Genomic DNA, 144,179 nt, shown 5'->3' with positions numbered 1-144,179 from the left:
AAGTGGGCATTTGCCTAGAAATTGGCAATATTTAAAGCTGGATGAATGCCCATTTAAATTAAGAAAAAATCAAGTAGTAGACCATGAGCACAGATTGTGGATGTAAACCATGACTGGTTAGGCTGAAAGAGGAAATTGATTTAAGTGTGCTTTTTTTTCCTTACAGAAGAATGTGAAGTAATTATTATGTTTTGAATGACTATTGTTTCTGTGTAATGCTTATGGCATAAATGCAGACCTTGACTTCTGAGAGCCTGATAGAATTTTATCAATTCCTGGGGGAAGTTCTTGCTTTTGAATGACTAGCAATTTTATGTCAGTTTATCTAATTGATAATGTTTATGCCCGTACAGTGTACAAAACAGAAAACCGCTTTTGTGGCAACTTTTAAAAGCCAAAGCTAGGCTACAAAATTTGATAACCACAAAAACTATTTAATGCAGCTAAATGCCAGGGCACAAATATTTTCCCATTATGTAATGTAACAAATTCAATACCCACAACATTAAAATGATACTTTTCTCTACTTCCTGGGATGCTTACAGTTCTCTGCCTTTTATTTTGAAGATTTTTTTTAAGTACTCCATTTGTTGGCTCTGTCTGCAGGGAAGGGCAATAATCACTAAATGAGTAAATTTACTGGTAAGTTGACAAAAAGCAGTAACTCTTCAGTCACTGTCAGTGGATTTTTGTAAGCACGTATGGTGAGATAAGGTATGATAAGGAGTACAATATTGAGTTCATGATTGAGACATGAAGAGGCTGAATGTTGAAGAGATTGAGTTATATACATATAGATGTTAAAATGTTAGCGGTTCCTCTGCCTTTTCCACCTTAGCCAGTTTATGTTACAGAATGCTAAAGGCAACATAGTTAATTTTGAAATCACTAAGGAGACTTCAAGAACAATTATGAAAAACTAGTTTAAATTCTGTAGTCTCTTCCGACTTGCAGTCAGGTTTCCGGCAAGTAAACTGCTGCTCTGCTGACCTTAAGCCTGGGGATATCCTCAACACAAAATGCTATTTGTACTAAATTATGAAATCTTAGTTTTATAATGTAGTTTGCATTATCTAGGGACTAAACTGGGACTATGACAGTCCCATATTTGTTGAACCTAGATGTTAAGTATCAAAACAATTTTTTCTTATTTTCTAAAATGTACACAAAATAGTAATAATAATAATAATGTAAATCTTTTAAAAGGCCTCAAGTTTCATCTTTTCTTGATCCTTTAGTGGTAGAAGTTAGACTTCCTCAGTGGTTTCTGGAATAATCATGGTTGAAACTCCATCAGGCACCTCAAAAGATCCTAAATAATGGGCAGACCTTAAAAGACTACTTAAGACACAAAAGGGTGTTACTGAGAATTTTTTTATTAAATATTTTTTATGTCAAAACCATTTTTGCATCCCTTATTGTACAAGTATTCATGAAGGGGAAAATGGGGCACATAGTTGAATATTAGTACATAGTGAATATTAGTTGTTTTCAGCTGTGATGAACACAGTAGTCAGTAGTATCTGTGATGATGTTAATTTTAAACTTTTCATGACGGTGGCATGTCTTTTTCTGTAGAACACACCTGAGTAAAACATACATATTGTTCAAATACATATATAATCATGTTATATAAATACATATATATGTATGTCATATATGTGTTAAGTGAACTGGGAAGATGTGTAGAAAGCTTCTCAGTAGTACTGCAAGTATAGCTGTTGTAAATGGATCTCAAGTTTACATCTGTGAAAAATGATCTATAAAAGTAAATTTTGTTCTAAATGCTAATTGAATTTTCAAAATGTTTATACTGAATACCCTGCTTTCATTCCTTCTGTATTTATCTTTTAATCTTTGCAGAAGCAGAGTATTACAATCACTAAAAATTTTGAAGTCTTGATTTAGTAGATCACATCTCCCAGAAGGGGACTTGTAAAACAGAATTTTATACTTAAGTTTTCTAGGTATCTGATTGAAAGAAAATTATTGAGAAAACTCTGATAGTGCCAAGACTCATTTTTAAGGTGACTGATGTTTCTGAACAGTGGCCAAGGTGATGGTTAAGCAGGTCATTTGTTATGCTGTTTGATTTTCCATTGTTGGTTGATTTTTGATTGTGAGCTTTCAAGTTTACAGGGAAGATCTTGAGTATAAACCACGTGTAAGTGGAATGTTTCAGTGTTACTATACTTAGTCCTACCAACAAACAGTGCTTTTGCAGACCTTCTGTTTCTATTTTTATGAACTATTATTAGTTTGTCATAATACAAACAACATATAAATAGCTCACTGTAGTGTCTAGGGGCCTAATCACAGACTATATGTTTCTAGGTGAATGATGAAATACATGATTATTTTTAATGATTGGACGTAATGCAAAGATCAAGAGAGAAACTGCTACCATGTTGAAGTCAGCAAGAGGATTATCAGTGATTTCAGAGGGACTAGTCTCCCAATTTTTTTGCAAATGTCATTTTTTTTCTTACTTGAGATAATTCCATGGCCCGAATTCCTCCCTTTTTATAATGCCAGTTTCTACCAGTTGATAATTAGTCTGTAGTGGATTAGTCTATTAGTCTATCATGCATTTCAAAGACTATTATTTTAAATTATATCAGATTAAAAGTAGACCTTTGGTGAAATTTATGAAGCTCAGTTTTCAGTAGCTGTCTCCTCTGTGGATTGTCTGTTATCTAAGATCTGACTGAGGTTATGAGGCAGCCTTTCCCTTTATGGGGAAGAGCTAGTCAGGATCTCTCTTCTAGTTAGGCTGCTCTGTCCCTTAGCACTGTAGAAGCTGTTCTCTCTCTGCCAGGTTCAAATGTTACCGAGCAAAGAATGAGAGACACACGGCCTGCAGTAAAATACTGACAGTAAAATACTTGGTGTTTTTAATTTTGATGTGAAATTGAATTTTTGTTCGCTGTGTAATTAAAAAAAAAGATGCAAAATGAAAAAAAAGTAAGTTTTAAACATATCTTCACCTTTCTCTCATGTAAATATTAAATATAAGTAACAGGTATGTCATTGTGCAAGGTAAATCCCTAAGCTTCATCCTGTGTCGAAAATATGCTTTCTAGTAAATGAAATTAGATGCCAAGTAGCATTCTACAAGATCTTTTTAAAAGTCAGATCACATGTTAATATAAGATTTCACATCTTTTACACAATTTGATGATAAAATTTATAGCCTGGGTAACACATCTCAGGGAAGCAATTGGTAGTTATTTAAGATCCTGGAAGAAGTGAGATGGGGAGTGTGGGGAAGCTTAACAGGAATGTGTAACCTCTACTCTTTGACTTCTTCTACATGTTTTAGTAGGAACTCATGTAGTTCTCTTACGGGTACCACACCATTCCCTGGAAATGAATTACCTATGTAATCATAGAATCATAGAATGGGTTGGAAGGTGCCTTTAAAAGTCATCTAGTCCACCCCCCCCACTGCAATGAACACGGACATCTTCGACTAGATGAGGTTGCTCAGAGCCTCATCCAGCCTGACCTTGAATGTTTCCAGGGAGGGGACATCTACCACCTCTCTGGGCAACCTGTTCCAGTGTTTCACCACCCTCATCGTAAAAAATTTCTTCCTTATACCTAGTCTGAATCTACCCTCTTTTAGTTCAAATCCATTACCCATTGTCCTATCACTATAGGCGTTACTAAAAAGTCTGTTGACATCGTTCTTATAAGCCCCCTTTAAGTACTGGAAGACCCCAATAAGGTCTCCCCAGAGCCTTCTCTTCTCCAGGCTGAACAACCCCAACTCTCTCAGCCTTTCTTCATAGGAGAGGTGTTCCATCCCTCTGATCATTTTTGTGGCCCTTCTCTGGACCCGCTCCAACAGGTCCATGTCTTTTTTGGAGGACTCCAGAGCTGGACACAGTACTCCAGGTGGGGTCTCACCAGAGCAGAGGGAGAGAATCACCTCCCTTGCCCTGATGGCCACATTTCTTTTGATGCAGCCCAGGATACAGTTGGCCTTCTGGGCTGTGAGTGCATATTGCCAGCTCATGTCCAGATTTTCATCCACCAATACCCCCAAGTCTTTCTCCACAGGGCTTCTCTCAATCCCTTCATCCCCCTGCCTGTATTGATACTAGGTGTTGCTCTGACCCAAGTGCAGGACCTTGCACTTGGCCTTGTTGAACCTCATGAGGTTCACATGGGCCCACTTCTGGAGCTTGTCCAGGTCCCTCTGGATGGCATCCCGTCCCTCAGGTGTGTCAGCTGCACCACTGAGCTTGGTGTCATCTGCAAGCTTGCTGAGGGTGCACTTGATCCCACTGTCTATGTCACTGATGAAGATATTGAACAATACTTGTCCCTTTAATATCCTTAATAGTAGATGAAATTTCTCTACATTTACTGGCTGAAAAGTGAGTAAAAGCAGGATCGTTCATAATTTTTAAAAAAATAAAACCCAAACAATTCCTGACAAAAATGGTACAGAACCGTAAAACTTTTGATATATCTTTTAATATTTATTTCCATTTTTGTTATCCTAAACAGTGCTAATAGACCAACAGAATTAAAAGTCATCTGCAACTATCTATAACTCTCAGATAATTAAAACTGATCACACCTTACCCAGGTATTTGTGGGCCATATTCTCACTTGATAGCTGCCATGTTTCATCACATAAATCCCTGAAAAGAAGTATACAACATGATTGATTTTCTTTGATAGGATTTGATATCTCTTTATAAACACTCTGTATGTATGTAAATGGCAATGCAAGGTCCAGGGGACTTAGATGAATGGGCCTGGAAGATAGTTTTAACCATCCTATTTCAAATGAACCAGAGGGGACAGGCTGACTGTCTTGAGGACCAGAAAAAGTTTCTATGTCTAGTCAAGACATAGAAATTTAGAGGGATCAGTGACCTAATTAAATAACATGAATTCTTCTAGTGTTGACGCCTAAAGTTCAAATGTTCTTTTTATACAGGAAACTCGCCTGCCTGGCTGCTACACAAATATTAAAACAACTCTGTGTGAGACGAGTTTTTTCAGCATCTGGTCTGCAGCACCATGAGACAGTAGCTAAATCTTTGCTATGCAAGACCTCCTTGTCAGTCCTGAGCCTAAACATACTAGCCAGTGTAATAGGATGTTTATTAGGGGAAACAAATAGTTCATGTCTTGAGATAAGCTCCTAATATAGACCACATTCCTCTTGCAAGTTACTGTAAAATGACTACTGTGTTTTCCTCCTAACTATATTCCTTTCAGGAAGAGACTCTGCATGCCTGCTAAAGTCATTTGTAGCCTTGTCCTCCATATAAATGAATGTCAAGGTTGAATAAGATAACTAATGAGTTGGATGACTTCATACTTGAACACCATAAGAGAGGTAGCTCCAAGTTTCCTTCCTTTAATCCTTGGTGGGTCGCTCTTATTCTTGTAACTTTTTCTCCCAACAAGCTTCTTACTGTGTGTTTCTGGAAAAAAGTACCTTATCTAGGGCTTATCCAAATCACATCTACTTCGTTACCATGTTCACCTTGGGACAAAAGCCCTTAATAAAAGACAGAAGTAAAATATGAAAACAATGGTTTCCAACTGTTCTAAATCTTTACATTTTTATAGCTAAATATTTTAGTGTCAGAAATGTAACTAATAAATTGAAAGCTTTCAAAATCACAACCAGGAGGTGTTCTGTACTCTATAGCACATGTTTTAAAAAGGAAATGACTGAATAAATTAAAACATGGGAAGACAATCTGAGTTACATAATAGCTATATGTATTAAATCGTTCAGGAGAAGTTGCAGCTGAACTAACACTCTGTAAAAATGAACTCTCTGTGGTAGACTCTTCACTCACTGAACTTATTTAAAATGTAACAGAGAGGAGTGTATGGTTGTACAAAATGGAAAATTGCTGCCATGGAAGAGATATGTTCAGATTTATTCCTTCCAGAGGAGAAGATGATGATTCAGTTACATACAAGGGAGAAGCAATTAACTGTATCTTTCAGTTTAAATCTGATGCTTATTTGAAATTATGTTTAACCCCCAAACAATTCTGTCCCTTTTATCTACATGCTCATCTATAAATGGAGGAAAGTATGATCTATTCATAGAGAAGACATTGTGGCTGTAATTAGAAATTGTTTACAGACTGCATAAACACCAGGTCTAAATGCTTTTCACATAAATGCTCATATAAGCACCCCATTGACCATTTTTTTCTCAAAATGTTCAATTATGTTTTCAGTTCAAGTGCATGACATAACTACAGCCTGGCTAAAATTAAAGTCTTAATAGCCTAATATAGAGTCTCTTACAGGGGGCCCCTTACAGATCAACCAGCCTCATGAATTCAGATCTTACTGTTTTATCTAAATTAGGAGCCAATGAGCTGGAACACATAATTCAATTTTATGATGTACTGAAAGCCTTTCAGTAAGTAGTCATACCAGACAGCTACAACACACACTTTCAGACAGGTATTTTACAGGTTGTCTGTATAATAGATTTTAAAGAACAGAAATTATCTGTTATCAGTAAATATAGAAACATTTCTGATCTGTCAGAAGCGTACATAAATTGTTTTTTAAAGAACTGTGTTTGAAAAATACTTCGCCATGTATAAGACCAAAATACTGCAGTTAGTGCTTGGTGAACCAGCTCTTTTCCTTTCTCCTGTTCCTTTTTCAAAAAGTTATTTTCCAGAGCTGTTTTGTAGTGATCTTCCTTTTGTAGCTGCTATGAAAGTAACAGCTTTTACTTTGTCAGTGAAAGAAGCATAAACATATAGACAATCCCCTATATTAATATGCTAAAAACATTAATATTTCGTTGTTGCACCTAGAACTTACAAGTTCAAGGGACTGTCTGCTCACACATCCCAGAAAAAGAGTGAATTCCCTCATCAAGATGCACACAATTGGTAATTTTATAACATATAAAAATTTTGCTACAGAAATTATTTTAACTAAATTTATTTATTTAGGAGAAATACACAGAAAACAGTGATATTAATTGGAAGGACTCCATTGTATTTCCTGGCATGCTTTCTAATCAGTGATTTAAATAAAATCAGAGATACTGTGCTGAGATTTCAGGGAAGAACTTTACCATGTGAGAATGCTTTAGTGGTTGCTCCGTCTTTTCTCGGCTGTATGCCACAGCAGCTGGAGCAATTTCAGTGAGGGAAGACAGCACAAATTCAGTGTTCCCGGTACTTCCTCATGTCTTTGAGGAAGCAACTGAGTTGCATCCCCTGTACTTAGGTGAGGACTTGGAAGTGGGTGAACAGTGAATACTGAAGTTCATTTCATTCAACAGGGCTGAAAATTTTAAACCAGAGGTGGAAAAACCTCTTCACTGTAGGAGCCTCTTCCTAAAATCCCTGTGGATAAATAGCTGCATGGAGTCTATTACATACTTAGGAGAATCAAGGATAGAAGGAGTGTGATTTCCCAATAAGAAGTGACAGAAGAGTCCCTCTGCTCCATAGGGCCGACATGTCTTGCTCCTGAGTCCCAAAGCAGCTGAGGGATCTTGTCTTCAGCAAGTACTGGCAATACAGATTACCTGGCAGCCCAACTAAAACCTTACTGCTGGCCTTTCTGTTTAGCTTCACTGTAGGGAAATCCCTTTGAATATCCACTTCTGTCTAGCACCACATTTTGGCCAGCCTTATCTGATTGCTTAAAGAATCAGAATCAGCTTAAGCATTAACCTCAGGAGTAAATGGTCTCATTATAATCAGTGCAGCTACCAACAGGCTAAACTTCTGGTTCATGATTTAGGACCCTCCATTAATAGATGAATAGAGTGGATTCTAGTGGTTCCATATGTCCACTCATTTTTCATTTATTGAAAGGTACTGCACCAGCCACAGTTCAGACCAAGGTGCTTTACAGCACATTATTATAATTTATTTGAGATAGGAATATACAGTAAGTAGTGAGGTTAGACACAAGCCTTGTTTATTTGAAAAGATACAGTCCATATAGCATTGAAGTGAAAACATGTTTATTTCATTTGAAACTCCTGTATGCTCAATTCAAGGATCGCAGCTTATTTCTCTTGCTAAATTTCTGGGTTTATTCTATTAAAACCAGTGCTTGAAGCTGGGAATCACTATTTCCAGAGTTATAGAAGAGTGTTTTTCAGAGACATTTATCAGGGATGGGACTACTCTGTTTTGCAGAAATCCAAGGAGGATAAAGTCCGTTCTTGGCTGATACAGTAGTCTAAGTGGTAATACTAGAAATGATATAAGACAACTCCTACTCTTGTTGTCAATTGTCGCTTTAACATTTATCTATAAAGGACATTTCTTATACGTAAATGTATTTGAGGCCCATTTCAGACTAATTTTTATTAATCTATGATTAAGACTAAAATCAGCCTTTTTAAACTTTTAATGGACTTTTTCTTTCTTAATGACATCTTTACTACATTACATATCACCATAATATTTTAAATATGCTGACTGTATATTGAGCAATATTAATAGAAGTATAAATGAGAGAGAACTTTAACGGATTGTTTCATCTATCACCATCTCTGAAGCAGGATCAAACACCTTAATTACCATTGTACCAGTGGACGCTTATCTAACATGATGGTGGAGTTTACTCCACTCCCAGTTCACAGAGGGTAATTCACTGCCCTCTTTGTTAGAGACTTTTAGGAATCAGTAGTGATTTATCACACCTATTCTCAATTATCTCCTTTCTAGATCCACCAACTCTAGGTCCACCAAGCTTAGTTCTTTAAGTGATTCCTGATAACTCATGTTTTCTCATGATTATCTCTGTTGCTCCTTGCAAGGTTCATCTGCTGGTTCACATTTCTATTGGGGTGTGTTACCTAAAAGAAGCTGAGACTGTATCGGAGTAGAGATGTGTGGGGGGATTACTTTGCACATCCTGCATTTGACATTGCAGTTTATCTGTTACAATAGGATGAACACTTTTTTTTTCACTCAGATTGCTTTAGACTCAATTTGTTATCTGCTCCAAAACAATTTCTCCAGAGCTGCTACTTGTCCAGTAGTTGCTTTCTCATATCTGTGCAGCTGCCTGTTTAGATGTTGTAATTGTTTTACATATTAAGTATAATTTTAGTTTGTAATAATTAAAAGAAACTAAAAAGGCAGGCTCATTTTTCTGACCTGTCAGTGAGCATCTTTAATTCCAACTTCTGCTTTTATTTCACGGAGCTTTATATTTTATCTTCACTGTTCTTGAAATAAATGTTCAGTAAACATTAAAGTAGAGCTATACCACAATGAGAGTGAAATCTGCATTGTAAATGGTTAACACTCTTATGTATTTTTTTTTTTATTGTCAGGGTCCTGTAACTATAATATTATCAGTCCCTTTTTCTTGAATATTTAATGGAAGACTTGGAAGGGCATTTATTTTTACTGGTAACTTCTGTAAATTAATTTTTAAATTTTTTTTTGTTAGATGCTCAGACGTAAACTGTTGGTTTTGATTATGACCCGTAACACTGCTTTCCTAGACCATGTTCTTGCAGACGTGCATTTACATGTAACTAATGTGGTGAAAGTTGAGGGGACTGCTTGCAGGGACTACATTTAAACATGTGTTTACATATTTTGAGTACTGACTCTTTACTTTGAGGTCTTCAGGGAAGCAACTCAGTTTACTTTCCTCCCTGGAGGATGTCTCATGCATTATAATAGCAACAAATAATGTGAAGAATGGGTATATTTTCTTATTCCAGCATACTCTATACACAAAGAAAACTAGGTTCTTCTAAATTTTCAAGTGCCTACAGATTTCTTTAGCAAATACTTTTGTTGTCTCATGACCTTTCCTTCATTAGTATGAATTTCCCTTCAAGGCAGGCATTTTTCAATCAACAGTAATTTGCATATAATTTATCAAGAGAAAAGAAAAGGAAAATAATTTTATTTAAAGATTTCCCTTTGTTTTAAGTGTCATTAGCAGGTCTGACTAATCAGATTTTTACAATCTCATCAGGCGCTTTTAGAAAATCTCTATGAACTCATCTAGAGGATGCATTTATTCCTAAGTGTCCTGTATTGCATTACAGCACAGTAACGAGTCACCGACTGCTACAGATGTTTATGTGAAATGCAATTAACACTCTGCCAATTTAGTTTTTATAGGGACACAATCAATTTTTATTCATTTTAAAGCCAGAATGCTTTCTTTTATTGTGTGCTGCCTCTCTGCTGATTATATAGCTAAACAAATTATTCTTCTGTTTGTAGTAAATGGGAGTGTTTAGGCAGACAGTACTGTGGCATATAACATGGCTCACATATAAGATAAGAATGAAATATTTGGATTATGTAGAATTTGTAAGAACTAAAAGCTAATTTAAAAATATATGTAAATTTGATTTATTAAAAAAAATCACATAGAAATAGGAACGATGGTATTTAGAGATGTTTGTTTAATCACAAGCTTGGTCGTGTGGTGTGTTTAATGTCCACAGCTATCGTGGCTTTCATTATTAGGGGAATAGAAAACTCAGCTTGTTTGGGGTCTCCTTTAATAATGACATTTTCTTGGATGCTTGACTTAAAGTAATTGTAGTGAACAATACTAAATTATTATATGCTAATATTTGCTGCATAAAGAGACCCTAAGTGGTACATTTAACAAACATAGGGATATTGTCGTAGGTAAGGGCTGTAAAAGACTTGAGAAGAATGGAGATTTCTGCATGGTCCAGGTTGGGTAATATTTTTTGGATATTAAGGGTGACGTTAATTCAAGTGGACAGTAAGAAGGCAAAAAGAAGACTGGAGGTGGCATGAATGTGAACTATTCGGAAAAATTTTGCTTGGAATGAACCACCTTTTGGACTTAGCAAAATTATTGATAAAATTGACTTGTGTTCATGCAAAAGCCATTTTTTTCTAGAAGGTGCTTCCACCTTAAATAAATACATGTTATCCTGACTTTAGTGATCACATGCATGCCTATATAATTTCCTGTACCTTCCTTATGCATTTGTTTGTTTGCTTTTCTTCCGTGACTGTTGGGCTATGTATATCTGCTTTAGTAAAACCTTATCAAAGAGTTGCTCCCTACCTGTCCTTAGCGTATATAAATGTATCATTGGGCTGGCCAGGGAAACACTTGAATGTGACTGCATATAGGCCATCTGCTGGCATCTTCATTTGGGAAGGCTGTGGTTGACCCCCAATCTGTTCCCCTGGGCACCCCCTATGTCTCATACTGTAACAAGCAGTCTCAGCACTGTCCTTCCACCGATACTGGTGTTTCTTCCTTTGTAGTTCCTCCTTGTCACTTTTCTTTCTCATGATCAGTTCTAGTGTTCATTCCTGGGAAATTCCCACCTCTTGTTCTTTCCATCCTCCAAGCCCAGGTCCTGCACTGCCCCTTACATCCCTGTATCCCCAGCTCCTCTCTCACCATTCCTAGCTTTCTTCTTCTTCACTCTGCTCACCTCTCTGCCTATTCTTCATGCTTTTCTCAGCCCCAGAGCTCATTTTCTCTCTCATCTGCTCTTCTTTCTCTGCATTTGCATCAACTTCTTTCTCTGTCCTTTCTGGACACAATGCAGAGAATGAAGGGAAGGAAAAGATAATTTTAAAAAAGACAAAAACCCATTTCTACCCTAATTTTATGAGACAGCCCACTCAGAATTCCCCAAAGCATACCAAGTATGGACAGACTGTTTCATAGGATTGACCTGCTAAAATGTAATATGTTGTGAAGTCTCTACCATGAGCTGCAGTTTTCCAAGACTAATTATTTTTTACCAGATTCATAAGAAAGTTAATAATTATTGTCCTGAAATAAATTTCATGTTTGTGATGTATAGTCCATCTTTAAAGAAAATAATTCATTAATTTGAATGTGGGCAGAATGGTTTTCATTTTTTTATCATGCTCAGAAATGGTTGAATGATTTTGATCAACATTTCATATCAATCAGCTTGATCTTGGGGAAGCTGTAAATTTACTGTGGAACTTATTCCTCTCGTAGTTAAAGCCCATTTACATTTAAGTTTTCTAGGCCTCTGCCAGCCAAGCTGGAAAGTATGTTGAAAAGCCATTTCTTCTGCAACTGCCTTGCTACCCTTTCGCTGCCAGGTTGCAAGGCTTGTAAGTGTTTTTATAGTCCCGGTCACTCAGAGAATGCTTACATTACATCTACTAACTATCAGAACAACCTCTGTTTAACCTATGCAATATTAAAATACTTTCAGTTTCAGAGAAAACAGTAGGAATGTGCATCCTATGTGTGTTTAAAGTCCACATTTACATCCTCTGAATTTTTGCTGCACATTTCAGAGAGGTTTGTCTAACTCCAGATGTATGAGTGCTTAAAGGCAGTCTTGTCTTTATACTTGCCTGTCAAGTGTCATGAAGGCTTATAGTTTTGTTATCCCTACCAATGTTAATTTACTTAGGATGCAGTTACAGCACACTGCTGAATTTTCTTGACCTCAAGCACTGAGACAGAAACTTAACTTAAAGTACAGAAGTAGTTTCCTTAAATTCAAAATGTGACTATAATAATGCATACAATTTTGTGTAATTAAATAATTAATAATTTTCCCCAAATGCAGTTATAAACTACTGAAGTTAATATTTACATTTTTTTAAAAAGTTTAGATTTCTATAAAATGCCTCTAATAACTTTATAGAGCACTCCAACACAAATCTAAAGAAAATATTTACAGATTATAATGAACCCCTCCATTTTAAATTGGTCATGTAAGGATGATCACATATTCAGAGAAAACATACAAAGGTTTTATTTTCTTTTTTCAGGTGTTTTTCACCTGATCTGACTTTCTGTAGCAAGCAACAAACTATTAGCACCCTTGGTGCTAATACTAATAATTCACAATCTAACGCAGTTTTCTGAGGCCTCCCTGCAGACAGTATGAAGGCTTCTTGTTTCACTTCTTAAAATTTATTAGTATTCAAGTTCAGTGAAGCCTAGATGAATAATTGCAGAAAATAAACACCCCTAGGAAGTATGAACAAGGTGAGCTATAGAAGCTGCTCTTGCACCAAAATCAGATGAGATCCACATTTGGTTCTCTTTCATGTTTCTCTTGTGATTTTTGAAAGGAAATGGTACAATGACAACAACCATTTTTAGCAACACGCTGTAATCGCCACAGTGTTAGGACACAAACCATTGTGAAGCAGGGAAAAAAAAGGCTGAAAATGACCAGCAAGGACACTTTAATGAACACTTGAATGCACCTCAAATGAAAACCAGATGTTCTTTGTTAACTTCAGCAGTAAGCCTTCTGTTCCGATTGAGGAAACTGTACCTTCATCAAGGACAGAGAACAAGGAGAGCTCTTTCCAACAACAACGCATATTTTTTATATATTTAATAGATAATACTGCAGAGGTATGTTTCTGTACCTTTCTGGACATTTATGGTGTATTTAACATCACTGATATAAATAACAACCCGTGGCGCCGTAATTTTATGATTTGAACAGTACAGTTCTTTATTGAAGAAAGCCCTGTAACACAATTTGCTTAGCAAATGGAAAATATTTCTGCAAAATAACTACCAAAAAACTACAAAAAATAACTATTTCCTTACCATTTCACTGCACCAGAAGGAATACTGCAAATAAAGTGATGCTGTAAATAAAGTTTGATTTTCAGCATAGTTTTGATTTAATAGATCGTAAATACCATTTTTAAGCTATCCGTTCTCCAAGTTCTAGTGGGACTGCCTAGGTCTGGCAAATCAACCACTGACAGGAAACTAAAAATTCCTGGGAGAATTAGTTGCAGTATTTATGTGCATGTGTGTATCTATATCAATACATACCTAGACATTCAGAGATATATAGCATTGTACAGAAACCCTACACCTTAAAAACATATGGGCTTGTAGAACACCTACAGCAGCTAAGCCAGGTATTAGGTGCTCCAGTTACCCTTGTAGACCTACAGTCCTACTGCAAGTACAACTTCATGGACACTGCTGAAGCATAACAACAGTAAATTGTCTCTTCAGACTTTAAGGAAAGGGTTTAATCAGATATGTTCAGAACTAATTCTGGAAACCTATAACATTTTATAGCACTGATTTCTCCAGGTCATCAGGTTGTTCTGCAGCACATGGTACGTGGCCAGCTGAATCCTTGGTAGGTAGTGAGAATCCTGTCTCTGCCCCAGAAAGGATACAAATAATTTTCATGTACCATCTGTCCCCTTTCACATTAGAAGTGGAACTGGAGGCACAGACAGGTCATGGCAGAGCTAACTGCTCTTTGCTTCATCACTTGTTGGACAGTGTTAGTGGAAGTACAGGTGGGCTCCTGGTTGTTTTAGTTGGAGGTGAGGAATGGGGAGGAATAACCAGATTCTTGTGGCTGTCCCTTTCTACTGTATGAACATAGTTTATGTATATTGCATTATTTCATTAATTACTCATGTAATATGAATCATTACAATCTGCCACGTCAAGGCCTGCTGAATGGAAATGTAATGTATCATACCAAGATCTACTTGGAGACAATTTAATTTAAGGCTTATTGACTAAAATTTGTGACCATTTTCTTCTGAGCTTTTAATATATGCTGCATAAAGGTTTATCGAGGCACTTGTTCTAGGATAACTGATGTAGAAGATCTGCAAGGCTAGCATGCAGTGTCTAATGCTAAGCAATATACTACAGCTACAAGTTATTCTTTGTGCATTGATTCTTCTGTAATTAATATTTAATTATTTAACCATTTATCTGATAGATAGTTGTGGTGGTTTATGTCCTGGCAGGGTCTGAGACCACGCGGCCGCTGCCCCTCCCCCACAAAGGGAGTGAAATACAAAGCCCCGGGGCTGAGATAAGGAAAGGTTTAATACAACAGTGCAACAGCAACAAAACAAACAAAACCAACAACAATAACAATAACAGTAATAACAATGAACAGAGCAAGATATGTACCGATACAGCAGTGAGAGCAGAGAAATCGCATAACACACGCGCTCACCGATTCTCTCGCGCTCCCGCGCTTGGGCGCCTGGAGGTGACGTCAGCATGGTATTGAATAACCTGGCTAGAGTTTCCCCCCACTGCTGGGGAAACTTAACCCTATCCTAGCTAAACCAGGACAATAGTTAATAACTTAGGATGTTAGGATTATAGGAAAATTCAGTTTGGAAGGCAACCCAGGAGGTCCCTAGTCCAACCTCGTGCTCAAAGCAGGATCACCTATAAGGTCAGACCTTTATCTAGTCCAGTCTTGAAAAACTTCCAAATTTTTCACCTCAGGGTGAAAAAGGTTTTCCTATCATCGACTCTGAAACTTTTGTGTTTCAGCTTATGCCCGTTGTTCCTCATCCCCCCACCATGCATCACTTAAAGAGCCCAGCTCTTGTCTTGATGACCTCCTTGCAGGTACTGGAAGGCTGCTATTAGGTTCCCCTTAAGCCTGCTAAACTTGATAGAGTTTGCCTGATTTAATCCACTGGCCAAGCCACATGTTATTTTGAGGAATAAAGTCCAGGTGTTAACCTTTAAACAATTCCCAGCATCTCACATGTTTAGGTCCTTCAGACTTTTTGCCCTTTTCTTTGTTAGTACCATGCCTCTCTGCTCTGTATGAGTGTTGATCTGACATCAGTGAGCGGTTGTGAGTGTTGTGGCCAGAAGTTCAGCAGGGGGAGAGCTAAAATGTTGGGGGGATGTTTGAGTTGTGGATTCTCAGTGTTCTATGTTAGCTGCAGAAGGATTTTGGTTTCGAGTGCCTCTTCACATAATAGGAGTAATGTGCTATTTACATTAGTCGTGCAAGGCTCCTCCAAAGGTCAGTGGATCTCTCCTCTCCTGTGCTGTTTCCACTTAATCTGTTCATGAGGACATACCTTGTTTTCATCCTTCTTGCTTTCTGCCCTTCTGTGGGGATTTTAAACTCCAAAATGAAAATCAGATCCACAAAACTACTGGATACACCAGTTCATCTTCAGAGAACTTCTGTTTACTTCATTTTCACCAGATTATACCATTTATACTGCTACTTAGTATTTCATAAAACTCTTAGGACATTCACTCCTTTTCTTTGACCGTTAATCTGGTTTGCTCTGCATTTCTTTATCACATTTCATTGTCAACATAAGATGTCTGAAAATGTTCATACTATGAAAAGTGGTTCATCTGTTTTTATGAACAGTTTCTTTTTTACAAATGACTGAATCTCAGCTTCCTGAGAATGTGTTTCAAAGTTGCCATTAGCTATCTTCATTACTTTGAATTCAAAATTGTGTTGTTCCTGTGGCTGGATTGAGACTGAACTGGAGGGAGTAGGTGGGGACATTCCAATACATTCTCAAAGGGAATTCAAGGGTGTATCTTACAGTTGTTTCAAAGTAAAATGTCAAAATTGACCAAAAATAAGCATTGTCTATATCAATCCTCTTTTTCACATTTTCCATTTGAAAGAAGAGATTCTGTGTATGCCTAGGGATAAAAGTGAAGATCTGTTACTTACTGGCCAGTAGTTTAAGAATACAGAACTGACTTGTACAGCTGTATTAATGAGTTCGCATGAAGCAGTTACAGAACACCAGAAATTACTGCCTGTAAGATGTTGGAAAGACCAGGTTCATAGATATTTTCAGAGCCTTGCTCATCTGTCACAACTTTATGTTTGGCTCCAGTGTTTCTGTGCTTATAGGGGAGCTGTGGACTTGTAGCTGGGTTGCGTGAAGCTGAAGCTTTCATAAAGCCTTAGTGAAGTATATCCAACAGATCATTTTGAGCTCAAACTGTTGGCAGGAAACGTGAGGAATTCCTTGAGATTCTCTGATAGTTTTATACTTGGTGTTTGGAGATTTTTTTCCACAATATGTAGTATTTCTACTGTAAAGACTCAATTTACTTTGGCTAGATGTAAAGGTGGAAAGCTTTTCTTTTTTATTTCTGCATTGATGGAAATGAGTGGTAGTTTAGCATTTTGTTCTCATCCTTGGAAGACTTGTAGGAGGTTTAGTGCCATGTGAGACTGTGGAGAGATGTACTGGACGGATAGATAGAAAAGCATGAGAAGGGAGGGGAGCAGATCACTAGGTCCTTCTGAATATCAGAAATTGTGATCATTTAGATTTGGTGATAGCTACTGATGAACAGTCTATGTATGGATAGATGGACAGTTTGCTCTTTGAGCAGGTTTGCTGACTTTTGTTTGGTAGCATCCCTGCAGTGCCTTTCGGAAGGCTTCAGTTAGTGACATCTACCCAGTCCAAGTTCTATGGATTTTGACCAGTTCTATCACAGCATCCCTCCCATGCTGCAAGCAGGAAAAATATTAGTGTTTTGGTTTCTTTCTATTTTAAGTAGACTTTTTCTCCAGTGTAACTGAAGTTTTGTTGTTCATTATGCCAACTAGTATGTCTCATGGAGAACTGAGGTCATGGAAATCGGCTGGGGAAGGACTTCACAGCAGCAGGAAGGAGTCCAGGAATGGCAGTAAAACTGTGGTTTTTTCATTTGGTTATTGAGGCCTATTAAATTTAGGTTTAAGTGAGCAAACTTATGAGATATGAATTGGTACACTGAGAAAAAAAAAATTTGGTATCATTCCTGTATTTCAAACTTTAGCAATTAAAACTGTAATTTCATGTGCTATTGCTTGTTGTTTTATATAAAAGACTGGATGGAATACTGATTCATGTGATTTGTGGAAATAGTAAAATATATACTTATTTGGGAAGTCATTCTCGGGTTTAATTTATATATTTTGAATCAGTCTTGCAAAATTTATCCCAGTGTCATCATAAAATAGATTCATTCCTGCTTTAAGTGATAGTAGTACAACAAAGTTATATTTACAGAAGTAGATTTAAAACGAAATATTAGATAAACAAAATAAACCCCAAACGCACAATAACTTAGGTACAAATGCAGTTTTAAAAATTAGTTTTGGGATACATTTAACAGGGCAAATATTACACATATTTCTTCTGTTTCCTCCTAGTTTCTGTGCATTGAGATTCAGTAACGCATGCATGCAATAAGCAGAGCTTTACGAAAGCATTAACTGGTGTACTCATTAGTGTCACATACCAACTCTTTACTAGAGATGTTGACGTGTAGAATTACTAGTTAGAAAAAAAGTTACCATTTTTCCATACTGTACTGGGGTGATTTTACTGTTTTAGAATACATGGAGTCACCATTCTGCCACAACGGCAGTGGTAAACTTTGCATGTACTGGAGTACTGCATGAAAACTTTGACTGCCAAAGTTTGGAGTTTAAGGTGGCTGACAGGAATTTTCATAATGAAGAAAAAAAATGAAAAAGGGGATTATACTACTTAGATATACTTTTGATTCCCACCAAAATATCTCCATGTTATTTTCTCATTTGAGTCTTTTTTTCCCCTTTTATGACTTATTGGAATTTTGTCTTACAGTCTGGGAAAGCATTGTAACAGGGAGTAGAAATCACAGGTTATAATTTAAATCTATGGTATGATCGCTATTGCAACCTTGGATGTAGCTGTCTGCTGAGGTTTTGGTATAAGAATACTAGTTCCGGGGGGGGGGGGAATGGAGTTTGTAACTTAATAGGAAAAATAAATAGAACGTCCCACTCTTAAACAAACAAAATCCCCCTGCCCCTAACCCCTTAAAATTTGGACACCATTCAAAGTAATTCAGAATTAAAGTTATACTCCACCAAGCCATTGTGGAAATGCAACCTGAAAAAAGAGGAATTGTCTTTTATATTTGTCCTGTATTTTATATAGAGCCAGGAAAGTCTTCGTTTTATAATGCCTCATGTATATTTTAGCTTGGTTTGCTGGACGTCTCCTTAGAGAAGCAGAGAAGTGGATGGAGAACTTCATTAGTTCTTGAAGGACAGAACAGATTAATGAATAATCAGCAGAGATCTTACCTCCCAGCTGTTTGAATTAAATAAGCTGTAATAAAATGTACACAAATCCTCACAGAGATTTAAGTGGATAACTGTGCCTGAGGAAGTTGAATTATAGAAAATAACATCTTAATTTCAATCCACTGTCTCTGAAACTCATTTCATAGGCACGGAGAATATTTAACTCATAGAAATCAGGCTACTGAATTCTGGGCATCCAAGATGCCAAGAAAATATAGCCCCTTGTATTTTCCCAAGACATGCCTATTTTTGTTTGTTTGTGGAGAAATAGATGGAAGAGGTTATTTTATAAATAACAAAAAAATATTTTGTGATAATTTTTCTTAGGATCTTTTTGCTAATCCCCACTAGACATCCAATTATTCATTTTGTAAAAGCCAAAACATTAATCAGCCAGGCTATTAAACTGTAAGAAACTAAATATAATAGTCAAGAAGGGAAGAGGCATTACATCTCTATAATGACTTATGAATGATTCATTTATGTTAGTGTAAAATTATACACCTACTTTTTATACAAAGTTGACGAATGATTTGTGTTTACAGTGCTGAAGGTGGTGCTAAACAAAATAATGGAACAGCAGCAAGAAAGCCTGGCATTGCATTTGATCAGCTTAAGAAGGGGATGGTTAAAAAAAATGAGTAAAAATACTGAAAAGCACTCAGACATATTTTTCTATGAGGTAACCAGTGAGTGTGGAGGTGAGACACAGGGAGGCTTCTGCGTTCTTCATGTGGGTCACTGAGAAGGTGAACAAAAACCAGACAGAGATGATATATTTGGATTTTGAGAAAAGCTTTAGTTTCTCACAAGAAGTAATTCAAGAAACATGTTACTGCTAAGCTTCTATGTGGATTGAAAAGTGGCTGGCAGAATAAAGACCAAATAGAAATAGGAGACTGATATTCATCATGCAAAACCTTCAGCATCTACACTACAAGTACTTTGATAAAGACACTTATTAAGCAACTAAAAATAGGATGAGTGGAGAGATGGCAAACTTAAGATAACTTAGATGCAGAAGATTAAAAGGGGCTGAAGAACTCCTGTGGGACCTGATATAAATGGCAAATGTGATGCAAACTATTTGGAAGGCCTGTGTGAGCTGCTGTAGCCAGAGTTCCTAGAGAGATTCAAGCATCCTTTTGTGTTGCTCATTGCCACCTCTGCTCAGAGCATGGCATCAATCAAAAATTAAAATGGTTTCATTGATACTAGAAAATGTTTTTTGTGCAAGTCATAAGCCTGTGCTACCCGTGGAAGAAAAATCCCTTTCAAAGTTCAGAAACATTTAAAAGGATGTTAACTAGGATAATACAGATAATGAGCAATCATAAAAAGATATTTTTTTTTTTTTTTAATGTTATGTAACCCTTATGCTTCAGAAGGGAAAAGCATGGGAAATTGTATCCCTCTGCTGTTCTGGAAGAGCGACTGACATCTCTCTGATAAAAATGTCTGGTACCATCAGATGGGTGAGACCTTCTGGAAGGGACAAACACAAGGCTGCAGCAGTAGAGCAGTCATTGTGTTCAGACTTCACCAGTAAAGATAAAAGTTTCTAAATGAGAAAATGCTTGTGCGTGTACAGGTCATTAGAAGGCGGAAGTTCAGATTGCAAATCCACTCCATTTAGCTTTTGGGTCTTGCACATTTACCGTGTGCAAGATGACACTTGTGTCTTATCTGAAAAGATATAACCTTCGCTATTCATATTAATTCATAACTGATCACCTGCAAATGAGCTAACTACTTAGACTTGTATGGTTTTAGTATCCTAGCCTAGCTAAGTGCTTCTGGAGACTTAAAGCTCAAAACTCAGCCCACTCAAAAAGCTTGTTAATGGGTCCCACATGACACAGCTATCAATTTTTTAGTATCAGATATACATGCTGTATCCATTATAACTTTCACTTAGGGGCAGGCTTGCCCTAACTGTACAGGAGCTTGTAAGGCTTTGCTCTTGTTTTTGGTCTGAAAGAAGGAAAAAAATTAACAATGTTAGATGAGAGTGAAACTGTGTATTGCAAAAGACAATGCTTACTGCGTGTCTGGCAAAGAGAGGCCCAATGCATGGCAAAGGGTTGCAAGATTCTCCCTCTGTTTTTAACATTTCCCAAGTTGTTTAAATGTGCATTGTAAGCAATGATAAAATGACAAGTTATCATTGATCTGTCCTTTCCTCCATCTCAGAGGGATTCATTAAATAATGCATGCACCCATGTGAATTACCCTTCTTCACTATACTATCCCCAGACCATTAGCCAAATATAGCAACAGCAGCATCTTTCAACCCCTAGAAACCCTTTGGCTTTCATTTAATTAAATTATCCCATTATGAAAACTCTTATAATGAGATTAAATTTAATTATTTATTAGACACTTATTTGCACTAGGGAACCTATCAATTATGCATGGTTGTGCTAAACATTTTTCAATCCATCACCTTTTCTTTTCATGGAAGGTGCAATTTATTAAGTGCAACTGAAGTACTGTAACAGAAGAACTCTAGCAGAAATGTGCATGCCATCCTAGTTCAATTAATTGCAAATGTAATAGGAAAACAGAAATATGAAAATTTATTCTCTGTCATTTTGAAATACAGCACACTGTCAGAATTGCACATTTTGCAATTATTTGGTGCATCTCCTTTTTACATCCTACCTAGTAAAGTTCATGGGCAGTCATTTTAATTCATGTTTTTTGGTTGTATTTTATGTGTTAATGGTTCCTAGTTGCACAAAAATTCAGATGTAATGCCTAATTAGAATAGTTCAAAGAAATATTTCTAGTCCACTGTGGCTTGTAGCAATGTATGTACAAGTATTTCTTATTAATTTATAGAAGATACTAATATTCTCTTAATATAAATTAGTTGATCATAAAAATTAAATTTTAGGCAAATTGTCAATGCATATAACCATAAAAAAATCATCAGTCACATATGTTCTTGATAAGAATTTGGATATGAAGGCAAAAACATATAAGCTACCAATAATTGTTTCAAGCAGAATGACATTTTCTGATGAATGTTAAGAAGATATAAATGTCAATACAGCTCTAAGCTTCTCTTTTATAAGACCTTGTCAATATGTAATTAATTATTCAACTGGAGTTCTGTGTGGCTCAGGGCAGCATTTCAAAGAGCTTTCTTTTGTAAATTGCAAAGTCATCATAAGATTACTTTTACTTTTTTCCTTTCCTCTTTTTCACATTTAGAAATAGCATGTGTATAAAAGCCTATAGACACCTGCGAGGTGGCATATGTAGTGCAGTGATAAAGTGAGGAGCAGTAGGCTTTTTAGTAGCAGTAGGCTTTAGCAGATGCTTTTAATACATTACAAAATTCTGCCTTGCTTTAAAAGTGCTCATATTTCATTTTCAGATGTGAATGGGGGTCAGACAGAAAGATATATGTCCTTTTTTTCCTCACTTATGCATGTAAGAGGATGTTTGCTTCATTAACTTTTAAATTCACTGGCCAAATAGACTGCATATTTTAGAGGATTTAAGTAAATGTGCCCCAAAGTTCACACAAATTACTGTAGAGCATTTCAAACCTCATCTTGAAGGAATGAGACATGATGCTGTTAATGAAAACAAAAGGAGTACTGCCTGTATTTGGCAAAACAGTCATATCTTGTACTTATGACTTTATCAATGTCACTGGTTGTTATTATTTGGTACTTTCTTCCTGAAAGTCAGGACTGTTAATTAAATCTCAGTGTACCCTAGTGGGCTTGATAAGATGGTTTTATTCCTGTGAGGGAGATTACGTTCATTAGGACAGCTCTCCAGACAATATTCAGAACTGAAGTTTACTTTTTGGTATGCTGTGTTTGCCAGCCAAGGATCTAGCTCTCATTTTTCAGACTAGCCAACCATCTTCCACTTGGATAGATACGCTCATATGTAAGATCAGTACATAGTCACACACAAGTATGTTAATCTGTTGAAGTACCAAGATCATATATGAAGTGAGTGGTGGTACCATAACTAGTAATTTTGGCCTCTGACACTTCCTTTGTAGAATCAAACCTTTGAGTGAAGCTAAAATATAGTATCTAAACCAAAACCTTTGCAACATTACACTGCAATGAGATTACCATCTGCACATTCTGGAATGGTGAAAGGGTGAGTTACATTTGACATCTTCTCAGCCTAAAAGCAGCATTTTAATATATTTTTCAGTAAGTTACAGCAAAAACTTCATTTTAACTTTGGCAAAGATGTGACGATTGCTGTGTTTTGCATTTTGAAACCTTGGTGCTGCAGTTGGCTTTGGAACAACCCATCTTAGTCTGTGTTGGGGGCTGGTAAATTGGCAACGGTTATTCTCATTTTTCTCATTGTATAATCAGTTGGCAGCTTTGAACTCTACTTTGAAATCTCCTTTAAGGATCATGTAGGTCACACACTGCAATATGTTAAAAAATAATTTTAAATGCATACTTGAGACAGGAAAATGAGATTAAAATGAAAATGAACATGAAAAAGTATGCTTGAGACATGACATCTGTGAGCCACCTACTTAAATTATAGCTATCCAGTCAGGCTAGATGCACTGGTAGGTGTACTCAATTTTTACACCTATATTGCATGAAGGTTTCAGTGTTTGCAAATTGGCTGAGGTTGCAATTCTCCATATACTCCTTTCTTCCTTTTACATGTGATAATATTTTTTTTTTTCAAGTGGTACAGGAAAGGTGAGCCTTCTAAGAGCTTCAGATGCCAAAACATTAAAGAAAATGTATATCCAGCTTATATGGTGGATATATTATGTGGACCAGGTTTTTTGGATATAGTTTTTCAATAGTTTGGATACCAGTTTTGATAGTTTCACCTGAGCAGAGGAAAAATAGAATGGCAGCAATGTAGGCTTTTCATTTACAGCTTGTTAACTTTCATTAATATCTGTTTGCTTTCGTATTTAATAAATACAACAATTAATAGGATACTGCATAGGTATCAATATGTTAAAAAGCTACCAATTTCAGCTGCATACCTTTTTGAGCTTTATTTTTAACACTGATGGTGAAACCACAGGATGTGGCCTAATCTAGCTTGTTATAATCTTTGGTCTCATGTCTTTATTAGTATGGTTCTGAGTTAATATAATTTAAAAATGTTTTAAAAGAAAGATATCAAGTTTAGTAATAATATTACTTAGAGGCATGGAGTTGCCACCTTTGTTGCTTGTTTATTGCTTTCCCTTTCCATAACTGTTTAACTAGAAACAGGTTTCTGCGGAGGAGTTAAGGTAGGAGTAAAAATAATGTTGTATCAAGGAAATTATGTTAAAAAGGAAAAACTTGTTAAAAACAGAGGGAAACACAGGTTTTCAGAAAATTGCAGGATGCAGTAAAATTTTTAGGACACTAAATGCAAAGACCTTTCAGCTCTTTTTTATTCTTACACCTTTTAAAATATTTTTAGACAACTGAGACTTTGTTTAGCTTAGGTGAAAAGACTTCTGATTTGAGATTTGCTTGTTTCAGGAAAAGATTCCTTTTCAACAGAACATTGATAATTTTCCAAATACAGATAACCATAGCTGGAATTCATCAAGGCACCAGGTCATTAAGCCAGGGAGAAAGACTCTTGCTTCCCCTATCCCTGATGCGAAGCATTTTCCCATCTATTTAGGCCCTCAGGTTGCCAACACTCTTCCCATTTTCCTTGAAACAAGCTGACAGCCTAAGGCTTTCCAGCAGGCTGTGTAAAAAAGCCCTTTCAAGACTTACTTGATGTAAAATCAGGTTCATCATGAGCTCATACATGGTGTCTGTTCCTGTGGCTTTTACTTCTTTTCTAGGGGTCTCATCCCTCACTACATTCCTATGCTGCCTTTGATTTTATTTTCTGGTATTCATCAAAGTAGAATGAATGAATGAATGGGTGAAAAGTAAGATCCTCTTCACTTATATCACTCTTACTCATGACCTGCTGCTATGTGGTGAGGAAGAGAAAGTCAGTCTGGCCCACATATGAGACAGGACAGTCCAGCTGTGTACAGCATTGAGTCTGAGATGCTGGCTGAAAAAAAAAAAAAAAAAAGTCAAATGATCTGTAATATGGAAGAAGTGACTTCTTGATCACAGCTATAGCTGAGCCCTGGTAGCAGGGAATGTGCAACCAAACTGAGGAAGGTTTTTGTGTAGTATTGTTTTCCCACCTTTAGCAGCTCTATAGGATGAACCTGATTTCTTGAGGTACAGCTTTGCTCGTATAGGTAGGGACTGAAAGGATTTCCTGTGACAACTGGCAGATCTTACCCTCTGGGGAACTGTCTTTCTACATAAAATGAAGTTGCTCTGTCAGCAGAATGAATGTCAGCAAAATGAAAAAGTTCATTAAAATAACTGAACAGAACTGTAAATGGAGATCAGGCAGTTTCTTGTTGTAACCCAGTTTCCTAAAGAAAAAAGTCTTTTGCAACCACATTCTTTGTACATGTCTGTCTAGCTATATGTCTCCTAATAATAACTTTCCAATTTGTTGGGAAATCTCATTCCAGTCTGACAGAGAGCTAGCAGCCTCAAAAATATCACACTCCTTCAAGTTTTATGAGAACAGGCAGATGGGTTATGGAGAACGTGTGTAGACATCTTTGGCTGATAAAAGGCTAAAGACCTTTCAGTAGACAAATGTGAATCAGTGAGATAGGGCTGCCCTGGACTGACAATGGCAAGGTTGGAGGCATGCGGGTCTTAGTACAGGCTAGCTGCCTTTTGACCCCAGGGGTGATGAGGCTCATTGTGTGTCCCTCTCCCCAGACTGGGGTTTTGTAAGAGGTGCATAGTAGAGTTGGTCTGTGTCACCCCTAAGCCATATACCCTCAGCGCTCCCAAGCCCAGAGATTGCATTTCCAAGCAACTTGCATCCCAGAAGCTGGACTCTTTCCTCTTAGGAGCTACACCATTCTCATCAGCGAACCTCCCCTTCTTCCCTGTCTCATGATTCCTTTCACTTAAGCAGCACCACAATCTTCTCTTACAGTTCCCCAACATGGAGCCTTCAAATCCGTTGCAGCTGCTTCACCACCAGATTTCAGCCTGCGTTAAGGTGCTGTGGCTGTCCATGTTCACTGCCCCTGCCTCCGTGGCCACTGAATCTCTTGCAGTTATCTGTGTGGGGGAGAAAAGTCCTCCCTTCCCCCATTCTTGGTTTCCAGGAGATGTAAAAAAGCTGTTTAGAAGCAGCAACTGTGAAAAGTGAAGCCTATGAGCTATAAAACAGAGGGGATCTCTGGCAAGACACTGTAAGTAACTCTAAGCCTGTAATTCTCTCTACTCACAGCCTTGCTCTAAAATACCCTGGCTGACCTTCCTGGCACATTGTGGGGAAAGTTCAGATATAGTCAAATGACAAAAATCTTGCTGTCATTAGCTTCTGGGGGAGGAATGTCAAAGCACAGTTTCTGGGACTGTTTGATGGACCAGGTTGATTATGTCTTATTCTGGTTTTAGTGGTTCTTTTGATGCTACTTTTTTGGTAATTGTACTTTTAATTATGTCAAAGGTTCCCAGGATATTAATTTTCTGTGTATCTAAATAGGCATTTCAGCAAAGGAATTAATGGAAACGTCTTTAGGGATGAGGATTAGGAGCAGCATGAGGAGTTTAGTAACTCTGATTAGGCTGGGCACTTTTTCCTTTGGGTATAAAATGCCACTGGAGCATCCTGAAGTATCTGTATGAAAAGACTGCATGTCCCTTGTGTATTTATAGATTGTAGAGTGGGAGATGCAGTCAGTACATACTTGGAATTAGACACTTGTTTTAGATGGTGGAAAGCAGGAGGGAAATTTTCAACTTAGAGTGTGAGAACATAACCATGTGACTCTTATTAAAATTAATAGGAACTGCATAGTGTAGTCTCTATGCACCACTTTGAAAATTTCCCTGGGTGTTTCTCTATGAATATTTATGCAATCAGAAATAAAATGCAGACAATGAAGCAAAAGCCAGTGTAAATACAAAGTGATCACGTAATTTACATGTTTTTAATTATTGACATAAACTCCACTTTTGTCCAGTAATAAAAAAAAGCATATGAATGAAGAAAGTAGTTAAACACAAAACAAAACAGTTTCAGCAATTACTTAAGAGGAAATACTTTTCTGATTGAGTTTCTAAAGAAGTCATTAAACCTGCTTGCACTTTTAAGAAAGATATTAAAAATCTATAGTCCAGTATGTTGGGGTTTTTTTTAAAAAAAAGACAGATGATTGCATAACTCAAGAGGAGGGGTTTATGTCAGTGAGATCACCAGATATCAAACAACCTTCTGTGAAGGATGTCATGAGAAAGGTGCAGGAGGTAAAAGGAAAGGGCTACGCATTTGCTTAAGAACCCACCTATCTACAGTTCCTCTGACCAGTTACTACTGGCTTACTAAAAGACATAGGGAGCTTATCTTTAATTAAGTCATGAATGGTGTTAATTTTATTATCCACTGATCTTTTATTCAACGGCATAAATCCAAGGCAAGGTAACTAGCAAGGCTCATGGTTCCTGATCATCAGTTCAGTTCAGGGAAAGAATAAAAGATGAAGCAGTTATGTCTGAAAAAAAATATTTATCATACAGTGTCTGCACCCCATCCAAGACTGAAGACCCCCAGAACTAATTTCAGCTGTTAGTATTATTATACCACCTTTGCTTTCCCAAGATGGATGCAGCAGGTCAAAGAATGGCAACGACTGCAAAACAAGAACGATTCTGAATCAATATAACCTTTAAAAAACCTGCCAGGAAAAGTAGATGTTCTGCAGCTTTCTCTGTGCTTCCCTGTCTGCCAAGTAGTTTCTACATTTTGAAGTCTTGTCAAGCTGAGCAGCAATCTTCCACCAAATAATTCCATCACCAATTAGTCTGTCATAGGCTTTGTCAGTTTATCTTAACTTCTCTGCCCTATGGACTGAACACTGGATACCAAACAAAGATCAAGAGAAAAGAAATGTTATGCTTTCTCCCTGTATAACACTGCCTTAACCCAAACATCCTCCTCCCCTGAAGTTGTGAAGCAGTGACATTCCTCCGCAGGACCCCATACTGAAAAAGGAAACAGTCACATCTCCAGTAGGACCAACCCACTCACACCCTTCCTAGTGAGACTCAGTGTAGGAATGGTTAAAGGGTGAGGAGAAATTGATCAGTATCAGAGTCACCCCTTACATGTCACAAGCAAAATACAAGCACCCTCTCTATCCTATGGAAAATCTAAGAGGATAGATTCCCCTGGGAAATACGTGTGGTCCTTCCCCAAGAGAAGGAGAGTTTAACTGGCTTGTGTAAATCAGTTAACCAAAGGGTAAATTGAGAGAGGGCTGGAAAATCATGCTAGGTGAATGTGGGCATCCTCAGCTGTTGGCGGCAGCTCATGAACAGCTGGGTAGCAGAACTTGCTACAAAAAAACACCAGCCAGCTTGTATTGCCACAGGACTGTCCCTTCTGACTATAATTCAGAATATCTGTGATTCCTACTTCAGTGGTTCAGATCAAGAGAGCTGATAGAGTGAACACAAAAGATATCTAATAAATACATCCACTCCCTTCTCTCATCTTCAAAGTCAAGAGAAGGCAAATAATTTTCCGACATGCAATAAGGCAGTCACCCCTGTGTGGGAGAACGGACTCCTCGGAAGGCATTTATAATGTGGTTAGGGGCAAGACACCAATGTGTTGGACAACGTGTTGAGTTCTCTGATAAACATTTTCTGAAAAGTATTTTGCAGAGCTAACAAGGAATTATGTAAACAGAGAAATAATCAGGTAAGGTGATCAAGACTGAAGAACTTAAACACTTTTTCAGGGTGCGGTTATGGAAAGATGATTGGGATGCATTTAGCAGATTTCAGCTAACGAGGTCAGAGTTGTGATTTCAGGCAGGTGAGGAAACCGAACAAATTTTAAATGGTAAATCAGTATTTATGTTTTTTAGACTTGCAGGAAGTCAGGGTTTCATTTGTTTTAGCCCAAATGTTTGAAAAAAAAAAAAAAAGGGAAATTTTGAAAACACTCTTTTCAGGAATATCTCTTTTTGGGGACAAAGAGTTCCCTAAAAAAACAGTTTTATTTTCACCATCAAGCCAAGCTACTCTACTGTGCTGCAAGAGATGCAGTGTCTGGCCCTAACAAATTGCATTTGCATGAGGATGTGGGCGTTGTGATGTTTTCTGAATCCCGGCAGGCTTTAGGCAGCAGAGAACAGTAGCCTAAGCACAGTGCTCAGCTCTGCAAGGGGAGAAATGGCACTTAGTATGCTCAGTAACACAATTTAAGCACCACTTCCTATCTGACATTGTTAATTACTTCATTTTTCTTAGATTATGTCCAATACAGTTATTTGGGTTGCATTGTAAGTTAGGTTGAAAGCTGAGGCCAATTCATAGAGGTGGGAGCAGTTTGGGAGTATTTGTTTTTTTCTGATAAACAAGAAAATATATTCCTTTCACTTTGCTGATCCAATTCATAACTATTCAGTATAATTACTCATAATATTAATACCTTGTCATAAATTTTATTTTTCATTGTAACTGTTAACCAACAGTCATTAATAAAATGCAGACCTTTACTTGGTATTCCATCTGTGACTGGAATACCAGAGTTCAGGTATTATAAATCAGTTTTGAAGGTTGAACATCACTTTGAAGATTTCAAAGCATACTTGTTTCTGTTAAGCTTTCATAAAGGATGTTTCAGAATTCATTATTTTTTGATTCTATTTTGTGAATCCATTTGCACATTTCAGAAAGCAAGCAGAGTAAAGACTAAATTCTTTGGGATTTTCAAATCATGGAGCTAATCCAAGATCCATTCAAGTGAACAAAATCTACTTAAGTTACTTCTTCTTTCAGTAGAATCCACCCTACAGAGATGTTAATTTAGACATCATTGCATTTGATGTTAGGCAGGGAAGGATGCTGTGACTTATTAGTTCTTCTAGGATGGGAGGAAAGAACCACATTTTCATATGCTAAAGGAGATATTAAATGAATTAGTCATTCCCTTGAGCAAATGACACCTATGTGCTTATGGCATGTTGATATGTGGACATTTTATAAAGTCTGGATATCACTATTTCTATTATTATTACTGATGCCTGCACATGTACTTTCATGTTTGTTAAATGACATCACTCCTTTCTGATTGCTAATAGTTCGCGTTACTATTAGTTCTCCGCTATTTGTGGGAAGATTTGTTGATATTATACATGGATCTTTCTAGCAACAAAAAAGCCATGTATATATGCTTAAACACAGCTAAAGTTGGAAATTTGGCAAGTATCTTTAAGCTGTGCAGTGCAGTTTTATTAAAACAAAGAAACTTATGTCTTGCAAAGTTACAAGCAAGCTTAGGTGAGTGTAAAGATTTAGCAAATCAGTGTCTCCAACCAATCTCTTAAATCACTGTGATTTATTCCTTTTTTATTCATAGTCATGAATTTCTAAACCAAATGTAAACAGCAGTCTTCAAACCTCTTATTCAGGGTCTCTAAAGTCCACTTCTCTTACTAAATTAATAGGAAACATTTTTACTGCGCATTAACTTTCAGCTATTTTTTCATTGCCATTCACTTCAAATCATTTTATGGTACCCATTCATATTTTGAGAAACTGGTGTCTTAGCGGTCTTCAGTGCATTCAAACATGAAGAAATAACTAGTCCTGGATCCGGCAACCTGGGCTGTGAGGGTAGACTCCAGCACTAGTACACAGCCCATTTGAGGTCAGAGGGACTATTAATGGGTGCCACAGTCCACCTTTGGATCGGACTGCAGAACGGTGGCGTGGGCTGAAGCAGACCCCAACACTGGCTGACAACACCTCGTAGCGTAGGACCTGCTGAAATGTGTTTCATCCTGCACATTCATCAGATGGTAAAAACAATTTTAGGCAACCCCATATTAGATTGCCATAAAAAATAGTTGACCTACCAGTTGTTACTTTATGATGTACTGCATACCTATTTACTATTATTTACTCACTGACCAGAAAAACAAGAGCCAAATCCTGGAATTCTTCAACTAATAAAGATTTGTATAAAGCTCCTGCTGTGCTTGGTATACCACATATGTCTGAGACCAATTCCATAAAAAGAAACTCAACATAAAGTTGATCCTATTTCAAGTCAAGCTTTAGATGCATACACAATATTTTATGGTATTTTGGAGGTGAAAATATTAATAGTGTTTTCTTATTTTACAAAAAAAGTATTAGAACTAAAAATAGTGAGGATTTTATGAGAGGGGAGAGACAGGAGGGAAGAGAAATGCATTGTAGGGGTATCATTTCTGGTCTGTGGATGCTTTTTTGGGTCTCACAGAGGAACAAAAGCCTTATGATGCCCAAGCTGTACTCAGTTGGGGGGCAGCCACTTTCCATCCCTTGGATTTCCCCCTTCCCAACTGTAGGCACTGCACAGTTCCTGAGACTCTTTCTGAATTCAAACCCCTTTCTAGATATGGATTAAGGTTTGGGAGGGGGAGCCTTCTTTCTGGATGCTTCTTTTCATTTGCAGTGAGGGGTGGGGAAGCAATTCATCAGTGGCTGCAGGGGCCGAGGATGCTTTCTTGCATAGCCACAGCCCTTTGGGGCTTGGTGGAGCAGGCAGCAGCACCTCTGGTATCCTCAGCCAGGGCAATGGAGCACTTGTTTGTGTCCCAGGCACCATAAGACACCACTTGAAGCATTCAGTCTCCAGCAGTATAATTTTGACTTTGTTTCAATATCATCTGCAGTGGAGTACATTGGTGGGGTATGTTTCAAGCTAGTGCATTTTTAGGCTGCTAAATCTACTAAATTTTCCTAGGTATCTCTAATTTACGATTTGCTGCTTTCCAGAAGAGGTATTAAACATCAGCCTAGATACACAAATGTACCCTGTATGAATACAAGGAAAGTGACACCACATGCACTGAATATAAGTAAGGCTTTTTGAGTTGCATTCAACACATTCCTTACACTGATAGCTGCCAAATTATGATTTTTTAAAAATCAAATTATAAGAGTTAAATTATAATTGTTTATCTTGGCTCGTCCACCTTTGTTATGAGTTCTTCATACAATTGTGTTCTGTTGTGTGTATCTTTGTGTCCTCTTCTCCTTATGTTATTGTGTTCTTCTGGTATCACTGCGTGAGCAGCATGGTGCCTCTGCTTGGTGTGCAGTAGCCAGGCTATGTCTTTCAGCACATAAATTGACATCCAGTGCAAGGTGTTTTAATTTGTCTGTGTCTAGTTTAGCAACATTATTTAATGGAGGTTGTTGTGTATAGAGATTCCTGTATTAGAAAAGGCAAGGCATTCTTAAAGACACGTTTTGAGAACTACATTGGATGAATCACTCGGCTGGATGTGAATGCCTCAGTCTTTTGTGCATGAAAATATGGTACAAGACAGAGGGGAAAGGTACATGATTTAGTTTTTTAGATATTGAAATCAAACTTTTGCTTGTTCTTAATTCTTGTGAAACCCTCTTGAAATCCTTATTTTAACCTATTTCCCTCTAAATTAATGACAGGTTTGCAGGGACAAAAGTACTGACTGCCCTCTGTGATTTTTTTCCCTTGAGCCTAGGTTTGAAAGGAAGCTGTCATCCTATGTTCATGGGCTGAAAATATAAGTGTAATTGTGAATAATTGGTTTAGGAATTAAATATTTCTTTGGAAAGGTAGATTGCCAAGCAGGAAATATGTGTAGAAAATCTGTATAATGCACTTAATTAAAAAAAATCCATATTGGTAGCCTGGAAGTATCCAAGGCAGTGAAAAGAGTTTAAGCTTTGTTTACATTTTGGCTGCAAGAGGTGCCTCTCTTTAAGTATTTAGATAAACAAACCAAAGCTGCTGTTTTCATTACCATGTAACACAGAGCCCAGTTTCCTTACCTCGGAGAACATTAAACTAAAATTCGGTGGCAGAAAGCAATTCGATCTCTTGCAAATATAAGTCTTTGATAAACCTTACAGTATGGAAAAGAAAAAAAGCCAACCTTCAAATTTTGTACCTATTGACATTGCTTAATAAAAACATCTCAAGTGCTGGTGCTTCTGGGTGTGTTTCCAATAGCAATGTGATTGCAAGGCTCTGTGGATAAAGTTACCAATCCTTTGAATTCTGACCTTCAGTCTAAAACAGCTTTAGAGGTTACTCTTTTTCCGATTTGTGAGATTGCAGAGAAAAAGTTAATGCTGCTGGAAGGAAGCGGGGGAGGGAGCTGGGCTTGGAGATGAGAATTGGGACTTTGAAGCCATCTGAGAAGTTTTCCTCTGGCCTTGATTTGTAACAACAAATATTGGCAGCCTGACTCTGAGTAATTATACGAAGTTTCAAAATAGAGCATGCGGCAATTGAAATTTCTGTGAATACAATTACTATTGAGACCCAATTGATTTTAAGGGAAATTACACTGTTGGGTTCAATGAAGTCTGGATTCTTGGGGGAGCTGTAGTCATCAAAACCTGAGAGCTAGCTTAAGCCCATCATCTGTGTCTGTGGGGAGGGGAAACCTCAAAATTGAGTCCTCTCCTAGACACATTGGAAGTGTCTGTCTCTCTCCACTGAAGATGAGGGTTGGCATGATCATCTTAAACTAAATGCTTCATTTTAGATGGTTACAGTTAGGTGAGAATCTAACCCCTGCTGAACAAATGAGGGTCATGGTATAATTACTGTAAGGTTCAAAAGAATTTACTGCAGTAAATTTCTTAAAAACAGTTTACAGGAAAAGCAATTGATGCAAGTGTAAAATAAATTACCCTTGTAATGATTATTTTAACTTAGACTTCCACTTTTTCCTTTTCATTACAAGGCCCAAAATGTGGAATATTTATGAACTTCACTTTTAGAAGATACTTCACCTTTCCTGACCGTCGTAAGAAAAATATGTGTGACTGAATATTTCACGGTTAAGGACGTACATATTTACTGTATTCAACTGCTGCAAGGTTTGTGATTTGAATGTGTGTTTATGAATCACTTGTATTAGTCATAAATGCAGGATTGTCTTAATAATTTGTCAAAGTGGGCTTGGATTGCTGTTCTTTCCATTTTCTTCATAATTCTAAATGCTTTAATTAACAATTATTTTCTCTATATCTTTTTTTTTTATTTGCTTGTCCAGTCTTATATGTCAGCAGCTGAAAAATTATGCAATAATTGACACAAATAACTAAAATACAGTAATGATCCACTGCTCCATCTACTGTTGAACAGTGACATGAATAATGCTTCAGGAAAAAAATACGGAACGCATTTAGGAAATAATAACAAAGTGGAATTTGCAACAAATAAACCTATTGTTTCTGTGGTTAGTGAACAAACATATTTTTCTTGCAGAATTAAGAATTCTGAGTACAACTTTAATTCAGAGCTCAAAAACAAACAGGAACTTTCCATCTCCCTTTTCACCTTATAAGAGGTGCTGACAAAACTGGTTTTGTTCATGATAATGGAAAATAGTTGGAGAAAAGACAGTCTAGCATTACTGAGCTGACTCATGTTATACAGTGCGCTGTACTTATATCACTGGCAAAAACATAAGTTATTGCTGTGAAAAAAATTTGCAATGGTTTGTAAATTCTAACTTTTTTCTAGTAGCACTAACTGAAAGATGAGGAAGGCTTAAATAGTTGTGGGAGGATGAACTACGGAAAAATGGCATGTGTGTGAAATGTGTTTTGTAGTCTTCATGGAACAACGGGACTTGATTATTTTGTCAGCTCACTGGTAATCTCTCATTTGTACTGCGTTCTTCGTGCAGCTTAGTCTTTTGAGGAACTACCGAGTATAGCTTTTATTGCCTGTTAGAGTGCTAGCAAGCAGCTCCTCATCATCACTGGTGCATTTGATTTGACTTGTTCATTTTTGTAAGCAAATTATTATTCACACATCACAGAGAAGGATGATTATTCTCGATTTTTAGGCAGTTACATTTCCATGCTGAGCTGGAGTAAAAGCTTGAATGTAAATTAGAAAAATTAGCTTTCTCAAGGATACTCACAGGTTGCAATTTACTCCTTTCATTTTGCCCCCTATCTTGCAAACAGCTAATTCTCCAAATCACTTTGCTCATTATGTTGCCTTCAGAAGGGCTACTTTTATAAACAGTTACTAACATGTTTACGTATCTTTTGAGCTGAGGTTTTTGTGCCAAAAAAGGTGACATTCTCACTGATTCTTAGGTACCATAGATAGTATTAAAAATCCCCCTGTAGAACTATTGAACTTCATTAGAAAATGGAAAGTAATTTTCAGTAGTTCAATTTAATAGATAAGGCAATGCTTAAATGAAGGCTGCTGTAGTTATAAAAGCTACAACATTACTCTTAAATCAGGAGAGGATATCAGAGCCCTGCCCTCAGCGTGTCACAGACCTGGTGTCTCAGTCTTTAGGGAAAAGTGATGCCATCACTTTTGGGTAGAGCATCTACTTCAGATTATCTGGAAACCAATCAGTATCAGTATTTTTGTGTGATGATCATAATTATCTTCATGAGATTTCTAGAAGAGAAAAGTGATGTAGGAAGTTTTCAGTTGGGTGTTACAAAATACTGAAAGAGAGATGACAGTATTAGATATATTTAAAACTTACCTTCATGTAGGAACTCTTCCTTTCACCCTGCCAAATTACTTCCTTGTTTTGCAGTTAGAGTACTGAGCAGATTTATAATTTACACTGTGTCTATAAATACAGATATATGCTGTATATTTTTTTCCCCTGTTACATAATGCTTTTAAGATGCAAAGAATCTATTGAGAAAACATGTATATCTTGATTTTGGAAAGTGAAAAATTGAGAAACACTAAGGTATTTGCAACGAAATTACCCTTTGGCCGCTTCTCCTGTGGAAAATCTCTTCATTTGTTTATATCATAATTGTCAAGAACTATTTCAGAACCATATAAAGTCACACATTCATTCAAAAAGCTAAAACAGTATCTACTTAATAAAGACCACTATTTCCTGTTTTAAATTATACAAAATGTTCCTGTACTTCATACTGAAGTTGCTAATTAAAAGCAAGTACAATTGCATGCAAACTAGCAAAGATGTCATTGGGGCCAGTAGTTCATACACATTTTGGCCAAGGACGACGGTTAGCAGCACACACCTTTTCTTAAAACATGTTGCACATAGACCTTAATTCATTATTAATTTTATCCAGCTTATCTTGAAAGAATATAATGAAATTTTCTTTCTCGATCACAATGATAGTTTTTGGACAGAACAGTTAAAATAGTTGACTGCTGTCACTTTTTTTGTTTGTATTTACCAAGGTCTTTCTACTTTTGCTCACGTGAGTAGCATGAGACAATAAGGGCTCCTGTCAAATGCTGCAAACTTCTGCTCCAGCCAGGGACGTCTCTAGGCAACAGCTGCTATGTGTAAGATAAAACTTGTATGGAGACATAGGAGGAATATTGCCTGCTTCAGAGGGTTCTGACGTTGCATTGCAGTTGTTATGGGAAGAGCCAGGCAGCGGCTTTCGGGAGCGGTGGGATGCATCTTTTGCTTTAGTGGTCTTCCTGGGCCTAATTCTAGTGTTAAATATTTCAGTACCTCTTCCTACATAGAGACAAACATGCAAATGTCCCACTGTTCCATATCCATCTTATATCTAATTTTTCTTAGTTATCAGCGCATCTGTCATTGTGGAACCTAAGCCCCAGTAAATACTGTGTTCAGGATGGACCAGCTTTACTTGTGCTAAAACAAGTGTGTGACACTGCATACGGAGTTAAAACCATATTGCATGAGCAATAGTTGTAAAAATATACCCAATAGCTTGTAGTGCATTTGATATTATGTAATAGGCCTGGTCCTTTGCTTCTTACAACTCTTGAGATGCCAGCTGCATCAGCAGGAATGCAGAATCAGGGCAAATTCAGGCATGATGTAAACATATACAAATCCCACTGAAATCTCTGTTCCAAACCCAGTGTTAGTGCAATTGTGGTTTAAAATTGATGTTGGGTGCCAGTGATCAACAACGCAGCCTGCACTGATTTGGTATGCAGTTGGAAGAACAAAACCAAAAAGCCAAGTAAACAAAGCTGTTTCAAATAGGTGTGGTGCTCAGCTGGCATAATTAGATTAGTTATTGAAATAAAAAAACTGCACTCAAACCAAATGAGGATCTGGTCCATGGTATCAGCTGTAGGGTAAGTTCATAGGTTAGACCATACCATGGGGTAATGATACACACTAATCTGAAGTCCAATCTTCAGACATCAGATAAAGAACTTTAAGTCACTGTTTAATGGCTGTATAAACACAGAGGACCCTGCTTTATCTTATATCCCCCATCTAGATCATTTATATGGCTTCAGTTCCCATACTGCCTACATGCCATACTACAGAAGAGATTAAATATTCAAAGCCAATTCTTTTCTTGCAGTGCATCATCAACACACTTTTTCTGATCATCTTAGCCTCTGTGTAATTTATCCCATGTTTATCATCACATCATCAGGCTCTGTATGTGTGTGTGGGGATCTGTCTCACACTTTAATTAAATGCAGAGGCTGGGCACACTCCTAAAGTTATTACTTAGACAAAACTCCCATAGGGACTACAAAATCTAACCAACAGTAAACCTGTTTCAGTAAGGTTTACATTTAAAACAGTAAAATTTATTCATATATTTGTGCTGTTTGTTTTTTTTAACATGGAATGAAATAGATTTATGTAAAAATTCACGTGTATCACTGAAAGTCACAGTCGGGTTTTTTTTAATAATTTTTTTTATTTCCATAGCATCATTTAAGTATTGCTATTTTTGAGAGAGGGTTTTGAGTTACATTTTCCAGTGTCAGATGGTACCTCACAACAACAATATGACATTTTTTGAGTTTTTTTCCAGAAAAAAAAAGAGTTTCTGCTTCCTGAAAGTATGTGCCTGATTTGATGTAATAGATGGAGCTCCTAGTGAAGCAAGAATGTGTCTTTAACTCTATATAGGATTGTGTAGGGTTTTTTAAAAATGATCTTATTAACACTGGTAAAGACTTCAGTGGTAAGCATTTTCCAGAGGATCATGGCTGTTCCAAAAAGCACATAGTTCAGAATGATTGCATAGCCTTGTATTTCAGGATTTCAGTGAATTTTACCTGACAAAACTGCATGCCTCCATAATAAGTAATTTGTATTTCTTTCACAGTTTAATATAGAACATCACAAATAGTTTTCTTGGGGCAAGATCTGGTTGTGACTATAAAGTAAAGGGATTGTGTTTGTGCTGGCTCTGCAGACGGGCCCAATCGAAAGCTGCTTATTTTGACCTGGGTTCCCATATATGGTGTGTGACTGTCCCGAGATCCCTTTTCTTCGCTAAACAAAATGAAATCCTAGGTGCCTTTTCAGCTCGAAGTTGACTTGTAGCTTTGCAAACCGATCTGCTTTCCTGAAGTATTCCCAATGTACTTGCTACAAAATAATGTCTCGCTTACTGGGATGTAGTAGCCAGAAGACATTTCTCCTCTAGAAGTATTGCTTTCATTCACAGATTAGTTAATTGAAGGTAAGGATATATTAGCAGTGAATAACCACAGATTTTTGTAAAGAAAAAAAAGTTCTGTTCTGATCTATTTATACAGTATAAAGTTATTTTTTTATTTAGTACTGTAGACCTGGCATAGTATTAAGACTTATTTTTTTTGGTACTGCAAATCATTACGTTGTTTTCCTCATCATATTTGGATACGTGTACTGAAAAAGTGTAGAAAAATAAGTGTTACATGAATTGAAAGATACTGTCTACAAAGTGGAAATGCTCCCTGGTCAAATTTAGTTATTGTGTACGTTATAATGTTTTTTAACATAATGTATATATTTTTAAGAGAGTTTTTTTGAATTATGAGCAACTAAAAGTGCTGTAATAGAAACATATCATAAACCTATTTCAGTTTAATGGCTTACTAATGAAATTACTTAATTACTTATTGATTGGTAAAAGCTAAGCTTTAAAGAGTTACTATTACTTAATGCACAAATTTAACTCTATGCAACTGTCTCTCTCTTCTTTGGAAGTATCTGTAAGGTCTATGGAAAGGGCCTTTACACAGTTTTGAATTTTAAAACTTTGGTAGGTGAATAGTAATAATTTAAAATACAATTTTGGCTGTATTTGCAGTTGTTTTTAGGGGTACAGATATTTCACATATCTGCATGGTTTAAACCATTTTAAAAGTTTCGGATACTTTATTTAGTAAATAACTCTAAATTGGAGAAGGCTGGCTGAAATAGTTTTAGCAGACCCTTTCTTTACAAGGTTGCAAGAATCTCAGATATTTGAGAACAAATCTGTTACATATCCAATCAAAACGGCATGTCCGGACGTGCATGCTGGTTGTATGCTTAAAAGCCTCTGTGAGTATCTTTATTTAGCTTCTCTCATTGATATAATGTTGGTTTAATTCCAGTTATTCTATTAGTACGGCTTTTGTTTAAACCCAGCTTACTAGAGGGGACGCATCTATACACAATTAAACTTTTTAAATGAGGAGGGACCCGAGGGATTCATTAGTTTTTCTGGGGTGAGGCTGAAGAAGGTGCAAAAAAAGGGGCTCTGGCGTGCGGGCTGGGGGCGGCCGGGCGGCCGGCAGCCAGGGCCGCGCAGCTCCCGCGCCGGTTCCGCGCCGGCGGAGCGCGGCAGCCCCGGCTGCGTCTCGCCCAAGCAGGAAGGTTGACTTCAGACCGCGCAAGCCTCATTGCAGTTGTTGCTTTTAAACCAATAAGGTTGGGACAAGAGAGTAGCTGCGGTTTGCATTACAAAAACAAAAACAAAACCCAAAGAGAAAAAAAAAAAGGGGGGGGGGGGGAACCCAAAAAAAAAAAAAAAAAAAAAAAAGAAGAAAAAGGGGAGTGAGGAGGAGAGAGGGCGCGGGAGCGGCAGCGTGCCCCCAGGCACTGCCTGGGCAGACCCACACGGCTGAGCAAAGAGGCGGCGGGGCTGGAGGCAGCCTCCCTCCGCCGCGGCTTTGTCTGCCCGCCGCCGCCCCGCTCCGGCCCCGGCCCCGCCGCCCCGGGGCGCGCCTGCCCCGCCGCGCCATGGGAGGCGCCGCCGCCGCCGCGCTCTGAGCCCGCCACCGCGGAGGTTGCGCGCCGCGGAGACGGCGCGCCCCGGCACCGTGAGTACCAGGCGGGCGGAGCGGGCGCTGACAGCGGCGGCGGCGAGTCGGGCAGCGCGGGGCAGCGGGAGCAGCCAGAGGGGGAGGAAAAGACCAGAAAACCAGCGGGCGATTGCAACAGCCTGGCTGCAGAGCAGCCCGCAGCTCGGCAGCGGCGGGGATTAAGCGGGCGCGGAGCCGCGGGGGCACTTTCCGCCGTCCCGGAGAAGAGCAGCGCTCGATTATAAATCGCTAGGTGCAGCAGTTAATTTTGGCCGTGTTTCAGGCTGGGCTTTGCAGGCTTCCCACAAAGCAAATGTTAGGCGGTTCTGTTTATTGTGATCAGCCAGGTTTGGGGATTCTCCTGTTTGATTTCCTAGAGCGCTGCCGCTTCGGCAGATAGCAATAACGTGATGGGAGATGTTGGGGGGGGGGGGGGGGGGGGAATATAAGCACGCAGTATGGGACACCCGTAGACCTTTCTGAAAGAGACATGAGAGCGTGAGAAAAACGATAAAAAATTGGGAGGAAGAATGCCTGACAGAGATTTTGACAGCGCTTTCTGAAGCAGGAAATCCTTTTGCTTAATGTGTTTAAATTTTCCAAACACCAAGGAAAACACACAGGTCCCCACAGGAGAACTTTTCAAGATGACAGAATAAACATCTACACAACTGAAATACTTGACGTTTATTGACATTTTAGGTGGCTTATTTAGAACGATGATCTTAGAACGAGGAAGTTAAAGACCTTCTGAAGACTCATTAAATTTACATCTTGCTTTTGAGCAACCGAGAACCACAAAACATTCCCAAATAGGTATTTCTCTCGGTGTTTCTGACAAACACCAACAACACCAACTGCCCTTTGCAGTGAAAGGTTTATTCTGGAAAAATAAAGGTGTTAGTGCATTTAAAGGTGTTTTTTAGAAGGTGGTTGGGTTTTGGTGGGGTTTCTTTGTGTAAGTAAACATTTAAAAACGAGGGAAGCAGAAGAGATAAAAGCTTTCAGGAAAGAAAAGGAGGGTAGTATATTTCATGTGTAGTTTGTTTAAATTCAAAAATGATCACAGAGAGGAATTTGGGATCAGAAGTGGAAATGTTGTGTAGTGTATCATTGGAAGTTTTTAGTGTCAGATACCATGTATAAAGAATCTTTTCTTTTCCATCCCATACTGTGATGGTTCGCAAAGCATCTGCCAGAACACAGACTGCTGGTTTGGTGTGTAAAATAAATTAATAACATGTATATGTATCTGTAAACATATATATGTGTGTATACACATTATATACTTTTATGTATATAAGCATGTATGCACACAGCGTGTTGCTCACAAACGTGTGACGGGCAGTATTTATCCCAGCACCTCACTGCTGTCGGAGTTTTCCCAAGGCCTGGTAGGGTCTGGAAATGTGCAGCAATCCCCTCTCAGCAGTTCTGCGCAGTGACAGACGGCTTGAGTCACGCTTTGCCTTTGGAGAGCAGAGAAAAAAAGAATGAGTAATCATTCTGTTTGAATTGCAATAAGTATGAAATATTTCTTGGGAGCCAAAAAAATCTTGGAAAAGCAGAAAGACATTCTTAAATGGCTGGTCATAATAGGAGCATTGTCACATTGTAGTACTTTTTTCTTAAAGGGAAGAAAGTGTCAGGGTTTCAGAACATTTCATTCATAAGCTTATGAAGTGAGCACGCAGGATAGCACTCTTAGAATTTAAACTAGTAATTAAAAATGAAATAACTGTAATTACCCGCTTCTGATTTAATAAGTGCAATTTGTCTTTGATGTATCTAGTGAAGAAGCCCTACCTCTTCACTTAGAGCCCAGCAATGCAATATGATTATTGGAAGAGTGAAAGTATTACCAAGTTTCGTGTGTTGCCAGCAAGGTGCCTTTTTGTAGCCAATTTACATTTTAGTTTTGTAACGTTTTGGCTGTTGAAGCAATTAGGTCTGTAGTTACTGATAGTGTAGCGCTTTTAAGGAGGCAAAGAGTGCTGTTGGGGGAAAAGTCCTCATCTCTCCCTGCCTCCACCCCTTGTTAAAAGTGACAGATATTTTTTTTTTTTTCCTAAGGAGGAACACTCTGATTTGAAAACTGATGTTGTCTTTGAAATTTGCTTCTTTAAAGTAGAAGTGTGTTTTAAGAAAAAGCGCACGTGCTGGCTATAGTTTTCTGGGTTAACTTCTTATTTTCCCTTAGAAAATTTATTTTCAGCTGGAACAATGTTTTAAATTATAGCCATTTAAAAAAAAATGCTCCTAGCAAGCAAAAATACTGTGGAAAACCTGTAATTTAGACAAGTACCTACATTTTATTTGCTCTGTGCTGCTGAAATTTAGAATCCCTTCCCATTTACAGTTTACTTTTCACAGAACATTATTAACTTTTTGGCTTCATACATGATCTTCTGTCAGATGCTTTTGATTTGTAATTTAGCAAAGTATAATAAACAGTGCAAAAGTCATGAATTTTCCTCCGCATCCTGAGCTCTGTGGTAGGGAAAATGTGATAAAATGTGTACCTTAAGTCTTGTTTGATGATCTCTCAAAGCAAGTTTGCCTTCTGGAAATAATTTCTGGGGTTGAAGAGCATGGTATTAACAGATTTAATGTGGCTATTCAATGGATTGGTGGAGTACTATGTGAGGTTTAACAAAATGAGAGAGACAAATTGAACATCAACAAAACCTACATCTGTGAAGAATTATAAATTTAATTAGAAAAAAGGCAAACTTAAAAGACCTCATTAACTAATCAGAATTTGATGTTACTGATTTAAGATTCTTAAATGGATGAATTTTAAGTAGCTTTGCTATTGTTGTCCTTTTCTTGCCATGTACTATGTAGTGCCCAGATCTGCAGTCCGTATTAAGGAGAAAGATGTGAACCTTACTTACAACAATCAAATTATACACAGTAATATTTTTGAGGTATTAAGGAGAGTGTGTATGTCATTTAGCATATAAGGCATTTTTAGTTTAAGCAGAGCACAGAGTATGAAGAGTGAGTGACAGCTCCTTTTTTCTCTTTCTGATTTTTTTTTTTTTTTTTAATGTGCCCCTTTGGCTGGCTGGGTAAGAGCGTTGCAATTTTTTTTTTTTTTCACTTTTTGTTTGATATGTGAGTTATGTTGCAGATCTTCAATTATCCAGAAATCTTTTGGCAAAATGGGAGAATGTATGAGAGCAAGCACACGCCACCCAGAAATGTTTTTATTCTATGAACTGGTCATCATAAGTGCGGTTCCTTACTACGTTGTAATTTTGTACTACACATAAAAAACTGAAAGCATGTGAAGTGTAGCATTTTGTAAACTGTAACTAATTTCACTCACATCTGTGTCTAATTGTTGTCTGCATTCGCATTCTTGAGAGTAGATTTATTTTTCCTGGACCACTCTGTGGATTCAGCTGACCAGCCTAAGTGAGGATTAGTTGTTTTAAAGTTATTTTGATTAAAGAGTCATTTTTAAATATGGTAACGTGCAACACATGGTTTAAATAATCCTTGAGACACAAAGGAATATATCTAAAGTATGTCTAATGAAAATGAAGATTGTGGATATGAACTTTCACAATTCATAGAGTGTTGGAGGACATATAAGGTATATATTTAATTCACTTTGAATGAGCTGTATTATTTTTTTTTTGCCCTCTCCCATGAATCCATAAATGAAATCTCTCTCACCATACACACACGTGCACGTGTGTGTGTATATATATATAGATATATTTGTAAGTGCACAGAAGTTATTATTTTTTTAATTTGGGTAAAATAAATAGTGAGGATTAAATGTATTTTAGAGTTTAGTGAAGTATGAATAATACTGTAGGGCACTTTGGAAAATATCAGTTAATTAAAGCATCTATTTGAAAAAGGAAGTTTTTTCTATTATAAAATACATGTTTTAAAGGATCCTGTGCAAGAGGGAGTGAAGATAGCTCTGCAAGCAAACTTAGTTCTCACCTATAATTTTTTCCAGGTGTTTAGAAGTAACAGCAGAAACATATCCTAAGGCACTCTGCTACAGTTTCTGGGATAAAGAACTGATAAAAAAAAATCTTTAAAACAAAATGCACAGTTTTGAATGTATCTGCCCGTCTAGTTTGATTTGGCATGTGACGATGTATTGAAAAGCACGTTATGCAGTACTTTAAGTACCCAGTTATAAAAAGATTGATGTTTTTCAGCATGCATTATTGCATGATTCTTGACATCATTTGTAATGTTCTGCATTGCCTGGCTGCCCTTAGCAGTTGTTTACTCTTGCTAGTAGTAATTCTGTCTGTGATTAAAAATAACAAAAAGACCCCCTACAGACACATGAGTAGGATTTGCTTGGATGATTTTTATGGCACTTAAAATGCCTCATCTCTCTTGTCTTTGCTCTGTGATCATTTAAGAGATGTCAGTTCAGGTTGAATGGAAACGCACATTCAAGGATTCTCAGTGCAGACATTAAGAGGACATATACCTTGCCCGGAGAAGCTTTTGTGTGCTTTTAAGCTAACAGTGTCTAGCAGCGTATCTTCACCTGAATTTTATCACCTGCTGACAATCATTACTGGCTACAGAGGAGACTCTGTTAGCAAAGCAACGGTGTTTTGTCTAATAGAATATGAAAATCTATTACTCACCTGAGTTATAAAAAGAGTTGTTTTATCAAACTGGAAAATTATTGCTTGGTTTCCTAGCACAACCAGATTCCTTTTCTTGATGAGTGACCTCAGAGCTAAATGCTACAGTTTCCTCCTATTTATTTAGCCAGAAGTGTTCTTTTAAGTCATTTTATCAGAAATCTCATTAGTGACCGGAATTTTTACAAGTAAGACTTTGTGCAATAACGTATGGGGGTTTTATTTTAATTTGCCCCTGTTGGAGATGGGCTTGTTTTGGAGATGGTTGTGTAATACTGTTGGTCATATATTGAAGATCTTTACCATAGGTAGACATGCCCCTTGTTGGCCCCCCTCCTCCCCAAAATAGTGTCAGCCTTTCTGGCGTGCTTCACCCCTCGCCTTTGGGATGAGCTGACTTGCGGGTTCCCCGTTGCCCAGGCGCGGATGAAGGATGGTGAAGAGTGGAGGAAGAGGAAAGCCAACGTGATGAGGGCAAGAAGCTGTCAAGAATTAAGGGGATGGGAGGAGGAGATAGCTCGGCCGACAATAACAAGAGGAGAGAGGGGTGGAGGATGCTGGGGGCTTGGGGCTGGAGCAGCTCCCGCTGCCCTTGGTGGGGTGGCGCAGCGGGGTTACCTTCGTGGGGGTGCACAGCAGCAGTGCCGTGCCGTGCCCTGCCGTGCCGTGCCGTGCCGTGCCGTGGGAGGAGTGAGCCCCTCTGCAGCTGTCACGGGCCCCTGATGAATCACTATCCCGTCACTTGGACGCCGTCCCCCGGCGCGGGGAGGAGGGAGAGAGACCTGCCGGGGAAACAACAGTTGAGCCTTCAATTTAAAGACAATATGCCTTTCACGGGCACCGCACCCTCCTCCTCTCATTTTGGGTTTAAAGGACAGAATTGTCATCTGCGGTGATACCCTTTCTTTAAATTAAGGCCTTGCAATAAAGCGGAGTAATAGAGGCTTCTGTTTGTTTCCCTGGTTTACAGGTGCAGAAGTCCCAAACCAGTTCAGATGTTGCTGTTTCCTCAAGCTGCAGGTAAGGGTTTGATTAAAAATCGCTATTTTTCTGCCAGTCTTTTATTCTTTTGGTTTTTAACTTCAGGTGATAAATAAATATTTATTCTTGTTTTCTGCATTAAAGCAGATAAGTAAGTGCCAGAGCGTCGCTTTTACATGCATGCAGCCAAGTCTATAAACCATGAGCACGTACATTTTTTCACCAAATTGTTTGACTATATTAGATACTGACTTTTCAAACTCATTGTGATATCATCCTTCTTTATGTGTAGATTGGTTTAAGTAATGAAATATAAAATGAAGGATTTGTGTTTAGAACTTGTGATTAAATCTCTGTTAAAATGTGAAAACTTCACAGCTGAAATGGCACTTAGGCTTAAGGGTATTTATACCATTACTGTGGGAGGAATTTTTTATATAATTTTAATAGTCTTTAAAAGAGCCTAAGCATTTCTTTTAAACTGAAAAATTACTGGTTCAAATGCCTTGGAGGCACAGTAATCTATGAAATTTCTACTGGGAGCAATTACTTAGACTGAGTACATCAAATAACATTATCAAAAGTTTTAGGTATAAAGAAACGGAAGGATGGGGCACTTCAATCATAAGCTTCCCCAACATCAACCAACGGATATGTCATAGTGGCAATGACTGTTGGCCTATAAAGACTTAAAAACCCAAATCAGAAATACTCAGCTGCCTATGTGCTGTATAAACGTTTAATTTTTGCTTTGTATTGGAATTGCTCTCTTCTTATTTTGACTAAGCGACAGCTGCTGAGATACAGCAGAGTGCTAAGGCATACTAACGCCTGTATGGATTCACTGTATGTTGGTCATATCCCTTTTCAATTGGGCACGCTTTATGTAATCCACAAAGCAAACAAGTGAGCAGACATAATAATGTTTTAATGCTGCATTTGTTTCAACGGAAACAGAGGAACAATTAAGTAGTTTGCCAGAGTAAACACATACATCAGGAATATCTCATTCCCTGTCAGTAGATGATAGGGTTCCACAATTGCTTCAAGTGTTCTATTTGGTTTGGAGGCCACTATATTGCCACTGAGTGGTAAATCTTGAAAAAGCAGAGTGTTAATTTGTTGTTAAGGGAGTATATGTCTTCCTATATTGGTGAGTCTGTCTTTGTATGTATCTCAAAAATAGAAGGTGACATGAATGTTTAAAGTATAGTACTTTATATCTAACTTTTATTCTCTTAGAAGCTGCAAAAATAATTACGGTAGCTAGTCAGTCATGTGTGGGACTACAAAGTGAGTTTAACTCTGGAGATCAAGTTGGGAGAAGCTATTCGTTTTTTACTGTGTTTTCAGGATGTTGATTAATAGCGGGCTGCGTCTCAGAGGTAATTCCTCTGTAATCCATGTTGAATATGTCACTAAAACTAGTTGCATCTTGTTTTCAGGTCTATGGAAATGCAGGATCTAGCCAGTCCACATAGCCGACTAAGTGGTAGTAGTGAATCCCCCAGTGGTCCAAAACTCGATAACTCCCATATAAATAATAATTCCATGACACCCAATGGCACAGAAGGTGAGCCACCATTTTTTTAGTGTTTCATAGTTTGTTTTTTCTCCTTGTCACATTGCTGTTGTGTAGTCAGTATAAAGAAAATGTTTTACTGTTTTAGGTGTTCCGTGTTTATGTAATATGGTGTGTAGAGCCGATGTTCAATGTTTATCAGTAGTTACTATTATCAAGTTTCAGCAATAGCTTTCATTCCAGGTTTATGTTCCTTTCATGGAGTTTGAATGGACTGAGCAGGGAGTATGTGCAGAACTTAAAAAAAAAAACCCGAAAGGGTAGTTTAATGATGAGAAAAAAAGGAGGTTTACAATTGTTGTACTGCAAAATGCAATCTTTCAGTCTTTTTCACTATTTTGGTATTTCTTTATGTTCTCACTTTTTGCAAGTTCCTAAGGCTATGAAAGTTTTGTCAAGTAGGCTAATAAAACAGAGTGTTGAAATTTCCTCAGGCTAGCTTGCTGCTCTGATGGAGTGGCCAAAATTCAAACAGGTGTAGTAATTCAATGGGGTAAACTGATACCTATTTTTCAAGAAGCAGTCAGGCAGTTGATAAGTTATGTTTGTTCTCAGTAGAATACTAACAGCAGAACAACCTAACAGCTATGCCGGTAATATAATACATATATAATACATATAATAATATATATAATGAAACACAGAAGGGTTTATATAATAAGCAACAAAAATTACCCTTTCCTGTAACATTTCTGTGGCAATAGTAGGAAAGATCGTACATGACATTTGGCTAGCTATGTGAACAGAGATTTTAACGCATTTATAGAAAAGAGAGTCACGCAGCTTCAGTATTACTATTCAGTATAAATGTATAGTTAAACAACTCTTGTAGCAAAGATAGGCCTTTTTTTTCCTAAGAACTGGGTCATATTAGTGCTGTCAGGCTGTTTAGGATTATGGACATACATTGCATTCTTTCAGGAAAGGCACATGTCAATCAAACAGATGTCGTCCCCCCTCAATTCCCCAAACATCTCTGTTATTCATTCTAATTGGAGTCCTCTGTAGTGGGGAGGGTTTTTGGGTTATCAGATTAACAGGCATTTGTGCCAGAGTTGTGTATAATTTACTTTTCGCTATTGCTGTAAAAGTATTGCTGCAATAAATTTTTAAGCCATTTGACAAAAAAAAAAAAAAAAGTAAGTTTTAAAGGAATAAAGTCCTTAATGTGTTAATGTAGTTTAAGCAGAAAAATATTTCATGTCCGCAGATGAGTCTTCTTCCTTTTAAATACCCAAGTATATTATTATATTTTTATATCATATTTTCAGATATATACCGGTTAGTTACAGGATAAAATTGCTCAACCCTTTCAAGTTAAAATTCCTCTAGCTCACAAAAGCCTTTGCTGTAAACTTCACCAGCTCTTGTACCTTCCATGTAACTTGAAGGTTCTTTAGTAGCACAAAAAAAGGGAGCGTTCCTTGAAACACTGAAAGACACTCACCATCTGGCTTGACTTTTTGTTCTAAGTAGTTGTTGTGTGCAGGCGTACACTGAAAAATGGGGTGCTTAATATTACTTTCTCTGAAAATGAGCTATATATTGTATCTGTTTGTGCACTGACCTCAGGTAGCAAATAATTTTTGAAATAATATCCCAACTTCTAGGTAGGTATCAAAGTTTATTGAAGAAAGTACGTAACTTATTTATCTGACACCATAATTTTAAAGCTCAGGCTTATTAATTTGTGCTGAATTCTACCCAGAAAGCTATAACTTACAATACATGTTTACCTTCTGAGACAAAGCCAAATGGTTTTCTTTTGTTTGCAATTTTCCCTCAGGTGACATGACCCTCCTCAGCACTGCAGACTGGTTGCTAAGCCCTAGCACACAGACCCCCGCAGGTTTGGGTGGCTGCGGTGGGCGCAGCAGGCGTGGGCGCTCAGCATGTGTTTTCAGATGTTGTCCAGAAAGCGTCCCGAGAAATAGCTTGTGCTTGGCGATTCTGGTCTAAACTTTCTAAATTGAAAATTCCTGTCTCTGATTGCTCTTAAGTGACAAATAAGGAAAGGTTTTTGAAAGAAATGTAACCAAACCATTTATTTCTGAATTAGATGTGTGCCAAGAGACAAAATTTGTGAGCGAAGCAGATGCCTAAGAACCTGAAAGTGGAATTTTTGCTGTTAAACTGTTTTATCTTGAGGAAATGTTTGGTTTGGGTTTCTTGAGCTGCTACACAGGCTTAAGAAAAAAAAATGGAGTGAATGAAGCAAGGGTTTCTTTTTTTTGATGAAGGGTGAAGTAAAATTATTTTTTCTGAGATTTTTGAAGCAGAATCCTGCTGAGACACAAGTGGCAGATTGTAAGGATGCAGTTGTAAGGGCTTGCCAAACACCTTTCTTAAAATGCTGCAGTGTGGTTTGCTTGCTTGTTGCACGTGGAATGGAGATGTGGGTTGCCGAACCTTCACATGTTAAATATAATATATGAAAACAGTGTCTAATCTACTATGCACTTATTCTCACTAACATGAAAGAGCCCTCCTTTTCTGGTGTAAGGGACCTTCATGTGAACAAGAAACAGGGCCTCCAGGTATTTGCATGTCATAAATATCTTGTAAAGATATGTTAAATTTGATTTGACTATGGGTGTGATTTAGGCAAGTTTCCATACCCCGAAGTGCAGGATATGTTCACTAGATGAGGAGGAGGGGAAAGAAAAAAAATAATCCCCTGTCCCAAAGTGAAATGGCCCTGTTTCAAACAAATATGTTCATTAATTCCTCTAAGGCACATTTTCAGACTTGTCTCTTATTGATGTTGTTCTACAAGAGGATGTGGTTGGAAGATAGCTCACTGTTATTAGCTAATATTTTTAGCTTCACACTTAGTGGTAAGTTTTCAAAGCACTGAAGGGGGATTTAGTTGTGTGAGTGAGTCTGAGTTTAATCTCTGCGTGCAGCTTTGATATAACAACTCTTTGTGTGCTTCATTTCACTTTGGTAGAGCAAAATTACTGTAGTGCAAAACTGACCAGGTAGTGCTGGCCAAGGACTGCAGCTGGAGAAATTCAGGGGGTTTTGGGTGACTGTTATTTATTTCCTTCTACCTAAACATTTTTAAACAAGTCAGATTTACTACTTCTTGTCTCAGATAGCAATTCCTCTATGGGATACTTTTAGACCATAGTGATTTCTGTAGAACAAACATTATCCTTTTAAGTTTGTAGCAGATCATGAGACAGTCTTCATAGCTCTGGATGTATGTGTGGTGAGGGGAAAAGTAGCATTTCCTTAACATCTTGATAAAAAAAACCCCAAAACCACAGCTAATAAGAAATAATAACTTTGCTGATGTTTGGTTTTTTCCTTCCTCTTCTCTGGGCCAGGAAGCATGGTCTTCAAACCAGTGATGGGGAAGTAACAAGGAAATTATAGACCCTCACCAGTCAGAAATTTCCCAGCATCAAATACAGAGGAGTAACACTAAAATGTCTGGCCAAAGACACTCAGAAAAATCAGTCCTAGCATGCCAAGATGGTGTTGATGATATAAATACTGCAGTATTTGAGTTTTCCATGATCTCTTTAAGTGTTTTTCCGCAGAATATACTCCATTGTAGGGAACAGCAGACACTGGACACCAGTAAAAATCTGGCCCTGAATGACTTGCCTAAGAAAATCTGTTCAAAAAAAAAAAAAGAGAATTGAAGTAGAGTTCAAAATGTTCATAGTCGTGCCTTATCTCTAATCTTCCTTTGTCAGCGGATTGCTGTGGGTTGATACTGAAGGAGTTAAAGAAACAATAACAACAGAAGCTAATAAAATTGTCATTCATTAAGTTTTATCAGACAGCTAGTGGCTATTTCAACAACAGTGCCCACTTTGGTAGATATGCTTTAGAGGGGAAAGGCTGCGAGTAATCAATAAATTTGAAAGGAGTAGCAAAGCTGTTTTCCATAGTGGACAACTGCATCCAGTTTCTGCCTACAGTGATCTTTACTTTTATCTAAAGAATGTAAATCAGTTCTGACAGATGACATGGAGTGAGAAACAGAAGCCTGTGGCCCATCATAGTGATGTTTTATGCAACAGAAATGGAAAAGAATAGATGAAGATTGGGAGAAGGAGCTGTGGTTTCCCAAGCAACTACCCTTCATTCATGTGAGGAGTATGGAGCTGCTTCTGCCCTTGTTTTTGAGTGTTTAGAAGGAAGAAGAGAAGGCATTTTCATATCAAGTGGGAAGAGAAAATGGGTAACAAATTGAAGATCAGATTTTCAAAGATACATAGGAAGGGAGGCTTCAAAGGGAGTTGGACATCAAAATTCTTTTGGAAAAAAAAAAGGTTTTTGCTCTTTAAGTACCTGCTGCAACATGAGAATCAGATCCCACACAAAGGCAGTCAGAGCTCCCCACTACGTGACTATCTGATGGGTGGCCATTAGAAAGGTTGTTTTAAGTCTGGTGAAAATAAATCCATCTTCAAGGTTTCAAAAGACAGCGCTGTGTAGTATGTTTACTGTTGAGTTGCAATATTATAGAATGGAGAAAAAGTTGTTTTCACTATTTTCTGAAGTAATGGTGGAGTAAGATGTTGAAATCCATAGAGAGACTGTGAGCTGGTCATTGTTAGGGCACAAGATGTAGATTTATGTAAGTAAATGATATGTTGAGCATTCATTGTAATTCTAACAATATTTTGTAGCACTCAAAATAGTCTTTCAGTATTGCAGTCAAGCCTGTACTCTGGCAGTGAATGATTTTTAATTTTGTATAAATTATTCAGAATTTTGTGTACTTTGGGGTGCAATATACAGTGTAGGTGATGGCAGTCTGACAAAATGATCCTCCTTTGGGAGATGCTTGGGTTCTGGTACCTTTTAATCACTCATTTCTGGAGTTTCTGCCAATTACGTATGCTGAAATTTCTAGACTTGTGTTTGTGATGAAGAAGTTGATGGTATGAAACTTGTAATTGATGCAGAGATACCTCCATATGTAGCCATCCTGAAATAATAGCACAGTAAAGGTAAATCTAATATTTGCATTTCAGTAGGGTGTTAGTATAAAGAACTACTGATACTAACTTTTTTACTCAGCCCAGAAGAGCACAAGAGGACAGTTGTGTGGCCAGAGGCAAAGACGGCAGTGGTCCCAGGCCCCAGACTGGCAAAAGCAACCTGGGGGTCTGTAGGGGCTAATAATAGTCTTCAACCTGCTGCCACTCTGGAGGATAAAAATCAGATACACATCACTGCCTGTTTATGCGAAGGCAAGGGGCTGACTTGGACTATCTTTTCTTCCCCGCTCTTTACCTTTTTATTCTTGCTGTATTACATTGGCTTCCTTCCAGACTCTTTGTCTTACCTGTGCTTTTATTCTCCTGCTTCCCCAAGAGTCCTTCCGTCTGTTCTGAGCACATGTAGCATAATGCTCTATTATTCCTCTTTCGTAGTTTTTGGCCAGTGAAGTAACTTGTCTACTCCTCTGTTGGCTCAGTCCAGCAACTCCTGTTGCAAGGTCTTGAGGAGGAGACTGGCTAATAAATATTTATGTATTTATTGTCTTTTCTGTATGTATGTGCATCTGTTTGTAAAAGCTTCACCATTTTATTTTCCCCCATAACATTTTCCTGAAAGAAGGGACTTTAAGTGAAAAGTTAATAACAATACTGTTGCCACAGACATTTGAGGGAAAGAAAATACTCCAAATGACAAATGACTTAAAAAAAAAAAAGAAAAAAGAATGGAACGTCTTGGAAGCACTATTATTTTAATATCATTTATTTTTGAAACCTTCTCATAAACATGTTTGCAGCACATGCCACTTCAGACTGTGGATGGAGTGTGGTGGTGTGAGAGCACCCTCTGAGTGTGTCTGAGGGTCCCAGAGCCCCACTGTCACAGTGGCTTTGCACAGGCTGCGGGATGTCAAGAACCTGTGAAGATATTCACTACTTCACCAAAAACTGTAACTGTAGCACAACTGCTAGGTGCGGCATTTCTTCAGTGGGACCAGCCTGTTACGCACAATCTGCACATGTGCAATAGCATGATTGCACAGCGTAAGATAGAAATATCATACGCCTGGCCAGTAATACAGATGAGAAGGAAATCCAGCCCCTGCTGTCATTGTGCACCAGCAGAAGCTCCAGGGAACAGGAGTAGAACATCTTAGTCTAAGATCACACCTTAGTAGACAATAAGGTGATATTTGAAAAGCCTTAGCAGCTTCACAGACTTGTGACTTGATGATTTAGCACTAGCATTTTCATCTTGTAATCTTCTGAGGGGTTTTGGTTATCACAGATAGATAAAAAAGTGTAACTTGGTTACACTTCAGGATTAGCCGTGTCATCTGACCCCTGGTCGGTGAGTGAAGTACCTGTGCCACCTGGTTTGATGAGACAAGCTGGGGAGTTTGCTGCTGCTGGGTGGAGGGGAATGCAAGCTGGTGCTATTCCTCTTTGTCCAGGTGAATTTGGGTCTGACAGTCCTGGAGTTCAGACCCTGGCCAAAACTAGAGGATATTATTTCCCACTTGTGAAAGGTCCCACGCGCTTTGTCATTCTGCTTCTGTCTTCATGTCTGGTGTCTTGTACACCTAAATGGCAGAGCGGGCTTGATTTTTCCATGATTCTCTCTGTTCACCTGAAGCCCTCCATGTTCCCAGAAGGTAGCTGAAGACAACCTCCTTTGCCATTAATGGCTGGGGCTGTGACGTTGTGCGGTCATTCTGTCTGGCTTTGGTTAAAGAGTATGGATATTTTACATGGATGCTGTGCAAAATGTTACACATGTAGGGGAGGTGTCATGGTCGAATTCCCAACTGAGTAAGAAGTCAAAAAAAAAAAAAGGATATAGGCCATAACACCTCTTAAAAGGATTGTTTCTTGGGTATGTGCTGCCTCCGTTTGGATAGGAGAGATACAATCATTTGGTATAAATTGACAGTTGAGTGTGAAGGGGTAAGAACATTAGTCTGACTCAGATATTCTCATCTCCTTACTGCAGTGAATGAGACTATTTTAACCCATGACTGTACGTGTCAGATTAATATCCAGGTTAATTATTGATTAGCAGCTACAAATACTGACAAAACTTGTCTCCACCCAGATGGTTTCGAATTTTCTTTCTGATTTTGCACTGTAGCGGTGACACCATTTCTTTGTAAATTTAAGGTTTTTACTGCTAGATGAGCAGGTACAATGACATTAAAGCTCTTTCAGTTGTAATGCATAATAATGTAAGAGGAAGATGAGGGTCGTGGGGGAACCATGCATGCAGTGAAAGCTAGGTGTTAGCCGCGGCCCAAATACTGCAGGAGTTTTGAAGCCTCCTCACATCAGGGGAGGGGAGAGCAGGAAACAGTCTGGGCTTGAACTAGAATGTGCTGCTTTGAGCAGGGACTTTCTTTGAAAAATGAACATAAATTTAGGCTGGAAATTACCTTGTAGTAATTACCTTCTGGTAATTTCCAGACAATGAGATTCAGGAAGAGTCCTCTGCTTTGAGAAGCAGGAGCAAGTAAGTTTATTGGTCTTCATGGTCAGGAGCTGATGATTTGATAATCTGTGATAAAAAGAGAGAATAATGTCCTGGATAGGAATTAGTATAATTGAGTAACTTGTTTATAAGTAACTTGTAACCTGTTTATAATTGCAAGATTCTTCAGTACAGAGGAGAGTTTGAATAAAATAATGGAAAATATCATCAGCCTAGAGATTCAAGGTACAATTTCCGTCCTGTTCTTAGTGACAATTATCTCTGAGCTTTCAGATAAGCTTTGGGCTTCTAGTGGGGAGAGAAAGACGATGGTATCAAGCAAATCAGTGTATGAATAGTAATGGATACATAAAATATTTAATGAAGATATCTACCTGGTGTTTAGCTGCTAACATTCTTTGAAGATGTCCCCTTGAGACAAACTAAAATAGGGCTAGAGATTGTATTTATATGTATGTCTATAAAGAAACTAAGAGCCTTGCTTACTTTGTTGAGACTGTTTGTGCCCCATGAACACTGAGAGCTGTCAGGAATGATTTCATTTTTTTCCACTTATTCCTATAATACAAAGAATGTAACACAGTATTAATTCAGCCTTAAAACTGCAAAATTAAAACTGATTTAGTAAGTCAACCATGTTTACAATATTTCTATTCTGATTTAATGTATGTGGCATAGCTGTTAACAAAGACCAGTTCAGTAGAGCAAGCCTTATATGTATTTTAGATAATAAAAGTAATTTTGAAAAGATATTTAAAAACCTTACTTTTTGCATGCTTGAAGGTGCAATCTTTATGATGTATTCATATGACTTTTGTGTTAGGAATGGCCAAATATTAGGTCTCTATATCCATATTTAAAACAGCCAGCATCTCATTTCTCGTAGCACTCTTTACTGCTATATACACCAGTGACTGCATGGCAAGCTGTGAACTCAGAAAGTTGCTACTTGGTCAATGAACCACATGTAACTATGGGTTCAGTTCTGAAGTTGTCTCTCTTGGTGGAGTTTAGAAACTGCCACGTAAGTAATTTTTAACGACCTTTTGCAACATGGCTGACAAAACAGGGCACACTGCACTTGCAATCTCTGAGTGTCTTGAGAAAACATATCTTGACAGTCGATATAACATTAGATCAGCAGTTATGCTATCTCAGAATTTTTGTGCTTTTTTTTCTCAGAGCTAGCATGTGTGTTATTATCTGCTACTCATATTTTTCTATTATTCTGCTGTGTTGTTTTCTTACACAGTTTCTTTTTAAATCTTGTCTTTAGAATCTCATAAATGACTAGAAAAGGAAAATAAGAAGGAAAAATATCTCTTTGTTGACATAGTTTCTTAAGCTCCTTGGTATATAAACCAAATCTCTATCAGTAATTCTAAATAAGTGTTCAATTTTTGCAGCATGTTAGGAATATGTTAGATTTCTTCTTGAACTTCTTATTGGTAATCTGTTTTATTACATGAGTGATTTTGACAGCACTAAAACTTCATTGCAAATTCCTAAATCAGAGTCTGTCTCTATAATGCAAGTCTGATAATTCTGCACCCCTGTAAAGGTCTGTTTTGATAAAGGAGCAGCAGAAATGGAAACTCTCCTGTTTCACTTTCTGCAGTCTCTGTCCAACTGAGCATGCTGTTGGCAGTTACTGGCAAGCTTGCAATGTGTTCTGTGTAGATGTGGCAATATCCCACTCGTTGCCCAGTGGCATCCTGTGAAAGCTTAGGACATGTTGCAGAAATGTTAATTGTCATGGAAAATGTGGAGAGCTGAAATCCAGACCATTCTTAAGGAGCACACGGAAGGGCCAGATCTGTGCCTGTCCAAAGCCTTGCTTCCTTGGACAGCTCCATAAGTGTCTCATGATAGACATCGAGTACTACAGTGACACACTGGCAGACCTGTAACCTTAGGAAATCCCTTCACAGCTATCTTTCCTCATGATTCTGGGGCAAAATATGCTCCATTGTAGGTCATTTTTTGCCTTGGGCAAATAAGAGACCTTCCTTTGCAGTGAGAATACACATAGTAAATATTTCCAGTGGGTAAAATCGTGGCTGTTCTTCTCTTTATTTCTTTGTATAGCAAGCTTTCATCCTCTTGAAATATCTTTAGGCTTAGATAGAAGGAAATATGCATTTTCTGGCATTTTGATTAAAATGCTTGCAGAACGGAGGGCTTTTCAGTTCCTATCTATCTGTATTAAATTCCCAACTAGCTGTGGCGCAAAGGTCCATTAAGGTCATGGTTGTTCCTAAAGATGGCGTGATAGGGCTTATTTATTATCACCCTACAAACGGGTATCCGGATCAGGAATAATGTGAGCAGCCTTTCTTATCCTGCTTTTTTATATTTAGGAAATACAACAGCTGAGAGAGGAGACATAAGAACAGTTGTATAAAAAATTTGTGAGCACCTCAGTCAGCAACTAGAATTCATTTCCATGAAGAAGGCACTGCTTTGTATTTCATATATGTTATCCTGTATCTTCAAAAGTAGTATGTCTAGTAAACAGCATTCAGTTATAAACATTGTTGGAAGTATTGGTCATGAGTCATAGAAACAGAAATTCCATTTTGATGAAGTTTTTCCCAAACAGTATCTTGAACAAGGATCTGAGATCCAGAGAGGTGCAAAGGCATGAGAAGCAGGCGTTTAAACCAATGGCAAGAGAGGCATTTACATCCACTTAGAAAGAAATTATCCTAAAAATCTTTATCTAGAACAAATGATGCTATAGGTCTCTATAGTGTGAGGTGGCTCAGCGTAGTCCTTGGACTGCTAGTTTGCAGTGATCCAAACAATGGTATTTTATTTCATAAGGAATACAGAAGAATTGTTTCCCCAGTAGAGGAGAGGGGTGGAGTTTGGAGAAAGCGTATACTGAAATCTTCCACCCTTTATCCCAAGTTAGGTTATCTGTCTCATATTCCTCTCTTTTCCTCCCCCACAGCTGTCAGCTATAGAGAAAAGCATTTCATTGTTATTTTCAAAAGTATAATTGCGTTATAGAAATTAGGTTCAGAACACTTGCAAATTTTTGGGAAAGCTGGAGTAATCTATGAGTGAAGTATTAGTCTGACTGTAAAATGTAGCTGTAGTTCTTGGTACCTAGATTAACAAACTGTGTAGAACTTGCTGTAAAAATCAGGTAGTTTCTGGAAAATTACTTGGGATAGACACTTTGCAACAAATACTTTGTTGCATCTCTGTGTTAGACTTTCAGCATTTAGTTATGAAATGGATGTTGGATATGTTATATACTGTGTTTTTAAGAAATACATTTGTATTAGGGTTGTAGTTCAGATCATGAGTGCACTCTTGAATTGAACCTCTTGGCTACCCTTTCTTACCACATGTTAGTTCACCTTGTGGGGTCTCTTGGACTTCACTTCTTTCAAAAAAGGTGCTCTGCAGAAGTGCAGCTAGTGTTCTCCAGCTGCCGCTAAGTGCTCACTCCATGGGACAAGACTAAATCTAGCATGAATAACCCACCAAAAATGCCTAAACTGGATACTGGACCCTCTGCACCAACCATTTCACTCCATGGAACTTTTCTTACTGGACTGCACTGCTTGTTAATGCAGACATAGCAGAGTTTTGTATGGGGCTAGTATTGATCTCCCAAGTTAGCGTGTGCAGACAAAACATGTGAGAATCAAAAGAAAGTAGTGGGTGATTAGTAAAATCTTGAGAGATTGCATATAAATCCCATGGATGAGGTGGGGTGAAGGAAATATTTAGGCATGTGGAAGTAAGAATTTGGAGTAGCAAGTAAAGGAAGGGTCCTTTGTCAAAAGGGGAAAGTGCCTCTTCCTCCCCCTTTCCAAATCTGGCACCAGAAGGGTTTCAGCTAGCAACAGTTGCAATTACTGAACACGTATGTATAGATGAACATACATGCATACATGCACACCTATGTCAAGATGCCACTACGGCGTTACATGTCAAATGGGGTGCAGTTTACATTGGTTTTCTCAGGTTCACTTTCTGCTGTGTTAATGGACTGCCTCGCTGGTCAGGTATGCACCAGTGCTGGTGCGTGGGAAGCGGTGACTGTGTGTGTCAACAAGAGCAAAAGTGGTGGGATGTTGATAGTAAGATCAGCACCATTGTTTTCTGAAACATCATCCTCAGTTTCTTTTGGTGTGCAAAAGCTAGGTATGTAAAAATGGATTTGAGAGATTGCCGTGCTGATCTGATAACTCCCTGGCAGTAGGTATTGTGCCTGTTAGTGTCCATTGCCAGGTCATCCCCATCCTTGCTCCATGGATCAGAATACTGTTGTTACTGAGATTGAGCTGGAGCAACAGAAAGGGAAGTTTGTTTATTTACCTGAGGCTTTATTAAAAGCATTAATTAATCATTAATTACAAAGCGTCATAAACCAGGATACAATATCTCTTACTCTCATTCTTTTTCACTCTCTGAAAGCCATGTTGGGTTGTGGGTGCAGAGGGAATAAAATTTAAAAGCATTCTCTGAAGTATCTGGTGAGGACCGTGTCCCCTTTGTTATGCAGGGTTGCCGCATTTAAAGTTGGTTTTCATTTTGAGAGAAGAAATCCACCATGAGGAAAGTGTTTTATTTCATCACAAATTCTCATTTTTCCTCTGAAAAGTTATTTAGATGGAAAAAAAATTGAACAGCCCTCAGAAAAACCCATTTAGAAATTATTTCCTTTTTTGTCATATTGAAATTGCTGTCTTTCAAGCCTGTAAATGTCTTCTGTGATGTGATCTAAATGCGGACTCGTATTGTTGGGTCTGCAGGATTAAGAGGAATCAGGACAGGTGCAGAGAGTTGCATGGGGACTTCTGGTTTGTTGCAGTGTCTCTTATTCCTTGGGGACAGAAATAACCCTCTTGATCATTTTATATGTATGTGTAAATCATAGCTGCCAGTACTTTGCATTGTTTGTATAAACAAATACATAAAATGCAAACTATTGATAGCCATGATTTAAAACGTTTTTGGCAGATCTTTGTTTTATTGAATTTGTGGCTGTAGTGAGTGTGTGTGCATGCGTGTGCAAGAATATTAGGTGCATATAGAATATATTTTATTTATATTTCTATAGTTAAAACAGAACCAATGAGCAGCAGTGAGATTGCTACTACTACTACTGCAGACGGGTCTTTAGACAATTTCTCAGGATCAGGTAAGGAATAAACAAAGGTTTTAAGCTCAGCATTTTTTCATTTACTATTTTCTTATCCCATGTGGTCTAAACCTGTGCACAACTGTTAAAATACCTTGTGCACTTTGCAGTTTATGCCTGTTTCTGTTCATCTTACTCAGACAGTGTAAGTCAATAGGAGTTTTCCCTGAGTAAGGAGCATTACAGCATCAGGCTTATTAATGTCCATTGGTGTCTTCTGTGGGAGTCTCACTAGGGAGCGTTCTGGCCCAGAGTAATTACTCTTTTGTTTTCTGTGAGTAAACATACCTGCCTCTGTGATTAGTGTTGTACTTGAGGGGTAGGTCTTCCTCATTTATTGTAATTTATTATTATCAAGGTACTCATTCTTTTGTCAGGCTTTTTTCTTCCTGGAAGCCACGTACATCTTATCTTCTAACATACAGGAGACAAACACTGTGAGAAAAGCCTAAGATGTTTGCACAGTTTTGCATACCTATGGATTAACTGTGATATTTCTAGCACATCGTTTTTACGGTGCAAATCAAATAAAAAAAGATCTAATACTATGTCATGGGATTATATTTCCAGATTAGCATAACTGGACATTTTGCAACCAGGCAGGCTGCAAGTAGCCAACCCTTTTCCAGTCTTGTCACAACCTCTATTTTCTGTGCATGCTGTTGAGTATGAACGTATCAAACTTGAAAGCCAAAAAAAGGTTTCTAGAGTATTTTAAATCTCTGAAAGAAGAAAAGGTGGTGTATTTAATAGTAGCTACATACATCTGTGGTGATCTGACTAAAGGTCGGACTGTAACATTTGGTGTATCTGCAGCCTTACAGGCCACAGAAAAGAAAAACTGTCAGGTGTGGAAGGCATGGAAGGAGATTCCCTGCTTTCCTCTATGCTTTGCGAGTGCTCCCGGAGGGTAAAGATGATGGATTTTCCCTGTAGTTGGCCAGGAAAGGGGTAGCTGGTGAAGGGTAATTATCCGTGCCTTGTTTATTTCCAAGTACTTAGCAATAGGGCCTGTTGTTTCTCTGGCTGTCTGATTTTACAGTAGTCTCATAACCTGCTGCTGACCCATTCCTGGCAAAGGCTTCAAAACCCACCTTGGGACCTAGAGAAGAAATGGCACCCAAACGGTAACCAGAGAGGGAAGGGCTCCCGAAAGTAACACCCAGAGCAAAACATGCCAGCACATCTGCCACGCTCTCAGCAGCACCCAAAAATACCGAAAGAAATTGGGATGCGTTGGTGTAAAGCTCTGTGTCAGCAGTGGCTGGGCTGCTGGGGCAGAAGCTCACTATTTAGCCTCCTAGGCTTAAGTGTTCCACTGAGAACATTTGCACATTGGACATCTTTATGTGATACTGACTGTTTTGAAGGTCTGAAAGCATTTTAGAAAGAAGATGGGGGGAAAGAGAAGGAAATGTAATAAGGTAATACATCGTCTGTATTATGGAATTATTTTCTTTAAAAAAAGAGGCACGTGCTCTGAAGCTGGCCATATGTTTTCAATCGAGGCACGCATAAAGCTCCTTCATAAAATGTAGGTCTTAAAAATTCTAAAAGTTAATAAAATGTTGCACTTGAGATATCAATAATCCTTTGAAAATATGAAGGGAAATGTTTCCATTAGGAAATAGGTTGTTTGCTTTGAAAATGTTGTCTGTGTGCAAGCAAAGAATAAACTATTGCTCAGGAGGTGTACAAAGGGGCAATTTAGTATTTGAGATTTGTAATCAAGTTTTTAATGTTAAGCATTCTTGTATAGTTCCTGATAAAATATTATTTTCTATCTAAGGTATCAGTGATATTTGAATTTAATTAAAATCTTGTTAATACTCTGAAATTCTATTAGGAAAAATAATATTTATCTTTGGTGTGTGTATTTACACTTCTGTGTGCTTTCTTTTCTCCTTGGTGCAGCAATTGGAAGCAGTGGTTTCAGCCCAAGACAAACACACCAGTTCTCCCCACCACAGATTTACCCTTCCAAGTATGATATCTTTTAAAAATAATAATAGTAGTAGTAGTAATAATAATAACTGAAATAGGCAGATTTTAACCTCATTTAAAATAATAATTGGGTCCATCTGTTAAGTCATAATTTAAACCGCAGCAGCTTCTAGGGAAAAAAAATATTTTTTTTTAAATGCTAAGAATGTATTTGAAAAATATTTGGAAAGTCCTTATTTTACTTATTCTTTTATTATTGATTTCTTATTGTTGTTTTGTCTTTGTCTTACAGTTTCTGTTGTCTAGTACAGCCTATAATTGTGTGTTAATGAAGTAGCAGGATTATAATAAGGCTAAAAATAAGTACACGCATGTCTGTCTAATGCAGTGTCTGTCCTATTTTCTGTCATTTGTAATCAATAGCAGACCATACCCACATATTCTTCCTACACCCTCTTCACAAACGATGGCTGCGTATGGACAGACACAATTTACAACGGGGATGCAACAAGCTACAGCTTATGCTGCTTACCCCCAGCCCGGCCAACCCTATGGAATCCCTTCATATGGTAAGAAGTCACATCCGTGCTGTTTTGTTCCTGAGGTAAATGTTTTTTAGATCAAAATTACATGACTTGTGTTAGTACTTAGTGGGACAGCTGTGCTCTTGAGCATTTCTTGTGGAAGACTGGTAATTTCCCCATTGGAGTGAGTGATGCTTAATTTATGTATTAAAAAGCTGAGAAGCTACTCAAGAGGATGATTCTCTTTTGGGAAGGAGATTCATTAGCTTTTCATTGGTGATATTAAAAAAAATAGCACTGAAATGGGAAAAGAAATCTAGGGACTTCCATTACACAGGCACAGCTTCTGGTGACTTGCCAAGAAGGTCTGCTCTCCAGCAATGCAGTAGGGTATGTCAGTACATAAAGGTCTGAATTTCTGCTCGTCCAGATTACTGGAACCCATATGAATCAGTGAAGCTGTGCTGATTTTCAGCAGGTGAAAAACTGATTCAGAAAGACCCCCACCAAAAAAATCTCACTTTCAATGTTTTAAAACTCCCTGGAGGTGAAAATTGAGGCAAATTGCCACTAAAGCTCTGTCTGCCTGATGAAGGAGATAGTACTAAGTAGCAAATATTTCCAAAAAAATTTAATTTAAAAACAAGCTGCTGTGGGTGAGACCATTTTGCTGCCAGACTGTCTGCTGGCAGACCACATAGCAGTTCGGCAGCGAGGATGCATTATTAGAAAATAGGTCTTATATTCCTCTGGGGGAATATATTAAAAATATACAATCCACATGCTTTTAGCAGTATATTTTGTAAGGATACATTCAGGTAATGTAAGTTTTATACCAAAAGGACAGAACTCACAGTATAAGCTGTGCCCCTTAGAACTGTTAAAACTTTTAAGTGCAAAACTGGTGAATCTTTCATCCTGAAGTCTGCAAGTTGAAATCCACTGGGTCTCAAGTATATCCTACAGCAGATTATTGTGAACAGTAGGTACAAGAAATAGACTATTATTTCCCCTTACTTTAAAAAATGTGTTTCATTGATATATCATCAATAATTATGATCCAAGGAAGCATTCTTCCTCTGGCCCCAGCCTTCATTACTTACTGCCAAAAATATGGTTATAAACATGAATTGGATGTTTCAGTTTCAGTTCCATTCCACATATTTTAAACTTACACAAACAAAATACTTTAAGGATATTTAAGCTACATTTTCAAGACTACAGAGATGGGGGTTCTTCCCCCCCCCCCACCCCGCCCAAGCGTATATTACTGATGAGAGTTATTTCTAGCTGGATCAGGTGGTGTGATAACAGACAATCCCTTTCCCCACCATGCTTTTCTTGACCCATTTCTCCTGTGGACACCTCGTGTTCATACTTGGCTGGCTGCGGTGGCTTGGGCAACCCAAACAGTGACTTTTTTGTTTTTTGCTTGGTTCCTCTGGATGAAATCCTGACCTCACTGAAGTCAACTATAAAAGTCCCACTGACTTCAGCAAGGCCTTGATTTCACTACTTGAGTTTAGCTGTCTCGCTGTCGTCGGAGCTATAATTGAGAGTTGCTTTACTTGGCAACTGCTTGCTGGGGGTTAACATGTCTGCCTGCTCTTTTGTTTTGTTTTGTTTTTTTGCCGAGTCCATCCCCCATGCCTAGGATTTAGGATAATTTTGCCTAGCATTTCACATTGCAGAGCTGCTTTTGACCACTGAAACCCCCAGCTCCTGAGCCAAGTGGATTTTAATGCATTTTGTTCTTTTCAGACATTGCCTCGTGGCTGGGGCTAAGGTGCTCCTCGCTGCTGTACTTTATAGGAGTAATATGTAAAAGCAAATAACTGTTAAAAAATTTTGGGACCTAACACCATATATATTTTTGCACATTTAAGGCATTTCATATGATCCATGTTCCCAAAATAAATTACATGGGGAACACTAGAACACTCATTTGCAACAGGCAAGAACTAAAGCCTTGTTTAGAGCCAAAATTCTCCTCTTGGGTCTGCATCTTAGGCACATGTACCGTCTGCCTTGTCTTTCTCTCATCCAGGCAGAAAGCTTCCAGCAGGTATCAAGAGAGGAGACTTATGATGTATGTGAAAGGAAAAACTCTGAGTTGGAGTGCTGGGCTTCTTTCTTTTTGTTTCTTTACTTTGGGGCTTACTGGAAGAAAAGGTATTCATGAATTCCCACATCAGCCTCCCTCAAGTTTTCTCTCTAGAGCAGTGTTTGGGAAGGTGCTGTCTTGAGTGCACCTCTAGCCTCTTCATTTTTCCAGTCCCCCACCTCCACTGCGGTGCAGCTGTGAAGGCAGGAAGGGGGGTGGAGGGGAATGCCACTGACAGCTGCCTCCCAGGGGCTCCTGGCTCTGGTTCATCTGCAAAGCCCCTGAGGAGGCTGGAGAATTTCCTGAAGCTCCCTCCTCCTGCCTGCTCTGGTACCAGCATCTAGCAAAGGCTTTGCTTACAACTTCTTTTCTTTCCAGATCCTGGCAGTCCCCTTACGTTTTCTCACTGTCCCTTCCCACTTCCTTGCATACATTAGACTTGGGAAAAGGAGAGGGGAGCATCAAGGTTTGATGAGTGAAGGCCTTTTGGATGAGAGCAGGTGAGAAGAATAAGTCCCAGGAGATGAAAGGTTCTTCATAGCAGGGAGGTTTGCAAAAGGGCACCTCAGTGCCAAGTTGTCTTTACTCAAGTGGCATCCTCCTGCTGCTGCATTTGATCATCTCCTCCTGCTTCATCTGAGATGGAGAGTTGAATCACGCTGTTAAAGCTGCACTAGAAGTGTGATGCTTGATTTAGTTAAACTTTCTTTTAGCAATATTTAATCAACATTTCAGAAAACCTTAAGCAGACAACAAATAAAAACTGTTGATACCAAAACATCCATAGCAGGAGCTTACCCTTGGAAACAAGGTGTCAGATTTGTCTTTGGGATTGTTTAATTGTAACATGAAACAGAAGAAGCAAGTAAGCATCAGGGAAAAACAAGCGAACAGGGTTAGTCTGGCAGTTAGCAGGTCTGGCAGAAGGAATTAAGGGTAATTAATTACAGCAGTTGAAAAATAATAATTTAAATGACAGAAGAAAATATGTTGCCATTTGTATATAGGGAGATATTGAAGTTTTGCAAACACAGTAACTTCTCAGCCCTCTCCTACCTTAGAATGTTGTTGAATATTATTTTAAAAAAAAAAACCAACCAGGAAATGGACTTAGATTAATGGTAATTTTCAAAGGAATGTTACTAATTCACACTTAGTTAATTCAGTTCAAATAACGGTGGTTTCTGAACAATAAGGTATCACTGAATGCCACAGTGAAACCTAAGAGTATTGTATTACTTTTCCATTGCTTTGACTATAATTATTTTTAAATGGTAGTTCATGTTGGGACAACCTTATAATTAAAACTAAGAGACAGAGGCTGAATTGTGTGCATTTCCTCAGTGTTTCACTTGCTGATATTTACTTACTTGTTGTCTTACAAATTGGGGAAAGAATCACTGAAGTTGGGAGGCAGGTCATTCATTTAATTGGACTTTGAATTCTTTTATTACAGAATTTGGAAATGAGAGGGTAATGTGATGTGTAATGGATTTCCCTGTCAGTGCAGATTAATGACTCTCTGCTATGTTTTTCCCAGTTCGGGAGATTGCTTCAGGAATAGTTCCTGTCTGTTAGGTGTTTATTTGTTAAAAGACTGCCTCCTATAGTGTTTAATTAGCTTTGAAAATCGTCATTACACTTAGTGCTGCTAGTTCCCTTTATCCACTTCTGATTCCTTAGAAAGCCATTGCACTCGGAGCCATGTAATTTTCATGTAGGAATATTATACAATGCAAATCTCAGTTATGTCATTAATGGGTGGATGGCAGGAGAGCTTGGCTATGCTATGCTTCATTAAAATCATATAAAGTTGCTAATCTACCTCTGTGAAATGTCATGAATATATGGAAAAGTTAGCCTCTGGCAGGAAAGGAAAAAAGGAATAATGCAACTTCCTGTTCATGTATAAATTTCTTTTGCAGTTATTGGAAACACAGTTTTGAATTTAACCTCTCCCTGGTGAACTTCAGTTTTATGTGTGCTTTTAGACTGCCCTTACCCTGTTCATTTGTGCCTGCTCTCAGTATTCATTCTTTCATGCATGCAATAGTAGGTATATGTTAAAAATGCTGTTAATTGTGTGATTTTATTTTCCATCCCTGTTTGAATATGAACAAATAGATTTGCTGTCACTAACTGATTTAGGTGCATTGTGGGCAGGCATCAAGACAGAAGGTGGATTGGCACAGTCACAGTCACCTGGACAGACAGGATTTCTAAGCTACGGTGCCAGCTTTAGCACACCTCAACCTGGACAGGCTCCCTATAGCTACCAGATGCAAGGTCTGTATAAACAGATATTACCATTAATTAGATATAGTTAATGCTGTGGGGGTTCTTTCACCTTATTTCTTTACATTCCTAGGATAAAAATGAATGTTTGCTCGAGCACTTACCTCTGATGTTATTGCAGTTGGAGCTGAAATGATGATTGCCTTTGCTGAGAGCAGCAATGGGTCAGCTCTCAGCAGTTTGGATGATCCCTTGCTTAGTGACTTCATTAATTTTTAAATAGTGAAGCGTTGTAGTGTTATTACAGTAAAAATGTATCTCCGAATAGCTACAGTTTAACAAATAGTGAGTGTGACAAAGCTAGTCCTGGAAAACGTGTCAGGATTATGAATTTAGGAAGTGCCAAATATAATTTGACACCTGAGTGTGTTTGCGGAGGGAGAAGAAGATAAAAATACCTACTGCAGCTGTGGAGGTAGCTAAGTAATGATTGAAGTCTGTTTCTTTGAAGTCTATTTAAAAGCTGTAAGTCTTTGTATGTGTGGGCTATTATTATCAATTAAATTTTGTAGCCTTTCTTGCCTGTTTAGTTTACTTAATATCTCTTTCCACCTTGTTCTCCCAATTCCCTTTTCCTCTTCCATATCAGGAAGTTGCTGGGTGTGTCTGGTTCTGAATTTTTACCATTTTAAGGGATATTTTTAAAAATCTTTGTTTACTACAAATAGCTATTTTTAGATGTCTGCTGCAGGACTTTTCACCCCTGAATTTGATAGCTGAAATCAGGTGTGTTGCAGATTTTAGAAGTGTTGAAAAAAGTGATCATTCACAGAATTGGACCACATTTTTAAAAATTTTAGCACCTCTCTTTATTATTATCATGTTCCATTTAAGCTGTATGCCATCATGTAAATGCTCCATGAAATATCTTGAGGCAGAAGTGCTTTCAGAGACCAAGTGAATGAGGTTTTGCTTTTGTTCCACGACTTTATATTGATGCAGTCCTTCACTCAGACACAAGAGGGATGTTTTTTGGGATTTTTTAAATACCCTTTTGAACTGTGTGTTGAGTAGCTCTGTAGGGCAGAAATGACCATCTGACATCTAAAGTATTGCTTACTTGTATTGTGCTCTGACAAGAGGAAAATAGTATGAGTAGTATACAAACTTTCATCTACATGCTGAATAGTCATGATCATCACGTATATTTACTCATCAGAGTAAATACAGCCATAAGTAGGTTATTGGTTTTGCTTTTTGCAGATAGCCACACTAAAAAACCCAAACATACATACACCCCCACCACCTTCCCCAGAAAAAAACCCACTTCTCTGCAGGAGAGAGCTCAAAATGCTTGCCAGCAGCAGCTATGAGGAACTCCTGGATTGACATTCCAGCTTTTAAAGAACTGATAATTCATGGTTGCTAGGAAGTAGAATTACTGAAGAATCTGTCTGTTTGCCTATACTTTCTATTGCAGTAGTGCCTTCATGCCACAGTCATGTATTGGTATCTTGTTGTGCTAACTTATACAGCCAAATGAAATACAGTCCACATAGAAGTTGGAGGCTAAAATAAAACACACAGGCTAGGAAGGCCTAATATAACAATAAAGCTGACACTGTTTAGGCATAATAAACAGTTGTCACTCCATATTGGTTATCTAACAGCTCTAAAGGTGGGGTTTTTTTCTAAGATGCAGAGCAGAGGGATGTCAATAAAAAGGGATTCTAGGGAGGACAATTAAGTAGTTTTGCAGATATCTATGGGAAACTCATTTGATGGAGAGAGGAAAGGGGGAGCAGCATGGGATAACATCAGAGAGTGCTTGTTGGAAAATTTTAAGAGTAAGCAGTGAATTCTGGCATTAGGAGAGCAAAGCTAGGTTTCAGTCAATGGACTGCATAGAGGTCTGTCATAAAGGGCATTGCTTTGTTGCAGAGATATGCAAAATACAGATAAGATCAGAATTGTCAAGGTCATGAAAGGGTGGAGGTTGTCAAGAGATGGAACAGTAAGATCTTGGAAAGCATTTCAGTTGTACACATTGAAAGGCAAGGATCTAAAAATATTCTGCAAAAGAAATGTGTTAAAGATGACCCAGTTGTGAAGCTCTAACGAGAGGATGGTCAGAGGTCTTGATTTCATGACAGAATTGTCTGAAGGGCTGAGGGAGGAGGGGGTCTGAGCCTGGGTTCTGCTCCAGCCATGCTGTGCTTGGGCTAAAAGCTGCATGCCCGTGGAAGGCAGCAGATTGCTGAGAATCTGGCTTGTGTGGAAGAACCATAGGTCGGAGTGGGAAAGTCTGGGGGTCCACATGTTGTGTATGTCATTTCTGTTGTTCTTGTGAACAGCACGGTGTGTGAATGGGGAAAAGACTGGTCTCCTACAGAAACCTTACAGACCATAAGAATGGAGATAAGCAGAACATTTCAAATTAAAATATTGGTGGAGTTGTTAGAAGCTAAGTAGAAAACAATCACATTACTAAACAGGTCTTTCTTGCAGTTAAATGTTGACAGTATATATCGGTACTATACATGAGAATATATGTCTTTTTAATGTTTTTATTATGCTAACTTTTGAATTTGAAGCAACTTTAAATTGACTTAATTCTTCCTTTTGATTGAACAGATGTTAAAAATAAACAGGAACATTTGTTTCCCTTTCCTCATTTAATTTTGGAAGGAGAACCTATTCATAGTTTCAACTTTTATTTAAGGACAAAATTGATTCTCTTGACAGAAGACGGGGGTAGTGTTGCTGCTGTTCAGTTGTTTGTGCAGAAACCTCCAGAGAGGGAAATAAGTTTATTCTCCCTTTCCCCTCTAGCAGTATATGGGCAGGCTGCAGCTTCAGCCTTGTCATAGTCTGCAATAGCCGTTCTTCATCTCCTGCGTGCGGCTGCTGAGCTGCTAAATGGAGATAATGGATCCTACAACCTACTTCACAACCAAGCATTACTTGACAGCATGCTCAGGGCCCTGCTGTCATTCTTGCCTGCAGTAAAGGGGATTTCCTAGCAGCCTTGCAGTTGCTGTGCTTGTGCTCCCTGGTTGGGGTTACCTTGCGCTTGAAAGCTTTGGAGTTATTCTGGTTCCTCTCCCTGGGGCTAATGTCTCTCTGCAAGGTAAAGGCACTGCCTTGCAGTGCGTGTGCAGCCAATTAAACCCAGTGCTTTTCCTGACCCTGCTAAAATTACAGCGTGATTAGTCACTGAACAATAGCAGAGGGAGAGACTGCCAACTTTTGAAAATGATGAGGAAAATCACTGCCTGCGACTCCTTGCTAAGGTTATTCTGGTAATTGGATTTTTGTTTGTTACAAATTTGTCACCCCTGTAACGACGGGTGCAGAGGGCAGAGGGTGGGAAAAGGACCTAGGCGGTTCTGCCACCCATCTCCCCACTTCCCCCCTGCCCTTACTTTAATGAGTATGTTCCTTAAGCTGTTTTTCATATAGGTTGCTTCATAGATGTTGAAAGACCACTTACATGACTAATGTCTGTGGGAATGGGCCGTTGTTCCTATATTGGCAGAGTTATAAGGATTGCTCAGTAAGGATAAATGGAGTGGAGAATGGCTGGGGGAAATGCCAAGGAAAGAGCTCCATTTGCAACTGTCATCTTGAGTATCCTTTGATTGTAATAAAAGTGTGGCTTTTACCCAGCACCTGAGTATCCTACCTCTGGAAGGCTACTAGACCTGGGATGAGCACCAGCATTGTTTTAGTTACCAAGACTGTGATGTTTGAGAATATACTAACCAATTGGTTTGGGAATTCATCCATAAAAAAGTAAACGTTAAGGTATTCCGTTATTATTATACAGTATAAAAATATTGTGCTGGATAGCTAAGCAGTTACTAGGACAACAAGGGGGAGTTTGCCAAGGATTTTTAAACACTGTAAGCAAACGGAAGAAACCTTGAGTTTAAATAGCCCATCTGGCCGTCTTAGGCTTTCCCAGGAGAACTGCACTAAACTTCTGCCACATACATTGTACCCTGACGATAGACATAGCCCATGGCAAGGAGACTGAGCTAGGAAAGCAAATGGACTTCTCTGGCAAATACCCAGGGGAGGACTGCATCCTGTGCCTCGTGGTGGCATGGGGGCGAGCCCCGCGCCTGGAGCCTGTGCCTTGGTCCCAGCAGGGTCCAGCCATCTTCTGACGCTGACTGGGATTCCCAGCTTTAATGTGGGTCCACGCTTTTTGCAAAATAGACCTTTGACCTGCAATTTACGGCTTTTATCACATTTTAAAGCTATGTAGCTGGCCAACTTGGGGCAGTAAATCTCATGCATTTCATAGGGATTCTTATTTTTGTGTTTGTTCAGCTAAGGCAAGAACAGCATTCTGTGCCACAGCCGATTATTTAAAAAACAAATGGCAAAATTGGAGTATTTTAAAAACAACTTTAGGCCAGTAGTTCTGGGTGGCCCACAGAGCCGTTTCTGAGAAACCTGCTTCATGTTTGTTACGGTCTAGGAGACCCCTACCCCTCCTCCATAGGAGCCAGCGATGACCACGAGATGAAAGAGAGAGATCTGCATGTTAGTATGTGTGCGTCTTTGTCTGAGAGGGAGAGATGCTGGCTGGCATGTAATTACTTTTCTCATTTGCTCTTGCAAATTATTTGCTAAACTTTCTGTGGAAAGATAATGTATTCCTCAAAAAAAGTTCTCTGTTTTTTTTTTTTTCTTCTTATGAGAGGCCTTTTATATCTTTTTAGAATGGCTCAAACCATGCACCTATAAAACCGGTGTTTGAATGTATTACTGCATCACTCAGAAATAACTACAGAAATAAAAAGAGACACAGTGGCTTACATTCTTCCAGCCAAGCACTCTTAGAAATAAAATAGCATTTCAAAGTTTTGCAATTTAAAATATTTTTCAGCTGTATTTTGGCTCTGGGGTTTGTTATAATAAAAAATAACATCTGTTTTCCAATTTTAAATTAAATTTAAAACAACATGTTTTTCTCATTAGTACTGTTTATCTGTACTATCTGCTAAACTTGGATGTCAACTCTTCTGCTGAAGTAATCTGATTTTAGTTCACAGGATTAGTAGCATCTATCAACAACCACAGAGCTTTTGCACTAATAGCAAATACAGGAGAAGTGTTTACAGTCATTATCACACGTTAAGTTTAAGCTTCATCTTTTACTCCCACTGCTGTTGGACATATTTCACATCTACTTTGAGGCTTAACTTGTGTGTGGTTTTAGTAACTTCTGCAATCAAAGCATTTAAGTATTTTTCCTCATGACTTCTTATAGCTAGGATACCTATTGTTGGGGTTTTTTTTTAATTTAAAAAAGTAAATAGCTCACAAATGCCCTTCAGGGGTTGTACTAAGCATGCAGTCCTGCCTGCATTCCTCACTGTTTGGAGTTGCAAGAAATGTCGCTTTTCTCAATGAGTAACTGCTGCATAGGATTTGGTTGTTAATTGAGTTGTGTCGGGTACATCGGGGGATCGGTGCATCTGTATGCCTGGCTCTCTGTTGATTTCCATCCCTGCTTGCCTCCTCTGCTCACCTGCAAACTTTTGCTCCCAAGGTCTCTGTATATCTTTGCACTAAGGCAGGCTTTGGTGGCGAGGGAGGCTGTAAACAACCTGCGTGCTTTAATGCAAGCTCCTTGCTGGCTGGTGCTCTCCTGCTGGATGAGTTCAATAGGTTGCCTCATTACAGACTTTCTGGTGGCTTATGTAGCTTCACCCTGTGCATCCATATGTCTCAGCTGGTGCCTGTGTCACTCCCGGGTTATAACCAGCGAGGGCAAAACAGCTGAAAGGGGGTTGCTGCCCTTTTAGTGGAACAGCTTCTCAGGTTAGGTATTAAACAAGAGCCCCATCTGTCTATTTTTGGTGGCTCATGAAGGGGGGAGGAGGGAGGTGAAGGCAGTAATTCAGTCTCTGGGCTAAATTCAATCTTGGGTCTCCCTTCTCAGAGAGGTACTTTTTCCCCTTGTGTCATGCCTGGTAGACTCTATCAAAAAAGAAAAAGGTTTGTGGCCCAAGGCTGTCTATGATCGATTAGCGAATCTTAACGGCTACGCAGTTGGGCTGAGCTGTTTGGAGCAGGGAGTTACGGCTTTTGCTGTTCCTGCAAGGGACTGAGGCTCAGGGAGGGGCGAGGCAGGAGCAATGGAGCCAGTGTGCTTCAGTGAGGGGGGATGGCGTCTCTCAGGTCAAGGCTTGCAGTTATTGTTAACAAAAACCGAAAGTAAAGAAACCCTCATTACTTCCACAACGCTGGGTATTATTCGGAAGGGTGAGATTGAGATAGCCTAATATTTAATCAAACCTGAGGTAGCTCCAAATTCCTGTCTAAATTTTGGTTTTTTCTTTTTATTGCAATAATGAAACACAGGGTGTAGGAACAATGAATTATCACTTTCCATATATTAACATGTTATAGAGCTGATGACAACCAAATCGGTCAACATATGGGAAATATTACAAATATGCCATATCCTTATAATATAATCGCATGATGGAAGTTATTTTCCGATACTGTGTTTCAGTAATTCACATAATTTTTCATTTCATTTCAGGCAGCAGTTTTACAACATCGTCGGGAATATATGCAGGAAATAATTCACTCACAAATTCTACTGGATTTAATAGTTCACAGCAGGTAAATTTGTAAATATGAGTTGAGGAAATTTTGGCAAACTTAGAATTCTCATCCACTGAAAAAATGTAGCCCTTAAATAGCTTTTTGAAAGAAATTAGCATCCTTTCAAGTTAAACTAATGTTTATAAATGTTTTTCTTCAGTTTGTCATCTTCCAATAGTAGAAATAATTGTCTGGGGTTGATGTTCTTATTCACACATCTTCAGCAGTGTGTCTTATAAACTATTTGTATGAGAATACATACTAAATTATGTGTAATTTAGATTTCGTTTTACTGCCTTGCAGTTTTAGGTCCTACAGCATCCAGTCCAGGAAGCATACGTGCTGAAAGTCTGACATGTGTTTGTAGTTATATTTTGGAATTTATACTAAAAAGTAGCAAAACTTTGATGAACTATTCAGTTGCTTTTTTGTCTTGCAGGAATATCCCTCTTATCCCAGTTTTGGCCAGGGTCAATATGCACAGTATTATAATAGCTCACCATATCCTTCCCATTACATGACAAACAGCAACACCAGCCCAACGACACCCTCCACAAATGCAACATACCAGCTTCAAGAACCACCATCTGGCATCACCAGTCAAGCGGTTACAGATCCTGCAGCAGGTAATTACATGGATTTTATGGTCCCTATGAGGCACGTTTTTGTAAGTTGAAAGGAGGTTGAATTGGATTTTTTTTTTGCTGTAGTCGTTGATTTTTTTTATTTTATTATTTCTTAATCTTGAGCCTGTGGCACGTCTTGCACAGATTCTAACAGAAAATAGACTAAAGAAAAACCAGGATCAGTAAAAGTTTTAAAGCTTGTGCAGAATACAAGTTGTTTGTATTTATTTATAAAATGCTTGTATTAAAAATTGCAGGATATGGAAAAGTCTTTACACTAAACCAGAACCTGGTGCTTTTAAGCTCTGTCTTTGTTAAGATAAACTCCTTTGATTTTTCCTAAGACTGAAATTGAGAGGCCTTCAGACCATAGCCCAACTGTCCACTTGAAAGAGAGCTTTTGTGTTTTTCACTTTCAGAAGACATAATAATACTTGTAATAGGGAGTTGAAATTGCACAAGTGTTTCCATTTTAAAAAAGATTTTCAGTGGCTTGTCCTTCTTCCCAGTCATTTTACCTTTCTGGCTGGAATTTGGCAGTCCTGTGCTAGTTGAGACATTTTTTGAACATTTATGCCAAACTGCTCCAGCTGTTTTTGAAAATGAGGGGTGAAAAATACTTTTCCCATTATTAAAAAAAAATAAAATGCATTTTTTAACAGTTCAAGCATGTCGGTGGTTAGTAGATGGCAGAAGTTTGCAGTCTGTCAGAGACAAAGTCCAAGGTTGTAGATGTGATTCTCAGTAACGTAGTAACACCTATGATTTGGCGAGGTTATCAGGAGGGTTTGTTTCGGAGTTTTGTTGGGGAAGGTTGGCTTTAGTTTTCTTGAAGTACTTGATAGGACTGATCTTACCTGTGCAATGTGAGCTTTAATATAATTTGCTAGGACTCTTGCTTTTCTGCATGAGTGTGTACCTGAAGAAAATGTATGCAGTGTTGTCTCTTGATAAATTTGCTGAAAGTAACTAGCAAAGAAAATACAGCTGGTGTGTGTGTTTATATACATGAGATGACATGTGTGTAGTGTATTTGAGAAAGGAATTTTTCTAAATATATGAATGCATATAGGAGTCTGCGGCTTTTAGAATATATGGCTATATATTGGAGTCTGCATAATTACTCTGTTTAGTTTTAATTTTTTGGTTTTGTTTTCTTGTGGGTTTGCCTTTCTTCTTAAGTTGGAAGCAGTAAGTTCTTCTTACCCCAAAAAACAAATGTGATCAAGTTTTAGCTTTTATCAAGATACTAAAACTGAATTGTTGTATCATCTGGGTCTTGATTTTTTGCAAAATATTTGCACATTTTTTTAAAAAGTAGTTGATACTTCCTAAAAGCAACAATAAACACTTATACAGAGAGAGGATATATTTTTCCCAAGTTCAAACTTAGTGGCTTAAAAGCTGTCTTAAAAAATAGTTTTCTGTGCTCTATAAGCCTGGACAGAACTTTTATATCAGTTCCTTTTTAAGAAGTGTTTCTTTTCTCTCTCAAATCTTCCACAATCTTGTTAAGAAAGTTTTGTCTAAAAATTTGAAAGAATTTGGTGAGCTGTCTCGTGGATGGGTCCTGCACCTAAGCCCTCTTCTAGTTTATGCTTTCATGTATTGAAAGCTGTACATCCATGAATGCCCTACCACTGCTTGCTTAGACATTGCCATTCCTTGGACATGTGCACACCTCTGGCATTGCTGGCACTGCCACCTCTTTCCCTGAGATATTTATGTTACTGATTTAACAATTCTGGAAAAGTTCCTTCAAATGATTTGCAAATAACATCTCTTTATGTAGCTATGGGGTTATCTTGGGCTGTCTGCCTGTGCCATAGGCAGGGACACGTTTACGAAAGTACTGTCTGTGGGCCACTCTCTATTAGGAGGAGCCAATGGAAGCCATTCTGTTCTCCTTCACCTACATGGTCACAGTCAGCAGAAGGTATAGGGCTAGATCCAGATTTCTCCATTTATTTTTACACATTTGTCTTTATGCATTTAAGTTAGGATCAAGCCCATTTAGACCCTTCTGTATTGAGTGGAGAGAGATGGGTACCTCTATTTAGAGTTCAGTTTAACTACAACCTTAATCCTCAGGTGCCAAAGCCTCTCCACTGGTATGAGAGCAGTTTAAGATGGCTGACATACCACTGTTGGGTTCCTAGGTTAAAATTAGGTGAGAACCTTTCACTGCCTCACAAACCTTCAACCCTTGTAGAAGGGAAGCAAGGACCAGTCAGTGAATCCAGTGCTGTGCCTGCCATTTCCCCTTGGACAGTATAAATTTTTTTTACTTTTTTTTAACTTTCTTCTTGCTGAGGCTTACTGCAAAGCCTCAGCTGAGCTCATACACAGTATGCTTAGAAGACAAAGGAAGGTTGGGGTCAAAGAAAAGAGGGATTAGCATGGAGGAAAAGAATTCTGGAGGAGTGGGGACAAGTGAAAGGCATATTAGAGAGAAGGAAATTCACAGTTGGGTCAAAACCACAGAACAAAGGAGCAAACTAATCAAATTTTAATTGCAATTAGTCATATTTCTGTAGGATGTTTTGCCACATCTGGTCAAGTTAGGCTGTTGATTCTCTACCACAACTGGAACACTGCACATGAGGGATGGTGGGGAGCAGTGCAGAACCATCACATTAGGCTACTGTACCCCTTTAGTAGGATGGGCTCCAGCTGCTGAATTGCAGCTGTTCTTACTAGATGTTGATATCCCTAGACGACTTCTATATTTAAAAACCCCATGTAATCTGTGCGGTTATGAACTATGCCAGGACAAGCACAGAACAGCCTTCAGACTTTACAGAGGCACCAGAATAATTTGACAGACATAGGTGGTTCCTATGAATTTGGGCCAGTAAGTGAAACAGAAGAGTCTGGTAAGAAACATGTGAAAAGAGAGAAAGTAGTTATATGCTCTTGTGACATTTTTAGTAGCGTTTTGCAGAGTCAGAAAGCTCATATAATTTCACTTAAAATATGTTTAATTCCTTGTCCAAATATAAAATAATCCTTTTATGATTTCCCACAGTTCCTAGTTAAATATGCAACTTTTTGCCATGTAATCCAGGACGTCCAGTAGAACTTGACATTTTCCATGCTCAGTGTTTCTTCTTTCTCTTCCCTTTGTTGATCTGAAAAACTTCTTGTACCTCAGTCATGACAAAACCTTTTGATTGCATAGAGTTTGATAGTCCCTCTCTCCATAAATCAGACACACAAATTAACATTGTTTTCTTGTGATCAGAGGCTGTATTTTTGCTAGTGACATAATCAGAAAATTATTAAGCAAAACAATCTCAGTGGGACATTTCAAACTTTTAATGTGTCTTTGCTTCAGATTTCATTGGAAATTTTGTTTCAGTTCAAAAGTAAGAATTTTCAAAATTTTTTTTCCACATTTAGAATTCTAACTTTTGCTTTACAGATAAAATGTTTTCATCAGAATATCAATAGCATATTAGGTTTCTTCTGGGATGAGTTTTCAGTCCATACATGAGTAGATTATCCCAGGTACGAACAGCGAGTTGGTGATTTCTCGTGTGAGCTGTGGTATGTAAGAGAAGTAATAATAATTAAAATGATAAAAAATAACAAAAGTAAACTAGTGAGCAAAAATTCATTCTCCTTTCCAGTACTCAAATTCATTGAAGTAGGTTCAGAGTGAACAAAAGAAAGTATTTCTTTATGTTGCATATAGGTAAGTTGTGCAGCTCTTTGGTGCAGGATGTTGTGGATGCAAAAATTTATGCCAGTTCAAGCATTGCTCAGACAAACTCAAAGATTGTCAATTCAATCAAACACCAATGTCAATTCAAGAAACCCCTGACATGAAAAATCATTCAAGACAGTGAATGAATTAGCAGTGTGTGTATGTCTGTCCTTTTTACGCTCCTTACCTAGTCACCTGCTCTTGGCCAGTGTTGAAATTTATCCTGGATAGATGGAGTGTTTCCCCAATCCATTATGCTTGCCCTGATGTTCTAAAATAATTAGAAGAATATTCATAACATGTATTTCTAAGAGTTAATGTAGAAAATGACTACTTTTTCTAAAGCTTTAATAATTTTCTCTTGCAATATTTCAACTCCATCATCACAGCTGGTAACAAAAAATTCTTGATTTATGCAAATTTTTGTTTAGAAATTCAGTCAACAAAGTGGAATTTATCTCCCTATTTCGTATAATGTATTTATACTTCATTAAACAGTGTTTCTCGCAAGAGACTTGCATTGTTCTTGAGATCTGGTCTCTTTCAGTTTTCTTGGTTTCTGCAATAAGTATGTTTAAATATTACTGGAAGGGTTTTCTTCATGTTACTTGCACACTTCACAATGCAGATTAAAAACCCCACAAGGATTGCACTAGCCAACAAAAATTGTTCTCAGCCATGGGTCACCATTTTGCTCTTAAAGACTAGACTTCTTTTTCCTTGAACGCTATATCACATTTAGTATTACACTTTACAGTTTCTCCTTATCATATTTCATAACAATAAATTAGAGACAGGAAAGCAAAACAGAGCAAATAGGCTATACAGACAACTTTTCACTAATACCCGTATGGAAGCAAATACTGCTGTATTTGCAGTACATTGCTGGTGTTCTGTTTGTTCTTTTTCATAAATATAAATGAAGAGTAAATCTAGAGTATATATTTATATAGGAAGGAAACTCAATGAAAATTCTGTAAAAACAGAAATGAGATTGGATGTAATAAAGAATGGCAAAGTACAGCACTGGTTTTACTTTTCTGATAATGGTTGTTCTCCTGTTTTTATGTTAACAATGTACAACTTCTATCTCTTTTGTATTGCATCCAACAATATATAGCCTGTCACAAGATTTGTTGTGGCTAAGAACTTGATGCACTTTTCAGTAGACTTTTTTAAATAGATAAATAGGATGTTAGTCATTGGTTTTAGTAGGATTAAAAGTAACAATAATTTCAAATTGTTTGAAAGAATAAATAATTAGTAAAGAAGAAATGCCTGCGATGGAGAGAGGTACTACCTGCCCCTTATGGGATTGCTTCATCTTTTTTGCTTCAACATTGAAAGTTGGAGATAAAAATCTGGACCACTACAGGGCTTGTTAATATAGTTGTTGTCATACATAGTTAATGTATGCTGTTATATATAATATATACTGTTAATATGATATTTTCTCTTTATTTTGAATATACAATCCTAAATCAAAAAGTCACGCAAGCCTTGAAATAAATAGGCATTTTTGCCAGTATTTTTAGCAGACTATTGAGGGTTTCTGTTAAGTTTATAATAGTATGCTCATAGTCCTCAATGGAAAAACATCAGATTTGGTTTTCGGGTGAAGATTTTGACATTTGGTCAAAAGAGCACTAAAGACGTCCTCTATGATCCTGTCAGCAGGCATTAATGTATTTCTTGCAATACTTAGTACTTTTACTTAGTACTTGCTACTAATGCAGCAGTCATATTTTTTAGAGATTTAAAAAAAAAATCCTCAAATACCTATGTGATTCTGCTGCACTGTTTAATCCTGATCCAGTTTGATGTAAGCAGTAAAGGAAGAAGTTTGTACAGTGCTCATGAAATTTTGTGTTTAGCTTTATGCAAAAGTAACCTTTATTTATGCAAAAGTAAGAAAATCATAGAATGAGACTGACATATTCAAACTACCTGTATCTTATATTTTTATTTTGGTATACAGGAGTTGAAATAACACTGACCTGAGGATGTAAGGCCTTTATTCAAAATTAAGTATAAGATATGAGGGGAAACCATTCATCTGGGCACAAGTTAAATGGAAAATACTTGTACATACCTACTTGCAGAGACATTTGACTATACCAGCTATCCTAGGCCCATCTCATCCATGTGATTTACATTGTGACATGAGATGTGATTATTTTGATAATGTGTGTTTACTCTTTTTTGCATACTTTTTCAGTGTAGTAGGGAAAAAGTCTGATGAAATTTGTAATGCCTTTGTCAACAGCAGGAGCTCTACCCACACACTTGCCAGTCGGATTTACCTAGAGATAGACTTGATTTTGGGACTTCTGGGATAGCTAGTTTTCCCCAGATTTGTCATTTGATACTATTGCTGTATAGTACATTGAAATCAATAGTAAGAAAATACAGCAGTTACTTAGGGGGGATTTCCATAGCAAGCAGAAAGGAATTATAGAATATGGTGTTGCAAATGGTATCTCTGTATTGTCTCTTCATAAGTAATCAAAGTATTCTTATTTATGAGATGATAAAATATTGTCCTGTGTGACAAAACCATCAAAACTGCCCGCAGTGATATATAACAGGGAAGTATATGTTCAGGAAATATTATGTCAAGTTGCAATAATATGGTGCCTTAAAGCTTAGGGGAAAGTCTGCTACAGTATGGTTCATGTATTTTAGGTAAACCAGAATGTAAACATATTTTATTCCTCACAGTTACCTGTAGCTTTTGTCTGGCTTGATGTCATCATACACTACAGGGGTTACGGCCAGGGGTGAGGAGCAGGGGGTACCAGTCACACCTGGAAAAGGAGGCGTACACTTATAGAATCTGGGTTTAAAGTGTTGTTCTGACTGACTAGAGAAGTCAAGATTGGGTCTATTACACTTGGTCAAGGTTTGGAAGAGGAAACTCCTGAGTGTGTGAAGCAGAAACAAGCTGTAACGTTTAGTGTCTGCCTGGGGCAGAGTGCAGAGAGGAGCCGTAGCAGAGAGATCTAATATTATGAGTCTGTTAATGGATGCAGAAGAGTAACTGTTGCTATATGATTAATCTAATTTTGTGAAGGCATATGCAACACGCAGAAATGGCTCTAGTGGTCTAGACCGGCGGATCAACCGGCCCTGTACCCTGCTTGTTGCAGTGGCCATCAACAGACACCCCAGGAGCAGCGAGGACAGGCTAAGCTTGTATAAGACTTGCCCTAAACACTTTTCCAGCTTCCAGATATTTTCCATCTCAGGGGATTTCCAAAGCTGCTGTTGTTTGTATGTTTAGGGTGTGCCTACATTAGCATTTTAATTTGAAGCAGGAGTCTGTTCTGATGTGGAGCTTTGGCTCAGCAGAGCAGTCCTAGAGCACCCGGCTGGAGTCCTAGACAAAGCTAACCTGGAAGGTGTCCTCCAGGACAGCTCCTAATTCCTTCAGCTCCTACTGAAGATGCTCAGAAGAGTAGGTCAGGCTGGAGCTACATGAAATGACCTCCCAGTAACAGGCAGTGAAGCCTTGGGTCATTGCCACCACTTGTTTGGTCCCACAGACCCAACCTGCTAATGCAGCACGGCTGTAGCACCCCTGAATGTTTCTCCTCCAGGGTCGTCTTCAGGCTCCTCTTGAAACCTTGTAATTTTGGGAGCCTGGCATTTTTTGTGCCACAAATCTCCCAGCTTTTATCTGAACCTCTCCTTGTGTTTAATCTGACTGCTGCCAGCTTACTTTGGTGATCTTGCTTTAGTATTTGGACAGGCAGTGGAGAGCTGATACTCACCCCCTTTTCTGCTGATGATTTTGTGGAGAGCTGGGTTTTCTCCTGCACTTCCCTGTGTTTGTGATGCTCAACAGGATAAAATTAAATTCAGTGCTTTAGAAACATAATAATTTCCCTTGGCTAATACTACAATATGTCTGGTACTATGAAGTCAGCTGAGATTGAACAAATTAACCTCCTCATATCAATGAATGTAGAATAATGGGTATAATGGTAACATGTTTTGTGGCTACATATCTTGACTTCAGTAAGGCTTTTGCTGCCCTGGCAGTTAAATCATTTCACTTAACAATCTTATAAGCAAACTAGGCTAAAGCAGACTACCAGAAACTACAGCAGAATGATATAAAGCTGTTTAGGAAACCATGTCCAGAGAGAAGTCAGTGAGAGCTTGCTGTTAAAATAGAAGGATGGCCACAACAGCATTCCTCAGTGTCTGCCTTGGGCCTAGCACCAGACCGCATTTTCATTAATCATTTAGATGACGGAACAGAATGTGTTTGCCTATTAAATATGTAGATGACACCACGCTGAGAGGGGCTGCGAGTTCTTTGGAGACAGGATGAGAACTCAAAAAATGGAGATGTGATCTGAATAGCAGCAGGTGTGAGGTATACATTTAGGCAGGAATGATGAACTGCACAAATGTGGGATGGGGAATGTTGGCAGCTCCTTCCAGGCTCTACCTTTCCCTGCGGACCGCTCTCAGTACTCCAGATATTAGTGGCACACCGAGTACCCTCAGCCGCTGTTGTTTTTCTTGCTCCAGAATTTGTCAGGGCTTGGGCTTGTCAAGGCTCAGGGCTCAGCTGGATACTGGATTCTTTAATTGGGTTTCCTTATGAGGACCTGAGAGCGACCATTGGACAGTGAGCTGGTAACTCAGCCGTGCACACAGAGGCTGCCCTGTCGAGCAGCCTTAATCCAAAGAGTACATGCTATGGTTTCCCTTTACATACATGGAATAAGTTTGTTGCACACGATGTCACGTTTCACCCCCCCATTCGTTACTACCATCTGTCACACTGTTCATAACAGACTGGTTGCTGTGGCTATCTCCTGAGCAGGCTCAGAAGTTCCAGGTATTAGCAATACTGTGTGTTCAATTCATGTGCAATATTTGGCCAGGTCTTTGAGAAACGACCAGTTAGGTGTTGCTTCCTCCTCAGAAGATGATCTAGGGATCCTGAAACTAGTATTTATTGAAAAAATTGCAGAAAATGCAAATTGTCTTCTGCCAAGTGGTGTCCAGGGGAGGGTAGCCTGCGGGACATGGGAAGTAAAGCTTTGCTCGATTTTGGATTACTGTGTCCAGTTTGGAGAGACTATAGAGAGTGATAATCAAAACCTAGAAAAGAGGATTGTCAGTGAAGAGTTAACCTAACAACAAAGGGGATCTGAGAACAGTCTTCAAATGCATGCAAATACAATGAAGGGACTAATTTTTTCCCCCAGATTGAACTGATATTGCTGTAATGAAGTTGTGTGTTCTGTTTCTAATGGCACAGCTGTTAAAGCAGAGAAGCAGATTTCCTGGAGAGATCTGTAAGAGCAAGACAAACATAACTCTCTTGGGAATGATGCAGGTACAGTGGTCCCAAGAAGGGTGGTCTAAGGTGTGCCCAGCCAACCTTGGGATCCCGAGGTAGAGTTGGGAGTCTTTCTGTCAGGTGAGGGTCTGGCCCATCCAGACAGATGACTTGCACCTGTGAAGGGGAGAGGGAAGTGAGCCTCCACCCAAACTTGCAGCCCTGTGTTTGAAATTTTGAGTGCAGTGTTTGCAAAAATGTAAAGCTGGATGCTCTTACAAACAGACTTTCTTCTCTGCCCTCACCATGCTCTGCTCTCATGCTCACTCATTTAGGTTTACTTGGTTGTGTTTGTCATGAAGTTTTGTTTATGCTTTTTCCATGCTATCTGTTCCCTATTTTATTTAGTATTATTGTTACTACCCCAAGTTTAATACTTTAAATTTTTAGGCATATCATGTCTGCGAGAAGAATTTAAAAAACTGGGATCTAAAGCCAAACTCCTTAAAATATTGTCAGAGACCAAGAGCAACACTAATTTAAATTAGTCAGTAGGAAATGCAATTTTTCATTACATCTGAATTTTAGAGCACATATTTAGAACATCATTGGCCAATATACCTGTTGAAGAAATTCTGGTCTGTTTATTTTACTAGGTTATAATTTATTTCAAGGCTTTTTTGCATTGTTTTCTTTATTTTTCATTAAGGATTTTAATAATAAAAATAAGGTATAGCAGACAAACTCATTTAAGTTTAAAAGGTTGGGAAAATTTGTACTAGTTAAGTTATGATTTCTTATTTAAGTACAGTAGGTGAAAGAGCAATCAGCATTCCAAGTTTAAGTAGTTTAAATAAATATTCTGAAGTGTACATTGTCATAGGAAAAAATACATATTATTGGAATGTACATGATCTTCAACATTTAAACCTCTAGCTTTAGTTATGCAGGCTGATGTGGCTGGATGATTATTATTGTTTGGCACATACACAGAATAACTCTTTTAAGTATAGGACAAATCTTTTTTGAAGATTCGTTCTTTTACCTTAAGTTACATCTTAACTTGTTATTCTGCATTGTTTAATATAGCCTGAGATAATGAGGTAAAAGTATAATGTAAAGTATATAATATATACTAATTTCCATTAAGTGTAGATTTGAAGGCTGAACATGAGAATTTCAAGACCTTTTCCTTTCATTCAGCACAAGCAACCATTATTATTTTGAGTAATTTTGAATATGTGGTGTTACACAGATGTCCAGAGCCTCCTCCTTAATCTAACCTTTGACCTCAACGGGATGTTTTTTTAGGAGAAAGAATCACTTGTGTGAGAAGTATACCTGTCTGTTCAAATGGGAATGCCATGGTCTAGGCTGATTAAAAAGAAAATTAATATTGATACAAATATCCACATCTACTGAATTCTACAGAGTCATTAATGTTAAGTGAGAAGTAAAATTGATAAATACATCGTATGCTGAAAATTCCAGCTGCCTTCACAAAAATAGGTGTTTTTAGGAAAAACAATTAAAGATAGCCATCAAAATAAAAGTCTTTTCTCTGTGAACTTAAGAAAGGAAGTCTTAAGAGATTTAAAAATGTGTTGTTGCATTTCTGAGGAGTATGGTACTTCTAGCTAAATGAATTAGGAAGGATAATTTATGCTGGGTGTTTGCTTTGTTAATATTCAAGCACTTAACTGTTACTGAGTTTATGGATGTTAAGAATAGCAAAACATCTTCCAACTAGCATGTTTTCAGGAAAACTTTGTTGTTCTTACGTACTTAAATCATCATTCTTTTTTGCCCGTTCAACAACAGTAAATACTTTTGTAAATAAATTTTGCTAAACCCTAATAGTTAGCGTACAGTACTGTTTATAAAGAATTGTATCCTTGAAGGTACTCACTGGAAATGTTTAGTGTTGAGTAGGGCTTTGAAGAATACTGTAACTTTAATCTTCATAGTTGATGCATATTTTAAACATATTAATTGAACTTACCCTGGGAAAATAAGGACTCTATTTTATGCCGTAGTTAGAAGGAATTCTATTAATCTGGCTCAAATGTAGCAATCTAAAAATAAAGTGTCTACAACAAGGCAATTTGGAAGAGTTTTCAATTTATTTGTTACTTTTTTTCATACCTGAATGGTTTTTCTCTTACCGATCACCATAATGATTATCTTAAAGCATGTTTGAAAACTTAGAATTAAATCAATGTTCTTTAAAAAAAAAGCTGGTATCCCTTTAAATTGTTTCTTTAGAGTTTAATCTTGTCTATGAAGTGATATGATCTTCTCTATGATTTGAAGGAATTAAAATTATTTTTACTCCTTTTTTATTTGTTACTGAAATAATATCTCTCTGTTTTTACATATAACTCAAACTTGATTGAATTAATTTATGTTTCAGGATTGCCATTTATCATTGCAGATTTAATTACTTTAGTTAGGACTCTTCAGTGAACATCCTGGTTTTAGTGTCACATGTAAATGAACATTTTGAAGTTTAAACTGAAAGGTAAAAATGTCATTTCTTTACTACAACAGAATACAGTACAATCCACAGTCCATCAACACCCATTAAAGATTCGGATTCAGATAGATTGCGTCGTAGTTCAGATGGGAAATCACGTGGACGTGGCAGAAGAAACAATAATCCTTCACCACCACCTGACTCTGATCTAGAGGTACATTATATTTGATTTCTTTGACCTGTCACAGACTATTTTTATCATTATTTTGCACAGAGAAGTATTATTTACACATCAAAAATAAAGTGGCATTGGAGCTCCCTTTCTTTGTTTTTCTAACAGTATTTCTGTAGAAGATAGAATTTTTCTTCTAAAGAACCTTCTTCATGAAGAGCACTGACTTTCTCTGAAAAACACTAGGCGTTTCTTTCTCTTTTTGATATAAAAAAAAAAAAAAAGAGCAAGCTTTTCCCAAATCAAAGAAAGGTTTGAGTTTGGACAGGAGACACTTCTAGCACAATAGTGGTTTTTGTTCTCTCATGCTGTGTTCACATTCCTCCCAGTGGCCCATGCTTTATGTTGAGAACAGATCTCCAATGACACACCACAGCTATGAGTGTCCACACTGCATTACTTTTCCTTTCCAAAAGCTTAGCCCATTTGTCATCATGGGAAATACAATCTCACCAGGATTTAAAATACTTGTATTTGAACACTTTATTTTTCATTAAAATATCATTTTGTGTGTGGTCAGAGGACAAATTTAAAACACATATTTTCCATTGGCTGTAAGCGAAAGAATTATTTACTGATGCCATAAATTCTTACACATGCAGCATCTGAGTTCATAATTTTCATTCTTCAGGTGCATAAAATCCATTAAAAATTAACACAGATTAAGGGGATTTAAGTGCTTAGCAGGAATTTGCTTTATTTTCTATTTAGAGGTAATTTTCAAGAGCAGTTATATGAACTTTATTTTGTAAGAGTTGCAGAAATACAGAATTCAAACCCTGAAGATTTAATTTTCAGAGGTTTCTCTTCATTTATTTCAGTTTCTATCTCACATCTGGCTTTAAAATAATACATTGTACAATCTCATTTTCTGTGTGTATTTGACAATAACTATAATTCTATTTTAATAGAATAATTTGATATAATAGCAATTGTAGTAAAAAGCTAACAGATTGTATTACCATATTCTGGAAAAAACTTGTTAGTTCTGAAAATAAATGGCAAGGAAAACTATGGTTTTAATATGTAACCATTTCAATACAATTTTCTAATTTGTGCGCTTTCTGATTCAAATTTTAACTTTCCATTTCAAGTATCAGCTTCACAGAGGAACACATTGATTTGATTCTCTTTTTACAGAGAGTATTCATTTGGGATTTGGATGAGACAATCATCATTTTCCATTCCTTGCTTACAGGGTCGTATGCTAACAGATATGGAAGGGTAAGTGTCAAGAAACTGATGGAAATTTTCAGTAATATTTGCTGGTTTATGGTTAGTACACAAGGAAGACCAGAACATTAGTTGGTTTTCTAGAGGCAAACCGGTACTGGTGTTTAAAAACATAAAAAAATCAAGGAGTAAAGCTGTTTCACATGTCCATTCTTTGCACTTACTCAGCTCTTATTTTCAGTAAATAATTAAATAGCATTAGGAGTAATACTTTGACCACCTGAGATTTGGTTTTTAGATCCAGAGTGTCTGAAACCTGTTGATATCATCAAAATCTGCAAAGGTTTACCTCCCCTCAGAAAGTGAAGAACTTCCAGGAGTGACTGCTAAAATAACATTTTAGTTCTGAGAGATCGACAGTGCTCTGTACTGAGAAGGCAAGAGGAAGAATACTTTTGGACACAGACAGATTAGTCTAAAATGTTTTACCTTAATTTTTTTTTAGTCTACATATTGACTGATGTTTTTGAAAGTCTGCTTATGAGTCAAATCTTTCTGTTATGCACAGACTATAAATCATAACTGAACTGATGAATATGTCTGCAGACTGTGAGTTTCCTCAATAATTTTCAGAAAAGAAATGTGGTCTTAGGTGAATAAGAACAGTTTATGAATGGAATGCCCTTGTGAGATCAAACTTTGTTTTTCCAGGATTGTATTTTAAAGCTAATGTCTCAGCTTGTGCTAAAATCTGTTATGCCATTTCATGTTCACCTTATGTGAGTTACAACTAGAATGTGATTTTTTTGGTGTGGTGGTTTGACCTTGGCTAAATGCCAGGTACCCACCAAGTCGCTCTATCACTTCCCCCCCTCTTCCCCCTTTTTTCTCAACAGGGCAAAGAGGGGAAAGAAAATAAGATAGGGAAAAAAACCCCCAACCCTTGTGGGTAAAACAAAAGCAGTTTTAATATAAGCAAAGCGAAGCAAAGGTCCGCACGCAGAAGCAAAAGAAAGAAAACAGATTTATTCTCTACTTCCCATGAACAGGCGATGTTGGGCCTTCTCAGGAAGCAGGGCTCCGATATGCGTAGTGGTTGCCTCAGAGAACCAAGGGTGACCCCACCCCCTTCCTCCTTTCTCCCAGCTTTATACTCAAGCAGACGTCATATGGTATGGAATATCCCTTTGGTCAGTTCGGGTCAGCTGTCCTGGTTGTGTCCCCTCCCAAGATCTTGCCCACCCCTTCCCATTGGGGGGGGAAAATGTTGGAAAGAGCCTTGGTGCTGTGTGAGCACTACTCAGCAGTAGCCACAACACCAGTGTGCTATCAACACCCTGCCAGCTCCCAACATAAAACACAGCACCATGAGGGCTGCTATAGGGGAAAACCAATTCCGGCTCAGCCAGACCCAGAACATTTGGTAACCTTAAAAAATTCTACATATAAAGAACAACTAGAACAACTAGATAGATACTAGATCTCGCCTCATGTAATCACTCAGTCTTCTTGTAAAGCTTGTATTTATCACTGAAAGGTTTTACCCTACAACCACTTGAGTGAAGAGCAAAGCTATCACTACTTCAGTTTGTGCCTGGATCAGGTTCTGAATTCCTCCTAATAGCTTTTTACATTACAAAAATGTAAAGCAGTATTACTTTGCAACCTTTCTTGCTTGTTCAGGTGCAGTGTATTTTCGAAGTGTTTGCTGTAATAGCAGATTACCTGTTTGAGGAATATAATTTTTTTTTTCATTATGTGTCAGAAAAGCAAGTAAATTCAGAAGTCTTGGTCTCCTAGTTGTTATTATTTTATATTTAGGTTGTAAAAAGACACTAGAAGTTTAAATGTTTCAATAGTTACTGTATGGATACATAGAGACAACAGCTTTATAAAGTATTAAACATTTACCAAAAGTTATTTTCTATTTCTCAGGCCAAAACCGGCTTTTGCATGGCACCCCAAAATCACCAAATCTATGGCAGTTCAGTTCCGAATGAGAACAAATCCCAGTGCTCACAAAAAACCTCAGTGCCAACAGAATCTCACCACTTGCTTTTGGGCAGCAGAGCAGTGCTGGAAAAGCCTAATTAGTCATTGCTGTAGAAGTACTTGTGTGAGCATATTTTTTCCATTTGTTACTAGTTCCCTATAGTGGTTTCATTAATTGGGCCCTGAACATAAACACCTTTCTTGCTGGATGCTTGAGGCTGAGGAAGGTGGCTAGTATTCAGCTGTGAAGAGATATAAGTAAGTTTGCTGCAAGGAGGTGGGAGACTCCTGATGGCAGCTCCATCACTGTTGGCACTGTTTACTTGAGATGAAGCTTTTGCCTGGCTGGCTCTGGTTGCACGGCATGTGGCAGAATACTTCTGCATTGCTAAACAACATCTGACCATTGATGGTAAGAGAGGTGATGGCATTAGTGCTTATGCTGTGGATAAATATTAGATCTTTTTGGTGAGGGGTAGCAACGTGCATGTCCTTGGCTTTCAGATGCAGTCATGAAAGTGTGCCATTCTTGCTTTATTTTCTTTAAGTTTCATTCATATCACAGTTTCTCTTGCCTTATTGACAGCTTCAGACAACAGTTAGCAATTTACATAGTCATTAGAGGAAGATAGTGTCAAATGTTCAAAGCAAACATGCTAATATGAGAATTGTAAGGTTTATTTGCAGCTATGGAGGAAAGTGCACATTTTTTTAAAGAGTGTTTCCTAATGATTTCTGGCCTTTAAAATCAGAAATTCAGATCATAAGTCAATGTGAAAAAAAGAAAAAATTGTTGAGGGGAATTTTTGTTATTTTCACCTGTATTATGCTTTTTGAGTGATCTAACATCATGTTCTCATATGTTTCTGCACTCTGGAGAGGACTAGAATTGCCCTTTTAAAAATTAAATCTAAGCTGCTCACATAATCATTAAAATACAAAAGCTGAATCTTCAAACAAACAAAAATATCCTAATCAAATAATAGGGGATTTGGCAAGTTGGCATTCAGCTCTTTTCATAATGCCTGAGTGAGTTTCATGGTGAATGACTATGAATGATGAGCAGCCCTGCTGCTGAAGGGATTGATTTTCTTTTCCTTGTTCTCTACCTTGTTCCTTATAACTTCATGGTTGTGCCACCCTTTTCTGTATATTCTTACTTTCTCATCTGTTTTTATTACCTGCTCTGCTTTTGCTGCTATTGTGCTCTGCTTTCTCCCTGTTTTTGTCCTTCAGCTTTGCCAGAATAAAGTAAAACCTTTGTTTTTCAGTTTGCGTAATCATGGTATAAACTGCTACATTTTTATTTAAGGATGATTTGAATTTTGTGAATTTCATGGGAATGTATGAAAATAGTATAGGAATATGATTTGTCCTTCCAGAAGAGAAGAAAAAGAAACAAAACAAAACATTTCCATTTGCTTTTGGATTTTTTTTTTAATATGTACAGTGAGATATCTATCGATCAAATATAAAGTTATCAGTTACTTTAATTGACATTAGGGCTTCTAACACCTCAAAACTTATGATTTGAGCCAGATGTCAACTGATTAAGTTTTGGAATTTGGAAAAAGTTAGAGCACTTCTTTAGAATCTCGGAGCAGGTGGAAATACGTCTCACTATTGGCACTAGAATGCTGTGGTCTTTGCATACATTTCCATTCTCTGTGAAAACATTTATATTCAGAGGCTTTAAAGGAATTTTCCTTTAAATTATAAGCTATTTTAATGTGGTTTAATATATTTTAGAGATTGAGAAAAACAAAGCCTGGTTTCACTTAACCCTTCATTTGTGACCTGTAGGCTTAAGTGGAAAATAAGCCTTGTACCCAAAGTGAACTTTCCTGTTTTTCAGCTTCTTGTTTCTCGACAAAACAAAGAAATCAAGTGGGTAGAATTTAGAAATGACATACAGACAATGTTTTGGCTCCAATACCAGTATTCAAAACAAGAGGCCTGCTTAAGCAGTTTGACATTGGTATTTCTTTTCTTCAGCTAAACTGTACCTCCCTCAGAGATTTGTACCTGATTTTGACCATACCTGAAAAGACACTCCAACTGAACCTGCAAATCCCAATCAACAAGAAGAGATTGTTAGCCTTCTTCCTCATTGTGTGACACCTCACAATAATTAGTTAGCAATTAGTGGCTTAAAATTGCAAAAGACCATTTGGTATGGGATTTTTTTAAAAAAACCTTATTCTAGCCTTTTTTCAAGTTTTCAGCCCCCACTGTAATGTCTGACATCAGAGTTTAATCTACTGCAGTGCCTTAAATCAAGGCTCTTGTGCTTTTTACTAGAGCAGTTGGAAGATTGTGACTACACAGATATTTAGAACCCTAATGCACATAAGGCTTTTGCTTCTGTTAAAATATGTGGGTATCCAGAGCTTCAGCCTAACACAGTTTTTATACTAAGTGGAACTTTCTGTAGAAAAAGATTGTGTTTAATCAATGAATTAAGGTTTCTTTGAAAAGCAACCTGTTTTGTTTCTTCTCTTAGCTTTTATGGTATTTAATCTGACATTTTCAGTAGGTGACAATGATTTTCTTATTTGTTTTTCTCCTAATTAAATTAACCTAATAAATGGCATTATTTTAGTATTACTTTAGAAAAATCCCCATTCTGTTTTTTCTGCCATTTAAAAAATACCTTGGAGTGAAATGGTTCACAGAAAGCTTTACAAAAAGCCATTTTTTCAGACTCAGAAGTGTGATAAAAAGTTTAATAAAAATGTTTAAGTCATGTAGAGTGAAACTTAAAATATATATTCAGTCATTTGTTTAAAATTAACCATATGCATTCATAACCGATATCATGCTCTGTCTGCCCTTTTATTCTGCTTTTCAAAATGATTTTCCTGTTTATGGATGGAAGCTCAGAATGGGATTAGTTCTACACTGTTATATTAGCAGTTGATAATCAAAATGTAGCTGGTGATCTTCATTTGCAGCTGAGACCCTTAGTCCATCTAACTCCTTTTAATCACTAGAGCAGAGACTTCTGTGGGGTGACTTCTGTTAGTGCTCAGACACAACAGAAATCCTTGTCTGGTTTAAAAAAAAAAAGGCTGATGAGCTATGAAGGATGGTGGGGTGGTAACTGGGCACAAAGATAAGCAGGAATGACAGAGGGAGGAGTAGCCTCAGGCCTAACTGGAGACAAAAATATCACCTAATTTCCACCTCGCATGCCTACAAAAGTAAAATAAAGGTAGATGTAGATCTACAAAGAGCACAATATTAAAACAGAGAGAGAGAATACTTTTGTTCATATTTTGAAGTATTTCCATTTGAATTAAGAAGCCAAATATTCTTTTTTTGGCTGTGCCAGTTTAAATAGGAGGCTTATTTTTAAGGGCAAAGTTCATCAAAATAGCATGATGCAATATTTCTTTCCCATTTATAAGAGCTTTTTTTTTGATACTAGAAAACTTACTTATTCTCGATGTATGTGAGTTCAAGAATAGATGTTCTGTTTGTTCTATGTAGCTTTGTTTCTAAATGCTTCTTTCCAAAATATTTTTCTGGTTAGTTTTACTTGGGTTTTGGCATCTCCAGAAGGTAAACAGGCTGCCAAATCACCATTCTTTTCCAACTCTTTGCTACTGACACATTTTGCCTTTTAACCAGTAGTTATAGAAAAATGTTTGAAAGTTCAGAGATCATGTTGAAACACCTATTAATTTGATTGAGAGGTGGAAAAAGAAACTAGGGACTGCATCTCTTGGTTTTTAACTTTGAGTTGTCATCAGGTTTAGAATATTAACTTATTTTAACTAAAATATGGGTTGTCACTTCTGCAGTTCTATTTAAAATATAATTCCTAACAAACTAACATTGTTAATAGAGGGTGTCATGAGATAATATAACGTTCTTTCAAACTCATGCTTCTGTATGCTTGGATATACTTGGCATTATGAATGAGAAACTCTATATCAAATGTATATATTAGGCTTTCTTTTCGATTTTTCAGATTGAAAATATATAAAACATGAAAAAAATGAAAACAAGACAAACATCTGTAATGCATTTGGTAACCACAATGCTGAACATGCTTTTTGAGTTTATTAGCTCAGTAAGGAATAAGTTGTTATGGTAATTTCTGTAGAGAAGTTAAAGTGTGTTACGTATTAATAACAAACAATAGATTTGTTCACCCTGCATGGGTGGGCCAAACTGAAAGCGTAATTACAGCATGGTTTTGTGGAGAATCAAGGAGTGGTTTTAAATATAATTGCTATTTGCAAATAAAACATTAACAGTGATTTTCTTTAAAGTCACTAGGTATTCCCAGGACCGAATTCTTGTGACCAGTGAGAGTTTGTTTTGAGTAACACTAGCATTATCATGCCCTTGGTTGATCATAAAACTTGTAAACAGTTGTAAAATCTGGAGAAGTTTTAGGTGAAATGCATTTTCCCTTTCTGCATGGAGGGCGGAGAGCCCATGCCAGGCAAGGATGACCACAGAGGTCCCGCTGCAGAATTAGGGTATCATTCGAGTTAAAGTCATATATTTGAAGGTTGCTGGTAAGTCTTATAGTACAGGATTAGAGACTTACTGAAGTTAAACTGAAGAAGCAGATGTTGCATTTAATACGTCAAATAATCTCTCTTGAAAATCAGTTCCTCCCATCTGTATTCTGGCATGTATGTTAGACACAGTATTGATAGTGTATTTGCTTAATTTCTTCTTTAAGGATCCACCTACTTCAGTGTCTCTTGGACTCCGAATGGAAGAGATGATCTTCAATTTGGCAGACACGCATCTATTCTTTAATGATTTAGAAGTAAGTGTTCGTTCTTTTAAAACACATAGAGGTGATTTAATATTTGTCTTTTTTCATTTGTTGTTAGATGGCTTGACAGTTATTTTTGGTTTCACAGTTTTAATATGGAAATATTTAGAAAATAGCTGAATAATTTAGTCATTAGGATATATAGTAATATCTACACTAAATGTCTGCACTGGCATTCAAAGGTTACAATTGTTTAAATGTTAGAGTTTTGTCCTCACAGGTCTTAGTATTTATGACCACAGTAGACAAGTTTTAGAAGTGGATACACCAAAAGCATCTATAAACATTAGAATTCAATAGTCTGCACAGGCCATTAAATATTAAACTTCAGCTTCTATAAACAATTAATGGCTGGGTACAGATTTCTCACCTCCCGCTGTGGGCAAGTATTACCTTAACACCAAGGGCAATAACTAATTTTGTGTACACTGTCCGTCTCAGTGGCCTATTACTGGGAGTCCTCTGCCTTCCCCGGCGGCAGGTACAGTTTGTTACGTGCTGGGGTTTCTCTGCTGCACATGCGTCTCCCCTGTGGCATGAGGCAAGGAGCTAGCGTCATCATGCCAAGGGCTTTTTCAGCCTACGTAGGCTATGGTTTGGCGACACTTGTGAGATCATTCTAAAACTATCCAAACTGCTGAAAGAGGCTGTCACCATAATGCCTGGCTGTTTCATCTTGAAAGGGAAAAAAGCAATTTCTGATCATATTTTAATAACACAAAAACATGAAAACAGTCAGATTTCTTTCCCATCATAATGAAGACAGCTGTTTATTTAAAATCCAACTGTTAAGCAAGCTTGTGGTGGGGCTGCCAACACACATTAATCATCAAGTTGTTGTTTTGCTAGATTTTAGAATAGTGTGTTATTCCAGACAGGCAAAAGAATCTAAAAGATTCAAATGCAACTTTTGCTGATCAAAGTTAATTGGCAGCAATTGGCCTTTAAATATTTCCTGATGTTTCCCTTTTCAAAATCAAGCAAAATACACCTTATTTAATAGATGAGCCAAAATCATTTGAAAAATGCCAGTGTGTGTGATAGACCTCAAATGTGGTTTGTCCAACATCTGTCCTATATTTTGATTTCTTTTCATCTAAAAAGAAACCACTCACAGATGATTTGGCATCCTAGAATGTAATGAAATTATTTAAATGTGCTTTATTTTTCTTCCATTCCTTAGTGGAGTATTTATTTTTTATACTTACAATAAAATAGATGATTTCTTTAAATTTTGAAGTAGTGTTTTGTTTCATTAAGGTAGCTGTATGTAAAGATATGATTGTTTGGATATAAGAAACACCATCAGTGAGTTGCGATTTTTCAGATTTGTAGAAAAGTATAACAATGCTAGTTATTTTTCAAATCTGTTTCATTTTATCCAGAGCAGAAAGAGAAAGTACTACTGTATCTTACCAGCATATTCAATAAAGTTCAGTGTGTTTTCATTTGCTGTGCGTAGCCAGATACTTAGTGCACTTGTAGCTACTTCTTCATACATGATTGTTAGAATCACTGACTTTAATGGAAGTTAATCAACTGCATCTTAGGGATAGTAGAATATTTTCTGCTAATTGGCATGTTACAGCCTTAATGGTACAGCACAGCAGTTTATTCACTGAAGAACTTCAAAGCTATGTATGAAAAAAATACTGATCCAGGTGGTTCACAGAAGCAGAGGAGCTCAGTGGATGAACTTGGTTCTTCACATTTCCCCCATAACGAACCAGTTCATCTTGCATCTCTGAACTCGAGTGTAATAGTCTGTGTCTATACCCTAGTCTCTCTTCTTCATACACAGAAGCACTTAGGAGTGAGCAGTTGTGTTCATGTCCTTGTACATGAGCTCTAAGTCCTTATTTCTGAGGAACACGAACTCTGATCTGAAAGATCATGCCCTGTCCAAGGGAGTGAAGAGCATGTTCAGGGTGCAGAGGAGTGGGTTTGTGCTTGTGGATTGTCATAGAAAAGTCTTCAGAGAAGTACACAGGGAAGGGGCATAAGAGAGCCTGTACTTTGTGGGCAGCAGCATGTAAGGACTAGACCTGGCCACAGACTGAGGCTTTCAGTTCACCAGAAATGTCAGGTTTTTTGAAACTTGTCGCAGACACATGGTGTTTTTGAAGGAATGTGTCCTCCTGGAGCCACCGTTTGTCGTTGTTGTGAGCATCACCGTTATTAGCAGGGCCTGCCTGGTTCCCAAGGCCTGCGACCTCAGGGCAGATTTCTTGCATCCATCTCAGAAACTGAAAGTCCTTACTTGGTGTCTTGAAAGTTCAGGCTGCCCTACAACTTGACAGGCTTCCATGAAAACTGTGGGCAGTTTGGCTTGGCTGTGTCTCAGGCTTAAGGCATCTGTTCTTGCTGATGAAGGACTGAGTCTGGAAGATCTAGTGGCGACCCTGCTCAGGCCTAAGCTTTCCAATTCATGTGCATAAGCATCTGGGCTCTTAGGAATTGAGAATTTTGTAGGCAACATGCCAGCGAGCCACAGAGCTTGGGCATCGTTGCCCAGAGATAGTATGAAAACAGGCAAAGCTGGATTTGGAACATGTCTAACTCACAATGTAGACATGTCTTTGGGTCTAGGCATAATTCAAAGCGGGAACCTGAAAGCTGATGCTCTCCAGCTCACCCAGGCTGAGAGGGAACCCTTCCTGGCATATAGAGAGGCTGGGTTTACGGGCAGGCAATAATCTGTCATAACTTTGGTCTATGGTGCACATTTTTCCAGATACCACAAGTTAATGTTTTTTAATAAAAATCTTCTTTTCATCTGACGCGTTCCAGAAAGCTATAATCAGAACAGCTCTCTTGTCATCCAAGTTAGTGGGAAAGTATTTTGTCGTCTTGCTGAAGACTGATTTAACATTTTGAATGCAAAGGGCAGAGTTGCAGCACTGCTTGATTTGTGTATGACATAACTGGCTTGTCAAAGCTCAACCTAGAGATTTATTTAATGTTATTAGGTTAAATTCTAAACTTCAGCAGTCATTTTTTAATCTGTATACAGTGAATTAATGCCAGTGTGTATCAGCTGCAAACTAGTTTACCCATCCTAATTTATTACGGGATGCAGCCAGGTAAATGAATCATCTAATTTCCGATATGTTGCTCTTTATGTAATAATAGCAACAACAATAATAACAATAACAACAATAATAATAAATAATAATAATAGTGTTTGTAATTGGCATTTTTCAACTCAATGAAAAAATTCAGTCAGAACTCACCATCAAGCTCTGAAGTCAGTATTCTGTTTATGAATGAGTAAGCTGCACTTAGATTTACAATTACTTACTGCACCTTCAGTTTGTACTAGTTCTTAGTTTATTGCTCTGAGAAGAAGAGGTGGCTTATTTCCTTCACTTTGCACAGATTTATCTGGAGTCATTAATTTCAAATCAATATAATAGCAAATAATTTCAGATCTTGAAGGACCGTTTCTTAAACAGCATGTTAAAGTGGTATGACAAATTTTTTAACATACTAAAAGGAAAATATTGATGTGTACTAATGTATAATTTGATCTAAGTACGATTATAAGCAATGATTTCTTGCATTAATAGTAATTTCATAATGAAATTATAGAAGCATGTTAGGTCAAAAATTAGAAAATAGTGCAGTGTTCTCAAAATTTAGATTCCAAAATCTGTATTTGGGCTTCAAAATAGGAAGTTTAGGTTTTCAGTATTGAAAATTTTCATTTATATATCTTATACTCTGCTCTATAGTAGAATTTTAATTGTGTGCAGGAGGGAATAAATACATTGATGTACTGCTCTCAAGAGAACTAGAGTTACCTCATCAGGAAAGAATGTGTGATTTTTACATGCTTATTATGTTGTGATAGGGATAATAAGGTATAATATTTTAATGGTATGTATGGAGCAATTACACATATTAGATATTTTAGGATGTATGCTCCAGTGTTTTAGAGAAATTAGCAACTTGATGATAGGACTGAAATGTGACATCTACCTATCTGCATCTTTAAAGACTGTATCTATTTACATATTTATACTGACCTCTTAAAAGATTAGTTTGTTCATTTCTTTGGCATATCAGGTGCACATTATAGCTAGATATGTTAAAGGAATAATTGCTGATAGTGAATGATTATGAACATCTTATTTTAAAAAGTTAATTCAGCGCTTTGTAAACACTATTCTAAAATGGTACCATCTCATTAGATCTGTTCCTTTAGAGATACTTACTGAAGCTGAAAATGTGACTTATGAAGCCTTTTTTTTCTTTTTAAATCTTACTGAACAGTTTTTTGTAAATAAGACACTTTTTGGGTTTTTTTGGTATGTGTTGAACTCTATTGAAGTAATTAAAATTAATTTGAAGTTTATTTAATTTTTTCTTTTATTTTTATTTCTGTTTGTTCATTTCAGGTTTTTGATGTGGGCTCAAATTGTATATAGTATTATGATACTATAAAAAAATTAATTTTGACACCTCCTAAAAATGCAATGATGCATAAGGGCACAGTAATAATAATTAGCATTCATTTTTCTGCCATCAGTGAAGGATATATAATTCACACTTCTGGCTTCACAATTCAGCTTTGTTTGTGGAGTCTCTATATGCAAAGTGATGATATGTGTATGGGAGTAATTTATAATGAATGGCAGTATGGTATGAGTTTTTCAGCTGTGTTAGTTGATGTATTTCTCTTAATGATAAAAGAAGAGGGAATGCTGTCAGATGTTATTATAAAGCAGTAACTTTGGTTCTTTGGGGGGGGGGGGGAAAAAAAGAAAGTTAGTTATGTTCAATGATTAGAAATACTGACCTTGATTAATTTCTCCTCAGATTCTTACTTAAAATCCACCTGGATGTATATTAATGTGTTCCTGATGGAAATTCAGAACATAGTCTCTTCTGTGTGTCAAAAAGAGCTGCATAAGTGCTTTGTGATTACAAGTATGGTATTACTTCAGATTAATGAACTTTTAAGGCATCGTATTAGCATATTACTATACACAGACCCCTCTGGAAAGCTGGCTGTGTTAGTTACATGTGATTTCCGTAAGCTGCAGCTCTCTCTGTAACCACGGCTGGCTGGAGCAGCAGCCCGGGCCGGCGGGGGCCACGGTGCTTTGCTTCCCACCCCCGGCTACTGGGTAGCACCTTTGCTCCTCTGTCCCGCCCGCCTGCCGCCAACAAGGTCAGACGGTCCTCCCACGCCGAGGAGTGGCAAAGAGCAGCCGTCTGTGTTGCTGTAACTCTCCTGCCTCTTCGCTTCATTGAATAAAGTTAGATTAATATAGAAACATTTTACAAATCCTACACTTTACACATATGGGAACTAGGCTCTTATGAAGCGTTGAGATACAGACTTACATAGATGCATCTTTTGACAGTTTAAAGCAAACAATAAACAGCATTTACATCCCTGCACTCTCATGCTCTGTGTTTGCCCTGTAAACCTCTTCCCTCCACCCATATGGCAATAAATCCTTCCAGGACTCCTACAAGTCTGTAACTGCTAGCTTAGATTTACTCAGATCTAGAAGTTGAAAGGGAGAAATTAACTGCCAGGTATTTTTTATGAAAACTGCCCTTTGTGGATTGCTTCCTGCACAATTCACTATGTGGATGTGCCTGCTCTCCTTGTTTGTAGCTCCCAGTCATCGGACTATCAGTATTTATCAACACTACCTCTCCCTCATATTCCTTTTCAAGCTCAAGGCTGTGTGGAGGGCAGCTTTTACTACTTGAAGTGTGACTGGATTGTCTGACACCCAGCAGTATTCAGAGCCCTTCCGTTCCCTAAAGAAATGTAAACGACCTCTAAGGCCCTCATTGCAACACAGACTTGTGGCACTACAGCAGATGGTGATACCTTCTGTACTAACACCAGGCACTAAAAGGATTGCTCCAAGAAGAGGTGCTCCAGGGAGATCGTAGTGAGAGGTCAGTCCTAAGAAAGGGAACAACAAAACCCCAGCATAGCAACCAAGAAGCCTGATCACAGAGCAAAACTTCTCCAATGTTAGTCCCTCTTTGGCCTTTGCCTTCAATTCTTACAGGTGAAACTATGCTGCCTCCCTGCTGCTGGAAGCAAATGCACCATATAAATCACTTCTAGGCCTCAAGGAGACCTTTTCTTCATGACAGGGACATATATTCTTCTTTTCATCAACCTGAGAATTTTCTCCTTTGTAGGTCTCGGTAACACCACAGGAGACTAAGTGACTTTCCTCCCCGGTCCTTCAGTGACCGTGCACACAGTGATGTCCCCAGCGTGCCACACAGTGCCCTGTAGGAATGCCTTTGAAGCAATACAGCCATATGTTCTGTTTCTTTAATCTGAAGGAGAAAGGGAAACTATTTCCCCTCAGACCTTGATACTTTAATATGCCACAGACGCAGACTGGTAACTTTTAGCACAGTAGCACTCTGAAGCATGATTTGGGATTGTGGGCATTATGATAATACACATTATTGAATAATAACATTCAGCAGACTTTTTGTGTGCAGGTTACTGCACATCTCAAAGAACCATGACCACCGTAGGGTAAAATGCTTCTCTTTCTGAAAGCATTTTAGCACATCTGGCCCTAGAGTCAAGTAATCTAACAAGTGAACTGCTTGGATGCAAGCCAGCCCGTAAGTGCAGGCTTTGAGCAAGCTCCAGAGCAAGCTGGGAGAGCAGACTGGCCACTGTTAGCAGTGTGGAAGTCCATCATTTATTCTCTCACACCTTGTGGAAATGTTGGAGAGCCAGCTTTGAGCAGGCATGATAGGTGTGATGTTGTCTAGATTTAAACTTAAAGTTGTGCAGAGGTCCACAGTCAGTGATGGGAATTGGGGGAGCTGCAGAGACATAGCCAGGCAGGTTGAGCAAGTGGAGAAGGAGGATTGTGAAAGCAGAATCACCAAAGAGCAAAGCTCGCTCGACTTCTCTTCAATGAAAAAATCAGATCAAGATCATTTTGTGTCTGAAGCCATGCTCCAAGCTCTGAACATTTACAGGATAAGCCTTTGCTGGCATTATGTACTAATCAGTTGTCTAGTGCATGATTTTTACATACGTATTTGTGTAGAGTGAAGTGACACGAGGTCCCTTTTTGTGGCTGCCACTACTTTGTAATTCCTGATCACTGTGCCTTAGTGTCCTCATCTACAGATAGGGATGCTGATGGTGATAAGGGTGGTATCTACAGATACAAGGATGACAATTCTGTCATAAAGTATTCAAGAGGGAAAAGGGATAGCCGAGTCAGGTAATTGTAGTATTTGTTATTGTGTGCAGTTGTAGTTGGCTTTCTAACAATGCTTCAGCTTTGTCTCGTTAATGTCTCACTCCTCAGGAGGATCCTCGCATAAATGCTGTCTCTGCTGACACAAAAACATTGCAAATAGTCATCCAAGAAAACTTTCCAGTTTTTGAGTGTATTTGTTAATTTGTTTTCTATTGTTTTTTATTTTGGATTATTTTGGTAAGTTGTAACTGTTCCAGTTTGAATTATTCATACATTTCAAGTCCATTTTTTAAAAACACAGGTTAAAAAAGCATCCCAACATTTAGAGCAGAAAGGCATCAGTCATCACTAGTCATTGCAGTGTTTCAGCTGTCTGTACTTGTGAGCTGGTAACCAGTATGAACTCCATGTAGCCTACTGTTTGGTACTGGGGCTTCTGATTGAGATGCCTTGATTTTGCTGTAGTACAAATGAACTAAAGAGTAGCCAGGCATGCTCTGTGAAGTACACTGACACACAAATCAGCCAGTATAGTATTTCATAGAATCATAGAATGGCTTGGGTTGGAAGGGACCTTTAAAGATCATTCAGTCCAACCCCCCTGCCATGGGCAGGGACATCTTTTGCTAAATCAAAATCCTATCCAACCTGACTCTGAACACTTCCAATAATGGGGCATGCACAACTTCTTTGGGCAACCTGTTCCAGTGTCTCACCACCTCGTTGTAAAGAATTTCTTCCTTGTATCTAATCTAAATCTACCCTCTTTCAGTTTAAAACCATTATTCCTTACCCCTTGTCCTATTGTTACAGGCCTTGGTAAAAAGTCTGTCCCCATCTTATAAGCTCCCTTTATATACTGAAAAGCCACAGTAGAGTTTCCCCAGAGCCTTCTCTTCTTCAGGCTGAACAACCCCAACTCTCTCAGCCTGTGCTTACAGGAGGTGTTCCATCCCTCTGACCATTTTTGTGACCCTCCTCTGGACCAGCACCAACAGGTCCATGTCTTTCTTTTGCTGGGGACCCCAGAGCTGGATACAGTACTCCAGGTGGGGTCTCATGGGAGCAGAGTAGAGAAGAAGAGTCACCTCCTTCAACCTGCTGGCCATGCTTTTTATTCAGCCTAGGATATTATTGTTTTTCTGGGCTGCGAGCACACATTGCTGGCTCATGTCCAATTTTTTTATCCACTAGTATCCCCAAGTCCTTCTCTGCAGGCTGCTCTCAATCAATTCACCCAGCCTGTACTAATACAGGTGATTGTCCCAATCTAAGTGCAGGACCTTGCACTTGGCTTTAGTGAACTTCATGAGGTTCACATTGGCCTACTCCTCAAGCCTGTCAAGGTCCCTCTGGATGGCATCCCATTTGTCAGTGGCATACATGCTAGTGAAAAAAGGTCTGTGATAGACAGCAAGCTAACTTTTAGTTGTATTAAACCCATATCCAAGATGGTACCCTTAACGTTTTGTCTACATACTCTCCCAAATTGCACATTCAGAGGTGTTCCTTCCAGTGACAGAAGTTCTTGTCCCATTCCTAGGAAATAAAATACCAAATGCTGGCATGCTTTTTATGGTAACAATTGTACCTGCCCATTACAGCTAGGTTCTGCAGAGCCTGAAATATCAGATTTAAGGATCGGCCAGTAGAGGAGATAGTGTATTGAAGGGCAGCAAGGTATCTGAAACTCATTGTAATATCTGCATCAAAGCAGCTTATAGACAGGGTCTGTTACTGAAATCATGGATCTACCCCAGGTATGGCAGCTTTAATTGCAACAGAAACCTTAACGTTGTGCTGCAGTGGCAGGCTCTGAAGAGTAACATAAAAATTGCTATATAATGAATGACATTGAGACACTGCTTTGAAAATTGTCTTAGAACCAATAGTGAAACAACATAGTTGTTCTAAAAACCTGTCTAAGGCTTGATGGAAATGAAGAAATTTAACGGACTGAGAAGTTTGAAGTCTATTTTCATGCTTTTGCTGTCAATCCATTAGCAGATTTCAAAACACTGGTTTATGTTATATTGCTGACACATATAAACACCTGCCCTTCATGAATTTTTTCTTTTGAGGAGTTGAAAAGTCTCTGATACATGCCACAGAGCTCTTCTGCCAATGCAGATTGGACCCTAAGCACAGATGTGATACACTGCTTTATGGTTCAGCATGTTAGGTCCAAAACTAGGTGATGATGTGATTCATTCTGAAGGCCTCTTAGTGCCAGAATTGTCATTTCAGATTTGAATAGGGTCTTTTTGTTATTTAAATTATCCCAGAAGTCTGAAATAATAGAACAGGGATGCCAAATGAATGAATAAATAGTTGAAACTAATGGTAAAAGCAGTTAATGTTGCTATTAATTAATGTATTGCTTTCCATTTACCCTTGCATAGAGAGGCTTCTCTTTGGCTTTTAGTATTTCATGAAACTGATATGACCAGCATGTTTTTTACATTTTCTTTAAATATTATGAATATCACTGAGCAAAAGCCTATCTAACACTACAAATGTCAATACTGTAGTTATGACTCATTCATAACAGATTCATAAGTTTCCTAAGTAATCCATTATCAGTTTATAACCTAAAAATCTAAAAAGTTTCACAAATTGAAATAACATTCCTGAGTAGTAGATTTTTTGTTTTGGTCTCTGATTAAGCTGACAGATGTGTAAAATCTCATACAGCCAGTCAAGTCCCTGGTGCAGCTGCAAGTGCTGAAGAGTGCAAGTTATTCCAGCTAAGATCAACATTAATTTACACTCAAATATCTTTCCCAGCCCACCCTTTCTGTTCATGTAATGCAGTTATTTTGTGCTGATTCCACCACTTTGAGGCAAACAATTTTTTTTTTTCCTCACCGGACTCTTATAATGCAAAACCCAGAAGATAAATGGAAGAAAATATAATAGTCATCTTTAATAAAATTCTCTTCTTGTTGATTTGGGTATACTGTCTTTAACCATAAACCTCTTAAACTGTATACCTCAGATCTGCATGATCCAGGTTGGTGTTTTAAGTGAATTAGTCTCTCAAAATTACATACCTTTTATTTTAGGAAATCTAGGCAAAACTAAGTGTCATCCTTACATACCATTTTGCAGGATGAGAGCCCTGTCACATTAGCCAATCCTCACGTAATACAGAGATTTGAAATTACAGCGTAAGCATCTTAGCAGTATGCATGGTAGGTAGTTTCTATCAACCTCTTCAGCCTAGGCTTAATTTTGTGCTGGTGTGGTTACATGTGACTGCTACGATTGTAGTTTAAATTCTAAGAAAATATGCATGCACATGTATTTTAAACATCTGTTTGTGCTTGGGTTTTTGTAGGAATCATATTAAAATGTTGCTACAGGAAGAAAAATTAAGAAGTGTCTTTCATTCATTTTGTTTTAAAAGCACGAAAGGAGTGCTTGAAGTTGGTTCCCAAAATGTTTGAGTTTCATGGTCTCGGGAGATTTCTACTGTTTCAGTGTGGTTACAATAAGGCCTCTATCTGAATTTCATCCAGTTCAATGGTCTAATGAAACTTTAAAGAAAGGGGGAGGGGATTATTCCCTTTACTCATTGCAGTATCACTTTTATTTTTCAGTGTTTTAAAGTAAAACTTGACTGCTGTTAATTGTATTTTTTAAATTTGTCTTTAGATATAGTCAAGAAGCTGGGTAATTCTGTAGTTGACTAAAGCGATCTTAATGTGTGCTGTTGAAGCATGAGGATTTAATGAGGATTTTAAAAAATGTAAATGAAAAGCTTAACAAAAGAAACAATGAGGTATTGAAGGAATGGAGTATTTGTTTTATTTTTTTTTTCCAAGATCCTTGTCCAGTCGGAACAGGGCAGTCCAGGCACTTTCTGAACATTACCTGCAGTACTATGCAGTTGGGAGATGGTAGTTCTTACGTGTTCATTGACAGCAGGGTACAGACTACCCACATGAGTCCTGAGCTCAGCTGAAATATTATTGCCACAGTAAAGACCAGCTATATCTAAGCAAATGATCCTTTCTGAACTGTGGAAAATCATTTCAATCGGTTGAAGGATCTCCTCTTTTTTTTCTGCATATTTGTGTAACTTGAATTGCAAATGTGAAGTATGGATACACAGGGGAATAACTCCTTCCCTAACGTTGGTAGGCAAGGGGGAGAGCCAACTGTAGCAGCAGTTATAACTCAAGAAAGAGTTTTTAAGAATTTTCTCTGACTGATAGGTTTTAAAATAGAAGTCAAATATTTCAATTCATTTATTGGAACAAAATGTGTATGTCTTTCTTAAAGGTGAATTTACAAGTCCAAAACTCCCATTATGGCCTTGGTCAAGTGAATAAAGCATAAATCAAGCCATAATTACATAAAAATAATGGTTGATGAACAGAACAAAAAAGACAATGAAAATACACACCAACTTTTTTTGTTCCATCACTTTAATAAATTTGGACAGAAATTTGAATACAAGCAACCTCTGACTCCCAAACTGTCAGGAGGACTGACTAACAAAGCTAATGTCTCTTTCCTGAATCTAATATCCACTAGTCTGGTGTTTAACAAGGCAAATATAATGACTAACAGAAGTATCTTCCGCAAAAAATCATAAAGCAAACACTTTTTTTTCTAATTGTTCCATTATACTGTAAATTCATACATCTTTCCTTGCCATAAGAAAGTAGGAAAAAATAGAGAGGAAAAAATATTTCATATGACTGTAAATTTTTAGTTTATAATCAAAACCACACTCAAGCGTCTATGCTAATGTATTATTTCATGTATTGGGAAAGAGTCTATAATTTTATATACAGCATTGTATATTAAGAAAAAAACCTGAATACTGCTTGATTGATTCCAATTCAGTCTTTTTTTTCTTTCTTTTTAGTTAAAAAAAGTACTATGAAAAAATAATTGAAAAAACTTGCCAACAACAAAAATGCTTTTACTAAAGCATTAGATCAGCAGTGTGGTAATATAGCTTTGTATAAGCTTCATATAGTCATGTAAAGGGTTAAGCTGTGTGATTTCAGGATAAAAGGTTTCCTGAGTTGACTATTATTCCTATGGTCTGCCAACAACTTTGCAATAAATGGAATGATTTTTATGGGAATGTGGTTATTCACAGCAAGACTACAGTTGGTGTCAGTATGAAAAATTCTTCTTTAGTAGATTCTCTCAGCAGGGATAACAGATCTGAAAGAAAGGCCAAAAGTAGTTACAGAGAACTCTGGCTGGTGTTGGTGACAAATTATGTTTACAAAATGATGGGGTAACTCATTGAAAAAGAAGAAATCAGAACAACAGTAAATCAGTCTTGCTTCTCTAAGTACTGCTGTTCCAAAACAAGTTACTTGTGATTGTGTATATCTTGTCCATAAAGCAAGTGAGACTTCTAGGCTTTGAGTTGCAGGGGTGTGAAATAATTCTTCAGAAATCAGTAAAATTATTGCAAAGTTATACCATTGTCCTTGAGATAACATAAAATATTGGTAGGTATGAATTAAAATAATTCAGGAGAAAGAGGAAATATTTTCTCCTTTGATTAGATATTAATATTATTTTATAATTATTGGTTAAATTATAATATTTATAAATTTTATGATTTCTTAGTATCACTTGTCTATTTTTTAACTTCTTTATGGTTTTTTAAATAATATTATTAGAAGGAAAGTGTGATAGAGAATGCAATAGTATATTAATGAACTCGGTATTAGCAGTTACTGCATTTAGGTTTGGTTTGTGGCAAGCTTTCAGAATGCTTAAAAGATTAAACCATTGATTAAATCTGCGGCACCGCCTTTAGAGCTGGTGTTATCTTCCATTCAAGATGAGGACTAAAGTTGCATAGAATTTAATGATTCTTCCCAAACCATACATCAACTTTATGGATTGTAATTGTCCAACTGTTCATAAAGTTGTTCGAGGATGTCAGGAGGTGTGGGGCGTGTGTGTGTTACTATTTTGGTTGGGATTTTTTTTTAAGCAATAGGTAGCAGCTGTTTAAGAGGTAAACACAGCAGCTTTGAGTGCTTCCTGCTCTTTGTTTCTCTCATGTGCAATTACCCCAGTACTATTTAAAACATTTCATTTGTGAACTTGTCTCAGAGCATTGCAAGATCTTGGTGTAACATTATGGCATGAATTTCCTTTGTTGTGCTGAGATCAACAATGATGTACCAGCAAGGAAGAAAATCAACCTAGTTGTGTCAATGTCAGGAAAAAAAGTATCCAGTACAGAGCAACAGTGTTGTTGATGGTGGCAGTTAACCTCTCTTGAGGTAAACAGATGGGTTTACTGACCCAAAAGTAAATATAGACTAATATGATGCCAAAGAAAATATATTTCTTGAGAACATTACATTTCACATTCTCTCAAGCAAGAAAAATAGCATGTGCATTCTTGAATATTCCAATTGTCTTCATTAAAAATATTTAAAAACTTTCTATGAAAAAAATATTTTTTTGTTTGAAAATATTTTTCAAAAGAGCATGATAGATAAAGATGCAGCTGAAAGCAGAATCAGCTCTTGGCGAGTGTTGGAGGTAATCATTCATGTTGGTCATGTGAACATTATTGCTAGAAATACAAAAATTGAGAATATAACAGTCATAAAGTGATGGGTTTTGCCAGATGTCCTTCATTTAGCTATAAACAGTGGACAGAAGTTCATGTTCAGACCACTAGATCTGGTTCTACAGGAGAAATAGCTGTTCTCCTTGAGGCACCTATCTGATTTTGGCAGAGTTAGTCTAATTTGTCTGTGATTGGAGGATGGATCCTGGGAAGTCTTAGTGGACCTTTGGCCCTTTACTTCCTAACTGGTTAGTTGGATCTTGAATAAGAAACAACTGTAGTCACTTATTACAAAAACAGGTAGAAAGGACTGTAGAGCATACTGAAAATAGATTTCTAGGCCATCAAACTCAAAAAAATTTACAGGAAAGGCTGTTGAATAAGCCTTATTCCTGGTGAGGTACAAGGGATGGTTGCAGGGAGAGGAAAACTTCAGGTAGAGATGGCCGAATTATCTCCCTCCAACCCTCAAATACCGTAAGGATGGCAGCTGAACTAATCCCTGGTCATCCAGAGTTATCCAGGGCCCTGCAAGGGAATATTTATTCAAAAATGACTTTTCTCTTTTGGCTGAAATAAGAGTGTAACTCCTCCTGATGTTTGTATGTGTGCAACGGGAACCTCCTGACCAAGACTGTGGCAAGGTATGCTTCATGAGGAGCCCAAGATTCAACTTCTGATAGTTCACCTTCAGCAGCAGACAGTTCTGGGAAAGCCAAATGTGATTATTCCAAAAGCTTCAGTAGAGCTCTTTTTTTTACAGCACTACATTTATTTGTAGTTGCAAACCTAATTTTAAAGGTACTTTAAGTCCTATAAAGAGTAGGAGAGTTCACTTTCTAACGAACCTGTCAACGATTGTGGACTCCCTTCCAGCAGGCATCACAGCAGTTATCTTAGCACATTCAGGCTGAGACACAAAGCCCATCTATTTGCATTTAGTTTTCCACAGTAGCAATCCAAGAACAGCTCAGTTTCATTGCAGGAAAGAAGGAAAGAAAGGAAAGGAAATACAAATCATGGTAAGGAATTTTTCCTGATATGTATATGAGGGAATGACTGGAAATAGTTTCTCATCTACATGATACTACAACCATAGGTGACTTGCAGAAAGCTCATGAATTTCCACTTCATGAACATGGGACTAAATTACACCACACATGTAGCTGTAGGTAAATGAACAGAAATGCAAAACAAAGTCTTTATTCATAGGCAGAACTGTGGCTTTGCTGGTGCGTGCAAAACCTAGCTAAAAGCTTCGACCCATCCAAAATGCATGATGCCTGGCTGTTGTGGAATGTGCTGCTGGGGTCTATGAGTGTTAGAGTTGCAAGGAATAACAATTACCTCCTTAGCTTACTTGAGAAGATCATTCCTATAGGCTTATGCAACTCATTAACTACGTAACTTCTTTCCTTTCATGTGTCCAGTGATGAGCACCTTTATGCTAGGTGCCATTGAAAATAGACCCTATATGATTTTCTTTTTCAAGAAAATCAGATGGAGTGGTCTTTGCACACATACAGCTCAGCTGAAATACACAGGAGCCTACCAAGTTCATAACATCACTTTATCACTTTATTTACCTTCCTGTTCCTTCTCCCTTTCTCTAAATGTATGGCTGTAAGGTGGCACAAAAACTCTTGCCTATCCAGCTGGCATTCCCAGAGCTCTGGTGAAGCAGATAGTCGTCTGCTCCAGCTGGGCAAGGTAGCTGTGCCTCAGCTCACTCCCTACTTTTACCACTGAGCAGCAGCATAGGGGTCAACATCTGCCCCCCAACATCAAGGCAGGAAAGAAAAGGAAGGAGGAAAATGCAAAGTGTTGTGCAAAGGTCTTCAGGCTGCCCACAGGAGCAAAAGTTTTAGCTGTACTGGCAAAGTTAGCTGAGAGAATTTTAATCCCAGTCTTTGTCCCATTAGCAGATAATTACAAGGATGGGAGACTTGCTAGCCTAAAGCATTGTAGCTTTCATTTAAACAAATGCATTTAGAAGATACTCAACAGCACCCAGGCACAGCCGTTGGATGGGACTGAGAGAGTTTACATCTTCTTGTGAAAATTTCCATGTGAACCTCTCATTTCCTGAGATATGAGACATTGTTTTCAGGATTTTATGGAAAAATCATTCTCTTCATAAGGTTAATTTTGAAATTGTTCAAAATTTAAATATATTTGAACAACCTTCAGTATGTAGTTTCAATAAAAAGTTTATGTTCTTAAACGTATACTTTCAAGTTAATACGTTTGGGAATACTTCATGACATACTGACCAAGTTCATGGCTTTTGTTACTTCTTTAAACACATTCATGTTTTATTTTCACTGGCTTTCATTAGTCATAGAATTTTTTTCTTTTTACAAAAGTATATATCCGTAGATAACATGAATCATGTCGTAAAGAAGGTATTTACAATGTGAAGTGCTGAACTTTTAAGATTAAGTGAATTTGACATTTTCAACTTAACACTGTCCTCTCCAGGAGTGACACAGACTCTTTAAACAGATAAACTTGAGTTGTATTTAGCCCTTTCTATCTATGGGTAAAATTCTTTCTCTGACACCCTCCTCTTCCCTTCTCTTCTTGCGAAATATACAGAAATAGAACAACAAATTACTTTGTCAGAGTTGTAGCAAGAATTGATCGTTACAGAGGCACTCCAAAACACTTCCCTGAGTAAGGTCATATGTTACAGAAATAGAATAGTTTTATGTTTTATCTTGTCTGAACAACTGGAATGTAATGAGCATATCCAGAATGATAGGGAGTATCTCTGAACTGAAACCTGAGCAACAAATCTACACCCTAAAGCAAGCGAAAAAGCTCTGGGGTTTGGAGGACTACATTTAACTGTGATTGTCTTGAGCTCTGCAGACCCTGTCCTAAAGATAGGATTTTACATTTTGTTCTTCCTTTTCAACAGAAAGATTTCAATGTATCAAGTAATATATACCAAGACACTATCAGTTCTTGAAATATGTACTTCATGACACTTATGAGGTGAAGACAACTAACAAAATAGAGGATTCTTTTTGCTGTGGGAATGTAACTGTCATGTTACAGTTGCTATATAGATACTTCTCTAGGTCATGTTTTATTTTAAATTGGATTCTTCCAGTTACAAGGTGCAGCTGAAATGAAAATATAAACCTTGATTTTAGTGCAGCTACTTCAGTAAACACAAGTTGCAGGATAAGATCTGTATTTATTTTGGAACAAACACTGTTTACTTTAGGAGTATCATATTTAATCCAAATGAACTTGTTCGTGTGAGCAAGCAAAATAGGATTTTAATCACTTTTTCTATTAGAAAAGAATGGCATCCATTCTGCATTCTAAAAGGGTTATGTGTTCAGTGTGGGGGAGCACTCCTAAGTCATTGGCTATGAAAATGAGTTGGTTAAATAATTTTAGTTCTTAGTCCTCAGTGTTTTTAATAGCTAATAGTTTATATATCTAATAGGCTTATTTTTTTTGTTTGTTTTGATGTGCTATTTTAACAGTAAAAGGTGGGGGTTGGGTTTTTGTTGTGTTTTGTTGTTTTTTTTTTTCTTTACACTATAAGCTTCTCTTTATAGTCTTAAGTTTAAAATGGGAGTGTTTTGAAAGCCTTCACAGCCTGATTTAATTCCTTGACTGTTCATCCACAAATTGTCAGACAGAATGAAGTGGATTTCAAGAACTCTCTTTGTTCTTCATATCCTGTGCCTGACCCACAGGTAATCTGCACCTTTTTTCTTCAGCACTGAATAATTGTGGTGGGAAAGAAGAGAAAATGTTAGGGTCACAAAGTGCAGGCTAGACAGAGATGACAGGTCCTGCCAATTGAGTGCCAGTGTTGAGAACCTGCGAACCGTAGTTTCTGCTTTTTCACATGGATTTGCGCTGTATGTTAACAGGCACTCCGTGATGATGGGTTAGGAAGTTCAGCACTTCAGCCTTTATTGCCTCGGCTTGAAAGGAAGTGCAGAAGTTTTTGTATATTTAGCAAGTACAGTAGAAGAGCATTTGACACAGGCTGTACACATATATATATATATGGGATACAGGTGTGTTGTTCTATGTAATGCCAATTTTTTAACCTGTAAACATACTAGAGATTTTGCTAGCCTTCTTGTCAAGTAAAAATCAGAGATTTACTTGTCAGGTTTAATGACTACTATTAAATAATGTTGGGACCCTTGCATGTTATTTTTCTAAAATTAGAATAGAGACTAGTTGGAACAATCTACTTTTTATTTTGCAGGAGGATAATCACAGCTATAAGTAAAAAGATGTAAAAAAAGAAACAGATTTTTAATAAAAATGGTCACTCACAAACTAGCTTTGGAATATGCAATTGTCACTTGGAAAACTTTTCCTGAAAATCTGTAAGCCTATGTTTCCCAAAGAAGCACATTATGATGGATTATAGAAGTGATGAGTATTTGTGGAGCAGATAATAATCTGAAAGGGTATATATCTTAAAGGGTATATATCTTATTTCTGGAAAAGACATAGAGATACTGCTGTCGTAAAAAGCTGCATAAAAACCACAGCAGTGTACACTAGAGGATTTTTTTTTAATTAAGGTTTTTTCAGATACATCACGTTTATAAAGGATTGCAGCTTTAACTTGTTTTGCCAGATCTGTTCTCACATGTATATGACCAAATTTCTCTACTGTTCAGTAGGGAAAATGAAGCAGTGGATATAATTGTGTAATGACAGATATGAGAGGAACAGAGAATCCCAGCAATCATTTCCTGCGAGTTGGCCAGCTTCCAGTCTGTCTCAATGGGCACGCTGATGTAAAGGCAAAATGAAAATAGCTTGTTCTGAAGGGTGCTTGTTGGGAGGGGGGGGTTTCCCTCTCTCATTTGGCTTTGCAGACTAAGGTATTGAAACAATTAGTTGACAGCCTGGTGTTAGTTTTCTCACGGTAAATTAAGAAGATTAACCAAATGTGGAAATGTATTTTAGCTACAGTCAGCAGATTTGGGACTGTAATGCTTCAGCATCCTCTGAGGTTATGTTCATAATATTATTCACGTTATTCCTTCTCATAATGTGCAAACTTCTCCAGAGTTATCTTACACTCAGTATTTATTCAAAGACAGCAGAATTATTAGATTTATTTTTGTTACTTTTCTAACACAGAAATGTAGAGGATCAGCGTGCTAGCCGTTACGTCACTCCACTAGTATTGGCACAGATAAGAGGAGCTCTTGTAACAGCCTTAATCTCTTTTTTTATTATTATTATTATTAATTTTCCTATGGTAAATTGAGTAGTGAGGCATATTTTACATAATTATGGCAGAAGTGCACAACTTGACGGGTGGTAGTGAAGAAGCAAAGTAATATAAATATTTGCAGAACATTTCTGCCATAACTTAATGCTTTGCATATGAATCTTTATAAAGATCTTAAGTTAGTTTAAAGGAATGATTCCAGAAGACTACGTAGGTCCAAGGCATTTTAAGAGCTGTGAATGATGACTGTGGAGCATCTTTGGGAGTTTTTGGCTCATCATAAAAAAAACAGAAAAGAGAGCGAGCAAAAGTTAGCAGGAAGGAGTTAGCAAATGCTTTGGGAATGGAGGACGGAGAAGACACAACCTTTCCATGTACAAGTCTTAGGCTAGACTCATCTAGTCATTTATTTTCAATTGTTGTTTTTCTTTGGCTTACTGCATTTCACTGGAGACATGTTTTCACTTAGCAAATGACTGCAGCAGTTTTAAGGAGCTTCTGCAAGCACATATCTACTGTTGCTTCAAGCCCCAAAGCAGAGCTAACAGAAGGCAACATAGAACCAAGTCTTAGTTACTCTGTGCAACATCTGCTAGTTTAATTGAGCTGCTGCACGAGATTTATTTCAAGCTAAGCTATGAATTGTGACACTGAAAGGTCTGAGGGACACAAACACATGGATCCATAGAAGCCAGCTGTGCAAGAGAACATCAGAGGACAGCATGGACAGTAACTTCTTAAACTACTATAGGTAGATTTGCTAAGTTACACATGCTGACACCCTCATTTTCCCTTAGGCTAATTGGTAAGTCCACGGACAATCCCCAATATCACCATTAAGGTTGAAGCTTTGAGCATGCTTTGAGCATATTGCTAATGTTTTGTATCACCTATCTAGTGTCCTCCCTGATCCAAACTTGCACTTTAAAGGTGTATAGGAAATTACTCCTTTCTCTCCCTTAACAATAGCCTTTGCTGGGGTCTCCCTCCTATAGGCTTTTAAATCCTCCTGCATTTCACAGCTTGCTGTCTGTCCTGCCATTCCTGAACTGAAAAGACTTTCTCCCTTTGCAGAAGATGAATTTTCTCTCTGCCTCGAATTCTTTCTTAAATTGTAATTCTCCATGAAGCCTTTTGAACAAACCTTCCCAGCTCCCAGACGGCACTTAGTTGACGTAGCTCTGGGGGTGCTGCCTTGGGCAGCTGCCAGGCTGCTGCCGGAGGGCCAGTCCAGCTCACACTACCCAGCCCCACTCTCCAGCCATTTCCTACAGTGGCTGTCAAGCTATCGTGCTGATCGCACAGAAAACCAACCACAGAAAAAACAGCCACCCCGGGTTTCTGACCAACTTGCCCTATGATTGCTGGCCATGACTGCAAGGGATCTGCAGTAGAGATCTGAATCACAGCAGTGTCACTTAACTAGACTAAATTACCCTCTGCAAACACCTGTCCTATCCTGTGTCTACCCCTCATACACAGAACATGCATGCAGCGCCATGAATAAGGTCTTTTAATGTTTCTGTATGTTTAACTAGCCCAAATCTTATTTTCAAACGTGAACTAAGTACTTTGGCAGGGGTTCCATTAAAATCAGTGCAGTTTAGAAGACCTAGGTGGGAACAGGGTTTAGATGCCTAAGATGCTCTGCCCTGAAAGTATTATCCCTGAACTATACCAAGTGCATTTTGCTTCCCAGGGATTGATCCCAAAGTGCAGAGCTGCATCTCAGCCTGTCTGAAATCCAAACCTTCAGTGCAAACATGTCATCACTTGTAGTCCATCATGAAGATTTCAAACTGGATACACTGAAGTTGCAAGGTCAACACCTTTAGGAGCAAAACACAGCTTGCTGCATAATCTTTATACATAAGCCACAGGATATTTTGCTCCTTACTTGCCAATTCAGCCTATTTTAAAAGAGAATCCAACAATTTTAATGTTCTGCTTTGGAGCTGACTACTAAACTGATTCTATGGTAATAAAATACATCTGCATAAATAACATGTATTTATAGTGTTTCTACAGGGACTTTCAATATTAATTTCAGATATTACTTTGCCAGAGAAATTAGAGGGAGAATACTAGTGCTGTATTTCCTATGAAAATTCTGCAAAAGTGTCGGATATATCTGTAAAAGTTTGAAATGGTAAGCCTGCAAATAACTTCTTTTTTTTTTTTTTTTTTTGGTATGGCTGTTTAGCTCCAAGTTGGCTCCCATACAGTTGTTTTTTTGGGAAGTACTTGAGGATTTTATGAGTCTTTGTATTTTTATTAAAATATATCTTTGCAAAAATGTGCTGGTTGGAAGTGCATACTTTATTTGTGGGTCAGTGTCAAACTTCATTTTAGCATAGCCCTAATTATGGTGTATATTGAGTAAACTGCTATTTCAAAATGTTGAATGTGTGGATGCTTGCTTATAACTAATCAGGGGACTGAACAGTGACTCAGGTAGTCTTTGCTCACAAACAGAAAGTTCCACACAAAGCAATCAGGTGAAAACAAATACAAGACGTTCTGAAGGAAGATTGGACCAGGTCAATTAATGGTGGGCAGGCTTCTTTGAAGAGGTTCTCCTAAATAAATTTACTACAAAAAGAACAATTGATAAATGAGTGTTTTTCCTTCCCATGTTCAGGGATTGAAAAATGCACCCATCACTCATTAACCCGAAGTCTGAGTCAGCTAGACAGCGTGAAAAAATACCTGGCACTCAAAGCTCACATTTAGCCTCAAAGCTGTGTCCTGACACTCAATAGGAGCTAAGTAGTCGTGCACTGTTTGTGACCTTCCTTTACTTGTAATGTAGTGTCAATCACATTGGTCTTTAATCCTTTCCAAATTATAACATGTATCTCTTGTGCTTTAATTTTGCTTCATTCCCTTCCTGACTTTACTTTTTTCTTCTTATATTCCTGACAAAAGAGGACACTATAGCTCTCCATTATATTCAGTATTTCACCTGAATTTGTGATGTTTGTGACCTTTTCTTCACTTTCTTACTTTCTTGACAGTTTCTATACCTTTACCCCCCAATTTTTTAGTCTCTGATTTCTTTTCTGGGTTTTTCTCCCCAAAAGCTCTCTTTCTTTCAATACCATGTTTTCTATTTCTAATATATCATTTCAGTTCTCACTTTCTACCTACCAAGCAGATGGTTAGACAAAAGGGGAGAATGTCTGTGATGTCCCAGCTCTTGTGATGGTCCCAAGACCTTGAAGCATAAATTAAAATTCCAAGGTCTCAGGTCTTCTCTAACTGTGGGATCTAAGATGTAGTGCTGTCATCTTTCTTGCCTCTGTCTTTTGCCCGAGAGAGTTGTATTTGGAAGTCTGTTGAGTTATTCCTTCTTTCAGCCGCTCCTGTGAGAAGCTGATCTTCTACTTCTTCCTTTACTTTTGTGGTTACTAAAAAAAATTGTTTCTTTTCCCCATATTTCTATTTTGAATCCTCTTCTCCAGCAACTTGTTGTCATTCATAGTTTCCAAGCTGGGGGAGGAGGCTATTGACTTGATAATTTTCACTGCTACATTGACAACTCAAGCCTAAGTTTTTTATCCATGGAGACTTTGAGAAGTCACTGAGCAGTGGTAGAGTTACAGCTGCAAACTCAGATTCAGGAGGATGCCCCTTCATTAGCTTACACTCAGTTCATATTTTAATCATTAACTTTGTAGGCATTTGTATGGACCGTTCCTTTCAGTTTTGAACAAAAAACCTTTAATTTCTGTGAATTTGATAATTTGCTGAAGAAGCTTCCGGCTTTTTTTTAGCCAAGTTGATTTTCAAAGGCTGGCAACATATGTTCACACTTGTAGTTTCAGCTGTGTCTGCACATCTAATACATTTTGTCTGCCTGAGGAGGAAATTCACTGTATGGTGGTTAAATATGAGCAAATGTAGTATTGTCTTTCCTGTGCTGGTTGTTGTTCTTACCTCTCTCTCTAGCACAAGCTACCTATGCATAAAGTACAAAAGAGTATGTATTACAGTAAGAATCAGTACATGTACAAATGCAAAAGGCCACAGCTTTTTTTTTCAAAGTGTTTGAAAAGTTTCTGAGGTATTTTTTGTAGACCTATGTTTTTAAAAATCTAGAATCCACAGCCATCATGTGAGGCCAAATAGACTTCTTCAGCTTTTTTCTTATCTGAGGTTGTTGACCTCAGGAGAGGAGGAGAAGGTTACAGGGTCAAAGTCTTTTCCTCCTTGGAGCTTGCTGCTTGCTGGGAGAGGGTTGGCTGAAAAATAGATGTTTTAGAAAAAGGGTTGAGGGTCATGATTTTAATTCTGTTAGGGAACAGCTGGTTTGAGTTTCTTTCCACTTCTATCTTCCTTCCCTTCCTCACAAATCCATGGAGAGAGAAAAATTTGTTCAGAGGAAAGCAGTAACACAAAAATAAAGGATTGCAATATTTTCATGTTTAAAATAGATCGTGTTTGTTATAGGACTTTACATTAAGAGAGAGAAGAGGAAATTATTAAAATAATTGAAATCCATTATTGTTTCAAGCATTGAATTGAGATTGATCTAGAGTGCCAGAGGTTTATTTGTTTTCTTGCCAAAAGTTAAATTGTTTATAGTAATGTTCTAATGGTTTTTTGGTGGATAAACAATATGCATTATGATTTTTAATTTAGTGATGGACAAAGCTAATTATGAGTGTGTCATGTTAGTTTGCATACAAGTCGCTGAAGAACGATGGTTTGATTTGGCTATTTCTGTTCAGATTTTCTTCATCTTTGCATGCTGCTTTCATGCACTAAGACCAAAGAGAGAGAAGGAAACTCACAACTCTCAAATGAATGGCAAACTAGGAACAGATTTTTCGTCTGCACTCCTCTGAAACACTGGCCTCAGGCTGTGTTAGTGTGTGGCTCAACAGCAATCAGAGGTCATAATTTCATTGGCGGTTAGCATCAGGTTTAATTTTTCTAATATGTTACATTTACCAAAATGTCTGGTTTCAGTTACACTTATGCACTGACTGCATCAGCTTTGAGCAGCATGATGTTTTAAGGTACCTGAAAGGCTACAAAGACGTTTATAGAACACATATGCTAATTGTTTTTAACCACTTTCCTTTCTAAACACAAAAACGTGTTTTTGGAAAGCCATTTAACAGTAGTAGCTAATGATGGTGTGCATTTATTCTAAGAAAGAGCACAAGGAATAGGTAAAATAGTTGTTTTAACAAGACTGCCATCTACTGATTTCCACAATTAAAAATATTCCTGACAAGTAGATTTTTCATAGTTTTTCATAGCTTTATTTTCAAGATTTGCAAGATCAAGAAAATTATAAAGTCTTTCTGTTGCCTTAGGAATGCGACCAGGTTCACATTGATGACGTGTCTTCAGATGACAACGGTCAAGATTTAAGGTACGAGAGAACTGAACAAGATAAAATATTGCTTTGCAAGTTCCTTCATGGGAAAGCGATGAACTGCTGTAATGCCTAGAGTAGCCCGCTCTCTTTTTAGCTGTCTTAGCCTTTGCAACCCAGCAAAGTGAGTAGCTGGTGGTTGAATGTAGCCTGTTGCCTTTTGTTAATCTGGGGGTTTTCTTATCTCTGACTAGCACCTATAACTTCGGAACAGATGGCTTTCCTGCGGCTGCCACCAGTGCGAATTTGTGCCTTGCGACAGGGGTGCGCGGAGGAGTGGACTGGATGCGAAAATTGGCTTTCCGCTACAGACGAGTAAAAGAAATATATAATACCTACAAAAATAATGTCGGAGGCAAGTGACTCTGGAGTATCTAACAAATACAGATTAGAAGTAGTAAAAGGGAAGAAATTTTGGTTTCTGTTCCTTTTTTAACATGGTAGTGTTTAGTGAGCTGTTTAGTTTGCAGTGTGTGGAAAATTGTCTCTGAGCTAATGAAAGCAAAGGAAAATGACAGAATGTTACTTAATTTCGGTGCAGACATGCCCTTATCTACTCCACAGGTCTTCTTGGTCCAGCAAAAAGAGAGGCTTGGTTACAACTAAGAGCAGAAATTGAAGCTTTGACGGATTCTTGGTTAACACTTGCACTGAAAGCACTCACCCTTATTCATTCAAGGTGAGTACGGAATAGTTAGGAAACTCTGGGATGTCTGATGATGATCTAGAAGAGACTGCCTGGTCTGGTGGGCAAAATGCTGAACCTGGAGTACCTTCTCCTCATTCCTTGTTCTGACCATGCCACTCTACCTTGCTCTCCTGTAAGGTGGAAGAACATAACTTTCTTTGTAAGTGGCAATAATAATAGTGAGGGGTTGTGATGAGAGGGGTAAGATTTTCCTTCTTTTGTTTTGTTTTGTTCTGTTTTCTTTGTTAAAACAGGGTGTTTGTGTTTTCTCTTCCATAGGACAAACTGTGTGAACATTCTCGTAACAACTACTCAGCTAATTCCAGCTCTGGCAAAAGTCTTGTTGTATGGCCTAGGGGTTGTATTTCCCATAGAGAATATTTACAGTGCAACTAAAATAGGTGAGCTATTTTTATAATGTTGTGATACATTTGAACTTGTAATTATAAATGAAAAGATATTATAGTCTATATTTATTTCTTACATGCCCTCACTGTAGTGAATATAGAGATCAGTAATACCTGGTCTCATGAAACACTTCTCATGCTAAACATCCTAAAAGTGCTTTTCAAATGTTTTTCATGATCCAGCACAGAAAGCTTCATATAGCTCTATTAACTGATGCAGCCTCTGTTTGTTAGGAAATATAATCGCCTTTTTGTCATAATTTCTCAAAACTGTGAGGCTATGTAACAGTTGAGAAGACTTTTTAGTAGACTGTAAGTATAGAACATTGAAGTGTCCCCAGATTAGCAGAAGAAATTCTGTGAAGGTAAGCTTTGTTTTCATGGACTTGTTTTTCTGTAAAGGTAAGCTAGTTTTCATGGACTCTGGAGCAAATTTTGGTAAACAATTTACCAGAAGCAAGAATGTTTTGCTGCAGAATGTAATTATCCAAGTTCATTCATACTAACTGTAATAAGCTTCAGCCGGACAAATGTTTATTTCTGTTTTCTGGTTCAATATAAAAGATGTTATTCTGAGTATGTAGAAATACATGGGACCAGATGGCAATGGTGCTTGTAGTTTTTAATGTGATTATGACATATCTGTTCTGTCTCAGATTCCCTCAAAATTGTGGGCTACATGAAAACATTTTTCATGTGTTCTTAAGTATCTGTGATACATGAAGCTCAAATGGCTGAGAAAAAAAAGTGGGTTATTTTTGTTTGGTTTTGTTTTTTAAAAAAAAACTTGGTTGAGATTTTACGTAGAAATTTGAAAGCATTGCCACAGAAGATTTAAAACTGTTTCCTGGGTAGAAGTGTTATGGTACTGTCCGTCAAAACTTTAAAGTAAATTAAAACTTTGAATTATAATACTTTAAATACACATTTTAAATAAAACATATTTTAATAAATATTCACTTGTGATTTCACGTACACAGGACAGAAGGGTAGTTTTGGAAAATGCGTTCAGTCACAGACTGTCACAGGAAATCATGAGATTTTTGTAACATGACACGATTCATAATTTTCAAGCACCATTTCAACCTAGTTAGTGTTGGAGTTTTGTTATCCCTGGTGCTACTGTTAAAGGGTGTCAGTGAGTAGTTTGGCTTCTCTGATGACTAGAAACCTTTTTTTAATTTCCAACCGATTTGCTCTTACACTGGTATTGTTCTGTGGCTGAAATAACTATTTTGAAAAATGTGATTTTTCCCATCGGTTGCTGCAGACACACAGGTAAGCATGTACCATGACCAGACTGAAGTGATCTTTCAGAATGGGGACATTTGAGAAAATTCAGCTGTAAGCATTCTTTCTGGCTTCCCAGTACCAGCACCTCAAGCTTCCCAGTATCAGTACCTATGTGTAGGATTGGAGCACTGGGATCATGTCCCTGGGTCTATACAGTGAAGTAATGAGCCACATTAATGGATCCCAGTGCAGGATCAGGGACCTTGCCCGTGTATTGGATTACAGGTATTTAAATCTAAATCTTTTGGGTGGCCTTCTAAGTCAGGATACTACTGTTTCAGGAGCTGTGATTAATCTTGTCACAGGTTGTGGGGAAAAAGCTAGAATTTCAACTCATATTCAATCAGTTTGCTCAGTTCAGGATACTGGTTGTAAACAGCTGGTAAAGAATTCTGGTAGGGAAATTCCCCCCCAAACCTGTCTCAGATTAGGGAGACAAGAAGGGTGATATTGCAGACCTCTAGTCCACTATGTCTACCATGGTGTGTGTACTAAACGACCTCACAGAGCAGATTTTAAGGTTGCCTGTCGGCTGCTGTGGCGGGAGCAGAGCTGCAGTCGGCCTTGATATGCCATCCCACAAGAGAGGCTCTTCTCTCCTAATAGCTCTAATTGTGAATTCAAAGTGTTGGGGAGATCTGGGCTAAAAAGTGATTTATTTGATGTTGTCCCATCACCACCTATCCTGAATAGTCTGATCTTTTTCTTTCAGGAAAGGAAAGTTGTTTTGAGCGAATAATTCAACGATTTGGAAGAAAAGTAGTGTATGTTGTTATAGGGGATGGTGTCGAGGAAGAACAAGGCGCAAAAAAGGTAATGGCCCTCCTTCAGTACAGGTTGATTTCAGAAGTCTGAAAGCAAAATTGTCTTTTCTTCTACATGGGACAGCATGCATTGACATTTGGGTTTTTTATCTTTGCTTTATGAAATATGTTTTGACCATATCTAGTAGAAAGCTGCATAAAACTGTAGATAATAATGTGCCCTGCTGTTCTCCAAAAGACACATTAGGCTAGCTATGTGTATTTGATGTGTTTCAAAAAGGAGCCAGAAAATGGACCCCAGCTTTTGTGCCAAGAACTAATAGTTCTGTTTTCGTTGGCATCCCAAAATACCACATAGGATGTTATGAATATAAGCAAAAAATATCAGTTCTTGCTGATGAAAGGCAGTGTGCTATTTGACTATATAAAATACATATATGTCACGCCTTGAAAAGGTATGTAGAACTGGAGTAGGCATACATAAATTTGAGTTTTCTTGTGTGTCCATAATTTGGATTCTACATTCAGGTAACTACTTGTGGCTTGTCCTGCATTCATAACCACAGTTAACTGACCAGAGGATACTGTTTGACTATGTCTTTATTATTTTTTGCTTTCCTCTGGGAAGGGAAAAATTCACTTTATTTTTTCCCAGTGTGGAGTAAGCTCCATAAAAAGCAATACTTCCCACTGACATATAATAGTATTCCTAGCCTTGCTATTCTACCCAAGTACAGCAGATACAGAGTCTTCACTTGGAGAAATAAAGCATAATATTGGCTATTTGAACAATAGGAGAAAGAGTAGGAAAATGGGCATTTCTGTTCTTGCTTCCTTTTACAGGTAAATTGCTTTTACACAGCTGCTGTTGTACCACGAAAGTCCCTGTGGCACATCTATATCTGTTTCCACTGTAACTTTCTAAATTGGAGAAGTGAAACTAATTAGTCCGCATGGTGTTTTAACAACCATTGACTGGTTTTGCTTCATGAAATCAGGGGTTTGTGCCCCTGAAGCTTTGTCGGTAGGTTCCCGGCTCGTCTCGACACTTCGCAGAGTCAGTTTCATATATCCCTTTGGTGGACTGACGGGAACAGTTTGCTCCTTTCTCCTTCGGAAATGCCTTTCATCTTTGTGGAGAAATGTTTTCCCGCTGTAAATGATTACATTTTAAAAGCTGCATTTAAGATCAGGGGGAAAAAAATTCTTCTCTTTGTTCCTTTTCTGTTGCTCGGTGAAATAGTGTTGCATATGATAATGGCAGGAGTAGTCCTTTCGGTAACATTATCTAATTCAATGCTTTTTTCAACAGGAAACATGATTCAGAAAAGCATAAGAAAAAGCCTTTCCAGCCACTAAGAGCAGTAGCAGTATAGAAAGTTCCTTTGTGCCATTACTTCTGTGTATTCTTTCTCGGTGGAAGGAATTTTCAGATTCAAAGCATGTTAGATGCTCTGGATTAAATTATCTGCTGCAGCAATGCCAGAGGAGTCAATAAGTACACCAGCAGCCCTGCCTTTGTGCAGAAACTATTAATTTGATTAAGGAAAATGCTTCTGTGATTCTTGTCCTGCTTCTTACTCCACTGAAAATAAGTCACCATTTCACACTGTGAAAGCAGGATTTGCCTCTTAAGTTTTGGCCCTCGCATCCTGCAAGATCAAGAACCACACAGTGCCTTGCAGTACGAGGAGCTTCTCCCAGCTCAGATGATGACTTTTGGTTGTCTGGGCTCAGATTATTTTTAGGGTTATTCGGAGGAGCGAGCATGGGAACGCACCCTAGTCTATACTGTGCTTCAATTTAACGATGTATGCCCTGTCTAGGGAATAAATGCTATTGCTGTTTTAGAAAACAGTAAAAGCCTAGACCTTCTCTGGAGAGTGTGCAAACAAAACAGGAGAAGATTTACCCCCACAAAACCACCCAAAGCCCATCCATCCAGAGTGGCATAACTGTCCCATGATGTACCCCATTGCTTTGCTTATCCCCTGAACCTTGTTAGCGGGTTCCTTCCTACCTTCTTTACCATCAGCACATCGGGTTTTGTGATATTCTCAGGGCAGGGACAGCTTTTGTGTTACCCCTTTGCACAGCACTTTGCTGAAGGGTGTTGGCCTGTGGTAAAGCCCTTAGTATATGTACATTTCTTTACACTACTTAGAGTGTAAACAGTACACCCTGCTTTAATAACACTTCAGTGATTACGTGTGAACTATAATGAGTATATTGAAGTAAGCATATATATTCAAACTTGTTTAATTTGAGATAATTTTTATTCTGTGTTTGTTTAGTGAAAAGAGCTGAACTTCCAGCTCAGGAGGTAAGAAAGTTAAGGTTTGTTATTAAAAATAATTTACCAATAATTTATCAATTGCTTCATCATAAAACAAGATTTTAATTTATGTCCTTCATTCATGGAATATCCTGAGTCCATACAAAATAGGAAAAATAAAGAACACATTTGAAATCTTTTCATCATTGTCATTATTGTAAAAATTCAATAATAGAAATTTTTTAATACTGTTTAAAAGATTATTGCTCTTTTGAGAAACATTTTAGCTTAGACTTTTTTCATAAAATGCCTCTTTTGATTGATGAAAATAAATACAAGACGCTGAGGAAATTGCACGCTCTTACATTTCTTGTAGCACAGGACAAGGCATGGTATCAACACCTTTGTTTAGCTGTCACTTCCAGCAAAATATTTTATAAGACAATTAAAATTCTCGGGACATTTGCACTGCGGACCGAGGAATAATCGTACCCTTCTGGATCAGTTCAGCAACCAGCCAGCTTGCTGTAACATCAGGGTTCATGCAGAGGTTGCTACCGTCGGATCAGCTTCCCTGGGAAAAGAGGGAGAGGAGGGGAGAGAGGAACGGGTGTGAGCACTGAGGGGTGCTCAGGGCAGCTGCTGGCACTGGTGCAGGTCAGAGCCGCCGCGCCTAGGTGCCACAGCTAATTGCAGAATAAGTTTCTGGGGTTTTCTGCTAGAGACTCCATTGCCTTGGCATTTTGTTTTGTTTTGTGTTTTGGTTTGTGTTTTGTTTAGTTGTGTTTTGTTTCATTTTGCTTTGTTTTGTTTTGTTTGAGCTCATCTTTTGCCTTTGCCTTTGGAGACACCGTCGGGAAATACTTGTAAGGCACTAAAAAAACAACTCCTGAGTTTTTCTACTTAGGAGAATCCTCCAAAGGATTTCTAATTTGTGAGAGGAGACAAAGGAGGAGGCTCTCTGCACTGAGGAGCTGGATTTTACATCAGGTGATTCAGGAGAGCCTGGGCAAATCGGCTTCTCCCTTTGTCTCCAAAATGGTCATGCTGCCTCGGAGGGAAATTAGGAGGAAAAATCATAAATCTTTGTGGAGCAATAAATAGAATATAAATGGGTATCCAATATGCCACTGCTTTTAAGCTCACAGTCACACTGTGCTGGTCAGGTTTGGGGTAGGAAGTAAAGACGACTGCTTAGCAAATCTGGCAGGAACACAACAAAAATACCGTGAAAGATGACAGAAACTGATGAGTTTTCTATTCAAATCCATCACAAATCTCAGGAGTAAGGTTTTTGTATAAATATGTATCCATTTAAGGGAAGGAGGATAGTCTGCACTTTTCGGTGTTGCCATCAAAAAATGGCTTTGTTTTGCATGTGTATTCATAGAAACACTTTATTTTGTTGAATAAAATAGTTGAAGTTTTGTTCTTTTAGTAAATACAGTCTGAAAAATAATACTGCTTCTATTTCAGAACTAAAATACTTAATATTTTAAGTTATTTTAAAATATGATAATTATTAGAGTTACTAAATTAATAATTTCATTTTTCATGCTTTTTACACCAAAACCAAATTAAAACTTTTTCCACTGTATTTCATTTCAAAATGTCATAAAAATGAAAAAGTTCATAAATGTATTTATTACCAAGTATCATCTAAAAAACAGTTCTTTTTTTTTTAAAGCCAAAAGCTTCATATTTACTTGGAAGTTATTGAAATAGTACGCAAAATCAATGTTTTACTATGAGTCTAGATGCATATTCCTCCAATATGCAACAAGAAAAGCTTTCTAATAGTTTCATTAGGTACTAATGCATCCAGTTACACCACCTATTTATTAGCAGTTAGCATTTTTCATCCATTCTCCCACAGCAGCAAGTAAGATATTAACCTTTTTCAGTGTGCTCAGAATAGAAGACACGTGTTGTACATGACATGTGTGCTAAGTTTTGACAGGGATGGCTTTTTAAAGGCAATATTTAGTAAATATATGTACAAAGAAGCTCTTGCCCAGTTGTTCGATAAGAAAAAATGTACTCTATCTCATGGGTGTGTTGCCACTTTTGACAGGGCTGAATAGTTGTGGATAAATGGGGCATGTTAATACAGGAATAATGTATAAGGTTTTGTATGATAATTTTGTTACTTTAAATGTTCTAGTTTTGTACAATCATTTGTTATCTTAGATAAGGTGAAAATTACTGTATATGCCCTGTGAACACACATGCGTATATATGGATACATATGTGGGTGAGACTGTGTATACATACATGAACATATACATATAGATATATATAGATCTGTATCAGGTTTGTTTCCCCTCCTCTTAGCTATGAAGGCTGTGCCGTAGGGTCAGACTGATAGAGATCTGAATCAGCTGCATTCGGCCGTGCAGAGAGCACCAGTGCAGATTCCAGCCCCGTGCAGCCACCACGTTCCTGGCGTGCTTTATTTCTTGGGAGTGTGCTGCATGTCTTTTGACCTGTAGACAGGAGAACTGAAAATAGTTATAATCCTCAGGTTTACACGACCTCTTTGTTTTTCATGGGACTCTGCAGAATCATTCCACACCTCACTCCTGTAACTACATTGACTAAATGGAGGTATACTCCTTTCACAGACAGACATAGATAAAGCAGAGGATACTTAAGTGAATTTTAATAGAAAGATATAGCCAAAATAATGACCACTTAAAGTTTTGGTTTAAAATCTGACCATAAACAGCTGAGGGTAATCCAAAACTCGATATTGCATATGGGCATCTAGCAAGAACTGCTGTGATTTGATTTAGCAGAAGCTAAACCTTCTGTTAAATCAATCAAGGACTTTAACTGCCCTAGCTGCCTGGTATTTGTACGCTCTGTGATGCTGAGGTTGTTACTAGGGAAGCAGTATAATGCTGGAGCTGCATGAAGTGGGAGCTGAAAGCCAAGAATGTATTACTACAATTCTCCCTATTCATTAGTTTGCTGTATGACCTTGGAGGACATCCATGTCATTGACTCTTGGCTTCTGCAGAGACCCTACACAAAGGCAGGTGTCCACCAAACTCTTCACCACGCCACATCTTAGGTATGCTATTTACACCTCCCTGACCCAGTGGTTGAGGCAGAGCTGGTGCCAAGCTGACCAGGAGAAGCAGGGAGCTGTGGCCGGCTGGCAGGGAGGCGGGTAGGTCCTACCTGGCAGGGGGCTTCTGAAAGAAGAGAGAAACTGCAGCTGTGTGTGAAAGGGAGGCAGCACTGCTGAGCACCACAGGGCAAGAGCAGTCAGCTGACAAACACTTGCACGGACCTGCTGCAAGCACAAACCTGTGCCCATTTGTCCTTGATGTATTACCCCTCCCTATCAGATGTTATAAATTCTGCCAGGAAGATCTAACAGCCTAAATATGAGATAGGTGCACAGAAGCTTTTGGGGAGTCCAGAGAACAGCATGATTAGTAATTTTTTTTTTCGTTTTGCTTTTGCTGGCTCATTTCCTGAACACAGTGCAAGAATTGAATCTTTAGGAAAGATTTGAATTGGAAAGCAGCAGTGTCTGACCTGACAGAGCACAGAGGATAGACTATCTGTATAATGTAACAGGGAAGACCCTGGGATGTGGACTTGTATCTGAGTGAGCTAATTGCATCTAGTTTCTGTTACTGGTGGAGCGCAGAGGCAGTACAATGAAAGTCAAGATTGAAGATGTAGAAATAGTAGGTGTCATAGTCAGTGTTTTAACACTTCCTTCTTAAGGAAAGGATTAATCTGTAAAAGTGTTTTGAAAATATCATAAGCATTTTTCCAACATCTCAACTGTCCCTGAATTATTTTGTTTGTGTGTTTTGTTCTCTTCATAAGCAGCTATTGCTCATGCCTTTATCGTCAAGCTGAGATTTAGTCAGCTGTTTCGCAAGGCTTTGTAACAATCTAGAGTAAAGTGAAGTAGAACAGAAACTCTTCCAATAGTGATTCCTTGTGGGCCATTTTATTTTCTTCCTGAAGAAATTTCTTTGCTCTAAAAGCTAGGCATACTCTGAATGTGGGCATCCGCTGATGTAGCTATATTAAATTTTAATTCAGACTGGGAGTGTCATATTGATGCAGACCTTACAATCAGTCCCCCTCACTATGCTTTGATTAGCATCCTGGACTGGTTTCAGGGAAAACAAAACAAAACAAAACCAACAAGTTTTCTTTTGGATAGAACTAAAGAACAATACATTGCCCAGGTGCCCACCAGCTGCTAATGGGCACTTTTTCCAGGATGGCAGACTAGAGATATTCTGAAGTAAAAACCCTGAAACACTGGCACTGGCTGCTCAGTGCTGCCTCCTTCACTCTAGTGTCCCTCTAATTGTGCAACTCTGCTTGCTAACACTTGTCCTTCACTGGGTGTGCATTTTCCAGATTCCTTGCAGTGCTCCCTTGCTGATCACGTATGACTCTTCAGTATTGCTTATTAATATTAATTAATTCAGTATTATCTTCTCTGACTCTCACAAGAGCAAGAGTTCATTATTCCTTAACAGTTGCCATTTGTCTTCAGAGAGACTTGCTGCTACTCACATGGTTATGTTTCTTTTAAAAATCTCTGCTTTATTCTATAAATTCAACCAAATTCATCATCACATCATTGTCTGGATTGAAGCAGCATTCTTCTAAAAATAATAATTATTTATACACTGACAGACAGATGTTACCTGAACATCTAAAGAAAAATTTATGATAGGCTCTGTGCTAAGGTGTTTTTCTTCCGAGGTATGTATAAGGTAAAATTACAGGGCTTACAGTGAACATGCAGCTGGAAAGAGTTTTACATTGTTTTCAAAATTGTTCTCTAACTTAAAATTTGAGGGGAAGACCTGAATGAAAAAAGGATGTCAGCATAGAAGAGATAATCAGAAGAGATGGAGTTTTGCACTGATTTCAGTAGAATTAGGAATTTACTCAGGAGGTGCTGAAGGAGGATGAAGAAAGCCTCTCTGAGATAGAGGTAGATAAAATGCTGGGGAACTCGGACGCTATTGAGATAATAAATTGCTTGTGGTCTGCCTCCTAAAGGTGCCAGGACACAAGCTGACCAATGAAAAGGTAAAGATGGTCATTGTTGAATTGAAACTATTTTCCCATGGGATTTATAGAATATTTTCCTGATGAAAGCTGATGGTTATCTTTTTTTTCTTTTTATGCAAAAGTTCTTGCTGACACTATAATCCTTGGTTTAGAGTATATAGTTCTTAATCAGATTTTTACCCTTCATGGATGAGGTAATATGTGCTTTTTCCTGGTATTTGTGTTTTTGGTTTATTCAGGTTCTTTGCAAACATATTTGTGCTCCAGATGGATTTTATTACAGCTAATAGGAAAAAAATATGTATTTATTTTAAAATTGTCCCATATGGAAAAGATGTTTTAAGATTGGTGCTAATAATGACCAATGTTATACAAACCACTGGGATAAAATTCCTTTCAAAGTGATGTGAGCAACACATGACCGATTCTGAATCATCATGGCTATGTTCTTAACTCACCTGCCAGGGATAGTTCCACAAGGAACAAACACATTTTGACAGTAAATAATACTTGCACTTCTTTTATTTTTTGTTTTTTAATCAAGTTCTGTTCCCCTCCTCAAGCTACACACATGCCTGATCTATAGGTTATTTTTCTTAATTTTGTTCTAGAAATAACTTTCTTTTGCAACTTGATGAAATCTGTTTTACTTATAAAGAGATTAGAAACCCCTCCCTGCCTTATGATCTCCTGACGCATTTACTGCTGTTCCTGTTGGTAAATAGATTTGCTGTTATTGAGAATTTATACTGAAGGGGGTGGGTCAGAGAAACCAGAGATAAATGTGGAGGGCTCAAGGTTTTAAGAGCTCTTCTCTCCTCGCAGTGTGCACTTATCCTTGCAAAAGACAATGGGTGGGTCTAAATACCGGAATGCTTGGGGTTATTTTTACATGTTGTCTGTGCTGTTCACAGCATGCTATGCCATTTTGGAGGATCTCGAGCCACTCTGACCTTATGGCCCTTCACCATGCCTTGGAACTGGAGTACTTGTAGCAGCTCAGCAGCACTTTGAAACCTCAGAGCCTCCTTCTGCCCATGGACGGGATGCCTGTGTCTTGTGTCAGCATTGGACTACAGAACTTTGTGATTTCAGCATGTTGACATACAGCTGCAATTGGTCTTAACCCTTGCCCTTTCAGTAAATGGAGGAGCATGTCTTTTTCTTCAGAACAGCTGTTGACTCTGGTACTGCGAGTCCAACGATAATAAGCCATGCGAATGTTTGAACAACTCATCTTTACCGTATTTGCTACCAAAAAGAAATAGAGAAGGAAAAAAAAAAAAAGAAAATAAAAGGTTCATACCTGTGAAGAAAAAAAAGGACCTGCAAATGCTTTGTAGTTTTTAGACTCTTCAATGTGATACACACCATTTCTTCAACACAGCAAACTTGATTGCACAATGAAGACTGAGATTTTTCAAAATACCAGTGGAGTAATTTTCTTGTAAAGAAGGTTTACTTTTTGGTTTCTCATACCCAGGGTACTCTGTACATCTTTACTTATTTATGAACAGACTATATTTTGACATCATATAACTGAGGATATGTATAATAGGATTAAAGGCTATTATAAGCCTTTGCCTTATGGTACAGCAACTACTTTTGATTTTAGCACATTACAGAGTAGTTTAAAATATGTCTAATTTAAACTAATAGGTACATCACTGAGACAATCATGTACAGGAAGAATTTTTTGTGTAAATTTGTAATAATGAATGATTCTTTTACATATTGTTAAGGTAAATGCTATTGAAAGATAGTAATGCCTTGTTGGTGAAGAATGAGGCCACGTGTGCACAAACTGATGTGCAGTGCCTTATCAATGCGTTGGATATAAATATGTAGATAATGGATTTTTTTTAGATAAATTTGTCAAGACCAAAAGCATGGATGTCAAGTGTCAATAGGAATTGGGTTTTGTTCTTCTCAGCTGTTTCTCTACCTGTTTCTTCTCTCATCTACTCTGATTATGAAAAGATTGATTTCTTCCTCCCCCCCCCAAGGAAATACAGATAAAATGCAACTGAAGAGAAGTCCTTTTCTGTCTTCTGTTTCCTCTTTTAAAGGTAACATATTAACCCTTTTTTAGAGTATTGAAAAAATAATTAGGAGATTCATTCCATAAAGAAATAGAGAAACAACACAAATATATTTTAAGATGTGACTTAAACTGGAATCTTGGTACTGAGTAGTTTTTGTCTCATCCAATACTGAAGGAAACTACCTTCATCGTTATTTTTAGAAATTAGAAATGAGAATATTTTGAAGAAATTGAACAAGAATACTCATATACATCTAAGTTTTTTAATCCTCTTCCACCAGGAGTCAGATTTTCCTAAGTTATAACATCCATTGCCGGCAATGGAAATACTGAAATAGTTATTGCCAAGGAGTTAAAATTTGCTTTTGTCTATACTCATTTACAGGACAAACCTATACTGTCTCTGTCTGTGACTTGTGACTTTTCCAATCTTGAAGGCCATGAGCTACTTTGTCAGATAAACTGTTAGTCTGACTTTTTGGCTTAATTGTACCGATTCCCTTTGCCCAATTTAAATCTCTTCATTAGAAAGAAGCCTCAGCTTTGTTGGTTCATTCTCCAGCTTTTCTTCTTGTTTTCTTTTGCTAAAAACACCAGCCTTGAAACAGCTACCTGCAAAGCTACAAAGCTCCAATGTAGCTACAAAACAACACCCTTCTCTATTGGAGGAATCATATTGCTGCTAGAATTCAATGTTTGTGGATTGCTTTATTACCAACAGAGAGGTTTTTATCCTACCAAGACTTGCACATGTGCTTTACTTCACCCAGTGAGTGCTGAAATTCAGAGTACTCACATACGTACATAAAGCACATTGTGGGTAGTTTTTAGAATTGAGACTGTAATTAGCCTTTTTTTCCCTCAAGCAAAGTAGACAGTGATGGGGGGTTGGTTGTCTTTTTTTTTTTTTTTTTTGGCTCTTTTCAATTTTTAGTCACTCTTGGACTGAAAAAAAAAAAAAACCAACAGTTTATCTGGGCCTTATTGTACAAAAAGTGTGTTGTGTCCACAATTGTGTACAGATTTTTTTCTTCATTAATTTTGTTTTAAATTAATAAAATTGATTTGTGAACGTATTAAACAATTGTCTTGTATGCAAGTCTATGATATTTCTGCCCTCTAGGTCAGGAATGAGGAGATATCTCTCATCTCTTTGCTGTCCCAAGGCAGAAGTTGTTCACCTGCTTGTGCCCAGCTCAAATGTTACATAGGATAAAAAATATTTGCATCTAGTTTACAAAAGGCTAAGTTAGATGGGCAGCAGTTGTTTTGCTTGTCAGTAGGAGCTAGAGAAGGTCAGTGCAGAATAGGGACTTGGTGTATGGTGTCCTGTAAATGTGTGCCTAAGTGACTCATAGAAGTAAATGCCTGAACGTTAGGTGCTGCAGTGTCTCTGAATGTCATCCAAAGTAATACATGTGGTGAATGGATGAGTCCATCATTCAGACATCTCACTCAGGGCTACAGCAAGTCTCCTGTCCTCTGAGGATCTACAGACCTGAACATCTCTGGGAATTCAGGATTGGTATTTATCTTTTGCAGGCACGGAGAATGTCTGCCCTTTAAATCAGGGGAAGGGTGGCAGTGGCCACCATTTTATAGCAGATACTTTATTGTAGACCCATGAAGTATTGGTCCAGGGTGTGGGTTTGATTCTCTCTTCTAAGGAGGGGGAGGGGCATGCCCAAACCCACATTTCACCTTCCACAAGTTTATCCTAATTAATGACTTTTAGTCTAATCTGCCCAAGAAACATCCTCCACTTATCCTGGTACTGATGTGCCACCCTGCACAAAGAGATTAGTTGAGCCAGAGACTGCAGAAAAGAAGTCAGTGAGCCAAAGACTGAGTATGGCTGCACTGACAGGAAAAGTAGGCTCAGGCAGGAGGATAAACTGTGTCCATCAACCATGTGTGGTTTTTTTTTGGTGGCTGGTGAAGAGCCCTCTTTGCTCCTTTGCCCATGAGTGAGAGACTTGAATGGTGGCTAGACCCTTAGAGGGCTCAAATTGGAGTTTTTTCTGTTACAGGAAAGTTGAACAAATTCTTCCAAACAGAACTCTGGAACAAGTATAATGGTTGTAATTCCATGAGGTTTTGCAATTTGCTTCTGCAAATGATATACAAAGCCTCTGAGGTTTGCTGTGTCTTATGATTACTAGGATAGAGATCTTTTGGAGACTGAAATCTCTTTGCCAACTGGTCACACTTTAAAAAGCCGTTTCTAAAGCTATCTCCTCCCCTTGATACACTGAGTGCAGTTGCTCAGGTGTGCTCCTGAACTGCCCATCAAAATGCACCGACCTTTCTATTGAGCTCATTCAGGCTGGTGGATGATCACGATGTTTTAAAGACATCCTCTTTCATCATTGCTTCTGATCTCAGATTTGTCTTAAACCAAGAACATGAAATTTCAAGTGTTGCTTAGCTCCAAACATTTGCTTCCAGAACCCATGAAGACCTGTAGCTAAACACTGACATTACTGATGAAGGCTATGTAGCCTAAATATTCTACACTGCAAATCAGCTCCTTTGATACATGAATACACATACTCATATTAAAAAATGTTGCCTCAGGTCCCTCATTTATTTTAAACTTTTGCATCTTAAAATGATTATATGTACAGTACTATTGATGTTTTTGAGGCAAAAGAAGCCAGATGCAATATATTATTCTCCTGTAACCCATTAGAGCACTGAGTTTACAGTGGCAAATCACAATTACAGCTTTACAAGCTTTTACTTATAATGTGAAGATGAAATTGAGCTTTTTGTTTATATTTCCATCCCTTTCTTTTAAAGCTGACAACCTAACAAATGAAAGCAAAACCGAGACCAACCAAGGAACTGATTCTATGCATTTGGCACTGCCATGGAAGCTGGATGCTCAGAGTTATATCTATATGTTTTCAGCACAACATCAATGGCACTAATCCACTGCAGTAGGCACCCAAATCCCCTCTGAAGTCAGTGGCTTCCTTTTCTTAGCCTCTCAATGCTCAGAAAATTCTTTTTTTTTAAGGAACTTTGTATGTAGACCCTACTTAAATCAAATCTTGTAAGAAAACAGGGATTCCTGTAGAGTGAAGGGCATCATGTTATAATGTAGGTAGCTCATAAGCTTGGAGTCTGCTTTTTGGAACATGTCAGTAATGCCTGAAGTTTCCATTTTTTAAATGCTCACTGATAACAATGTTCAGCTGTAATAGCTTTAGTTCTAAGAATAAAAAGCATCAAAATCATTAGAGCTATGTAACTTTGAGGTAGTGCCAGGAAAGTGAAAATAATAGTAATTATTATTATTAATGTCTTTCATGACTGGAAAGCATGCTTGCTGAGTGTTGTCTTTGCCTCAGAAATGCTTGCAATGGAAGCCAATAAAATATTGTTAGAAATCTTCTTTTGCCTTTTACTTCAAATTTCTGCTTCTCTCAGTGTTGTGATTCTTGAATTCTGCCCTGCAACATGAGTAGAGGATGGGTGTCAAGAGATATGTTGCTTTGTGTCATATGCTAATGGAGAGGTACAGTCCTGCACCAATCTTCCTCTGTTCTTTGTCAATGGCAAGGCTCCACTGCTGCCACTTCCGTCATTCTTTTTTCAGCCAGGGACTGGCTCTATCAAAAGTGTCCAGCTCTCTTGTGCTGGCAAAGGGCTAGAAGAAAGAGGGAAAAAGCAGGGGAAAGCGGTCAGCTCCCAGGCTGAAAATAAAAGGGAGAGGTGTGAGGGTTGCAAGGCCCCAATGAGCATCTGTAGATACCCAGGGGGTGTCACTGAGCGGAGCACCCAGCACTTCCAGGCAGCCTCCCAGCAGCTGGCCAGTGCTCTGTCCAGGGATGTGATGGGACAAGGGACTAGTGAGAGGCCCCACAGTATCTTGGCTACCCTATCCCATTAGCTTCATGGTGTGGGTGGCCAGCTTGGCCACAACAAGGAGGACAACAGTGTGCTGCAACTCAATATGGGTCTCAGATGAGGATGGGGTAAATCAAGAGGAGGCTGGTTGCAGTCCTTCTTCTGGCTTCTCCTGAACCTCTTGCCCTGTCCCCATTACCTCTGCACAGCTGGGGCGCAGCCTCTCTCCATGTACCAGGAAGGCCACAGCAGAAGATGGAAATCTATGTGGTACATGTCCTGGAGTCGCTCCACAGCCTATTAACTGTGTGAAACTCTCTTTAATACACACACATATATACATATTTAATTTTTTTTTCCACTCTTGGCTATGACAACAGAATTAAAATGATGTGTCATTGAGCCTGTTGCCTAACTGACTTTAAAGCAAATGGTTTGCAACATAAAATGCTCCTTACTCTCATTTTCCAACAGAACTAGGAGAGATAAGTAAAGCTCTTACACTTGACTATTCAAATCGTCCATCTTTGTAACTCTCAGAATTTCATTTTGCCTGAGTGCAAATGAACTCTCACATTGTGATACGCTGAGGAAAGATATCTTTTTCATTTTGTACTAATATTCTACATTGCCATTTCTGGTTTTTAAGTGACTGTTAGTTCCTGCTAATGGTGTTAGAATAACAGCGTAAGGAAAACAAAAGATCTGGATTTATCCAAAGGAAAATACAGCTCTGCCAGCTCTCATTGAAGCCACATAATGTTGCCAGCTAACACCTTGTGGAAGTCAGCCCGAGGCACAAGTATGTTATTAGCGATCTGCCCTTTCCATTGCTTCACCACCATTTGCTGGGAAGAGGTATTTGTGGCTTGAGTTTTGTTTCTCACCTGCTCTTTGAAATACTTTGCATGGACTGCTGTCTACTGTTCCCTGAAGGGCTGGCCTTTGACACTATGCTATTTCCAGTCTTATGTATAGATGCAGCATTTTCCAAGGTGGGAGTTGAAGCATTTGCAAAGGAAACTCCAGTCTGCTTCATTTTCTTCATTGCCAACTCATGTCAGATTTGACATGGAAGTGAGATCTAGAGATTTCATTAAACAGAATATCTGTGACTGCAGAGACAGGAGACCTAATGCAAAGGAGGTGGAGAGTGGTTAGAAAGAGAAAGGCAAAATGTAATTTGATTTGAAAACTGTGGGATAATAAATCTGGGGGGAAATAATACAAAGCAAGGAGTGGGGAAGAATGATGAGTTGTCCAGCATGGAGTGAATTAGCTTTACATTTAGGAAAGTAAATTTCATTTCTTGGCTCTACCACAGAATGACCCAAGCATGTTGTTAGGGCCCTGGCCCAAAAAAGGCTCAGCAAAGCCAAGTGTTGCTGTGGCTGGTCACCAATGGTGCATCCAGAATTTCAGCTGGTCATGCATGCATGCCCTCCATTAAGAGAGCTGGAAGCCTTAGTGAGGAGCTGCTGAAGCCAGCTACAGGCACTAGAGCTGTGCACAAAATCCTGCCTTTCCCAGGAGCTTGGGCACCACATTTCACCCCTTGACTGACAGCTGGAAGCCCTTTCCCCCTGCAGGAGTGGAGACCTCCCGTGCTGAGGCACATGGGAGGAGGTGCCCCGTGGCCTACGTGGGTCCTGCTGTTCACCCTCTCTGCAGAAGCTTAATGATTAGTGATTAGGATTTTTGTGGGAGCAGAAGAAGACAAGAGAGAGGGATCAAGCAAGTATGCAGGCTCTCAGAGAAGCACACAAGGATGGTGTTTGCAGAGCGAGAATGCTTTGCCTCTGTATAGCTGCTTAATGAAAAAAACAGAAGGTCTTGGGAGGTGGCACTTAACTTAGGGCTCCTGCCTCTGAGGCATGCACTCACACCGCTGAATTAGTCATGCCCTTTGCTGTCCTCAGCAAAATCCATTGGGTGGACTGTAACAGATTCAGCAGGAGGGAGTAACAATACCTGTTTTCCCTCCTCTCCAGAGTAAACAAAGTGTTGTGGGTTTTTTTACCACAAAAGTCATACAAAGAACAACTGAATAGAAACAAAATCATGACATTCTCTTTTACCTCAATAAATGCTATAATTCCAGAAGGGATTATTAACCTTGCATTAAATGGATGTTCCAGCTCCTAAATCTATCTATGCAGTCATTATTTATATTTGACTCACTAAACATTCAGTAGAGCGTCTTTGACATAGGTATCAGAGGTCCAGTGACATGCCATTTGGTAATTGTCATTAATTAGAGGTCACAGGAGATTACTCCAGTGGTATCTCCACTACATGGCAGGTATATCCTCTAGGGCTGCTCCTGCTATCTTCTTATAAAATGAAAGTTTGAAATGAAATTAAAAAGGCCCAGATTTATCCCCAGTAATAGCCTTCATGGAGCTTTTTTGTTTTAAGACAGAAGTATTTGAACAGGAATTGAAAAAACTATATACTTAGTTCTCTAGAAGAAAAGGAGAGCTCAGCAAAATAAAACAAAACCAGAAGTAATCAAGGTTGCAATATCCCTTTTAAATGACAGTCACATGCAAAAAAATAAGTTCTTGTGAATGTCAGCAATCCTTTTTTGTGCTCTTATAATCCAGCTGAAATCCATCCTTCTATTACTGTTTGGCCCAGTGTTTCTCAAATACTTGCTCCTATGCTGCCTGATTCTGCTCCAGCTGATGTGTGAACCAGCAGGTCTCAGGCTTTTGCTGAGGGTCTTTGGGCATTTCCCTGCAGAAGACCCAAACCAGGAGATGGGTGCACAGAGCAGGTAACAGAGCCAATGTTATTATCTTCTTGGGAGTGAAGGTGCTCTTATTACTATTGGCTGTTCTTGCTTAACATAGGAAACAGGCTAATATATTTGCATGTTAAATGACAGCTAGGAAGTTTGGTTTCTGAACTATTTTTTGTAATTTTATTTCTTACAGATAAGCAGAATTGGAATTCATTTATGGTGGCTATATAAATTTACTTCCATTGAAGTCAAAGACTAAATTTCCATCAAAATCTGAACATAAACTGAAAATTACAAATCCCAGACATTGGGACAACGATTGGTTTCTATAAAAGTTATGGGCATCTGTGCAGAGCTGTAACTGTAGCAGACCCTGAAAGCTTATTGGCATTTTTGCTTAATATTTGTTCTTTTTTTCCACTAGGAATAGAAATGAGACAAACCTGATGATTGCTATGGCAACCCTGAGCCAGAGCTTTTTCTGAAGACTTTCATTTGGTTCTTGAGCTTTGTTTTGCTTGGGAATGTGGTTTGATGTTATTTCCTCCTTCCTGCTGAGCAGTCCAAGTCTTGAGCTGGGCGGCTGGGTGATGAGAGAAGATACTGACCTCATGCTCCTTTTTTTTTTTTTTTTTGACCACCTTTTCTCCCACATTTGTTTGTGAAGAAATGATCTTCTATGATTCTGTTCTTGCCATTTCAACTTCTTCCTACTGGGTGCAATGTCCTCCATATTCAGTGATACCCCAATGTTTTAAACATTGACATCTGAGACAGAAGCTATTTAATACTTCCATAATAGTATATAATACATTTCCTTCTGTTCTGAGATGGAGAATACGTACCTGAAATGTGCAGAAAAAGTTACAGTTCAGATACTAATATTTTCCACAGGCATCTAATTACTCTTTCATCTGTACCAAATATAGACTGATGTTCAAACCTTGTGTAGGTCTCTGGCAAGACTTTGAATGGTTATGTTGTCTCTGGTCAGGTTTCTAAAACCATTCTAGTAATTTTGAAAACATGCTGGCAAAAGGAGTCTGTTCCACAAGACACCGGTTCAATTCTTAGACAGTGGCTTTCTGCTGAATATTTGTGGTATCGTTCTAAAGTGTGGAAGTACATGGGATTTCTAAACCCTCAGTTTCCTGGTGGGAATACTTCTGGACAGATGGTTTTACTATCCAGATGACAAACTAATTGCCAATAATTTTGCAGAAACAAGAATCTTATTTGAAATAATGACCTAATTGTTATGTTAAAGAATAGACTATTGTAAATGCTTCATTGTGTAACATAAGTCTGAAGATGAGCTATGAATGCTGCTTTCAAATCAGTTTGTTAATTACACTTTATTAGACTTGTAGGTGAGATTCAGAGGTTTCTGTTCATTCAGAGGCGTAAAGCATAGGGGGATGTTGGCGCTCATAGATGGAAAAAATAATTTAATCCACTCCTTTCTAATTAGAAATGGAAAGTATACCCCCTTCAATCATACTTTCAATCAAAAATGAGGGACAGCTGCAATCTAAGGTTAAATCCAATTATTACCACAATTCAGTAGAGAGATTGAGATTTGAATTTTGGCCCTTTTATTTACTAATCCACCTAAATAACCAAATGCCATAGTTTTTCATCTACAAGAGGGCAACTAAGTGAGACAAGCTAACTAAGATGCAGTATGTTTGCAGCTGAACTGCTACATGAACATGCTTAAATGTGTGTAACATATATGCAGTACATCTCTAACACATGTATTTCCATTCTCAGTCACTCAGATTTCACTTCCAGCATTAGTTGCACAGTATCTGTGTGGTTATGAGGAGTTCACAAATGTACCCAGGGCTACCATGTGTCCTTCCCACCCATCTTCAGATAGACTCTGTTGTGAATCTGAATTTATGCAGAAATCAGTATTTTAGCCACCAATCATCTTCTTCTTCTGTTATATCATTTGTGTGTCACGATGAGTCAGGAAGCAGAGGCAGCCGTGCCCATCTTACTCATTAACAGCCTCAACACCGTATGTGCAGGGAATGCTCCACCATGGCTGGGTTCAAGCTATTCCATATACAGCCCTATTTCATATATCTCCAGAGTAAATTCCTCAGTTCCATTGGTCTTGGTCTTTTGGCATTACATAATATTAATCCCCTATGTTCACAGTCAGTGTAATAATGCTGCAAGAAAGCAAACTGTGAAATGGCAGAGCCTGTTATGGGATATTGGCTCTTCTACACAGGTTGGATTCCTGTTTATTAAATTCAAGTCATTGAGTCACATGTCAGGTCCTCATGTCTCATTCATTTTATATCTTCACTTGAAAGAGAATTTTCTGTTTCATCTTCATGTTCATTGTTTTCCAAAGGTGGCCTGGGTAAAACAAACAAAATGCCATGTATTTATGTCTATGGCTGGAAGAAAGGCTTTTGTTTCAAACCCATTACAATACTCCTTAACAACAGTGTGCAAAACTTAAGCTTTTCTAAACAATGCCAGGAAGAAACAATTGCATTAAGTGTATAAATAAAATTAATCAGTCGTTCTCCAAAACATAGATTAAGCATGCTGTTAGTGATACAGCCCGTTAAAAAAAAAAAACAAAAACAAAAAAAACCAACAGAACACTATGGAGCCCCAGTGAATAACCGACTCTGACATCCTTATATATTCTTGTAAACCTACAGTGGTTTGTAGATTTCTTTGCTGCAAAGAGGAGGGCAAACAAATATAAATTGAAAGGCACTACTATGATTTGAAATTACTCAACCAAAAGTTGAACCCATGCAACTGTGTCATTTTATTTATCCATCAGCACTGCTGTTTTGTTCTGCCAGAACTCCCCAAATCCTCAGCTCTGTAGAACAGACAGTAAATCCTAAAGAACCATGTTTTAGTAACACTAATTGGCACAGCTGCTGAAAAAGACCAAAGACCCAAAAAACCAAATAGGATAATGGTAAAAGCCTCTGCCCACAAACCTAGCTTGTGGTCTCTGCAACTTTGCCACAGCATTTCAGCTTGCCAGATGCTGACTGCATCAGTCTGCAAATATTTTACTATTCCTTCATTTAAGACTTGTTGAGGATTCTTGGTAGGTAACGATGATTCTGGATCTTTAAAAATAAAAGGATGGCATAGAATAGGATAGGATTAAAACCAGCAAAATAAATAAATGGTTTTGGTTGAATAACTTAACTGATGGAAAGACAGCAATCATTACTTATCTCCCATAAACTAAGACAGGCAACAGTTTGGGAGAAAGGATCAGCGAGGCTAGGAGAAATTATTTGGCTTAGAAAGCATGTTGCATGCCATGCCAGCACCTGTGGTTAATTTTAGAGTCCATGTTAGCTGAAATATCTTGTAATAGTTTGGCCAGGGCTTAACCCACCTCTCTCCAGAGTGGAAAGGAGAGCAAGCAGTGCTTCACAGCAGGAGCAGCCAGGCTTGTCCAACTGCAGTGTGGCCACGTATGACCCTCTCCTGAATCAGGGATCTGCACTTGCAGGGACAGCTGAGTCCCTTCAGAGCTAGAGCTAAAATACTGAACACTGTGTAAAGTTGTGCAGCACGTGCATCCCCTGGACGCTGCTCTAGGTCCCATAGGAAAATAAAGCATGAATATGCCCACCAGCAAAAAGCCCCTATCCTTATCAGCTGAAATGCACATCATGGAAATACATTTTCCAGTTCAAGCTGGTATCTGTTGTGAGTCAGCAGTAGTGTATTGGAAGGAGAACAAGGACTGATGCAGCTCCAGTATCCAGAATGGCTGGTTTGTGTCCTCTGATTCCCAATGTCATGTTAAGTGACTTATCAACTCTACCTGATGTCTCTTACCTCTTAGTAAGGAAAATATCATTAAAAAATAGCTGTTGGGACACTGGCATGATTACAGTTGTGAAGCATTGTGTGCTTCGCTGACATACAAAAAGGTCAAATGTTTTCAGTGATGTCAGTACTTTATTGTATGTACATTTCCATTTTAATTGTAGTGTTATTTCTATTTCAATTGTTTTCTTTTCTTTATTCACCCCAGATCCCAGTGGATCAACCAGATGTCCTCATGTTTGTGAGACAGTCCACCTCCTCCTTCTTCTCCTCCTCTTGCTGAATTTCTGTGTCCCTTGAGAGGATGCCATTGTGGCCTGGTTCTGACTTTCCATGTGGTGTGTTGGGTCCAAAAAGATAGAGAAAATGGTCGTCCTTGGTGACCACACAGCAAAGGTATATGAAGATGACACTTCCTGCTCTCCCACCTCTCTAAATTCAAGGCTGGTGGCTGTGCAGGGGGGAACATCATCTCTTGTTGAATTTGGTAAGACATTCAGATGAGAAATCCTCCAAGAAAAGCTCATAACTTCACCTTTGCCCCTGGCCAAAGCTCCCACATTGGCTACTATCATGGTGCGTGCCAGATAATTACAGCTCAGCAGCCTTTCACGTTTCATGAAATTTGAACTGGAATCGAATCCTAGAGCTATTGTGCCAGCTAAATGGTAAGTGTGTTGTGAAAGGTTTGCTTTTGTCTGAAGGGAATGATCTGAGTGGGAGGAAGGAAGAAATAGTTATACAGAAAATGTTTCTTCAATTCCAGTGTTATTAGACCAGTTCTGATACCACTTTTCTCTCTCTCTTACTAAATATAATCCTCAACTCTTCATAAATCTCTTTTTCTTCCTCAAATTTTTCATGTCTGATTAGCTACCCAGTAATTGGGATGGCTGGGCAAGGAATGGGGGAGTGGATTATTTTGTTTCCCTCAATATTAGTTTTTCAACAGCTGTGAGGATAAATGGAAAGAAAGTCTTGACAATATGAGCATTTGATGAAACAACTGTTAAAAATAATATGTAAACAGTTTTCTGTAGCATTTGTTTTAAAATATAGTATCTAGGAAGTCAGCTACTTCTAAAGCTGTGAGTCTTAGTGATGTATCTCAGCAAGAGCTAGTGCTTTGCAGGTTCTTCTGAAGGATTCACATGGGCACCACAGTCTGGGTCTTTCAAGGAGGCTGGAATGAGGACACATGTCTCACCCAGGTTGATATCATTTCAGCCCTAATTTATGATCATACAACAAAGCTCACATGTTATAAATTGCCAAGAAGAATATGCTCAGGCTGTGAGCCTAAAAGAGTTCTGTTGGGGTTTTCTTTCCCTGTTGATGGGGAGCAGAACTGGAACGTGGAAGAACCACTCTAGATTTTCTGGAACATCTGAGTTTATCCAATTGTCTAATACCTATTCTGCCTATGTAGTTTCTAATCTTTTTGATTTAAATCCTACTTGACATTTGATTGTGATAAATGTAAAATTCCATCAAGATTGCTGTATATTATTCATTTCCTACACTTTGTGAGTCCAGATTCTTCTGCTTGCAGTACTGGTGTCTATACTTATCAGCTAGGGAAAACAAAACTTCTCTTATAGCAGGTGAAATTTTCCATTCCCCTCTAACCACCTGTTCCAAATGCCTACAATCAATGCACACCACACCTGTATTAGTCCCACTCTTCTCCAGGCAAGCTCTCACCCATCCCAGGTGCTGCTTTCATACGTCCCTCCTTCATTCAGAGCATTCCCAAGCAGGAGCAAAGGGAGAAGCTCTTGGTCTGTTGCTTGTGCCTATGGTAGCACACTAGGAATGTGTTTTCAGTTTTGGAAAGCATCTAGTCAAGCAAAATCATGTCAGCTGTTTTCACTCATACTCAGAAATTGATGATTTTTAGAAGGAAAGCACATAAATTGGGTGGAAGTTGCTAGAAATATTTTGTTCTTATCAGCAAGGAGTAAGAAAATTTGTGGTCTGATATTGACAGAACATGGGTTAAAATACCCTTTTACCTCTGCTACTGGTTTAGAAATGCTTTAGGAATACACAAAGGATTTTTAAAAATAAAACCACGGTGCCTCAGGGAGTACTGCTAGTTTAAATAACACATGAAAAGTATTTATGAGCCTTTTTTTATGAGGTGGTCAAAGCAAAGACCATCCAGCATGTAACATAAGACTGGCTAAAGAAGAAAGGTTTTTCAAAACCACATTGGAGAGTTAAGCATGAATGGAATTTTATTTCAGTCTCTATTGCTTATTTAAATTAATGATGTTTTCAGGTGGAGTCTAAATGATAATACAGATCAAGGTGAGTTTTGCCAGGCAGCTGGACACTAGTCTATTATTCAAAGAATGTTACTGACTAATGTTGAAATAATCCTAAACAGATAATAGGTTTAGTGAAACAAAAATTTTAAATAGTTTCAAATATTTTCAAATGCGCTGGAATTGTGTCAACTCATTCTTTAGCAGTGGAGATTAATACTCCTGAATAGTCCCATGTACCTTAACAACAGATCTCTCAGTATTTATCCAGTGTGTCCAACCACAGCAAAGTGCAGAATAAAGGTCATTGCCTCTTGTTTGATCAGGCAGAATCAGCTCAGTAGTTCTTGCTGTGCTGTAGAGTTAACGAGGCTTTCTCTACTACAGGAAGAAGCTCCAGTCCATCCTTATGTCAAGGGATCACCTCCAGGTCTAATTCCTGAGATTGCCAAACCCTGGCCCATTTCCTGGAGCTCCTAGAGAGGTTTCAAGTGCTACCACTCCAAACTGGTCTCTCACACACTTTCCTTCCACTTCGTACATACTCACTCACACTCTGGTTCCAACTCTTCTCTTCCTGTCCCTAACTTTCTTATCTGCACATAGGTCTCTGAGCTGGAAGACTGATTACAGAGACTTGCGATCCCAGGTGTTTTCTGAGGTGCTACAAGTCCAAGGTACCTACTGACCAAATACACCAATCTCAGTAAGGTGAGCTTTATACTTCTTGAACTGTACCTCACTAACCAGGGAGACTCCACTGCCTTCATGTTATTCCCTGATTCTGCATTAGGCTTCACTGCAATTGTGCAAGTACTTAAAGGGTCTGCAGAAGTACAGGTTGATGGGGAAAACTTGTGAATGGGCATTCTTTTGTTTCTGCCTTCACTATGCATGTACATATCTAGCTAATTAGGACATTCATTGGAAATTACTTTTGCAATTACTCTGCTAGTAAGTAGATTGATTACAAC

The 144,179-nt window shown here is 38.1% G+C and overlaps 1 protein-coding gene across 1 annotated transcript; it reads left to right on the top strand.

Moving 5' to 3' along the window:
- The first annotated feature begins 33,805 nt into the window (after positions 1-33,805).
- On the top strand, positions 33,806-131,581 carry EYA1 (EYA transcriptional coactivator and phosphatase 1). The gene is made up of 18 exons (XM_074893928.1): positions 33,806-33,828; positions 45,602-45,651; positions 47,058-47,185; positions 59,727-59,807; positions 61,722-61,791; positions 62,175-62,320; positions 66,528-66,665; positions 73,180-73,262; positions 73,684-73,870; positions 85,432-85,571; positions 86,730-86,813; positions 93,457-93,546; positions 117,901-117,959; positions 118,157-118,317; positions 118,527-118,641; positions 118,930-119,051; positions 121,063-121,163; positions 129,368-131,581. Exons 3-18 carry the CDS (start codon positions 47,062-47,064, stop codon positions 129,446-129,448), a joined length of 1,782 nt encoding a protein of 593 aa, XP_074750029.1. The 5' UTR covers positions 33,806-33,828; positions 45,602-45,651; positions 47,058-47,061; the 3' UTR covers positions 129,449-131,581.
- Positions 131,582-144,179: the final 12,598 nt, after the last annotated feature.

This window comes from Strix uralensis, chromosome 1 (genome assembly GCF_047716275.1).
Source record: "Strix uralensis isolate ZFMK-TIS-50842 chromosome 1, bStrUra1, whole genome shotgun sequence".
NCBI classification, from domain to species: Eukaryota; Metazoa; Chordata; class Aves; order Strigiformes; family Strigidae; genus Strix; species Strix uralensis.
Note: the sequence above shows the minus strand (reverse complement) of the source record. Positions and strands in the feature narration are given on the sequence as shown.

Excerpts from the sequence above, each read along its gene's own strand:
- EYA1 (XM_074893928.1), top strand. The coding sequence starts at position 47,062 with ATGGAAATGCAGGATCTAGCCAGTCCACATAGCCGACTAAGTGGTAGT. Across the intron at positions 47,186-59,726 it reads GACACCCAATGGCACAGAAG|TTAAAACAGAACCAATGAGC; the intron begins GTGAGCCACCAT and ends ATATTTCTATAG. Across the intron at positions 121,164-129,367 it reads AAGAACAAGGCGCAAAAAAG|CATGCTATGCCATTTTGGAG; the intron begins GTAATGGCCCTC and ends TGCTGTTCACAG.